This window comes from Convolutriloba macropyga, chromosome 5 (assembly GCF_964194025.1).
Source record: "Convolutriloba macropyga chromosome 5, txConMacr16.3, whole genome shotgun sequence".
NCBI classification, from domain to species: domain Eukaryota; kingdom Metazoa; phylum Xenacoelomorpha; order Acoela; family Convolutidae; genus Convolutriloba; species Convolutriloba macropyga.
In genome coordinates this window covers 29,290,016-29,434,194 of record NC_134472.1, presented here as the reverse complement: position 1 = coordinate 29,434,194, position 144,179 = coordinate 29,290,016, and the positions used below count along the sequence as shown (strand labels likewise).

General features: G+C 36.5%; 2 protein-coding genes across 2 annotated transcripts; both read left to right on the top strand.

The window, feature by feature from the left end:
* The first annotated feature begins 37,686 nt into the window (after positions 1 to 37,686).
* On the top strand, positions 37,687 to 96,196 carry LOC142340333 (superkiller complex protein 2-like). Its single transcript, XM_075390908.1, has 11 exons — positions 37,687 to 38,245; positions 51,348 to 51,480; positions 51,961 to 52,075; positions 52,348 to 52,530; positions 60,971 to 61,094; positions 61,334 to 61,523; positions 67,922 to 68,094; positions 68,831 to 68,956; positions 69,218 to 69,407; positions 94,090 to 94,255; positions 94,599 to 96,196. The coding sequence occupies exons 1-11, from the start codon at positions 37,687 to 37,689 to the stop codon at positions 96,156 to 96,158; spliced, it is 3,519 nt and encodes a 1,172-aa protein (XP_075247023.1). The 3' UTR covers positions 96,159 to 96,196.
* Positions 96,197 to 109,071: 12,875 nt separating this feature from the next.
* LOC142339305 (mitogen-activated protein kinase 14-like) lies at positions 109,072 to 128,437 on the top strand. Its single transcript, XM_075389248.1, has 8 exons — positions 109,072 to 110,510; positions 117,021 to 117,204; positions 117,507 to 117,855; positions 118,193 to 118,240; positions 118,309 to 118,423; positions 126,222 to 126,373; positions 126,684 to 126,762; positions 127,671 to 128,437. The coding sequence occupies exons 1-8, from the start codon at positions 110,108 to 110,110 to the stop codon at positions 127,922 to 127,924; spliced, it is 1,584 nt and encodes a 527-aa protein (XP_075245363.1). The 5' UTR covers positions 109,072 to 110,107; the 3' UTR covers positions 127,925 to 128,437.
* Positions 128,438 to 144,179: the final 15,742 nt, after the last annotated feature.

Genomic DNA, 144,179 nt, shown 5'->3' with positions numbered 1-144,179 from the left:
GATTAAGTATTTGAGATTTTGTAAATTGGATTCATGCGCCAAAGAGTTTTCTGGAAAATTTTGGAACACTATTGGGGCAAAATACAGCAAAAAAGTTTTGAGTTCGTTGGCTTTGAAGTGCTCACGGGATCGCAATGACCTGACTGATCGCTTGAATTCGGTGGGCAAAATAACTTGTTTTGTTGCGTCATCAATTTTCTGTACCTCATCGTTGCTCAGTTGCTCAGCAAAAAAAGTTGATAATGTCATTTGCAACTCCTTTAAGACACTGGTGCATTGTGTCAACGGGACAGGTTGATGGAAGATTAGGAATAACTTTAAATAAATATGATCGCCCCTTAACTCCGAGTGTATCAATCTCTGGGTCCTTCTCCTTTCTAGCTTTTCTTTCTTCAACACTCCCACTCTCAAACTGCCTTACTAGGTACTCGTGCATCCCAGGATTACGCATTGTGAACGATTGATTATTTGGATACGATCGACCGCCTGGATATCTTTGAACACCTCGCATGGTACACAAGCCGCATCCATAATATCCATTAAATTTTTTCATTTGCAGGACATCGTGCTTGCACACAAGATCTAGTATTACAAAAACAGTTTGAAATTTCAGCTCGTAGTCAACCCCATTCACTTTAATTTTCCTGTCTTTTGATACTTCAGACAGATAGATAGTGCTTAAATATGGAATCCCAATCTATACTTCCTTTGCCATACCACAACGAACATAGATGGATGTTATCAAAGGAAGAACGCAATTTCGGTGGCAAGTCAGCCAGAGCTACCCAAACAGGATAGGCTGAGCAATCACTAGACTCTTGCACCCTAACTCCATCCGTATTGAGGATAAGTTTCACATTAAGCGCATTTCCATCAAAAAGGGCTGTGAGCTTTAGATCTGTTTTCGTATCAGGATTAGCATAAGCTAAAATTTCTGTTATGTATTTTTCAACATTTTCTTGAAGTTTATCAGCAAAACTCAAGAAAGTTACTTCTCCCGTGCCGTTAGTTTCTGTCCCTGCAATGTATCGCTCTGTTAATTTGTTCGTTTCATTTTTAATGTAATTTGGGGCTGGTAAAATGTCTCGCGGTTGAACAATTTTATGCCATGTCAGGAGGTCAAATAAGGCTTTGTCAGGCAAACAATGTCGCGCAGCAATTCCATACAATCCCATTGATGCGTTATGAGCAGTAACATTCGTGTTACAACTCAAGGGGTCTTGCGAGAACACAAACTGGTCTTCCTCGGTTTCAGATTCTTTGCTTGAGTCTTCGTCGGACTCCGATTTAGAAACTGAAGATGCATCTTCACAAGAAGCATCTTCAGGCTCATTTTCAAGGCTATCTGGAGTTGCATGATCTGTGGTATTCATCTCATTTTGGTCAAGCGCACTTTCCAACTCTGAGGACTGACTGGAATCTACCTGATGGATAAATGTCCGTATTTGTCGACTCGCTGTATCGACTAATCGTCTTTTCACTTTCCTTTTTCTCTGAGTTAAAATTCCTCTTTTTCTCTCCACTTCCAGCAGGTTAGGGGTTCCAGCACTTGATTGACTTGCTGAATATTGTGTCTGGAAACTTTCGTTTTGAGTTGAACTTTGGAACAGATCAATTGGTGTAGCCGGTAACTCGGTGCATTTCGGAGAAGGGCTTGCAACTGGGGGCGTAAAAGACTCCTGAGGATTTCCCGGGGAAACAATATGTTTATCTTTATGTGGACATCTACACTTCAGTCGACCGTCTTTGAAGTAGTTTGAACCATAACTTACAGTGATTTCTTCAAAGGGCTGTATCGAGCTAATTACTTTAAGAAAAACGCATTTATTATGCTGAAGCAAGGGGCTGGTGTAACCGAGGAAGAATTGAGTATTAGGCGAGCATGAGTGATTGGCGAAACGAATTGGGCCAAGCAAAACCAACTCATCGGTATCCAACTCACCACGCATAACCGAGAGATCTGACATTTCATCTTGAAGCTCGCAAGGGACGTTTTTGACCAGACCCACAGGAAAAGGTCTAAGGGGTTCGATCGATGGCTTGAGAACTCTCCCTGTGTGATTAAATAACCCGAAGCCACCAAAATTGTCTGGTAGGATCTTGAAACCGGCTGCAACAGACTGCTGATAAAGTTCTTTCAAATTACCATAGGTTTTCGCAAGATTTTTGTCATACTGAAGACGCTTTTCAAACTCATCGAAACTATTCAAAGGCAGCATTGACTCGGGAGATACATTGAAGTCTTTAAGCAGCTGACGAACAACTTGACCATCCGCAATCACTAACTCTTCGCAACTTATCATCACACTGGAAAAGCTTGGACAAGATTTGAAAACGAGTTGCTTTTAAAAAAACTTAAGCTCAAAATTGAGTCAGATAAAAAAACCTCTCATTAATCGAACATTGCCTCACATAAAGTGCCTCACCAAGTCTAATTTAATCTTGTCAGCGTAAAACTCTTTAGGAAAGGTGAAGACGAGCTAAATGAACTTGGAGAAAAATGAACTGCAAGGGTAAATTTCTTAGTCTGCAATTATGCAATGAAACAAAGTTCGCAAATCTCAAAATCAATTTTAAAATTACTGCATAAGCTATAAATTAACGTACAAAGTTGTATAAAAAAACGTAAATAAAGACTGAGACCGAGCGAGAATTAATCAGTTTATCTTATCGAAACAGAACGAATGAACTCGAAGGGTAATTTTCTAAGTTAAATCTGGAATTTCTGCAATTAATCAATGAATCAAAATAAAATGTTTAGTTGTTTGCGCTGGCATTCTTTTTGCGACAGTCTTTGCCGTACTGATTCGCAGCCTTCCTTGCTTCTTCACACGCTAGCTTTGGGGTGTCAGGATACTTCTGCCTCACCACTTCTGAACGAAAAAAACTGCTGAATGAACTTTATTAATCATGCTTTTTCAAAACTTTTCAAATAGTTACGTGGCTTTTTTCAATTTCAAAATTTAGCGACTTATAATGAACGTTAAGGGAAGATCTTAAAAAGGAAAAAACAAGTTGTCTACAAGAACTAATTAATTACAAAAAATCTTACTGTGAAATTTTTCAAGAAGGTTTTCCGGAGCTTCTGTTCGGCCGTCAGCTTCTTTTCGTCTGGGTGCAAGGATGAAGTTACCACGATCGCTTTCCTCAAATAACTTATCGAACAGTGCTCTGGCAAGTTTCCAAACATCGGTTCCCGCGTAAATGGACATTAAATCCTCGTCCTCATGCAGAACTACTTCAGTGCCTCTGGCTCTCGAAGGATGTTCGTCCACACTCCGGAAACCGTGGACGTCCAACAAACGCAGTTCTTTCAACTCGATAGTCTGAACAAAAATGATGTTATCTAGGTTAATGCAAGGTCTATTGTCAAAGCACGATAAATCTACTAGATAGGGTGAAATGAAATAAAACAATCCTTCGCATGGAGTAAACTTGCATAGACCAAACTTACTTTCTGCTCAATTCGGGAGCACAGATTTGTTCGTCTCGTCTCATCTCTCTTTTTCTGCTCTTCGAAGGCCTTTCTCAGCTCATTCATTTCTAGAGCATGCTGATCTAGAAATTCTGCGAGGAGCGGGCAATCTGGTCCACAGTCATTGTCTTCTGCAACACTGCCTGCACTGTTACCAGGGAGATCGGCAGATGGGCAGGGTTGAGACAAAGCAACTACTTATTGTTCCTACAGGCAAAAAGTCATCAGATCGGACAATTCCCTAATTGAACTAGGATAGATAGCCAGTACACCATGCAAAATGTTAAGTATTTTTTGGCCTAAAACGTTTGTTTTTCTCCATTGAAAAAATTACCTGGTCACAAGTGTTGCTTTGTACGACAGCTGGTTGCTGACTGGTACTCGACTTCGATTTCTTTGAAGTCTGTCCACTGTCTTTTCCGAGACTTAACTCCGCGCTCGTCATTATTGGAGGACGAGAAGAACTCAGGAAGTCAACTTCAACCATTGGAGCTTTCGATGATGTGAGCACTTTCTTTCTCAAGTCCGATGGCCGTTTTCCTTCTTCAAGCTCCGCCTTGTAATGTGCCATCTCCTGTTCCACTTTCTTCGCAGGACCTTTTGTGAGCAAGCGACAGGGGTACTCGTTCTCCTTTATCTTCAGATCGTAGCACTCTCCCTCAATCATGTTTAGCTTTTGAGATGCCTTGAGTTTTGAGGGCCACTTTGTACTACTTAAACTCAAAAGCATGAGTTCCTTGTCAACAAACAACCAGGCCATATTACTCGACACGAGGTGAGCTTTGACCGCGTTTTCCCTTTCAGCTTCAGAATCCGTATTGAAGCTTTTTTTCGCTTGATCATGACGAGTTCTTTTCATTTTCAACAATCTGAAAAAACTCAGCTAAATTACAAGACTGAAAATAAGCTTCTTGAAATAATAACAAGCTCTAACAATTCTCTAACCTTTTCATGAAAACTAAGTACTGAAAATCTAGACTTAATAAGTCATTGTAATTGTAATTAATTGAAACAAATTGGAAAAAGAGCACCTTGTAAAGAAAACTGAGTTAAACAAATCTTGACAAAACAAATCATTCTCAGAAAACAACTGTCACTGCAAAAAGCACCTTTCAAAGGAAAATCAGTACTCTAAATCTAAAATCTTTCCAACAAATCTTCCAAACAAGCTCGTTACTCATTCATCGCAGTTGCAGAACCTTCATGGTCATCACTATCTTCCTCATCCTGACTCTCCCTGTTGGTGTCTTCAGTATTCGGCGATACTTCGTCAGACGCGACTTGATTTTTCTTTAACTTCTTAGCTGCCTTCTTTTTCTGTTGATCGCACCAAAAAGGATCGCTCTTCCTCTTTCTATACCTCAAGGAGTCCATGCCTGATCGGTTTGCTGATGTCCGAGCTTCTGAGTATGCGTCTGGCCAAATACGAGCGGGAAAGTTTTTCTTCACCAGGCCTAAAAAATTTCAAGTGAGGTTTGTAATACATATTACACTACATATTAAAAGCAAAAAATTGTTAATCTTAACAGTTCATTGTTCCATCAATTTTTTCAATAAGATCCGCCCCATTATTATCTCTTTTAAGTCAAGATTTTAAGACAAACTCAACCTTTGAAAATTTTCTCTTTGGCGAGGTAGGCTTTCTCACTTCACTGTCTCGCGTGGGTGAAAAAATTTCTCTCTTTTCACCCCACAGTGCCACTCGCAAGATTTTACCATACTGCTCAGGTCTGTCAGCCTTTGGTAAACTCTCCAGATCAATGTCGTTGTAAAAGCTCGGAAGGTCTTCTGTCTGATCATCCCTTGCGTCATCCTGAATCTTTTCTCTATGCACGTCTATCTAAAAAAATTGACAACCTCAACTATTCTCAATCAAGTAACATACTCTATCGATACGTCTTGAGAGTTAAGTGACTACAATCTATAATGAACATTCCTAAATCGAGTTTATAACAAGATTATTTTAAAGATTCAAAAATACTCACAATCGCTTTCAAACTCTGCAGCTGTTGCTCCAATTTCTTGTTGCAATCAGCGACAGCCTTCTGGTTACTTTGTATCAAATCAGAGATCAATTGTTTGTCTTCCTTCAGAATTGCTTCAATTTTGGCATGGTTACTGCATTTCTAAACAACCAATTAATGCATTGAAAGCTTCTATTAAAGTTACACTATAAGTTTAAAAACCTATGGACAAAAAGTTTTGCAAGCTCTCAGAGCAAAAATGCATTTAATCAATTAGGTTTTCTCCGCCTTTACTACTCTCAGCAACCCATCATACATAATCTGACTACTCTAAACCAGTAGAAACATTATTCTAACCAAATTCTCCGGCGTTTGAGACATGTTGTTTGGAGTCGGAGTTCCAGTTGCATTGTGTGTCCACTTCGCACCCCTCTTTGGCGTTGCAACCACGTCTCTCTCACACTGATCGGAAAATGACGAATAGAGCTCTCTCAACGACTCGTATTCAACCGCCATTGCAGCTGGTGTTCCATGCTTCAAAAGGACGCATTCTGTGTCCACATTATCAATCTTCAGGGTTACTTTTTCATCTATTTCCAACTGCATTCTCTGGCTCACTTGAAATTCCTTCCGCCATCGAGGGTCAAATAATGATAACTTCAAGACCTGGCACGCTTCAGTAAGAAAAACAAATTCAATTTTGAAAGGCATCTTGTACCTGAAAATAAGAGAATTATTGAGAACCTTTTAAACTACTACAGCCGAACTGATATTAAGATTAGAGGGCCAGATAAGAACACATATAGCATTAACAAAACTTTTTGAATGTGAAAGTATGTATCAATAAACTGCACCTAAACGTAGCAACATAAAAACACAAGTTTCTGCTAGCATGAGACCGATTAACAATTGCCATTCAAACTAAACCTCAGTCTATCAATGTCAATGGTCGCTTCAAATGCCATTTGGAATTTCTTCGCTCATGTCACTTGAATGAACGGACACCGTCGAATCAAAACTCACGTCTCCGGTTAGATCAACAACTTCCGAATTAGCTCTCTCTAAAGTTTGTACTCTTTCTTCGAGTTGTCTGATCTTTTCCTTAAGCGCATTTATCTCAGAGAGCAAGCTGCGGAGAGTAACCGTGGAAGTAGGAACATTTGGAACAGAAGACGAGCGACGCCTTTCATAAATAAGGCCAGTTTCATTCAAAACGAGACCTGTTTTTTCCATTGTCAAAGCTGAAAAACTAACCCTAATTTTAATATAATAAGCGAAAAGCCGAAAATTCCGTGTGAAATATTTACTTTTTTGTAGGGCAAAAAGGCAAACCATTCTTTTTGCACTACAATCTACATACTACTGGTAGTCTGAGATATCAAATTGGTTTGATTTGGACAACTCTAAGACTTAATTCGAAAGACCTATTTTTTAAATTACTTATTTGAAATAATCGCAAATTTCCGTATGAAAAACTAAATCTTTTCCTAGGCAAGCTATACCAAAAACTCTTTTTACTTTACACTCTCATTGCACTGGTGATACTCCATACCAAGTTTGGTTCACTTTGAACAACTCTATGACCTAATCAAAAAGACCTACTTTTAAAAAATTATTTAAAATTAATTATTCGAATTAATCAAAATTTCCGTACGAAAAACTAAGTTTTTTCTACGCAAGCTTTAGCAAAAATTCTTTTTGTTTTAGCATCTAGTTGCCCATGGGATACTCGATATCGAGTTTGGTTAGATTTGGACAACTCCTTGACCCGATAAAATTTAACTATTTTTAAAAATAAAGTAAGCGAAAAAGTCGAAATTTCCGTGTGAGATATCCACTTTTTTTGTGGGGCAGTTAGGCAAACCATTCTTTTTGCATTACAACCTACATACTACTGGTAGTCTGGGATAACAATTTGGTTTGCTTTGAACAACTCCTTGACCCGATGAAAAAGACCTATTCTTAAAATTCGTTATTTGCGAAATTCGCAAATTTCAGTATGAAAAACTAACTTTTTTCCTAGGCAAGCTATACCAAAAATTCTTTTTGTTTTACAATCTAGTTACCCATGGGATACTTGATACCGAGTTTGGTTAGATTTGGACAAGTCCTTGACCCAATGAAAAAAAACCTATTTTTTAAATTAATTATTCGAATTATTCGCAAATTTCCGTACGAAAAACTAACTTTTTTTCTACGCAAGCTATGCCAAAAATTCTTTTTGTTTTACAATCTAGTTACCCATGGGATACTCGGTACCGAGTTTGGTTCGATTTGAACAACTCCTTGACCCGACGAAAAAGACCTATTTTTAAAATTATAATCGCAAAATTATTCGAAATAATAGCAAATTTCCGTATGAACTACTAACTTTTTTCCTAGGCAAGCTATACCAAAAATTCTTTTTGTTTTACAATTTAGTTACCCTTGGGATACTTGATACCGAGTTTGGTTCAATTTGAACAACTCCTTGACCCGACGAAAAAGACCTATTTTTAAAATTAATTATTCGAATTAATCGCAAATTTCCGTACGAAAAACTAACTTTTTTCCTGGGCAAGCTACGCCAAAAATTCTTTTTGTTTTACAATCTAGTTACCCATGGGATACTCGATACCGAGTTTGGTTCGATTTGAACAACTCCTTGACCCGACGAAAAAGACCTATTTTTAAAATTCGTTATTTGCGAAATTCGCAAATTTCCGTATGAAATACTAACTTCTTTTCTAGGCAAGCTATTGTAAAAATTTTTTTTGTTTGAGACTCTATATATACAGGGGATACTCCATACCAAGTTTGGATTGACTTCAACAACTTTTTGAACTAATCAAAAAGACCTTTTTTTAAAAAATTATTTAAAATTAATTATTCGAATTAAACGGAAATTTCCGTATGAAAAACTAACTTTTTTTCTAGGCAAGCTATACCAAAAATTCTTTTTGTTTTACAATCTAGTTACCCATTGGATACTTGATACCGAGTTTGGTTAGATTTGGACAAGTCCTTGACCCAATGAAAAAGACCTATTTTTAAAATTAATTATTCGAATTAAACGGAAATTTCCGTATGAAATACTAACTTTTTTTCCTAGGCAAGCTATACCAAAAATTCTTTTTGTTTTACAATCTAGCTACCCATGGGATACTACATACCGGGTTTGGATTGATTTGGACAACTCCTTGACCCGACGATAAAGACCTATTTTTAAAATTCGTTACTTGCGAAAGTCGCAAATTTCAGTATGCAAGACTAACTTTTTTCCTAGGCAAGCTATGCCAAAACTTCTTTTTGTTTTACAATCTAGTTACCCATGGGATACTCGATACCGAGTTTGGTTCGATTTGAACAACTCCTTGACCCGACGAAACAGACCTATTTTTAAAATTCGTTATTTGCGAAATTCGCAAATTTCCGTATGAAAAACTAACTTTTTTCCTAGGCAAACTTTACCAAAACTTCTTTTTGTTTTACAATCTAGTTACCCATGGGATACTCGATACCGAGTTTGGTTCGATTTGAACAACTCCTTGACCCGACGAAAAAGACCTATTTTTAAAATTCGTTATTTGCGAAATTCGCAAATTTCCGTATGAAATACTAACTTTTTTCCTAGGCAAGCTATACCAAAACTTCTTTTTGTTTTACAATCTAGTTACCCATGGGATACTCGATACTGAGTTTGGTTTGATTTGAACAACTCCTTGACCCGACGAAAAAGACCTATTTTTAAAATTCGTTATTTGCGAAATTCGCAAATTTCCGTATGAAATACTAACTTTATTCCTAGGCAAGCTATACCAAAACTTCTTTTTGTTTTACAATCTAGTTACCCATGGGATACTCGATACCGAGTTTGGTTCGATTTGAACAACTCCTTGACCCGACGAAAAAGACGTATTTTCAAATATACTTATTCAAAATTATTCGGAAATAATAGCAAATTTCCGTATGAGATACTAACTTTTTTCCTAGGCAAGCTATACCAAAACTTCTTTTTGTTTTACAATCTAGTTACCCATGGGATACTCGATACCGAGTTTGGTTAGATTTGGACAACTCCTTGACCCGACGAAAAAGACCTATTTTTAAAATTATAATCGCAAAATTATTCGAATAGCAAATTTCGTATGAACTAATAATTTTTTTCCTAGGCAAGCTATACCAAAACTTCTTTTTGTTTTACAATCTAGTTACCCATGGGATACTCGATGCCGAGTTTGGTTCGATTTGAACAACTCCTTGACCCGACGAAAAAGACCTATTTTTAAAATTCGTTATTTGCGAAATTCGCAAATTTCCGTATGAAATTCTAACTTTTTTCCTAGGCAAGCTATACCAAATTTTCTTTTTGTGTTACAATCTAGCTACCCATGGGATACTCGATACCGAGTTTGGTTAGAGTTGGACAACTCCTTGACCCGACGAAAAAGACCTATTTTTAAAATTCGTTATTTGCGAATTCGCAAATTTCCGTATGAAATACTAACTTTTTTCCTAGGCAAGCTATACCAAAATTTCTTTTTGTTTTACAATCTAGTTACCCATGGGATACTCGATACCGAGTTTGGTTAGATTTGGACAACTCCTTGACCCGACGAAAAAGACCTATTTTTAAAATTATAATCGCAAAATTATTCGAAATAATAGCAAATTTCCGTATGAACTACTAACTTTTTTCCTAGGCAAGCTATACCAAAAATTCTTTTTGTTTTACAATCTAGTTACCCATGGGATACTCGATACCGAGTTTGGTTAGATTTGGACAACTCCTTGACCCGACGAAAAAGACCTATTTTTAAAATTCGTTATTTGCGAAACTTGCAAATTTCCGTATGAAATACTAACTTTTTTCTACGCAAGCTATAGTAAAAATTCTTTTTGTTTTACAATCTATTTACCCATGGAATACTCGATACCAAGTTTGGTTAGATTTGGACAACTCCTTGACCCGACGAAAAAGACCTATTTTTAAAACTATAATCGCAAAATTATTCGAAATAATAGCAAATTTCCGTATGAACTACTAACTTTTTTCCTAGGCAAGCTATACCAAAAATTCTTTTTGTTTCACAATCTAGTTACCCATGGGATACTCGATTGCGAGTTTGGTTAGATTTGGACAACTCCTTGACCCGACGAAAAAAACCTATTTTTAAAATTCGTTATTTGCGAAACTCGCAAATTTCCGTATGAAATACTAACTTTTTTTCTACGCAAGCTATAGTAAAAATTCTTTTTGTTTTACAATCTATTTACCCATGGGATACTCGATACCAAGTTTGGTTAGATTTGGACAACTCCTTGACCCGACGAAAAAGACCTATTTTTAAAATTATAATCGCAAAAATATTCGAAATAATAGCAAATTTCCGTATGAACTACTAACTTTTTTCCCAGGCAAGCTATACCAAAAATTCTTTTTGTTTTACAATTTAGTTACCTATGGCATACTCGATACCGAGTTTGGTTAGATTTGGACAACTCCTTGACCCGACGAAAAAGACCTATTTTTAAAATTCGTTATTTGCGAAATTCGCAAATTTCCGTATGAAATACTAACTTTTTTTCTACGCAAGCTATAGCAAAAATTCTTTTTGTTTTACAATTCAGTTACCCATGGGATACTCGATACCTAGTTTGGTTAGATTTGGACAACTCCTTGACCCGACGAAAAAGACCTATTTTTAAAATTCGTTATTTGCGAAATTCGCAAATTTCCGTATGAAATACTAACTTTTTTTCTACGCAAGCTATAGAAAAAATTCTTTTCGTTTTACAATCTAGTTACCCATGGCATACTCGATACCGAGTTCGGTTAGATTTGGACAACTCCTTGACCCGACGAAAATGACCTATTTTTAAAATTAATTATTCGAATTAATCGGAAATTAACGTACGAAAAACTAACTTTTTTCCTAGGCAAGCTATGCCAAAAATTCTTTTTGTTTTACAATCTAGTTACCCATGGGATACTCGATACCGAGTTTGGTTAGATTTGGACAACTCCTTGACCCGACGAAAAAGACCTATTTTTTAAATTCGTTATTTGCGAAATTCGCAAATTTCCGTATGAAATACTAACTTTTTTTCTACGCAAGCTATAGTAAAAATTCTTTTTGTTTTACAATCTAGTTACCCATGGGATACTTGATACCGAGTTTGGTTAGATTTGGACAACTCCTTGACCCGACGAAAAAGACCTATTTTTAAAATTCGTTATTTGCGAAATTCGCAAATTTCCGTATGAAATACTAACTTTTTTTCTACGCAAGCTATAGTAAAAATTCCTTTTGTTTTACAATCAAGTTACCCATGGGATACTCGATAGCGAGTTTAGTTCGATTTGAACAACTACTTGACCCGACGAAAAAGACCTATTTTTAAAATTAATTATTCGAATTAATCGGAAATTAACGTACGAAAAACTAACTTTTTTCCTAGGCAAGCTACGCCAAAAATTCTTTTTGTTTTACAATCTAGTTACCCATGGGATACTCGATACCGAGTTTGGTTCGATTTGAACAACTCCTTGACCCGACGAAAAAGACCTATTTTTAAAATTCGTTATTTGCGAAATTCGCAAATTTCCGTATGAAATACTAACTTTTTTCTACGCAAGCTATAGTAAAAATTCTTTTTGTGTTACAATCTAGTTACCCATGGAATACTCGATACCGAGTTTGGTTCGATTTGAACAACTCCTTGACCCGACGAAAAAGACCTATTTTTAAAATTCGTTATTTGCGAAATTCGCAAATTTCCGTATGAAATACTAACTTTTTTCTACGCAAGCTATAGTAAAAATTCTTTTTGTGTTACAATCTAGTTACCCATGGAATACTCGATACCGAGTTTGGTTTGATTTGAACAACTCCTTGACCCGACGAAAAAGACCTTTTTTTAAAATTCGTTATTTGCGAAATTCGCAAATTTCCGTATGAAATACTAACTTTTTTTCTACGCAAGCTATAGCAGAAATTCTTTTTGTTTTAGATTCTATATACACTGGTGATACTCCATGCCAAGTTTGGTTTGATTTGGACAACTCCTTGACCCGATAAAAATAAACTAATTTTTAGAATAAGCGAAAAAATGAGATTGAAAACACAGCTAATTTTTAGTCGCTTGTTGGTAATCTAGGGTTTCCCCTGCAAGCAACTAAAAAAAAGCCATGTGTTGGATGATTATAAATTTTCAAATGCATACATCATAAAGGAGAAAGAGAAAAAAAAGCGAAACAAAGTCAATTAATGACTCGAATTGATCAAATTAAGTAAACTAAGCAATTGATGAAATAAACAAACTATACAAAGTTCAAAGCATGAAAATCATCAAACAAATCAAAACATCGGAAAACAATTCAAAACTTCAGAATCATAAAATCATCATTGGCGAATTTCCTGTAATTAGGCAGTAATCTTTGCCCCCAACATGTAAGGTGTGTTCGCCTCTTTGGAGGCTTCTTTATCTTCAATTTCATCGGCGCACAAGCTAATTCCTTGGTTCGCCCAATCTTCACAACCTTCATGTTGCCAAACTTTCCTTCTTCTACGGCTCCAATTGCTTTCTTGCAATGGCCTACACCGAGAAAGTTGACCCAGCCATTGTACACTGGGTTTTTCTTCTGATTGGGTCGAAGTTTGCCAAGTGCAACGCTTTCAACGCCAAAAAACAATTGCTTAACATGCCCCATCACCTGTTCAACTGGGATTCCATTGGCATCGAACCCAACAAACTTGAAGGACAAGGGCAGCAATTCCTCGATCTTCCGTTTTGGTGGCCTGTAAAACGATCGATTGTACTCATCTGCCTCTCGATCTGCTTTGATCTTCAAGCAATGCTCTTTCTTCGCCTTCTTCGCCTCTCCACCTGGGACCGCAATTTCACTAACACAAACGCCTTCGCCAAGAATATCATCATCATCGAAATGCTCCGACATCATAAATCTGAAATATTCGGTCATATAAAGACGAAACTAGCTTTAAAACCCGTTATATCGAACAGCGCGGACCCTGCGGTCACTCTGCAGCCATCCCTGCTATTGCTCTGCTCTCTGCTGCAGTCACTCTACTGCCAATCTACTCCATAGTCACTCTACGCAGTCACTCTGCACTCGATCTGCAGGCATACGGGCGCTTACAACTCATTCGTGCAACGCATTCTCATTCTCCTTTCTCTACTTTCGTTGCCGTCTGTGTGAGCTTTCGGAAAATTCTATTTCATTTCACCTTCATCTTCATACATGCTTACCTCGGGGAAGTAGAAGGCAGTCATTGAGCCTCTCTCTGCTGTCACTTGACGGGACAGCACACCGAATTAGCATGTCACGTGACCCGCTGGACGCGGTGAACGAAAGTTTCACTTTCTCAACTGTGTAAGAAGTTATGAAGATGAAGTAAACAACGGAATAGTAAAAGTAACATATTCGAGAAGCTCTATAGATGGGGGCGATCATTATGGAAGTTAAATTCGAATAAAAAAAAGAAAGTTGATCGGAGGGGGGGGGATGGAGGTGGAGCTAGGTGGTTCAGCTAGGTGGGACCGAGGTATGCGTGCGTCTGAAAAAGGCTTATATCTCGAAAACTACTGAACCAAATTTGAAAAATGAATATGTTTTGTAATCAGCATGAACTGGGGCGTCGATCTAAGGTTTAAAACGTGAAAAAAACTGAATAAATCAAAACTCGATTTTTGCCATCCTGGCTGAAATTGGCTCTTTTTCATTAACATTTGGGAAATCAAAAAATTGAGCCATGTAACTGTATCGAAACTTTTTGATCCTTATATATTCGTAAAGAGCATTATATGAGCAAGAAAATGATATAACATACTTGTAAAATCGATTTGTGACAAAAGAGTTATTAAACTAAACAACTTTGAAAATTTGAAATTTTTGCAAAAATCGACCCTGATTTTGGCCGCTATATTGCTCTCGCATTCTCTTGTTTGGCATTTATTTAAAAAACAAATTATACTGTCATTGGAACCGTAAACTTTAGTTTATTTTGATACCAAAACCTTGTATGTTTTTTGCTTTTAATTGGGAAAATTTAGTCGAAGTTCGACAAAAATAGCTATTTTTTGCCCCTAAATCAACAGTTTTTTGGATTTTTCGGTTAGAAATAAAACAAATCGGAGAAACGTCCGTATATTTTCAAAAAGTACAATATCACAGCAGCAAAATGGGCTATTATAGATTTTCTAACTCTTCTTTGTCAAAAAGTTATGATGAAACGTTTTTAAAGAAATTTGACATTTTCTTCATTTACTCAGAGATATCTTTGAAATTTTGTATAAAAATCGAAAGATTGCTAACTATTACTACACAAACTCAAAAGCTACTCTATCGGGGCAATAAAATAGGCTAATGTAGAGTTTTTAACTCGGCTTCTTCAAAAAGTTATTAACAAACGTTTTTCAAGAAGGTTGACATTTTCTTCATTTACCTCGAGACATTTTTGAAATTTTGTATAAAAATCAAAATATAGCCAACTACTACTACAGATATTCAAAAAGTGCAATAACACGGCAATAAAATGGGCCAATATAGAGTTTGTAACTCGGCTTCTTCAAAAAGTTATTAACAAATGTTTTTCAAGAAGGTTGACATTTTCTTCATTTACCCCGAAACATTTTTGAAATTTTGTATACAAATCAAATTATTGCTAATTACTACTACACATATTCAAAAGCTACTTTATTGAGGCATTAAAATGGGCCAATGAACTGTTTTTAACTTGTCTTCTTCAAAAAGATATTAACAAACGTTTTTCAAGAAGTTTGAAATTTTCTTCACCTAATTAGAGAGTTCGTTGAAATTTTGTATACAAATTGAGATATTGCTAACTACTATTTTCAAACGTTCTGAATTGTGGCTGAAATGGAGCATGCCCACCAAAAATGAGCACAATTGAACTAAAATTGACGTTTTCGTGTCCAAAACAATGTTCGGTGATCGAAAAAGATAAGCCTCATCGAGCGCGGATACTTTTTTGGAAGTAATTGAAAACTTGTCCAAAATGGTTTGCTCAGTCCATTTTTTTTATTTCATCCTCAATTAAGTCTAAATTGTAGCCTGCACACCAAAAATGAGCACAATTGGACTGAAATTGATGATTTGGTCACCAAAACAATGTTCGGTGATAGAAAAAATTCAGATACTTTTTTGGAACTAGGTTAAAACTTGTCCAAATTAGTTCGGTCAGTCCAAACTTTTAATTTTATCACCAATTGTGGCTAAAGTGGAGCATACCCACCAAAACTGAGCACAATTGGACTAAAATTGACGATTTCGTGTCCAAAACAATGTTCGGTGATCGAAAAAGTTAAGCCTCATCGAGCGCGGATACTTTTTTGGAAGTAATTGAAAACTTGTTCAAAATGGTTTGCTCAGTCCATTTTTTTTATTTCAACCTCAATTAAGCCTAAATTGTAGCCTGCACACCAAAAATGAGCACAATTGGACTAAAATTGATGATTTGGTCACCAAAACAATGTTCGGTGATAGAAAAAATTCAGATACTTTTTTGGAACTAGGAAAAAACTTGTCCAAATTAGTTCGGTCAGTCCAAACTTTTAATTTTATCACCAATTGTGGCTAAAGTGGAACATTCCCACCAAAAATGAGCACAATTGGACTAAAATTGACGATTTCGTGTCCGAAACAATGTTCGGTGATCGAAAAACTTAAGCCTCATCGAGCGCGGATACTTTTTTGGAAGTAATTGAAAACTTGTCCAAAACTGTTTGCTCAGTCCATTTTTTTAATTTCATCCTCAATTATGTCTATATTGTAGCCTGTACACCAAAAATGAGCACAATTGGACTAAAATTGATGATTTGGTCACCAAAACAATGTTCGGTGATAGAAAAAATTCAGATTTTTTTTTTGGAACTAGGTAAAACTTGTCCAAATTAGTTCGGTCAGTCCAAACTTTTAATTTTATCACCAATTGTGGCTAAAGTGGAGTATACCCACCAAAAATGAGCACAATTGGACAAAAATTGACGATTTCGTGTCCAAAACAATGTTCGGTGATCGAAAAAGTTAAGCCTCATCGAGCGCGGATACTTTTTTGGAAGTAATTGAGAACGTGTCCAAAGTAGTTTGCTCAGTCCATTTTTTTATTTCATCCTTATTTATGTCTAAATTGGACCCTGCAAACCACAAATGAGCACAATTGGACTAAAATTGACGATTTGGTCATCAAAACAATGTTCGGTGATAGAAAAAATTCAGATACTTTTTTGGAACTAGGTAAAAACTTGTCCAAATTAGTTCGGTCAGTCCAAACTTTTAATTTTATCACCAATTGTGGCTCAAGTGGAGCATACCCACCAAAAATGAGCACAATTGGACTAAAATTGACGATTTGGTCACCAAAACAATGTTCGGTGATAGAAAAAATTCAGATACTTTTTTGGAACTAGGTAAAAACTTGTCCAAATTAGTTCGGTCAGTCCAAACTTTTAAATTTATCACCAATTGTGGCTAAAGTGGAGCATACCCACCAAAAATGAGCACAATTGGACTAAAATTGACGATTTCGTGTCCGAAACAATGTTCGGTGATCGAAAAAGTTAAGCCTCATCGAGCGCGGATACTTTTTTGGAAGTAAATGAAAACTTGTCCAAAACGGTTTGCTCAGTCCATTTTTTTTTATTTCATCCTCAATTATGTCTATATTGTAGCCTGTACACCAAAAATGAGCGCAATTGGACTAAAATTGATGATTTGGCCACCAAAACAATGTTCGGTGATAGAAAAAATTCAGACTTTTTTTTGGAACTAGGTAAAAATTTGTCCAAATTATTTCGGTCAGTCCGAACTTTTAATTTTATCACCAATTGTGGCTAAAGTGGAGTATACCTACCAAAAATGAGCACAATTGGACAAAAATTGACGATTTCGTGTCCAAAACAATGTTCGGTGATCGAAAAAGTTAAGCCTCATCGAGCGCGGATACTTTTTTGGAAGTAATTGAGAACGTGTCCAAAATAGTTTGCTCAGTCCATTTTTTTTATTTCATCCTTAATTATGTCTAAATTGGACCCTGCAAACCAAAAATGAGCTCAATTGGACTAAAATTGACGATTTGGTCACCAAAACAATGTTCGGTGGTAGAAAAAATTCAGATACTTTTTTTGGAACTAGGTAAAAACTTGTCCAAATTAGTTCGGTCAGTCCGAATTTTTAATTTTATCACCAATTGTGGCTAAAGTGGAGCATCCCCTCCAAAATCAGCACAATTGGACTAAAATTGACGATTTCGTGTCCAAAACAATGTTCGGTGATCGAAAAAGTTAAGCCTCATCGAGCGCTGATACTTTTTTTGAAGTAATTGAAAACGTGTCCAAAATGGTTTGCTCAGTCCATTTTTTTTATTTCATCCTCAATTATGTCTATATTGTAGCCTGTACACCAAAAATGAGCACAATTGGACTAAAATTGATGATTTGGCCACCAAAACAATGTTCGGTGATAGAAAAAATTCAGATTTTTTTTGGGAACTAGGTAAAAACTTGTCCAAATTAGATCGGTCAGTCCAAACTTTTAATTTTATCACCAATTGTGGCTAAAGTGGAGTATACCTACCAAAAATGAGCACAATTGGACAAAAATTAACGATTTCGTGTCCAAAACAATGTTCGGTGATCGAAAAAGTTAAGCCTCATCGAGCGCGGATACTTTTTTGGAAGTAATTGTGAACGTGTTCAAAATAGTTTGCTCAGTCCATTTTTTTTTATTTCATCCTTATTTATGTCTAAATTGGACCCTGCAAACCAAAAATGAGCACAATTGGAGTAAAATTGACGATTTGGTCACCAAAACAATGTTCGGTGATAGAAAAAATTTAGATACTTTTTTGGAACTAGGTAAAAACTTGTCCAAATTAGATCGGTCAGTCCAAACTTTTAATTTTATCACCAATTGTGGCTAAAGTGGAGTATACCTACCAAAAATGAGCACAATTGGACAAAAATTAACGATTTCGTGTCAAAACAATGTTCGGTGATCGAAAAAGTTAAGCCTCATCGATTGCGGATACTTTTTTGGAAGTAATTGAGAACGTGTTCAAAATAGTTTGCTCAGTCCATTTTTTTTCATCCTCAATTATGTTTAAATTGGAGCCTGCAAACCAAAAATGAGCACAATTGGACTAAAACTGACGATTTGGTCACCAAAACAATGTTCGGTGATAGAAAAAATTCAGATACTTTTTTTTGGAACTAGGTAAAAACTTGTCCAAATTAGTTCGGTCAGTCCAAACTTTTAATTTTATCACCAACTTTAAATTACACTCTAGAAATAAAAAGGGTGTAAAAGTGTAAAAGTAATTGATTCTTTTCATAAGGGTGGAAAAAAGGGTGTACTCTTTTATCATTCCACCCTTAATTACACTCTTTCTAGAGTGTAAAAATAAGAGTGTAGAAATAATTGATTCTTTTCATAAGGGTGGAAAAAAAGGTGTAATCTTTTATCATTCCACCCTTAATTACACTCTTTCTAGAGTGTAAAAATAAGAGTGTAAAAATAATTGATTCTTTTCATAAGGGTGGAAAAAAGGGTGTAATCTTTTATCATTCCACCCTTAATTACACTCTTTCTAAGAGTGTAAAAAGAGTGTACAAAAGAGTGTAATAACAGTGTAATTTCTTCAAATTCCACTCTTACACTCTTTTCCCCGGTAAATAAGAGTGGAAAATGGATTACACCCTAATCCCCGCTAATTAGGGGTGAAATAGGGGTGAAACCTCCTCCCGGGATGCTACCTGGTTTCTTCGACTGTGTCAAAAGATTGCAAAAGACATTCAGAAGCCCTTCAGCCTACCTAGTGCTAAGTATCGCATTAATCGTCTAAAAGTTCTGTTAAATCTGAAGATCACGGATCAATTCACTCTATTGGATCTTAGATCTTCATTGATCATCCATGAAGTTGATCTTGTTACGCAGGGCTTAGAAGGATTTTAACTATATTAAATACTTTTTGAAACAAAATTCCAGACTTAACTATTTCAGAAACAACGAATTGGAATATTTTTACTCCGTAAAACATCAGTATACCCGGACCTAACGCCAAGTCAATTTCAGTACAGGGCAAGTCTAAATCCAAGTCTTATTTAGGTTTCAAGTACTGGGCAAGTCTAAATACAAGTCTTACAAGTCTGCCAAGTCTTAACCAAGACCTGGATAACACTTGGAAAATGATTCCAAAGTCAAAACCAACTTTTCAAAAAAATTCGATTGAAATTTTCGAATTCAAAAAAATTTCGCAACGTGCCACGATTTTGGCATTACTTTTTGGCCACTTTCCCGGGGTGCTAGAAAATGATGCCGGGGGCATATCAAATTGATTATTGGGTGATTATTAGCACCCCGGAAGGGTCTATTGAGGGTATTTCAGGTGTTTTGGGCCGTTTTCAGCCATTTTTCAGCCGTTTGGAGCCGAATTTTAGCCGAAAATCAACATATATATATTTCAGATCTTGAAATGTCTGGGTATTCGAATCGAGGAAAAGTTATGAAGAAGACTGTGAGGGTTCCCATGCTGTCAAGGGGCCCAGTTCTACAAAGTCGTGGAAAACTGCTCGATAGTAGTGGGAATGGTCAAAATGGTCTGCCACGAAATGGCAGTGCCGATGTACAGATTGTCAGAAGAGCCAATCCTGCCCTCTGTTAGTTAAGCCATGTATCATGGGCATACCAGGCATGCTATGGGCATACCACGGTATATTTTGGTCGCATATTGGTTGGCATATTGGCTGGCATACGGGCATTTCGGCTATATTTTGTGGTCAAATTACACGGTGCTTACTACCTAAGTTCTCATCAACCAGTCATCCAAATTTAATGGGCCATATTTAGTTTTGAAGCTTAGATAATAACAGTCTCAATGAGCTATGTCCTGTTTAATTTGACCCAAAATTGATGGAGTTATTAAAGATCTGGCGTTGTGACACCCGAAAATCTGAGGTATGCCCGATGGCCCATCGTTAATAACTTTTCACTGAGAGATTCGACCTGGATGATCTTTTGATATGAGTAAGCCTATTATCGGCTCTAAAAAACAATATATGTTTGAGCTTGATTGGTATCAATTTCGCGGAGATATTAATGATCGAGCGCGAGGTGTTTTGTCTGGATATCGATCTCCCACATCAACCCCCAACCCCACCAATATCAGCCCCCCCCCACATCAACACCCACAACATCACACCCCCCACACCAAGCTTATGTGTGCTAACTAAATTAATAGGTCTCAACTAGTTGCGTACTAATTTCACTCAAAAAAATGAACGAGCGCAAGGTAACATGGGTCGACTTGGGTCAACTTGCCTTCTACTCGGAGGCCGGTCTTTCGCGAACCACTGACTCAAATTAAGAGTCATATATATGGTTATAAAGCTTGTTTCAAGGCAGTTCTAATGCGCCATGTCTGGTTCCGATTGGTTCAGTATTTTAGTAAATATTCATCATTTCAGACTCTTTACCCCGAAAAAACTGGTCATGCCGAGTGCTCGTTCAATAATAACTTTTTGTTGAGTGAATGTTTTTGGCTCAAAATTTGATATGAGTGAGCTCATTATGTGTGCTAACTAAATTAATAGTCTCAAACCGTTGCGTTCTAATTTCACGAAAAAAATGGACGAGAGCAAGGTAAAAAAGGTGACCCAAAACCGACCATTCATACTTTACTTGCCTTACAAAAATCAATGTTTCTTGCTCTGGGTCAAAAACGAAAAAAAATCAACTCTGATGCCTTTATATCTCGAATACGATGCCCATTTTCTTTTTCTTGTTCTTCTTTAGTCCTCTGATGTCTTTATTTTCCAATACGATGCTCATATGTTTCTTTGATTTTGTCGGTGTTTTTGTATTTTTTGGTCGCGTGCGGCCAATTGAGTGTTGACGGACCCCGATTTTATCTGAGCTTTTAGACTAAGTTGAGGCGTTTTTGACGTTTCCCCGGCTATTTTAGGCGATTTTTTCCTGCTATTTTTAATGTTTTTTTCGACTATTTTTGACGTTTCCCCGGATATTTTTGACGTTTTTTTCGGCTATTTTTCACGTTTTTTTCGACTATTTTTGACGTTTTTTTCGACTATTTTTGACGTTTTTTTCGACTATTTTTGACGTTTTTTCGACTATTTTTGACGTTTTTTCGACTATTTTTGACGTTTTTTTGACGTTTTTTTCGATTATTTTTGACGTTTTTTGACGTTTCCCCGGCTATTTTAGGCGATTTTTTCGGCTATTTTTGGCGTTTTTTTCTAATATTTTAGACGTTTTTTTCGACTATTTTTAACGTTTTCCCGGCTATTTTAGGCAATTTTTTTCTGCTATTTTTGACGTTTTTTTCGACTATTTTTAGCGTTTCGCCGGCTATTTTTGACATTTTTTTCGGCTATTTTTGACGTTTTTTTCGAATATTTTTGACGTTTTTTTCTACTATTTTTGACGTTTTCCCGGCTACTTTAGGCGATTTTTTCTGCTATTTTTAATGTTTTTTTTCGACTATTTTTGACGTTTCCGCGGCTATTTTTGACGTTTTTTTCGGCTATTTTTGTCGTTTTTTTCGACTATTTTTGACGTTTTCCCGGCTATTTTCCTAGTGCTAAGTACTAAGTTAATCCGCAAAAAAACTGTCTCATATCTAAGGATCACAGCTCAGAGCACTTGTTTTGAATTTTTTTCTAATTCAGCGGCCATCCTTTAATTTGATCTCGTTATCAAGAGCTTTTAAAACTTTTAATTAAAACAAAATCTTTTCAAAACAAATATCAAGATTTAACTGTCGAAGAAACAATGAAACATCCTTCAGTTTTTGATTTTGACGTTTGGAATATTTTTTTACTTCGTATAAAAACATCAGTATAAACATTGATAACTTTAAATACTTTTTTGTGTTTTCAATGATCAATAAAAATTTCTTTAAATAAAAAACACCGTTTTCAATAAAACTTGTTTTAATTCAAAACGAGTTCAATTGTTTCTCTCAAATGAGGATCTAGGGAACTCTCGGGGAACCAGTTTTACAAACAATTGTTGTTATTTCCTGTTCAGTTAAGGGTAAGCTTCTCTGTTATGGAGTAGAGAAGTAAAATGCTGGAGGTGTGAGCTCTTTAGGGTCGTTTATAACAATTTGTGTTGTCGCATGAAGAACATTCAATCTAGTTAAAGCGGTAAACTGCTTCAGATGTTGCCTTTGTTTTTTTGTGGGAATATCCACCAGTTTGTGGAGAGGGCGAGGATCCGTTTGATTCAATGGGAAAATTTTTATTAAACGCTGGCAGTTGTAAAGAAATGAAGAAGCTAAATTGTTCATTTTGATAACATAACATCTTACAATCTTCCAGATTGACAAGGCTCTTATCCAATCTTGGAATCACCCCCTAGCATATTTGATAGTATAATTTTATTACTTCGTGCCATTTCTTGTTTGCCATGAAAGCCAACAAAAACGTCTATAACACTCTGCAGTGGTTTTGGGCACTCAGGTGCCACTAGATTGAACATGAGTTCGCTCAATTAAAGGAAACAATCCAAACAAAAATTTCTTTTACTATTTCACTCCTTGAAGTGGATCCTCAGGGAAATGATTCCAACAAAGAAAACTATCACATAGAGTGCCGCTCTCTTAAACTTCGATACAAAGCGAGTTTTCACAAATTAAATTTTTATGATAATTGAATTGAGATAAACTAAAAAAACTTTTCAAGTGCACATTGAGACTGTTTAAAAAATTTATCACTAGATAAACTTAAAATATTTAAATTGATTAAAATCCCTCGGAACTAGCTAACAGAATAAATAACTTTATCTCTTATAAATCATACAATACAGGCTACAATATATCAGAACATTATAAAGGCTACACTCTGCCAATTATCAAATGCTGCTCCCAGTTCTGGAATCCAAAACAAACCAAAGTCATGCGCAAAATCTTGAAAGACTTCAAATTGGGTCCACCAATTGCATTGTGGAAAAAAATGTTTATTTATTGACAGACTAAAAGGAATTAAGCTTTTTTATTTGTGCTTCTTCATAAAAAAATTGTGATTTGTTGATGTTCTTGTTAATAATCAATTGCAAGTTTACTGCATGAACAGAGAATCACTCTGAATTTTGCGATAAAGTGAAACAGCAGTCCTGTGGTGGATTCAAAATAAAAGAACAGGTCGAGAACATCAGATGACAACTTTTTCTTTTGTTCAAATATACTTCATTGCATCATAATGAAAAATCTGAAAGCTGGCGAAGAACTGTTCATACGTAAAAGAATCAAAGATTTACTAGCACTATATTCAATCTAATCTACTTCAATATCATTGATAAATGCAAATGGCGTAATTTTTTATCGATGTTGAAAATGCAATCCTTGGAAAAAGATAATGTGTGAGGACTCGCAAACCAAAATGCAGACCACCCGTCCCTGTTTTTGTGACTCTAGGTTTATTGGTGTTCTTGAGTTTTTTTTCCAACTTGAAAAGATATCGAAGAAGATTGATTGTTAAAAATATGTGACATTTGGACATTACAAAAAGAACTGACTTTCAACAGTCCATTCATTTTAAGAGAGCCTGTTGCCTATATTGCATGGTCGGATAAGAAGATCTGAGTTTTAGGGCGAACTGGAGATTGTTTAGCTCTCTTTTTTTTGAATTTTATTTACCTGTTGCTTCAAATTTTTCAATTTCGTTTATTTTCTCGACCTCTGTGTATTTTTTAGTTTAAGTTGTTCCTCATTTCGTACTTCAGACAAATTTACAAAATTAATGACAATTTCGTAGAGAATTTGAATTTTCGCGCTTTAATAACTAGTTTTAGTTCAGCACTCTAAAGAATATCATCGTTTCCCTGAATTTTATAAATATCTCACATCTCGTGTATTGTGTAAAGATTTTGTGCATTTTTTATGGTGATCACCTCTTGTCACATAGTCTAAACTTTTGGTTTCTCGCACTTAACTTCTAGAACTTTCTAGACTTTTAAATCCATGTAGACCCAGTCTCACTGTATTCAGTGCAAGCAATATCGCAGAGGCGGTGGCATAAGGTGCTTTTCCTGTGGTTGTATCCACATTAATTGTAGTGTATTGTAACTCGGCCATGAATACTTTGATGGTTCTGAATGTCAACAAGGCACCCACCGCCAAACGCGCTGCCAAAACCCCCTCGTCCGTCGCTAACTCCACAAGTAGCGACATCTTCTTAACTAGTCAACCCGCTCCATTCACAGTGGACTTTTCATGGCAAGAACCCACTAACGCTTTTCAAGACAAAATCCAAAAATACTACAACACCAAAGCCCACTGGAAAGCACATTTCTTAATTGTGCACAAGAGCAAAACAGGCTGTAAGTTTGTGGATACCGTGAATGAGATACTACGAACGACTGCCGAAAATAAGCAACATGAGATTGCCTATTCGGCTACCATGCTCATTCAACTTCTTATACTACCCCTGCTCCAAGAAGAGCAACAACTCTTCTGTCAAAAAATACCGTTAGTAGACGAATCGAGTTGTGGAGCCGAGGAGAAGTAGATGAATTAACTTCTGAAAACAAAACCCTTCAGCTCTTATCACCATAATCTTCAAAGAACAATCAGAATGAAGTGCGCCACTTCAACTGCCTCATCCAACAAAGGAAAAACTCCAGCGCTATCTAGCAGCTAGACCAAAATCATAGAGGCAGAGTTCTATCTGCCAGTCAGATAATAGGATCGTCCATTGTTCTAGATGTTTACAAAAAAAGCACCCCGTTGCGAACAAAGCCGACCCCCTACTGAAACTCAGAAAATGTCAAACAAGCGGCATGAAATACCCGTAGTAGCCATGGAACCTCAGGCCCTTATGCTAACGAATGACATCGTCTACTTACAGCATTTTTTTAATTCCTCGTCCGACCTTTGCAAAACTATTGCAAATTTGGCTTATCGAAAAGCCACGGAAATTTTAAACTACATCATTTAGCCGCTTAATGCCCAACGTCTAATCCCAATTGACAAGAATCTTAGTGTCTGACCTATAGGAGTAGTAGAAGTTTTGCGGAGAATAATCGGGCAATGTATTGTAGCGTGTGTCAAACAAGATCAACCATTTCTAGAAGGCAAAAACCCAACTGTGTCTTGGGCAAAATTGCGGCATAGAGTAGGCCATTCGCATGCTGAGAGTTGGTTTAATTGAGACAAAATCGGCGAATTACTACTGATTGATGTTTAACTAGTTTTCATCCATCAGAATTGAAATCGCGGACTTCAAAGCATCTACAAGTTGTGTCCTTTACTCACAAACGCTGTGAATAATTCTTTCCACGCACAATCTAAGCTGTTTGTCGAGAAAGAGGCAAGTTTGTCTCAAGAAGGGACTACTCAGGGTGATCCCCTTGCTATAGCAATGTACGGTATAGCCATGTTACCGCTGATTAGTTATGTTCAAACGAGCAGTATAGTACAGAATTGGTATGCAGAAGGTGGCTCTGCTGCCAATAAGCTAATGGAACTGCTAGATTTTTGTTTGCCTTTGTCTCAGTGGCAGGCCTGACGGATATCTGATGATCGGTCCTATATGTCAATTTTTGTTTAAGGAGTCAATACTGGAAGAGGCGACAATAATCTTTGCCAATACTGAGTTTGAAACATCACAAAAGGCATACGTGTTTTAAGCTCTGTGATTGGTGATGACTCATTGTTCGTTGATTTTGATCTCGGTTACTTGCGTAAAAACACGTTTGCGCAAACATTGCCACGGAATGTTTACAGCCGCTTAACCAAAGTCGTCCAACAGAAACTTGCTTACCTCAACCGAACATTGTCCGCCTCAACCAACGCCCTGACAGCCGTGGAAACAGGATGAATAGAAAAATATACCAGCCAATAAGCGGTCTCGAACCCCCGTTGGATCCCTTTGAAGTACTTACGCCGTACCCTTGCGCCCGGAAATGTTGAATATAGCTAACCCGACTGCAAGTACACTTGATTACTTCGACTCGATTGACCTCTTCAACCCCTTAACAAAAACGACCCTATCCAGGGTGAGTTCGTTCTAAATTGTTTGCAACAGGATATAAAATGGCCAACATTCTGGACAAGATAATCAAGCCAGATAATCTGAAAAAAAAGATGAATCAAATGGCAGAGTTCTGTTTGAAACAGGATGAATAGAAAAATATACCAGCCAATAAGCGGTCTCGAACCCCCGTTGGATCCCTTTGAAGTACTTACGCCGTACCCTTGCGCCCGGAAATGTTGAATATAGCTAACTGAAGTACACTTGATTACTTCGACTCGGTTGACCTCTTCAACCCCTTAACAAAAACGACCCTATCCAGGGTGAGTTCGTTCAAAATTGTTTGCAACAGGATATAAAATGGCCAAAATTATGGACAAGATAATCAAGCCAGATAATCTGAAAAAAACGATGAATCAAATGGCAGAGTTCTTTTTGAAACTCGCACCACAAAAGGGCGCTTCTAGCTGGCTAAATGCTCTGTCACACAAAAAATAAAAATTTGCCTAACCAAGTTAGAGTTTCGAGATAAACTGGACTTAGGATATGGCCACAAGTCAACGAAAACGACACGTACAGATCCATGTGGTGAAAAATTCAAAATCACGCATGCCCACCACTGTGCTAAGGGCAGGTACATTTAGATTTGCCATAACGAAATTCGAGATACATTTGCGAGTTTGTTGTGATGGCGATATAGAGCCAAATTTTCTTTTCAAAGAGAATTTTTTCCACATTGTTAAAACCACAATTTTAAACCACAAGCACTGATGTGGAAGCTCGTATGAACATCAAAGCGAAATGACTCTTTGAAACTCGGTTCTCTGGGATTTTTTTCGACGAAAAAGATTTCAACGATTTTGCATCTTCCTGCCCAATAAACATCAACTATGCCTACTGATATTACAAGCAGCACAAAAAATTAAAACATGTGACCCGCATTATCGAAATTGAAAAGAGTTCCTTGAATCCTCTAGTTCTTGCCGGCACTGTGGTGCTGGCCCCTTCGCCACCAAAGTCATGAAAAATTCAGCCAAACAGCGGACGAGAAAAACGAACGATACTGGGACACCATTATAATGACCTTAAAGAGTCCCACAAACTAAGAATTCTCACGAATTTGAAAAGCGAAAGCATTCGAAAGTAACATTTTCAGAAAAGAAAACAATTGAAAATGGCTCATGGCTTGTTATCTCTGAGACAGTGTATTTATCAACTTGTTATATAAATCTATAGCTCAAACATCAGAACCGAGATTAAGTCAGAGAATAATACCGATGTACAAACGTTGAGATCAAACACTGTGTTTGGAAAAAACAAACATGGCCAGTTCTCTGAGACCAAGTTATCTTGGTAAATGCAAGTAGATAAAACCGAAAGCTAAACCTGTAAAAATTGAGTATCTCAGATCATAATAATTTTCATAACCAATTCAGAGGCTGCCTTCCCTACATTCCAATTTTGCTAGACTTAATTTCTAATAATTTTTCTTCGAGCTCAACTTTACTATTATTTTTTGAGTTCAAACAGTGGAAACTTTTCGAATTTTTCAGGATTTGGAACACCTTTTAGATTCCCAGTTAACAACAGGGATTCTATATTGGCGACAAAAATTGTTTGGTTGTTTTCCTTTAAGAAAAAAGAAAAGACGACAAGCCCGAAACAGAATCCAGTGTTTGGATTAGAGGCACGGCAAGTAATTGGGCGGAAGATCTGTCTGAAGGAAACAAGGCAAAAGCTACACCGTAAAGGTCAGCGCATTTCGCTTTGAATGCCAAATAATCAAGAGCGCGAAGAATTACAGCAAGTGGTTGGAGTTTCGAAGACCAGAGCAGAGAGCGGTTTCGGTAGTCAGAGATTGTGTGGTGGTTCTTTGGGGTGCAAGATCATTTTATAAGATGTTATTGGGGAAGTGTTCAACTGAGAAGTCTGACGACGCATTGAAACATCACAAGTTTCCGGTTAGTTTGAAAAGAGTGCTTTTTATGTTGTTTCCATATAATTATTGTAACAACTGCAAATTGGGAAAAAACTTTGCGAATTGTAACGAAACATGGTAGGTATCAAAACTTAAAACAGTTTCCGGTTTAAATAATCTAGGCACCTAATAGGTTTTATATTTTACTTCTCAGTAAGCACTAAACTGTCCTGAACGGCTACCTCAATCATTAATTGAAAAGTTTGCTTCGCTAGCGGCAAATTTCGCATTAACTCTAAGGCTTTTAAAATTGCATTGAACTGAAAGACAATGCAAAGTGAAAATTTATATCATAAGCAAAATATTTTAAATTACGATAGAGAAGATGTAAAATTCATTTGAGTCGAAGAGGCAGCGAATACCGCATCTAAAATATTATTGCCGGAGGCTTTCATCGTTTCTATTAGATTTGAGAGCTAATCGACACATTTTGAGCTATTGGCGAAGCTGCAAAAAAGAAAACCGTCGGAACCTGCAAGCTCTGAGGAGTGCCTCGCGAAATAAGTGAACGACCGCCCTATTTTCCGCTCCGCTTAGGGAAGTCTGCAATCAAGATTTATCAAGCATTTAGCACATAAATTATACCCAGAGGAGTCACAAGATATCCGTGACCACTTAGTTTTTTGAAGGTGATACATCACATTCAGGTTAGGTTAGGTTATATCTAAGAAAAACGTTATAAGATAAAGATATAAATGTGGACAAAGCTCTAGAAAGAGCATTACATTTGGAAGCCCTGACAGGAAAAGAATAAGAGGAACAAGTGCCTAAAAAAAACTTCCATTAGACACGAGGACCGAAACAAGCACCTAGTTGAGGCGGTTATTGGTTTGGTTCAGAAATTATAGGAATTTTTTATAGCATTTCAAGGAAAAGTGGTGGCATCTGCTAAAGCTGGTTTAACACACGACGCGGGTATCAGAGACAAAATAATTTCTACAAAAACCAAAGTAGACTGCGTTTTGTAAAAAGTGAAAGACACGGATTCAACAATCATGACATAAACTTCAATCGAAGCTCCAACGCTACAGGGAGTGGATGCGGACAAAAAAGAACAGAACAAGACACTGTCAAAACTGTTTTCACTGCGGAAGTTCCCAACAGATAAAACGCTTCTGTCCTAACAGAAAACCCATAAAAACAAAAGAAACAACAAATGTTATCAAAGTCTGTTCAACGGGCACAACAAAATGCTTTAATATAAAAATACTCATACAAGGTCGGAAAAATGAGGCAGTAGTGTATTTCCTATCAGTTGTCAAACGCTGAAAGAAATAGGAGTCGCAAAACAATAGTCCCATACAACAACAGAGTTCCAGCTGCCAAAATTACATCATTTAAAATCTGAGAAAAAATTTAGTTCAAGTGAAACCCAAAGAGCCCGAATTCCTCAACGACTATTTAGTCACTTAAGAAAAATATATCTGGCTTTTACTGAGTTTAGACATTCTTACTTTCAAAAAGTGCATACTGAATTTGATTGAAAAAATTATACTTTACGACCGAGACAAAATTAGTTCTCCGCTTATTACTAAAAAAGTAGTCAACTTTAGTTCATACGCCATTTTATTAAACCCACTTATTACACCGGCAAAACACAAAGCCTGGATAGACATAACTGTAAGCAATGAGAATTCAGAGGCGACGAAAAAACTCAAGGCCTATTTGAATGGCTGAAAGAGTTTGAAAGTAGCACTGGTATATTAGTTGCTGACATTTTGACTTCTTTGAACGAATCAAGCAGCCAATTGAGTGTTGTTAACCTCTCTGACAACGAAATCAATATGCTCAAAAAAACCAAAAGAAGAGAATTTTTCAGCAGTGATTACAGCATACATGTAAATAATTTGTTCACAAGTGAGGACAAACCAAAACAGTCGGAAGCTTTCCGGATGGTGACGCATGCAAAAATGGAGGGGACATAGTTTAGTAGAAAGAAATAAGTGAGACAAAGTGGATTCTATGTTCATGGGACACAATCAAGTATTTTTTAGAGACTTGGTTTTCTCTGATAAACTAAAGCACAAAAATAACGCTAGAAATCGATGCAAAACCATTTTGATGGTCATATGACATTATGAGCTTTGAAGAATGGAAAACAATTGAGAAAATTGAAGACCTGGAAAAAGCCGAACTGGTTGAATCAACTCATTCATACTGGGCTGCACCGTCCATATTAGTCGAAAAGAGTCACGAAAATTTTCGACGGGTAAGAGAGTATAGGGGTTTAAACAAGCAAACTGAAAAACCAGCTTGGCGTTGCCAATTATAAATGATGTGATAGACTCGTTGGAGGGGAATGTCTACTTTCCAAATACCGAATTAATGTCAGGCAATTTTCAAAGAGGAGTTACAAAATTTGACAGCGTTCATCTCATTTATGGGTTTGTATAAATGGAACAGGCTGCAAATGGTTTTAACCTCAGTGCCAGAAGCGTTACAAAATTTCATGTAACTAATCCTAGCGTGAGTTTCATAGGAGTCAGTTTGGATATATCTTGACGTCATAGTCATTTTTGGAAGGTTTTTCGAAGTTTATTTATCACAGCTTGAACTTGTGCTTAGCCGCATAAAAGGAGCCGGTCTGAAAATCAACTGCTCAAAAAGCCGCTTCTTTTAAAAACGTATTCATTTGGTAGGCCACATTATATCAAAGGATGGCGTGGAAGTTGGTCGGGGAAAGGTAGCTGTCGTAGCTAAAAAGAAATCTCCAGATATTTTGAAGGAAATCCACGCAATTCTTGGACTAGTCGGGTTTTAACGCCAGTTCATCGCAAATTTTGGTAAATTTGCTAAAGCACAGTACCGTTTTTGAACGAATCTGAAACATTTGGACAAGAGAATGTGGTGAGGCTGTGCACCAAACTAAACTAAGACAATAAGAACCCCCATTTTGGGTTTTCGAATTGATACCTACCCTTACACGTTGACAACAGCTGTTTCCCTAAGGAATAGGAGCAATCATACCCCGAAAGCAGAACTGGGGGCACAGAGTAATTGCTTATTCCAGAAACACTCTGAATAACGGTCAGCGAAACTACTCAGCAAATAAGAAAGAGTTGTATGCCATTGTTCACTTCACAAACTACTTTCGGAATTATTTATTGGAAAGAAAATTTTCCAGTGTAGCAGATCATCGTGCTCTTACGTGGTTGTACAGCTTCAAGGAGCCTGAAATGTTGGCGATATGGATTGAGAAACTGGGACAGTTTCATTTCGAATACGATCATAAGGCATGGAAGGAAATACTCAATGCGTATTGTCTATCCAGATGCCGGCGGTTTAAGAATCATCTCAAGTTGAAGATGAAACTAAGGTATTGGTCGAACAACCCACACAAAATAGTTGATCCGATGTTTTTGGAAACCAAAGAGAAGAGCCTCGAAAACATCAGCTGAAGTCGAGAGAAATAAAAGAAGTGTCTGTATGGATGGAATAAAGAAGCGACCTGAAAGGAGACAAAAACAACATGGAGACCTTGAACAGATTTTCAAAACTTGTTTACCAACCAAGGGCTGCTTACGCAACCAAAATTGCGCAAAGTCCAGCAAATAATTGTAAGCCAATCGTACATTGGTGTCATTGAACCTCTCTTAAAAGAGACCACGAGGCACGAAGGACTGCAAAAGACTCTAGAAGGAGTTCAAGAACGCTCTTAATGGCTTGAAAAGAGACGTGGTATTTACGATTGGATATTGAGTTGTGTTAAGTGCTCAATGAAGAAGAAACATCAATGAATTCACTAACTGAGTGGAAACCGAGCCGTCCTTTTTGGCAAGTGGCGTTAGATATCATGGGACCCTTACCCAAAAACGATGGTTTCAAATATTTTTTTTTCCATAAGAAATCAATTTTCAAAATAGTACAATGCAGTTCCTATGCAGAATCAAGATGCAAAAACGGTAGCAATTTTTTTCAAGGACTGTTGGGATTCCCAATTTGGGTGCCCGCAAACTTGTATTGTGATAAAGGTAAAAATTTCATGTCACATATTTTCGAAAATATATGCAAGGAATTGGGAACTGATCGCAACTCTACAACAGCGTGTCACCCTCAAGGAAAAGCAATGATTGAACGAACAAATGAAACGATTAAGGAGAGCTTAGCAAATTACGTATGATGACACCACGACAACTGGAGTAAAAAGGTTCAATTGATAATGATGGCATGTCGTAGTTCTGTTCACACAGTAACAAAATGCAGTCCATTTTATCTTCTGTTTGTTCGCTACCTATTGGTTGTATGTACGAAACACAACATAATCAAGCCTTCGCAACCCAATTGATTACGTTGATAACCTAAAAAAAATGCAGTTTTGTTACAATCTAGTACGATCAAATTTGGAGGTAGAGCAGGAGAGTCAAAACATCTTCTACATTCGCAAACAATTTGTTCCGAAATACCAAAATGGGGACCTGGTCTTGCTATTTAATCCAACAGCAAAACCATGGCGAAAAAAATCAAATCGTTCTTTAGTGGTCCTCCTGTTATACGAGAAATTGTCAACGACCTAAATTTTATTATTGGAGACGTCAAAAATAAAAAAAAAACAAAAGTGCATTGCGAAAGACTCAACAATTTCAAAATTCGCCAAATAAAAAGCCAAAATCAAACTAAAATAGCCAAAAGACCTGCTGGCAGTGAGAGGGATTACGGTTTCATTGAAGTTGAGGTCGAGCGACAGGATACTGCAGTATGTGATGAGGAAACAAAAACAGAAGTGATCCAAATTCAAGTCAGCGGTACAACAAAAACAAAGAGTTAAAGTCAACCCAATGCCAGTCGATCTAACCGCAGCAAAATTAAGGCTGGTTTTTTGCATGAATACAAAAACGAAGATCAAAATGATGACGTGTTTGAATAAATTACAGCTGTTCTAGTAAAAACCGGTTTGACCAGATGACAGCAGACACAAACTCATTCTTTGTAGAAGAAGTTTTTATTCAAGGAGAATCGAAAATGATTCCTACCAATTATGCACTTATCTCGCGAATCTTGTAGCAAAAGGCTACAAGGAATATCGGTAAACTTACCGCGATTCAGAGTTGAATGTTTTTGGGTTTGAATCCATACTATTGAAGAAGCTACAAGAGTCGGAAACAAAAACTGAAATAAAAACAAAATTAGCCACCGCCATTATGAACGGCCGAAACAATAAAGGTGTAAAAATTGCGCATCCAATAACTTGGCAAACCCCCCTGATATAATTTTAAGATTGTTTATATCCAATACAGAGCCCAAACTGGAAATATAACAAAATTGTTTAATATAGCTGATCTCTCGAATCAAAATACTGCAAAGTTGATTGCTGTGGGGGATCATCATTAGTTAATTATCGAGACCACTGATAAAAAGCAACTTGTCATACAAGTTCTGAGCAAAGAAGCCAAAATAAACCATCAAACTAAACATCAAATTGTCTACTTTTATTAGTTTAGTCTAGATATAGGTTCTTCGAAAACAACATACACGGTAAACACTCAATATGTCAGAAAAAGTGGTTCAGATGTGTTATTTGTTCAAGAATTGATTAGTTAACATGCAATTGTCGACGAACTCTCGAATATGAGATGTACGATGAAGAAAAACAATCGACAAAACGTACTAGAACTAATGGGGAACGGCGAATCTCATTCTCTTTTTCTAAGTAACGAAGAAGTCCTAGGACTGCTTGCAGAGTCAGCAGGTGTTATAGTTTACGCACGTCACTGTGCAACAGTATAGCTTAATTAACTACTCTAAAATATTGTCGTGATGAAGTACCAATAACCGTAAAATAAAATTATAGTCAAAGCTACGCTTGCTATATGAACCCAATATCCAAGGTTTTCTATGGAAATTACACGCTTATCAAATGCAACCCTTTGTTCCCTAATGTGTTTCAACGAGGTAATGGTGCCTAGATCGCCCTTGGACAGAGAGTGAAGATAGTAGAAAAACCACAATTTTTGTCTTATCTTGAACATCCGGAAAATGAAATTCCTGTTTTTAGGCAAGTGGTTGATGGTTTATTTACACACAAGAAACTTAAAAAAGTCGACTAGGTCCTATGCACCTGGGGCCAAGTGGAAAATTTACTCATGAACAGCTCTTAATTTTGACTGATAAACAAAAGATGTGAATTGGCTTGAACTGTTTTGGATTAAACCGATAGGCAAAAATTTTTGAAAATTTTTGCTTATAGTGAGAGAATTAACCTTGAACAACCTAATGACATTCTTTTTAATTGCCCTTGTTTTTTTGCTCTAGTTTCTCTGATAGTTCTAGTTTCTTAATTTGAAAAAATTTTCTCAACTACCTTATTATTTGAAGTTGTTCAACCGAATGTGGCACTTGAGCCAAATAACCCGTTAGCTGAACTTAATTACATAACCATTCTGAAAAATCAACAGTTGGAACAAAAACAGTTCCTCAAAAGTTGTTGAAGCAAAATTAAACGAATAGTCAGATATCGACAAAACGGCACCTAATCTGTGTCTGTTAGCCAAGAAAAAACAAACTTTTTTCAGCTGTTAAATTTTGCAACGTCAATTGAATCTTTGGAATGATGTTAACTGTTTACTTATGTCTAATACATCATGTGTTGTTTAGAAAGCGCTATGGAACAAGAAGTGCGAAAGAATGAGTTTTATCTGCAAAAATTGTAAGAAGTTAGAGCAGTTCTCCGACGTGGAGTCTAACAAATTTGCGAGGTCATAAAGCGCCTTAGAACGATAGTGACCCTGGATCAACTCTATCCTACAACATTAACCCAAAGACCGAGTATTACTAATCAAGAATGGAATCGAAGGAAAGTTCGGGTAGAGAACTACGAAAAGCTGGGAATTGCTTCTATACAAATACAGGAACACTTTGAAGTCTTTCAACAGGAAAATCATGTGCTAAATGGGCAAGTTGTTGAGATAACGCCACAATCTTTGCTGAAGAGTAACCGGAGCTCTTTCGCGTTAAATTTTGGAATGACAACTACTAAGACAAACTGAGTCAGACGCTTTGTGTGGCGAGCTTAAGACAGCACTAAAAAACTCGTTGTAAACGAGGGGGAGCTGGATGGAGCTCGTAAAAGTTTTGAAAAATGCAGCAAAATACAGACGGAGATAAACGCCAAAGATTTGATTGGAAAATGACTGCAGGAGATGGAGAAGAATTCGCCCAGCGATGAAGCACTATCCATACACGAGTTTCTGTGGGTACCACCTACTGTATATTTGGAGGAAATTCAAAAGCTTAGCTCTCTGGATCCACGCGGATAAAGGAAGTGACACAGAAAAGTTTAATTATTGAATCAAATGAAGTGCGTGCTCTTGGACGACGGAGTGCAAAATATATATAAAACTTGCTGTGGATAATTAGTGGAAGATTAAGATTTTGCAAGGGAAGGCAGTGTAGTGACTCTAAAAAATCCCCTGAACATGCTCACCCTTTTTTTTACAAGCGGAAGCGTTCGAAAACTACAGTTTATAAAAAAAATCTACTAACTTATTTAAGAGACAGTATTTTCAGCCACTTGTCATAAGAATTTGTGGTTCAAACATCAGAACCCAGATTATATCAGAGAATAATTATGATGTACAAACTTATTTGTTGGGGAAAAACACTGTGTTTGGAAAAAAACAAACAGAGCAAGGTATCTGGGATCAAGTTATCTTGTTAAATTCAAGTAGAGATCAAACCGAGAGCTAAACCGGTAAAAATTGAGTATCACAGATCATAATAACTTTTAAACCCATTTCAGTGGCTGCCTTCCGTAAATTTTACTTTTGCTACACTTAGTTTGTCATAATCTTTCTTCGAGCTGAGTTTTACTTGTACTTTCTGAATTCAAACAGTGAAACCTTTCGAGGTTTTCAAAACGATTCGGAACAGATTTTAGAACCCCAATTAACTACAAGGGATTCTATACCATCAACTTAATCCGACTTAATCACTGGCCTCTACCTCGTTGTTTTATTATTATACTTGACTGCCTCCGATTTGTTCAACTATTTTTACTAGACAATGCTGAAAGCACCCATTTAATTCAGCTTTGGTCAATGGCCTTTGCTATAAATCCATTGTGTTTACCTTCTGTTTGACGATGCTATGAGGAAATTCTTTTCTCATGCCCCAGCTCTATAGTGCCAATAGAGCTGGGGCATGAGCCAATAGAGCCGGCTTAAGAGCAAATCCCTAATCTTTCGTCTTAATAAAAGTATTTTTTGTTTCGAAGGTTTATAGTTATCTTCTGATATGAAGCGGTAGTTTGAGACGTCAATTTTTACTCTGTAGCAAATTTTCTTTTGTTCAGTTTCCTGACAAATTATTGCTCACTTGAATTTCCTCTCAAAGAGACTTCTGCTTAGTTCGTTAAAACAAATAATGAATGGAAGACAAAACTTATTCTCGAGTATAAACAATTCAGGATAGTGTAATAATTTTGCTGATTTAATTGAAGGATATGATGTCAACTGAGTATATGTTACTCGAATTGAAAGTTAATTGAGGGCAACTAATAGAAACAACGCACGTTCTATAATTTTGTTGTAAACCAAAATATGACATCTTAGTAATTACTACAAAAAGCGAAATTTTACTGCTGTCATTTTTTCATCTGTTTGAGGCTGCATGTCTACAAAGCTATCACAGCTATTTTCTGACATTCACATTAATGTTGTTAACTTGGAATCATTCATTTTGAAAAGATCCATCTCTATTTTTTAAGAATTAAAATTCTATCGATTTCCGGTTGATTCATATTACATTTAAGAAAACGGAAATATACTATATAATTTTGCTATTAGAACGTCTACTTTCGTTTAGCAGTGTAAATAATTTCGAGCAGTAATTCGAATTCTCAAGCAATTTATTGAATCGGCTAATCCATTGCTCAATCAAAGGTGTTCAATGGTTACGTAATCTGCTAAATACGAGTGACCCAATTCTTTTTTTCGTCGCTCTTGTCCACGGTTAATGCATCTTATATAGGTTACTCTGAAAATTTCAAGTACATTCGCTGAAAACAAATTTCATGTTTATCTTTGTCCATAAATTCTGTGACTCAAGCACTACAAACCCATAGTTTTTCATTCAGAAGCAACTAGAGTTTTTTTTCTAGTTTTTCCTGTATTTGATTAACTCAGATTTAAAGTAATCTAAATCATTAATTTTGTTGATAGCAAGTGAGTATCTAAGTTAAACTAAATGCTGTTCAAAAAAGTGCAGTTTAGTATATAATTTTCCTATGTGACCATTACTTTTCTCGATTGTATGAAAAAGAGAAAATGGCTCTTACATTTCAGATGTCTTCTGATAAAGGCCTTGGTGAGGAGTATCTTGCAAATCACGCCTTTCCTGATTGTTCAGATTTTCTGAGTGCTCTGCGCGAAGAAGAGAGTGTACAATTTAGCAATTGGACTCCGGTTGATCTCAGCTCACTGCCTTCTGTTGATTTAGATGACGTTTTTAATCGAGAAATTCAAAAGCCCGTCAAGCACTCCGAGCTGTTTGATTACAACTTTTCTTTCGACCGAAAAAGTGGAGTTGCAAAATCTTTTACAGCGACTGTGAAAAAGTCTCCCGGAACATTCAATTCATCGTTGAATGATTTATCGGAACGCTTGACGAAAGTGGAATGTTTGGGAATAAATGAAACATTTGCGGAGATTCCTACAAAAGTAAGAGATTTACCGCTGCCGGATGACCTGCTTAAATTTGTAGGAACAGAATTTCCATCTGATGTTCCACTTGATCTGACAAATGCTTCCACCTTAAATTCAAAAACCATCGATATATCGCTGAGTTCAAAGCGGAGAAGCAGCGCAGGGACAGTCAATGAGAAAAGTGATTATGATATATTATTTACGAGTCACCTTAGAAACATTTAGACATCTTACTCGAACTGTTTTGGGGAAATTGTTTCAACTGCTAGCTTATCTATATCTATTGAGTTTTTGGTTTTGTCTGTTCTCTGATTTTCGGTTTATCAGCTATCCGAATTTTTTCAGCTTGAGGAGGCTATTGTTTTGAGTCCTTTTCTATTGAGGTTTTCAATCGCCAATACAGGACTTAAGGCGACAAATTGAACTCTTTTGATTCTCAAAACTGCTTAAACCGATAGCTTTATGAAAATTGCTGATCTGTCATATTTATTTTCTGAGTCTTTCATGAAGAATTTGTAGGGTATGTTAAAATTTATGAAAAGGTGCTTAAACTGTTTCGCAGTTTCATACGATACATTTTAAGCACAGTTTCGTAGTAGTGAATGACCTGGGGTACCTACCCGGTTGACATTTTCAGTAGCAGTAAAAGAGGACTGGAAATTCTGCAGCAAATCTGAGCGTAAAAAAACGTTTAGTGTTTAGTCCCAACTGGTTCTCATTCGCCCAGTTAAAAGACAAGATCCTTTTTGCATTATCAGAAAGTGCGTTAGCTGCACACGGCAACAAATTTACTATCGGCAGTAAAGCAATAGGAATCCCTCTCCAAGCCAAAACCTTGATAATTTTACAAGGAAGAGAGCGCGGTCAGCTGGATCGAACGCTTTTGCAAAATCTATGTACTTTGTTAACTGCTCTACATTATCATAATAGTCTGCATAAAGATTATCCAAAAACTCAAGGAGTTGTGTTGCTGTTGAATATTTTCGTCGAAAACCCTTCTGTCTAACGTAATTTATAACGGGAAGAATTTTGCAATCGTTACTGCACAAAAGATGCGAAAAAGTAGGAATACCGTTGCATGCCGCAGTTTTGCTCAATGGAACTGATTGTAGTAAACTTTTTTATATCTGGGCTAGTCGACATCACGAAGACGAGTTTTCGGACGGTCATTCTCATCGTGTTCTCGAGAATCTCGTCGCGTTCGTTCAAAGCTATAAAAACTTCTTCACTATAATTTCGTTAGGTTTTCTGCAAAACTTTTAGAAGTACGTTAAATTCCTTAGCTCAAAATTCATACAACTTGACTTCAACAACACGAATGCTCGTTCTGATAATAAGTTGTACACCAGATGACATTTAAAACTGGTAGTTAAAGATAACATAAACGATATTTGCGACTTAAGGGAGTATTCCGTCCAGGAATTTCATCTGTTTGAATAGCAAATTATAAAGTAAATATCAATTTAACCACAATACGTCAATTAAACTGCTAGGACGTTGAAATTTTAAACATCACAATATAGCGTGATAGTTGCAAGTTCAACAAAATTTTCATAAACGTTTCTGAATTAATATCTGGCATTTAAATGACATTCAAAACAGGAAACACCTAATGTGTTGATCAAATATCAACTAACGTTTTTCATAACTCAAGTGGAAAGTTTGAAATGGCCCTTATATCAAGAGCTCGCATGAACTTAACACTGCTTGTGAAATTTAGACAACGTATTGACACCTCGCAAGAAATTGATCATATAAATATATGGCGAAAACTAGGTGGAATTTAACAAAAAGCAAAAAAAAAACGCCGTTCAGGGTTAGGTCGCAAAGTTGATGATAAATTGAGCATCGAGACTAGCACCATTAGCATCAAAAGAAAGATATGCCCAAGCCCCTTCGAGGGTCCTAAACTCCAGTCCCTAGAAGCTAGAGCACTTCAAACATACAGCATTTTTTCAAGGTCACCTGATTATTGGTAACAAAAACTGTTACCCTGAGCTAAAAACTACCACAAATGAGAGAACTGCGCTGTAGAATAACAATAAATATTAGACATATACGCTAGTGATCTTGAAGGTTAATTATGAGTTTTTTTAATCAATGATTTGAGTTTTTTATATTATTTCTGATAAAAAATGCAACATTGATTACACTTGACCCGTTTCCATGGTCGCTATTAGATGAGAATTGCAGGTAAATGGCATATCTATACACTCATTATAAAATAACTGAATAACTTGATCTGAAAAGATATTGAGTTTGGACCGCAACAAATCCGGCCCAGTTTTTGGCCACGAATCCAAAAATAACATCATTTGCGGTCATTATTTACAGCGCTCAATTTCACAATACCCCTTTTGTAGCTACCCGTTGCATTTTTACTAGGGCTAATCTAATGACAGTGTTGTCACTCTTATAGACCTCTTCAATTCTTCCTAACGGGAAGTTGAATGGATGCACATTCTTATCGACGATCCAAACCAGATCTCCAGTTTTCTGCTCAATAAGTTCTTTTTTGGCCCTTTTCGTCCTCTGCTGTAGGCTTGGTAAATACTCAGACATCCAACGGTTCCATGCGGAAACTAAGACACTATGTTGATCTCTGAACAACTTTCTTTAGCTCGCAGTAGTTCCAGAAAACAACGCATTTGGCCAATTAATGATAATCTGACCTATCAGAGAGTGGTTCGATGTCAGTGGCTGTAAATCGGTGACGTCTCCACTAATATTTGTAAATGGTCAGTTGTTCATCAATTGCTCAACTACACAGAGTACTGTGCGAAGTCTGTCTTCAGTCAAGCTTTGTTTGCCGAGAACATTGTACAAATCTTTCTGGCAAGATTTCACAAGATGTTCCCACATACCTCAAAGTGAGAACCTGCAGGCGGGTTGAAGGTCCACTTGATGTCGTCCTCCGCCAATCTACTGGCTATTTCGTCCTTGCGAAGCGAAGCTCCTTGAAAGCTTCCTTGAACTCTCTAGCTGCTCCGAGAAAATTTGTTCCATTGTCTTAGATTATTGTCTGAGGTTGACCTCTTCTTGCAATGAACCTATGAACAGCGCCAATACAATCTTCGGTGTCCAAGCTGTTAACCAGTTCCAGATGAACGGCTCTAACACTCAAGCAAGCGAAGAGACACGCACTTTTTTACGGTGCGTCTGAACATCTTTACTTCAAAACGGTCCGAAATAATCGACTCCAGTGTTGGTGAATGGCGCACATTATTCGTCACTCGGATTATGGGTAATTCACTCATCTGCGGAGTTTTGCTGCTATTGATTTGCCGACATGTAACGCAATTGTCTTTCACTGCTCTCAATGCGCTTCTCGATCCGAAATTTCTTGAACTTTGTTTCGAATGTACTCCACACCTTCGTGATGAAAAATTTAATGGTGTTAAATGAGAAACAACTCAACTGCTCTGTTTGCTAGGTAAAATGATTGGATGTTTGGTTTCAAATGGCAAATTAGCTCTTCTCAGTCGTCCTTCACCTCTCAGGACACAATTAGAATCGATGACTGGAGACAGAGAAACAATTTTGCTGTTTGAAGAAATATACGTCTCTTGTTGAACAAGTTCCCAAATCATAAGCTCTGCCTCTTGAAGTAGTAAATGTACTTCGCAGTTCCTTTTGGCAAGCGTTGAGATCCAAGCAGCTGTTCGCCTCAATCGATTGGATTGGCTGAATCGTTCCCAATTGACTATATAAACTTCTTCGTTTGCCACTTAATCTAAGGCAATTGGTTTTTTCAACCGTTCTGGATATTGAATCCAGTTACTGCTGGCAACTTTATCAAAAATGAGGCCTCTTGTCCCCAAATTGGCTGCGTTCTTTGCACCTGCGACATGATGCCATTCACCAACTGTTGATAAGTCAAGTGTTTCAGCAATTCTGTTGGCAACAAACGTCGGTTGCTTTTCGTCTCTGATCCATTGATTGACTGTTGTAGAATCGGGCCACAAGTAGACTTTGTGGAAGTGAATCAAATGCTCTTTCATAATTGAGTTTTTCAAACGATTCTCAATTAAAGCTGTCATCAGCTCAAGTTTCGGAATCGTATGATGTGTAACTGGTGCGACTCTGGCTTTACCCTTGATGAAAGAAACCTTTCAATATTTGTTCATGTTTTCTATTACATGTTCAACTTCACAAAACACGTCTTCGGAGGCATCTCCGAATACGTGTAACTCGTCTCGAACGCTTTTGCTCAAAGTTTGATACCATCTCTGCACGTCAAATTCTTCGCCAGCATTGAGCTCCGCAAGGCAGTCTGAGAACTGATCATTCAAGCCATCCTCGATGTAAGAATCCCATTCTTGTCCTTCCGTTTGCCATATTCCTTTGAGTATGATTCGTCGACGAATGACAAAAGGGCGCTAGGAAACCTAATGGATCAAAAACGCTTGAAACAACTGACAAAGCTTTACGTTGGTTCCAGCGGCTTTCGGTTTCAAACTCTATGCCTTGGGAAACTTTCGGAGTATCAGCTTTGTTGTTACATTCCAGGCCAAAGTGGAGTCAAGGCTTTGTCGTGTACTCCATTCTCTTCGAGGTTCGTTGCCCACTTGGTCTGCTTGAAAACTCCCTTGGCTAGGAGTGCTGTTAGTTCTGTTTTCAGTTCAGACGCTTCTTCCTGACCGCTAAATGACAGTAGCAAGTCATCCATGTAGAAGTGCCACGAAAGGTGACTCGCTCGCACTGAACCCTTTGCATTATCCTTTGTAACGCGAAATTGTGCACACGTTGGAGACGATTCGCTCCAAATATGTGACGATTATACTGGTACGTTACAACTTGCTCGTTCTCGTCAAACCACAGAAACCGTAGAAATTGTATCTTCCGGTTTGGCTTCAACTTGAAACGTTTCTACAATATCGGCGCTTAGGGCAAACTTCTGTTCTCGGAATCTCGCCAAAATCCCAATCAAACTGGCTAGTAAGGCTGGTCCGCCTGGCTATCTGCATCAAGTCCTCAAATTGCCTCAGCATTACTCGTAATGTCAGTTTCCTCTGTCTTGGTTGTTTCATAGGACTCCATATCCCACCACTTCTTGACAACTTCAGCTAATTTGACACTTCTTTAGAAACATGACATGCTGAACTAAACAGCAACTCACTGACTGGTACTGGACAGCTGACTGCACATGCAAGTGGTAACTTGATTGCCCACGGTTTTTTCTCACCGCCCTTTTTGTATTAGTCAGGTCGGATCGGTTCATAGGCATTCTGGCCTGGAATGATCATAACTTTTTTCAAATCAATCTGCTTGAAACCCACTCACTTCAAATACGGATACTTTTCTGTATCTCTTGGACCTTGTGGACACTCGCTCCAGTCTCCAAGTTTTTTTGACTATGAACTGTGGGTAGCCTGCGTCTGTCTTGCATAAAGTTAGCCGGCCCAATTTTGGCCTGAACCGCTCTGCTTGTTGTCGTTTGTGTGCCGTGAAATCCAGGCACATTTAATGACACCGCTTTTCCGCGTAGTTCAATCTTATCCAGCAAGTCTCTATGCACCCATGTCTGATTGGAACCCGTATCACAAACAGCAGGTCTGCTCGAATTGTCCTTCTCGGCCAACAATTCTGATCCTGGCTATCTGCATCAAGTCCTCGAATTGACTCAGCATTATTTGTTAAGATTGGTTCTCTCTGTCTTGGTAGTTCCATAAGACTCCATATCCCACCACTTCTTGACAACTTCGGCTAATTTGACATCGTTTTCATTAGAAACATGACATGCTGCACTAAACCGCAACTCACTTACTGGTACTGGACCACTGACTGCACTTGCAAGTGTTAACTTGTTTGCCCACGGTTTATTCTCACCGCTATTTTTGTACTCGACAGGTCGGATCAGTTCATCGGGCTTCTGGTCTAAATTGATCATAACTTTCTGCAAATCAATCTGCTTGAAACCAACATACTTCAAATACGGATACTTTTATTTCATCTCTTGGGCCTTGTAGACACTTGTTCCACTCTCCAGGTTTTTTTACTATGAACTGTGAGTAGCTTGCCTCTGTCTTGCATGCAGTTAGCGGACGCAATTGTAGTCTGAACCGCTCTGCATGTTGTTTGTGTTCCTTGAAATCCAGTCACATCTCTTGACACATGTTCTCGGCGTAGTTCAAGCTTATCCAGCAAGTCTTCTTCCACCCATGTCTGAGTGGAACCCGTATCACAAACAGCAAGAGTATCCTCGAATTGTCCTTCTCGACCAAAAATCCTGATGCTGGCTATCTGCATCAAGTCCCCGAATTCACTCAGCATTACTCGTAAGATTGGAGTTGTCTGTCTTGGTAGTTGACTTATTGAGCTCTGGCTTTTTTGCATAATGCAGAAACTTGTTTTGCGTCTTCTCACAACCATCAATGCCACTTTTCTGCTTTCTTGGACGATGTTTTGCAGGTTGATTGTCTTCAAGACTACCAAATTCTTTTCTTTGACAACGTTGTATCTTTCATCAATCGAGCAATTGAATAGAAGCGTCGAGAGAACATTTCGCTTTTGATTTGCCCTGGCTATCGTTTTAACTGAACGAAGACTCATTCTTCGGAGTCTTCTTGAAGTCTGGCTTCTTTCCAAACTTCGACAGACTTGGCTCATATTTTGACGTTGTTGGCGTAAAGTGAAGCAAGCGCTCGTGCACTTGCTCTTCTTGCAAGCAATGATTGAACTCTACCAAATTTGGTATTCGACTCGCTCTGCTTGGGGACTCTATCGACGCTGCCATCGACGCTTCGTATCTGGTGGAAACTTTCTGATCGCAATATTGAGGTTACTGGAAGAAAACAAATGTTTCGATTTCCCAAACTGCTGTAGAATTCACAAACGTTGATATCGAATCAGTCAACTGAATCAAGGATGACAAGTCGTTAAATCTAACCTGTGGGAAGTTTTGAATTTTGGAAAGCTTTGAAGATAAGATGTGATGAGGCTGGAGGCTGGCCGAACTTTCGTTGCAGTTTGTTCTAAGTCTGATCGTACATCGTTCCCGAGTAACCCATTCCATTGGCAGCTCATTTGGGTTTTCCAACAAGCGGTGTCTTCAAACGGCTCATTCTCATCTTGACTAATACTACTGCTGTGTTTAGTAGACAGAAACATCCACTCCATTCAGGCCAATACAAGAGGTTACCGTCAACTGTTTGTTTTGGTTAATTTCTGCGACTTACTCGTTGATGGTGCTGAACAGAAATCAACACTGCGGTCCCTTGGATACATGAATGTGTTTAAATATGAGATTCGATCAGGGAAATTTTCTATCTCGTCCTCCCAAAGGAGTACTTTGAATTCTTGTTTGTTGTTCAATTGGGTTTTCAATATCTTCTCCTGAACAGTATTGCTGTCGTTACTTCCTTAAACGACTAGAACAACTCTCCTTTTCAGAAATGAATTTGAGGGATTAGCAACCTCCGGTAGATGAACTTTGAGGTTTTCTGCGTACTCATCGTAATCCTCGTGGAGATCTGCTGATTCTTTGAGGGGCTCCTCTTCATCAGACTCTGTATCAATAAATGGTCTGGACTTATCTGATGTTTCTCCAGAAGAACCTTCTAGTTCGGCTTCCATCAAGCGAAGTTGAAGCTTTTCCTCAACATGCCTAATCTGTTCTTCGTGCTCTTTGCTTTCTTTCAAATTCCATCTAAAGATTCTTGGCCTCAATGTCTGCCTTCTTTTTGGTTTTCTCTTGCCGTTCTTCATTTTTCTACAGTTTTCACATTCCTTTCTCCTCCTCTTTTGTAAGTTTGTCTTCAATTGAGTGACTATCAGATTTACTTTTTTGACTTGCTTTTTGAGACGGACTGTCGTTTTTTTTCTTTCTGTGAGTCACTGTTCACAAGGTTTTGCGCGATTATCCTGAGGAGTACTGTCCGTTAGAACTGCTGCATTTGAGGCATCTTCTGCAATTGTCGTGAAACGAGATACTGAAACTTCACCAATGAAAACTATTAAGAAGGTAGCATTTGTGATCCATTAGGTGACTTCGTAGTCAATGCACTTCTCTGTTACTTCCGAGCAACCACTCCCACCATAGTTATCTTCTGCTTTATCAAACAAATTGAGTAATTGGTCTTCCTCTTCGAAGTATGCGTCCAATCCAGATCTAACTCGAGAAGCACGATGGTCTCCTTTTAACATTCGTATCAACTCTTCTCTTTTTCTTCTGAGTTGATCATACTTCTTATTCAGTTTAACCATGTCCGAAGGTTGCTCAGACACTTTACGGCCACTGCTGAATGTAATAGGGAAGTTTTGTGTAGTGGAGACTGGTTTCTTAGACAAAGACGGCATCTCCGTAGCTTATTGAGTAGTTTTCGACTTCTTGAACATTTTGACAATAAATCTCAACAAATATTATCTTTTAAAGTGTCCGGGTTGGAGGACCAATATTGTTACGGCTGATATTAGTAGTGAAATAACTAGAAATCTCTTTAAAATGTTAGGAGGTTGAAATTTTATACATCACAATATGGTGTGATAATTACAAGTTCAACAAAATTTACATAAACGTATCGGGCATTTAATTGACATTCAAAACAGGAAACACCTAATGTATTATTCAAATATCAACTAGTCGTTGTTCATAACACGAATGGAAAGTATGAAATCGCCCATATATCAAGAGCTGGCATGAACTTAACACTGCTCATGACATTTAGACAACGTATTGACACAACGCAAGAAATAGATCATATAACTATATGGCGAAAACTAGGTGGAATAGACGGCACAAAAAACGCCGTTCAGGGTCAGGTCGCAAAGTCGATAAAGAAAATGAGCATCGAGACTGGCACCATTGGTTTTAGGGTCCTAAACTCCAGTCCCTAGGAGCTGGAGCACTTCAAACATACATCATATTTTCAAGGTCACCTGATTATTGGTAACAAAAACTGTTACCTTGAGCTAAAAACTACCACAAATGAGAAAAGTGCGCTGTAGAATAACAATAAATATTAGACATATACGCTCGTTACCTTGAATGTTAATTATGAGTTCTTGCATCAATTTAATGAATTTTTTACATTATTCCGATAAAAAATGTAACATTGATCACACTTGACCCGTTTCCATGGTCGCTAATAGATATTGAGTTTTGACCGCAACAGGAATGGGAGTTGGGGGTTGCATGTTGGAGATACTGTCTAGTTACTTGGAGGACTGTACTCAAGTTGTACGCGTTGGTACTAGCAAATCCACCAAATTGACCGTCACAAGTGGTGCTTCAGAAGACTCTAGTCGTGGCCTGCTCCTGTTTTGTATGTTCATAATCCTTCATTTTTGCCGGTTACCTAAAAATCTTGGCAGTGAACAGGACCCAGCTTGAGATACAGACAGACCTGGCAGACCTCGACAAATGGGCTACGGAAAACAAATTGTCATTTGCTATCGGAAAATTCCCTGAACTATAACTGCGCGGCAAAAACATGAACCTCTCACTCGCAATCGCCACTCTATCTAGCGTTGAAAACATCAACGATCTTGGTGTAATAGATACATCTGATATTACTTGGAATAGTCACTTCGAAGAACGACTCAAAAAGCAAACAAAGTTTTGTACTCTCTGAAACGAAATGTCGCACATAGACAAGAAATTAGGGCTCTATAAATCTTTAATTCTGCCAGTTCTGCTCTATGACTCATTCTACGCCGATGTCTCAGGAATGATGAATGTAGTTCAAGTATGTCCAGGAATGTTCAAGAATGTCCAGGAATGTACCTTAAACTACCTCCAGAAACTCCGCTCACCACTCGGAATAGAGAAATGTTCAAACTAACTAAATCTAGAACTGAAAAGTCGCGGGATGAATTAATCTTCAAGACGTGTTCACTAGTGAACAAGACAAGAAACATCTTCGAAATCTTAAATCAAACTGGACTCAAGAGACGAGTTTTGCCGATCTTGCAGAATTTTATCGAAAGAAACTGCTCGGAGATCAATCCTTGTACCTGGCTGTTGGCATGTTATTGTCCAACATGCATAAATAAAGGGACAATGTCTTCGGACTAAACCTGGGAGAAAATCCCTTCAACATTAGCTGAGAATTCAAACAACAACAATTGTGTCCATGAACATACTACTCAGAAAGAACTTGTTGATTTTGCTTTCTCTAATTCTGTCTCTGCTCATCCTCTTGGTAGAGCATTATCCCAGGAAAGCATCTGTTTCCATTTAATTGTATAAATATTTTTGAAATCGTCTTTAGAGGAAAACTGTTTGACTAAGTTACGTTAATTTATCCTTTCCAATAATTTCGAGTTCTTTTTCAAGCTGACCAATGTTAAAGGAATTTGCTTTCTAACATTTTGCAACTCCCAGCTTATGAATATTGAGAATTCTCAATGCGGAATAGTTAAATGGCAGCATTCGTTGATATTTTAGCTCGCGTGACACGTTGGGCGAGACTGCAGAGAGAAATAAGAAAAACAGGAAGTTTTAAATTGATATGATGTGCTGAACAGTTACATGTCCAAATGTTTTAGTAAAAAGTGAAATCCTTTGAGAAATTTGTAATCCCGTTTATCGGCTTTTGATTGGGAACTAGAAGATCTAGAATGTTTCCTCTGTGAGTTAACCTTGGGATAGTGTGCTCAAGGAGTGGGTCTTGATCAGATGACCACAGGTCATTTTCCTCAGCAATATTGGAAGAAGCACAAGTTAAATCAACCTGTGGAAAAATGAAATCTATAATGATGAGTTCGACTTCATGCACACGGGATTTTTGGATTTTCTCAAAATTCGAAGTCAATGAAATGCAATGCAATTTGAAATTAACTTTGTATTCCTCTGAAGAGAAACAAAGTCGTTTTTAAGCCGCAAAGCGATAGCTGAGGCTATTATTATCCTTCTCTTGGCCTTATATTGGGGCGCTGTCTTTTTTTAAAAGATTTGTTAACTGATTTTCATGATTTTTGAAGTCATATTAGGATAGTCATTTTTGTCACGCCGAAACAGGAAGTGGAGCGAAAAAGCGAGTGGTTCTGTAAAATTTTTTGCACGCGAATTTTAAAGTAGAGTGAGAAAATGGTGTTTGAACAAAATCTATCTTTTTACTTTTTTCTATCTTTTTGATTTGATTTTTTTTTTACTTTTTTCTATCTTTTTGATTTGATTTTTTTCTCTAAATGATTTTCCAAATCCATTCATAGTCCATTCTAGGTCTAGTTTTTGTTTAGTTAATGAAAATTCTGTCAATTGTAGGCCAGGACTTGTTCTGCTGTTTTTTATTTCGTTAACAGGATTTTTGTTACGACCATTTGGCGTCACAATCATCGCTTCAAATCTGTTTTTTATGCGTTCAAGCAATTTCAACTGAATTGCGTGCCTGACGTCATTTCCCGCTTTTAGCGACGATTGTTTTTTTCGTTTTGACATTGATTTTTTATCATTCTTTGTTTTTTATCTAGCTTTTTTTCTAAATGGTTTACTCAATTTATTCATATTCCGTTTTGGGTCAATGAGTTTTTTGTTTAGACGATAAAAAATCTTTAGTTGATAAAAAATTGTACTGGCACATGTCCGGCTATGTTTTGTTACTTTTTCCTTAAATTTTTGTTACGACCATATGACCTCATAATCACGTCGAATCTGCTTTTCATTGATTTATGCAATTTCAACGGATTTGCGTTTGTGACGTCTTTTTTCACTCTTGGTGGAGAGAGCATTTTTGTTTATTCGCGCAACAAGTTTTTGCTCACACGGGACTTACCTCACTTTCAAATGTGACTTCTTCACTCTGAAATTAACTTACTTTAATTCGCAGAGATAAGGTCAGGTGAGTGCGAAAAAGCGAGTGGTTCTGTGAAATATTTCGCTCGCGAATTTTAAAGTAGAGTGAGAAAATGGTGTTTGAACAAAAAGCATCTTTCTCGGTCGTGGTTTTTTGTTCACATGGGGAATTTTGACATAGATTTTTACTTTTCAATAGCCGCCCTCATCTTCTCAGCCGGCTATTATAGCGCTCCTGTTTTTTTTACTTCGTCGAATAAAAAAATGTTTCGCTTTACCTCATTTTGCGGCTTTTTCAACATTTTGCTTGAAATCTTTTTGATTTCTCTAGGCTAATTTCTCTCTTCTCTCATTCTGCTAAAAGTAATTTTGAACATCAGTTGCTCAGCAAAGCAATTCAAAATGAACAGAGTCAGTATAAAAGATTGAAGTCAGAAGTTGAAACGGGATAAACCCATAAAGCCCAATTTTAGATTCCCACTATTTGAACGTCGTTCCTATAAGTCTTAGTTACCATCTCTAATGCTTATTGGTATTGATAGTAGCCCCTGTAGCCTCTCTCTAAGAAACAGAAGTACGTTATGTTCAACTACGAAATGCCATCAAAATAAATGGGACTTAAAAAATGTTTTTGTACAAATCTTTTTTTTCAATATCTTCTATTCTTTCAATCCCAATCATGCTTTTTGGAATCAACGGAGGCTATTTTCCGGCAATCTTCCGGGTATGTTTTCTATCTTTTTGATCTGTTTTTTTGTCTAAATGGTTTTCCAAATCCATTCATAGTCCATTCTAGGTCTAGTTTTTGTTTAGTTAATGAAAATTCTGTCAATTGTAGGTCAGGACTTGTTCTGCTGTTTTTTATTTCGTTCACAGGATTTTTGTTACGGCCATATGGCGTCGCAATCATCGCTTCAAATCTGTTTTTTTTCATGCGTTCATTCAATTTCAACAGAGTTGCGTGCCTGACGTCACTTTCCGCTTTTAGCGACGATTGTTTTTTGTTTTTACATTGATTACTCTTTGTTTTTTTTTCTAAATGGGTTACCCAATTTTTTCATATTCCGTTTTGGGTCAATGAGTTTTTTGTTTAGACCAAAAAAAATCTTTAAATTGTATCGGGACATGTCCGGCTATGTTTTTTTTATTTTTTCCTTAATTTTTTTTGCTCACGCGGGACTTACCTCACTTTCAAAAGTGACTTCTTCGCTCTGAAATTAACTTACTTTAGTTTACAGAGATAAGGTCAGGTGAGTGTGTGTCACTCACTGACGAGTATTTAAGGGCAGCTGATGGAATCAGCAATAAGTTCAACATATTCTTGAAATACAGCAGCTCATTATTTTCTTTTTTTCGTCTGTTTCTTTTACCATCTTTTTGAGACTGCAGATGTACAAAGCTATTGTGGATATTTTCTGGCAACCTGGCAGATATGTTATAAGTATTTTACTATACAATACTTGGTCTTTTACTCTGATACATATTTTAAGTAATGTACTCTATAAAATTAAATGAAATCGACTTAAGCCGTTGTTTTGTTTTATTTTAGAACAGGAGTTTGAGTTTGCACGTCTCTTGAAGCGGACGTCAGATGATCCCTACTGGCCGAAGGAGCGGGTGATCGTATATCCATTTGAACTTGACTTTTTCCAAAGGGCCGCAATCGTTTGTCTAGAAAACAGGCAAGATATTTTCTGTAGCTTAAATTTTTGACGTATTGGTTGCAGCATCTAACTGTTCTCGGTGGACGCCGTATTGGCCGACAGGGCGTTTAGCTGACAACCAAAAAAATAGAAATTTGCCGACAATTTTTTTTATAAAATGAGAAAGTACATTAATTCTAGACCCGTCATCGGCCAATTAAAAACCGTATTTCGTTAATGGACAAATATACACCTGTTTTTATCAGCTAGCGCAAACGGAGCGGCCACGAAGAGGGAGACTGGAGCGCCTCCCGACCGCGCACCAAAGATAATGGACCAACGAACTAGTGATTTATCGACCAATGAATGAGATTTATTGTCCAAAAAGAATAAAAATCAGTTAAGGTTCTCATTCTTTTGTCAGCTGAACGCCCTTTTGTCTAAAATTCCTAGCACCTGGCTTCTCAGTAAGTTGACTGGTTGATATTTGATTGAATTATTTCTTATGTTGGTTAACAGGGAACATGTGTTCGTGGCTGCACATACTTCAGCCGGGAAGACTGTAGTGGCAGAATGGGCTATAATGTTGGCTGTCAACAACCATCGCAAAGCCATCTACACCTCACCAATCAAAGTGAGCATTTGAAATAAGATCATGCTCTACCTTTATACTTGCGTTAATTCAGAAGATGCTCTGTTAATTTTTTTAGAATTAACCTCTGCTATTTTGAATTTAATAAAAAGTCTCATATGCCTACTGCCGATCTAAAGACTGATTTAAAATTTGTATACCTTTTGCACACTTGCTTATGAGAATAAAGATATTTTGAGAAAATAAAAGTGTGAAACAAAAACGGCTTCGAATCGAGCAATCTAAAAAAAATAAATGCATTGTGACATTGACAGGCCTTGTCCAATCAGAAGTTCCGCGACTTTAAACAGAAATTTGTGGGAAACAGTGCTTATCCTAATTTTTCAAATGGGATCCTGACTGGTGATGTCCAGATTGATCCGGACTCCAGCTGTCTCATCATGACCACTGAGATCTTGAGGTCGATGCTGTATCTCAACTCCAGCATCATATCTGAGGTGAGAGCGCTTAATGTGGTTAATTGCTCTTGAACGAAGCTCATAGCAATTATTGTAAACGTGTGTGTCTTTCTTTTAATAGCCGCGAAGCGATAGATTATTTCGTCGTCGCGACTTTTGTTACGACCATATGACGTCACAGCCACTTCAAATCTGCTTTTTGTTCATTCGTTCATGCAATTTCAACTGAAGTGCGTGCGTGACGGCATTTTTCGCTCTTAGCGGAGCGAGTTTTTTGTTCATTCGCGTGATAAAATTTTTGGTCACACTTGACTCACCTCACTCTTAAAAATGACTTCCTCACTCTAAAATTGACTTTTCTTTGCTTTAATGCAAAGAGATAAGGTCAAATGAGTGCTTGTCACTCTAATTGAAGGTTATTTTAGAGCAGCAAATAGAAACAGCAGTAAATTATATAGATTTTTAATCAAAATTTAACATCTCAGCGCTTAATGAAAAGAATAAGTTTCGTTTTTGGTCTGTCTTTTTACCGTCTTTTTGAGACTACAGATCTATGAAGCTATTGCGGCTATTTTCTGGCAAATTGCCAGCTATGTTATGCAAAGTTTTCGCTTGACGTTTTTGACTTCTCGAGTGACTTTTACGCCCTTGACTTTTTTGCGTTTCGCGTGATCTAAAATTCTCTCAATCACAATTTCAAGCAGCGGAACTCAATTGGCGGCAATTTAATACTAAAAGTCAAATGAAAAGTGCGACGAAACTGGTGCCATTTTTCACTTTAAATCTTAATAGTGGTATATGTTAACCTCTGTGTTTATTTGAAGACCACTATTAAACTTCTTAGTCCCATTTAGGCTCCCCCCCACTGGAGCAGGCTGCAACTGAGTAGGGCTCCGACTAGTCGTTCGAGAGCAATTCTTCCGACGTTTAGGCGGTTATTAATAGCCGCACAGCGATAGCTGGGGCTTTTATTGGCCTTCTTTTGGTTTTTTTTTATTTCGTCGTCGCGATTTTTGTTACGACCATATGACGTCACAACCACTTCAATTCTGCTTTTTGTTCATTCGTTCATGCAATTTCAACTGAAAAGCGTGCGTGACGGCATTTTTTGCTCTTAGTGGAGCGAGTTTTTTTCGCGTGATAAAATTTTTGGTCACACTTGACTTACCTCACTCTCAAAAACGACTTCCTCACTTTGAAATTGACTTTTATTTACTTTGATTCAAAGAGATAAGGTCAAATGGGTGTGTGTCATTCTAAATGAAGGTTTTTTCAGTGCAGATAAAAGAGGCAGCAAAAACTTTTACAGATTTTTAATCAAAATATAATTGATCAGCCTTCAATGAAAAGACGAATTTTTTGGTCTGTCTTATTGTTTTTTTAGACTGCAGATCTACGAAGCTGTTGCGGCTATTTTCTGGCAATCTGCCAGCTGTTGTTTAATTCATCTCGCACAAAGTTTGAAGCAATTAGTGTGAGCATCAGTGTTTTTTATGCAAAATTTTTGCATCACCGAATTTGCACTTTTGTACTAGAGCTTTCCTTGGCTTCTTGAGTAACTTTTCACGCTTCAGTTCTTCATTTTTGAGTAAACTAAGATGCTCTCATTCTGAAATAAAGTTGGTTGCTAATATAAACGGGACTGTGAGCGTAAGAAAAGCAAAGCCATTGTTGATTAGTGGATCAGACGTCCTGGAGGTTCGGGGCTCGAATCCCTGTTGTTTGGATTTTTGCACTCATAAAACATCTCTAAGCTACGCCCTCTAAATTTAATTGCCCTTTCCTGTAGTTCTACAGCAATTCATCCGACGTTAGTGGGCTTATCTTTTTTCATGCACATTTTTTGCTTTACCTATCTCACTTAATGATTGACTTTGTCGCCCTCGACATTTTGAGTTGCGTGTTGTCTTAATTGATCTTTCATCCCTAATGTTATGCTGAACAAAAAGTGTGACAGTATACTACTAAAATTCAGATCAAAAGGGCGTCAACGTCGGTCTCATTTTTAAAATTTAAGTCGCATTATGCACTGAACCAAGAGCTAATGACGTCAGGCTAAAGAAATTGAGCCATGTCGTTCAAAAGCAATTCGTATGACTTCAGTTGATTGTTTTTTAATAGCCTCGAAGCGATAGCGGCTATTTTTGGGGACATCGTGTTTTTTTAATTGGTCGTCTCCGTCGATGATTCTTACGACCTGACTGCTTGGAATTGACTTTTTCAATGACTTCAGTGACTTCTTTTGCTTTGCAGTTAAAATTTGTGCGCGTGGCGTCATTTCTGCTTTAAGGTCAGTTGCGTGACTTACCTCACTTAAAAAATGACTTCTGAACTCACTTATGGAACTTTAAATTTTATGAACATTTACTAGTTAAAGAGCAATAGTATGCATCTAAGTAGTGCTAAACTTATATGCCCAAATTCTTCAGTAATAGTTTTTGATTTCGAATATCAATTTTGAAAAAGCTCTTTTAGGGCTTTTCCTTATAGAGCATGTGTCATAAATTTGACAGTCCGAATCTAACCCAAAAAGTCTAGTGGTCTATTAAAGGACTGGTGGGCGATCTGTCTATCGTATTTCTTTAGTTTCAATTCATGGAAGGCCACAAGCGTCTGTTGCGGCTATTTTCCGGCAATCTGTCGGCTATTTTACTAGTTTGATTTCCTCAGCTCAATTATACACATTAAGCTCATCCTTTGGTCTGGCGATTTGACTCCTTTCGAATGACTTTCAGATTCGAATCTATTCGTGGGCTCTCTCTCTCTCGTCCGAATTCGGCTTTGATATCAGGAAAACATATCCAATGCCAAAATACCCGAAGAACACCACATATTTAACTTTGTGTCTAATTATCTCAAAAATTTGACATTATTTCAAATCAACAAAAGAATTTATAAAAAATGAATAGCGGCCGTTATCTTCTCAGTCGGCTTTTATTGTAGCCCCCTTTTTTATACGACGCGAAAAAAGGTATTGGTGGAGCGTCCTTTTTATCGAGCGTGGTGTATTTGAAACGGGAAATGCCGGGTGTGAAAATTAAGCGTCTAATTTAAGCTCTTAAACAAAATTGTAGAGCAAAATGAAGCGTGAGTGGTTTTTGTTCTTGCAACATTCTTGAAAGAGAGCATGTGCGAGAAATGTAGGTGTAATGAAACTTTCGTTAAGTCAGCAAAATTTCAAATGCGGCATTTTGAAAGCCTTTTTTGTTTCAGGTAAACTTATTGTACCGTTTTAGTTCCACAGGGATACCCTATAGTTTTGCATTGCGTTTTATGAGTTTTGTATGTTAAAGGGTTCTTAGTATATTTGAACGCTTTTAACGGCATGTTAACGAATTTTGAGGCATTTTTCGGTTTTTGGACATCATTTTTAGTTTTCTGTTCAAGATTATGTATTGTCCAAATGGCAGATTCATCAAATTTCATCAGTTTTCAATTTTTACTCAACCTTATTAATTTGCTTTTCTTTGTTTTTATCTGAATGTTTATCTTAAGTGTTTTTCTGGAGTTTGAAAACGGCCAGATTTTGAGAGATTTTTAATAGCCTCCGTCAGCTTCTCAAGAGCTATTATTTAGGCGCTCTCCTTTTTTTAATTCGCTTTACCTTTTGATCACATTTTTCGTTTTACATAACTCACGATTTTCACGTTTGACTTTGACTTACTTCACTCACTGTTTCAACTGAATGGATTTTAAATTCTTTCACGCATTCAATTACGCAATATGGTGAATACTGTCAAAGTCAAAAGATCACAATCAAAGGAGACAGGATTAAACCCGGTCATTAAGTCATTGAGAATTAGATTATCAAAGTTCATTAGAGTGTTTGCTGGCTGGCATTGGTATTAAGCTTATTAGTTTTCAGTTTAGAAGCTGAATTAAGTATAGTTTTAGAATCCAACTGAAACTGCACGCCAATTCAAACACTTTTTGAAACTGAAAAAAAGGAGAAAAATCGGTAAATTTATCTCTTTCTGTTTCAATCCCGTTGTGCATCAAGCGCGTCAATGGCTGCTATTTTCCGGCAATCTGCCGGCTATGTTCTTAATTTTTAAATTAAGCATATTTCCTGGTCTTCTTTAGTTTTTTAATTAAAGAACGTGGGAATTTAGTCCTGATGTTCCTGTGTAGATACAAATAAGAACAGTGTTTAGATTTGAATGGATTGGGCGGATTTTTTTGTGAGAGTCAATGGAAAGTTTATTTTTAATCAGATTTTATTTTTCGTCATTTTTGAGTTCTGTTTGGCCTTCCTTATTAGCACAAAGCTGCGCCCTTTGACCCATTGGTTGTACACACTTCTGTGCTAGAAATCAAGCTTTGTGCTTTAAGCAAAATTTTTCAATTCTATTTTACGTTTCGTTGTTGCAATATTTTAAAATTCTCAGTATTTATACCACTGATTTCAATTTGTTAACGAATCTTGCCGTTTAATTGCTTTTGATGCTGGTGCGTGGTTTGGTATTAGTTTTAGTATGTAATGAGACGTGCTCTGTATCTGAGTGGTGCATAACGTACTGACTTATCTCAGCTGGTGTCAAATTTTGTTTATTCTGCGCAAAGCGCTCTTCACTTGAGTTTTCAAACAAAGCAATCTGTCATGAACATGTTTGTTCTCAAAAGTGTGATGTAAAATAGAAACGGGATCAAGCCATGAAGACCAGTTTGAGATTCGGGGTATTTGAACTGTTCTGATTAGTCTTGGTTACCATGTCTGATGTTTATTGTTATTGGTACTTTTTTCTGTATCCTCGCATTAGGAAATATGAGTGTGCCTAATCATAACTTCCTATCCAAATAGCACGCACCTCAGACCTTTGCAAAACCCATTTTTCCTTTTCGTTATTCGGTCCCAATCGGAGTCACGGGAATATCAATTGCCAATGTCATAGAATAACCAGCTAATCAAAGTCCTGATGTATGCTATTTGTGTTTTTATACAACATTTAAAAATGAAATTGATCAATAAAACTTAGGGTTACATGACACGTTCACTCAATGCCAAAATGCCTAATGTACCAAAGTACCCAATGCCATAATACTGAAATCATTTAATTTAATCATTAAAATCAATAATCTGATTACATATTAGCAGTTTGTATAAAAAGTAGCAGTTGAATGCAGCCATGTGTATCTTACTTACTCGATTATTAGTTTAACCAGGTCAAATTGTTTACTCAGATTCTTTACAAAATATCCCATCTGACTCGCTTTCATTCTTTATCTCTTTTTTTTTGAAGAATTTAAAGTTTTATTCTGGCTATCAGTTGTGATAATTTCAAATCAAGACCCAGTGATCTATGGACGAGATGATTAATTGCTCTTGAACGTAGTTCATAGCAATTATTGTAAACGTGTGTCTTTTTTATGCAAAATTTTCGCTTGACAATTTTGACTTTTCGAGTGACTTTTGCGCCCTTGACTTTTTGCATTTCGCGTGATCTAAAATCCCCTCTCAATCACAATTTCAAGCAGCTGAACTCAATTGGCGGCAATTTAATACTAAAAGTCAAATGAAAAGTGCGCCGAAACTGGTGTCATTTTTTACTTTAAATCTTAATAGTGGTATATGTTAACCTCTAATGTGGTTATTTGAAGCCCACTATAGAACTTCTTAGTCCCATTTAGGCTCCCCCCTCCCCCCGACTGCAGCAGGCTGCAATTGATTAGAGCTCCCACTAGTCGTTCAAGAGCAATTCTTCCGACATTTAGTCGGTTATGTTTAAAAATATGAAGTACTGGTCAATTGACGGAAGCCATAGATTATCCCATGATTAATAGCCGCCCTCATATTCTCAACCGGCTATTATAGCGCTTCTATTTTTTGTATAATTCGTCGAACTTTGTTTCGCTTTACCCATTTTGCCGCTTTTTCGACATTTTGCGTGAAATCTTTTTGACTTCTCTAGGCTAGTTTCACTCTTCTGTCATTCTGCTCAAAGTCCTTTTAAACAGCAGCTGCTCAGCAAAGCAATTTCAAATGAAGAGAGTCAGTATAAAAAATCAAAGTCAGAAATGGAAACGGGATAAACCCATAAAGCCAATTTTTAGATGCGGTACTTGAACTTTGTTCTCATAAGTTTTAGTTACTATCTATAATGCTTATTGGTATTGATACTAGACCCTGTACCCTCTCACTGAGAGACAGGAGTATGTTCAATTACGAAATGACATCAAAATAAATCGCACTTTAAAATGTTTTTATAAAAAAATCAATTTTTGTTGATATTTTCGTTTTTTTTTCAATCCCAATAGAGTTATGGGAATCAACGGCGGCGATTTTTCGGCAATCTACCGGGTATGTTTCCGATTGGGGCCGAATCAAAATGAACTGGAAAAATAATTTGATTGTTCTGCAAATGTTTCAGGTGCCTGCTTTCATATTGAAATTCATTAGGCACACTCCTATTTCCTAATGCGATTATACAGAAATTAGTACCAATAACAATAAACTTTAGAAGTGGTATTTATGACTAATCAGAACAGTTCAGATAACGCGCATCTGTAAATGGTCTTTTTGAAACTAGCCCGTTTGTTTGGTACAATTCATTTTATTAAAACAAATTTTTGTTTTGTTCGGCAACTGCAAGTCCTTTTTGAGCAAAATAAACAAAATTTGAAACGGGCTCAGAGAAGTCATAAGGACTGAGCGCAAATTGTCAAAAACTTGGAAAGAGTAGCAAAGATCCCCCTCACTAAAGTCAGAACTTTGAGATTATTTATCCGAATATTGTGATCATAGGCCGTTTTTATGTTTATATTGACTTTTGCTTGAATTTTAAGTTTGCTTAAGCAACTTTGAAATTTACTGCTTCTTGCAAAGTTTACAACCCTTTAAGTTTTCAATATCATATATTTCCTTTCCTGACCAAATAATGCTTGTAGAGAGAAATAGTACAAGTCAAGCTGTTTTTTGAATCAAGAAAATTTCGAAAACTGATTGATGTCGACAACATCTGTATCACATTTTGACGTATATCAGTGTTTCAATTTCTGAAAAACGTGGTCTCAAGTTTTGCAGATTATTCCGTAATTGTTATACTGAACACTTTGAAAGCTGAAATAATCTTTGATGACTTCCATATCAAGTCTTTTTTGAGCATAAGCGTTTTCCGCTTTCGTTTCATGATAAAATTCTGTTGAAATTTTACGGATTTTTGTTTCAATTCAATCATTCAAACGATACAATAGTTTCAGATAGCTATTTTAAATCAAAACTTCATTTTATGTTCTAATCAATAATTATGATTTAAGAAACCTTGTGCTCTTTGACCCTTTTTTTAATAGTAAACTCAGTGGTTTTGTTTTTGCTTCTATTGTCGGTTGATTTTTTTGAAGAAATCGGCTGCCTGTTCTTGTTCTAAACTTAGGGTAAAAGTTTTTGTTCTAAACTTAGGGTCTTTCCCATTATAGCCCCCCAGCTTAGTGGTCAGATAACCTATAGCCCCCCAATCATGGTAAATATACCATAATGGGGCTATATTTTCTAGGGGAGGGGAGCTATAATGGGAAAGACCCGAAACTTAAATGCTTGTGACTTCTTAATTATACTGAGTTGTTAGTTTCCTTATTAATTGCTCTCGAATGAAATTTGAAGCAATTATAATAAACGTCTGTGTATTTCAATGCAAAGTTTTTCCTGTTCTAGAACATTCTTTCGATTTCGCTTCGCGAGTGACTTTTTCACGCTTGATTGCTTGATTTTTGCGTGGCCTAATTTGCTCGTTCAGAAATTAAGTCTGTTGCTAGAACCAAAGCGGTTGTAAGATAAGTTATCGCAAGGCTCTGATAGCCGATTGGTTAATGCTTCTGTCTATTACGCCAGAGTGCGGGAGTCGGGAATTTTTTCTACCCATATAAAAATCTAGGCTAGAATTCTGAATTAAATTGTCCCACCTGTCGTTCGAGAGAAATTTGTCCCAGGTTAGTCGGTTTATGTTAATTAATTGGTCTCAAACGAAACAAAATTTGTAGCAATCATGTAGTCCTGTTGGTTTTTTTCTGATAGTTTTTTTCTGACCATTTCGACAAATCACAACGAAACTGTTGAGAAGATAAATTCATAGTGAGAGGGTCAGTTTTTTGGGGGTCACCCCTCAACCCCCCTCCCACAAACACCGCACGCGCACAAACACACATTCTTAGATAAATGAGTGCGCACAAACGTATATACATACCCACCCACCTCAGTGTACCATCCAAACACTGCACGTGCGACTCGTCCCCCTCTATTAATCGCCCTCCCGAATGCATCCCTTTTCTTCTCTCTCCATAAGCTCCCGCTATCTATTGACTAAGCCAATCGCATGACAGTCGTCAAAGATCAATTCGCCCTATGTTAGTCAATTATGTTTAAATATCGATGCCTGTCATCAATAAGGGCAAGTTTATGAGCAGAGCTATAAGCATCCTCTAGCTTAATTTTACCGTATCTAAGAGGTTCTTATTGTTCCTGGTTTAAGTAATAAGAGTTTCGTAGGTGGACTTTGTGATATTTGACGAGGTGCACTACATCAGTGATGAGGAAAGAGGAGTGGTGTGGGAAGAGACACTCATCATGCTGCCTCCCTCTGTCACCATTGTTATGCTCAGTGCTACTGTAGGTTAGCGGACACTCTATTACCACATAGCAATTTCCATGCAAAAGAATTCGATTGCTGCGAAAAATTCCTCGAACCAGACCAAGGTTTTGACCATTCGGTTATCGAACATAACAGATGTATGTAAGTGTGGTGTGTGTATGGTCCGCGCTACGAAAGAGTTGACATTCATTCATTTGATGGAAATCATCTGAAGTCAGAGTCCGTTCTATTCTGTTCACAATTGTTTTTTTTTGCTTAAGGTAACGCTATGCAATTTGCAAACTGGATCGGTGGAATTAAGAAGCGTCTAGTTAATGTGGTCTTTACAGCCGAGAGGCCAGTTCCCCTCACACACCACCTCTACACTGGCTTTAAGGCCAAGGGAAAGAAAGAGCCAGAACTCATTCCATTTCTCACTCATGAGAAAACCGTCAATGAAACTGTAGTCAGGTGAGTTATCCCCAATCATAATCTTTACAGTAGTTCTTTATAAAGAAAAAACATAGCCGGACAAGTCTTGACGTCCAATTCAAAGAATTTTCATCGCCTAAACAAAAACTAAGCCTAGAACGAAATCTGAGTGAATTTGGAAAATCATTTCCAAAAAAATCAGATCAAAAAAATTAAAAAACAAAATCAAGGTCAAAATGCCGCTGAACAAAAAATCACTAGCGAAAAAGAGAAATTTGGTTCAAACAAAAAATTAGGCCCAGAATGAACTGAATAGATTAGGAAAACCATTTAGAAAAAAATCCGATCCAAAAAATAATAAAAAAAAAACATAGCAGGACAAGTCCTGACGTATAATTCAAAGAATTTTCATTAACTAAACAAAAAACTAGACCTGGAATGAACTATGAATGGAATGGGGAAAACCATTTAGAAAAAAATCCGATCCAAAAAAATCGAAAAAACTAAAAACCAAAGTGAAATTGCCACATGTGAACAAAAAAACACTAGCGAGAAAGCGAATTTTTGTTCAAACACCGTTTTTTCACTCTACTTTAAACTTAGAGCAAAACAAATCACGCCGCAACACCACTCATTTTTTCACTCCACTTCCTGTTTCGGCGTGACCAAAATCACCACTCCAATTTGACTTCAAAAATCATGAAAATATGAACAGATCTTAAAAAAAACAAAGCCGGAAAAATTCCGGAAACGACTCGAAGTGGAAATCCACTTAAATGCTATCCAACTACTCATCAGACAAAACGTGCCTCAAATAATTTAGGATTATCTTGAAATAAAACCATAAAACAAAAAAGTAAAAAAAAATCAAATCTATTAAAATATGATAAAAAAAAATCTGATCAAATTCTGACATAAATTGAGACCCCGAAACAACTATCTCTGCCACAATTACTCCATCAACACAACTAATACCTACTAAAATCACGTACGAGATTTCAAAAATACTCAAAGCCAAATCACGAAAAAATAAGCTCTTTGAACAAACATCTTTGACTAAAAAACTGGAAAAAGTTGATATATTTTTAATATTACAAAAGCACATAAATCCAAACAAATTCTTTTCAGCCAATACGGTATACAGATGCTCGCAAAACAATAGGAAAGTCATAATAGGTTAAGAAACTTGTCTAAAGAACAAAAAACCGAAAAACTGCAAAAAATTAAGAAAAGTATTTCCAATTTTCGCCATTTTTCGTCATATTTCTCAAAAAAAATGCTTCATATTCACAAAACTGTAACCACGTGTTACTAAAATTTGCTCAAGTAATAGGGGTCTTTTCAATACCCATTTGAGGCAGTAAAACAAAACAATAGTAAAAAAATTGTAAAAATTAGCCCAAAAATCGGCAAAATACATGAAAAGCATCCGAATTAACATTAAACTCATAAATTTTCAGAAACCTTCAAACCACTACCAAACCCAGCCTAAGATTTAAAGAAAATCTTAGCAAACCCTTAACCAAAAAAATGAGGAAAAAAACTGCGTTAAAATGCCGCACGTGAACAAAAGCATTTCGCTCGTTTACAATTTTTTCACACCTCAATTTCTTGCTCTCTAGAAAACAGCGTTATGAACAAAAAACCACTCTCTTTTCGCTCCACTCTTCATGTTAATCAGCAACAAAATCATTCCAAGTTTTTGCACGTGTTTCATTTCCCGCTTCAAAATTCACTCCATTAACATTGATTTTAAAAAAAGGACTTTTCCAATACTCCTCTTCGAGTCGTAAAAAGACAGCGCCCCAATACAATTCAAATTCTTTGAATTGTAAAAAAAATAGGAGCGCTATAATAGCCGACTGAGAAGATGAGGGCGGCTATTAATAAATCAAAAACTTCAAAAAAAATCAAGCGTGAAGAAGTCACTCGAGAGGTGAAATTGAAAGAATGTTCTAGAAGAAAAGGGTCAATCAAAAAGTTTACAAAAAAAAACAGGCACGTTTACAATAACTGTTTGAAACTTTGTTCAAGACCAATTAAAAAATACCTTGTACATCTCAATTTAATTGAGGGGGCTAAAATCTGTCGTAGCTTGCTTCAGCCAAGTGGGTAGCTGGCTATTGGTTTAACAAGCTGCTTCATATAATGTTAAATAGAACCAGGGGTAATAAATAATTAGTCACTAAGCACTCGAGGCTAAGCTTTCTGCTCTAAAAATATTTCCAATTTTCGCCATTTTTTTGTCATATTTCTCAACAAAAAATTATTCTTACCCACAAAACTGTAACCAATTGTTATCATAAAATTGCTCAAGTAGAAGGGGTTTCTTCAATACCCATTTGAGCCAGTAAAACAAAATAATCGTCAAAAAACCGCAAAAATTAGCCCGAAAATCAGCAAAATACAATAAATTAAATGTGAATTATCATAAAATTCACATCAATTTCCAGAAACCTTCAAACCACTACCGAAACCAGCCTAAAATTAAAACAAAATCATAACCAAACCTCTTAACCAAAATAAATGAAAAAAACTGCTTTAAAAAGCCGCACGTGAACAAAAAATTTCGCTCGCTCATAGAAAATTTTTTCACACATCAATTTCTCGCTCTCTCAAAAACAACGGTATGAAGAAAAAACCACTCTTTTCGCTCCGCTCTTCACTTTTGTTCAGCAACCAAATCCCTCCGAATTTTTTCATGCGTTTCATTTCCCGCTTCAAAAATCACTCCAATAAAATTGATTAAAAAAAGACTTCTCCAATACTCCTCTTCGAGTCGTAAAAAGACAGCGCCCCAATACAATTCAAATTCTTTAAATTGTAAAGAACAGTGAAAATCAAAGTGAAATTGCCGCATATGAACAAAAAACCACTAGCGAGAAAGCAAATTTTTGTTCAAACACCGTTTTCTTACTCAACTTTAAAATAAAGAGCGAAAAACTTTCATGCCGCGAAACCATTCACTTTTTTGCCCCACTACCTGTTTAGGCGTGACCAAAAAAACTACTCCAATTTGACTTCGTAAGTCATGAAAATGTGTGAAAAGATCTTAAAAAGAGCGCCACAATACAATTCAAATTCTTTGAATTGTAAAAAAAAATAGGAGCGCTATAATAGCCGACTGAGAAGATGAGGGCGGCTATTAATAAATCAAAAACTTCAAAAAAAATCAAGCGTGAAGAAGTCACTCGAGAGGTGAAATTGAAAGAATGTTCTAGAAGAAAAGGGTCAATCAAAAAGTTTACAAAAAAAACAGGCACGTTTACAATAACTGTTTGAAACTTTGTTCAAGACCAATTAAAAAATACCTTGTACATCTCAATTTAATTGAGGGGGCTAAAATCTGTCGTAGCTTGCTTCAGCCAAGTGGGTAGCTGGCTATTGGTTTAACAAGCTGCTTCATATAATGTTAAATAGAACCAGGGGTAATAAATAATTAGTCACTAAGCACTCGAGGCTAAGCTTTCTGCTCTAAAAATATTTCCAATTTTCGCCATTTTTTTGTCATATTTCTCAACAAAAAATTATTCTTACCCACAAAACTGTAACCAATTGTTATCATAAAATTGCTCAAGTAGAAGGGGTTTCTTCAATACCCATTTGAGCCAGTAAAACAAAATAATCGTCAAAAAACCGCAAAAATTAGCCCGAAAATCAGCAAAATACAATAAATTAAATGTGAATTATCATAAAATTCACATCAATTTCCAGAAACCTTCAAACCACTACCGAAACCAGCCTAAAATTAAAACAAAATCATAACCAAACCTCTTAACCAAAATAAATGAAAAAAACTGCTTTAAAAAGCCGCACGTGAACAAAAAATTTCGCTCGCTCATAGAAAATTTTTTCACACATCAATTTCTCGCTCTCTCAAAAACAACGGTATGAAGAAAAAACCACTCTTTTCGCTCCGCTCTTCACTTTTGTTCAGCAACCAAATCCCTCCGAATTTTTTCATGCGTTTCATTTCCCGCTTCAAAAATCACTCCAATAAAATTGATTAAAAAAAGACTTCTCCAATACTCCTCTTCGAGTCGTAAAAAGACAGCGCCCCAATACAATTCAAATTCTTTAAATTGTAAAGAACAGTGAAAATCAAAGTGAAATTGCCGCATATGAACAAAAAACCACTAGCGAGAAAGCAAATTTTTGTTCAAACACCGTTTTCTTACTCAACTTTAAAATAAAGAGCGAAAAACTTTCATGCCGCGAAACCATTCACTTTTTTGCCCCACTACCTGTTTAGGCGTGACCAAAAAAACTACTCCAATTTGACTTCGTAAGTCATGAAAATGTGTGAAAAGATCTTAAAAAGAGCGCCACAATACAATTCAAATTCTTTGAATTGTAAAAAACAAGTTTAATTTTAACTACAAGCATGACGAAAGCTTTCCTTTCGAAGTTCGTGGAATACTCATATATGCGCTGGGAATGTTGTTTTTAGGTTTTCAAAATCTTATCAGTAACCATTGTTAAGCTTGTTTATTAATAGTCGCAGAGCGATAGCTGGGGCTATTATTGGCCTTCTCTTGGTTTTTTACAATTCAATGAATTTGAATTGTATTGGGGCGCTGTGTTTTTTTTTAAGATGTGTTCACACATTTTTCAATGACTTTGATCTTTCAAAACGGAATAAACAGGTAAAGCCCAGCGGGCACTAAGTTTCATTAGAGGCCCAAAGTGAGCTTCGGTAGTCCTTCAAGTGCTTAGAGTGGTGCAGCTGCTGGGATCGCCTTAATTAAAGGCTGAAAGGTCATTTTTAGGAGTTTTTGGGCTCAAAATGTTGCAATTTTTCGTGATTTTTTTAATGTTTGTTGTTTTAGTCCTACGTTGAAGTTTTTCAAAAATGATTAAGGCCTTTTGCAAGATAAAATAACTTGTTATGACCATTTTTTGAGCTATACGTTTTGGTACTACTAGTACAAACATGCAAAATGATACTAATTTTTGCAATTTTTTTTTCAATTTTTTTGAATTTTTGTCAGTTTTTCAGTTTTCCCAGCTTCAGGGGCCAGGAAATGTCTTTTGTGCTTTGACAATAGAGCACTGCATGATTTGTAGTAGTGAATGATTGGTTTTCAACATTTAAATGTTTCGAAATTTGGCATTTTTTTAATATCAAATTTGAAATTTTTTAAAGATTTCCTAAAATTTATGTCAATTTTTGATATTTTTCCATTCTGAAGTGCCAGAAAGTTAAATCCAAGGTCTGATAAAGAGTTGTTGCATGATTGTTGGTTTAGATGGATTTGTTATCAACAATTTAGCTTTTCCAATTTTAGAAATTTTTTTATGAAAGTTGCAATTTTTTTTCAAGTTTTTTTTTTAAAAAAATTGCCTTATATTGAGTTATTCTTGCCTCAGTAGCCAGCTAAACTCATCAAGAGTGTGATAATATGTTATTAGATAGCTGCTAGGGGGCAATTGAACGGTTTTCAACATTTTAATAGAACAAATTTCTGGTTTTTGAAATAAGAGATTTTTTCTGAAAATTATTGCCTATCGATCTTTGAGCCAATGAATTTTTTAATGCTTGGAATTGATTTAATGGATAGCCTCTATAGACACAGAAATGATTCTGAAGATATTAATACAACAATTTTCAGGAAATACAACAATTTTCAGTAAAATTTTCAGGAAAATATCTGCATGACCTGAATTTTTTCAGGTCATGCAGATATAATACTGGACCGATTTCAAAAACAAAAATTGATCTTGACATATTTTTGAAATTGGTATATTTAAAGGGATGAAATTTTGCCTAAGGGGTAAGCTTCAAGAGTTTAGTAATGAGTATATTTTTGTTTAGTTTGTTTGATTGTTTTAGTTTCTCAATTTTTTTGAGGTGATTTTGTTTTGGCTGGCATTGATCTATTGATCTGCAGGCAGAGTACTTCTAAGTTTTTCATTCAATTCTTTGAATTGTATTTCAGGACTTGCTGTGTTTTTTTATTTCGTCGTCATGATTTTTGTTACGACCATATGACGTCACAGCAACTTTTTGTTCATTCGTTCATGCAATTTCAACTGAATTGCATGTGTGACGTCATTTTTCGCTCTTAGTGGAGCGAGTTTTGTTCGTGAACGAATTTTGTTCATGCGCGTGATTAAATTTTTGGTCACACTTGACTTACCTCACTCTCAAAAATGACTTCCTCACTTTGAAATTGACTTTTATGTACTTTAATTCAAAGAGATAAGGTCAAATGGGTGTGTGTCACTCTAAATGAAGGTTATTTGAGATCAGCTAATAGAGGCAGCAATAACTTATACAGATTTTTAATCAAAATATAACAGATCAGCCTTCAATGAAAAGACGAATTTTTTTGGTCTGTCTTTTTTTACTGTTTTTTTAGACCGCCGATCTACGAATCTATTGCGGCTATTTTCTGGCAATCTGCCAGCTATGTTTCAGTAATGTTGCTTGTCAGGTCAGCTGAGATGACGATGAAAGAGAATCGAGATAGTGGGGTGTCTAAGCACGAGAAACTGTTCAAGCTGCTATCCAAGCTTAAACGGGACTCTCTTTTACCCGTCATTGTATTCGTCTTCTCCAAGAAACAGATTGAGGAACTGGCAACGAGAATGAAGGGCGATTTCACGAGTAATTTTCTTTTAATACCAGCAGCTATGCTTGTACTCTCAATGTCCCTCTTTTTAATTGCTCTCAAAAGAAGTTTATAGCAATTATATTAGTTCTGTTGATCTTAACGCGATTTTTGGCTCGACCGATTTTTCGCCCTACCCATTTGACTTTTCATCCTCAAAAACGGAATAAACAGGTAGCGGTCAGAGAGCATCAAGTTCTCTTAGAGCCTTTCAGCTCGCTGGTCTCCAAGTATGTGGTTCACAGAAACTGTTTTGGAGACTTAAACTTACTATTTTTAGACCCCCACCTCCACCCCCTCGCTGCGGTCACCTCAAGACCCTTCAATTAAGCTAAAGCTAGCCTCACTTAACCGTAGCTAGCTACTGACGAAGCCAACCGCTTGTCGGTCATTTGAGAGCAATTGGCCCGACGTTTGTCGGTTATGTTTAGATATCTCGGGCTATCGCTCTGATATATTAATAAGACTAGTGAATGTATACTATACAGTGGAATCTTTGCTCATTGATGCATGCAAAATAGAATTCAAAAGCATTTTGGAGTGTTTTTAACCAGAGTATGATTTGTTTTAAAAGTCCAAAAAAGGAATATATTTATTTTTGGAGCAATGTATGTTCCTAGTATGGTTCAGCTCTTCATTCGCAACATAAGCAAGAGGAAGCTGATTTAATTTTGTCACTATCAGTAGTTTATAAATTTGTAATTTTCTGAAGATGTGGTGCTTTGTGATTAGGTGACAAGAGTGAGAAGTGGCACATTGAATGTTTCATCAGACGCAAATTGGAGACTGTAAAGGCAGACTATGTCCAGTACAGTCAACAGGTGGTCCAGCTTAAAGCACTCCTCGCTAGGGGCATCGGTAGGAGAAGCTTTTAATCAAATTATGTCCATGTAAAGTATACTGAAAAACAGTCCGTTCAGAAATGCTCATATCAATTATTTGTGCCAGTTTCTTTGCGTTAAACGTCTTCACCATGCAAGGATTCGATGCATTTCTATTGATGTCAGTAGCGGTCAAATAAAAAACAGTCGTAACAATTGTGCAGAATGTTTACCCAACTGCATTATTATTTCCCAGATTTCTTTTCAAAATTGAATCAAAATCTGCTTCTTTTAACAGGTGTGCACCACAGTGGTATTCTGCCAATTCTGAAGGAGATAGTAGAGTTGCTGTTTGCTAATGGGTTTGTCAAAGTACTCTTCGCCACCGAGACGTTCGCCATGGGAGTCAATATGCCGGCCAAGTCAGTTATTTTCACGGCTGTCAACAAGTTCGGCAACATTGATAACAGTGCCAAACTTGGACGGAGGTGAGCATTTTTCTCTGCATCTATGAATCAATTAAGTGTGTGCCGAATTGTGGTTGAGTTTCATTGTTTGTTCCCAAGATTAGAATGCATCACGCGTTTAATTATAGCTGCGAAGCTGTAAGCTGAGCGGAGCTATATTGCGGTGCTCTTGGTTTTTTACGACTCGAAGAGGAGTATTGGTTTTCTTAAGGTTTTTTACGACTCGAAGAGGAGTATTGGTTTTCTTAAGGTTTTTTTTTACCGGAAGTACTATTCGTTCAGACGCTGTTTTAACCTAAAAGCGGAAGTGAGTAAAATTGCCGTGTGAACTAATTTTTTTTGAGCGAGAGAAACTTTTTGATCATGCGCTGCGTTTAGTTAATGACTTTGAAAAGTAGTTTTTGACTGAATGGCACATATAGATAACCGTTTTTAGCCAATTTTTTCGTTTAAGTGGCCTTATTTTTTTGCTTGTAATTTGGTTTTTTGTAGAAATAATTTTTATTCGATCCTATATTGAAATATAAACCTCGAAAATTGATGCCACAGTGTTTTGTAGAGCCTGAAAATGCGTTTCAAGTTCAAATTGGCACATATTTCTTGATTTTTCTTAGTTAATTTTTGGCTTTTTTCTATCATATTCTTCATTTTTGGATCATTCAGCCGTCTTTTTGTCAAAAATCAGTAAAATATGGCAACTTTCCTTTGATAACTCATATACAAAGCGCCTCTTTTTACATCGATGTTTTTTTATACAATTGTACATATGCTAATCCGATTTTTTTTCAATTTTTCGTCCGTATTTTCGTTTTAATAACTACAAATAGTCTTTTTGTGCAAGGTGAAAGACTTTGATTTCGTTTCAATAGAAATTCAATCGTTTTTTAGCGTTAAGTTTTTGAAAAACAGTTAAAATATTTTTCACAAATTTTTGTCACATATTTTTTACCATTTTTTTGCAAAATGTTTCGTATGTCAGAATTCTGCCTTTTCTTTTTTTTCTGTTCAGAAGGTTGCATCTTTGTCTCGGACAACTCGTTGTCTTGTCTATGTATCGAATGCCGAACAATGAAATTTATTCGTTTTTCTTGATTTTTTTTAATTTGATTTTTAAATTTCAAAAATCAAGAAATGGTCTTTGTTACGGTATTCCTTACGTTGTGTCCATATTCTTAACATTATAGTTTGTATCATTGGAGAATTGTCTTGGCACCTACATTTATATTGGTTATATTGACTTTTTTCTGTTGTTAAAAAATTGAATGATTTCAGCTTTTTCTTAGATTTTCGTCATTTCTTTGGTTTGCAATTGATTTCATTCTACATAAGGCCGTACTGAGTTTTCTAGAAAGCCTTTTCCATAATTTCCACTCATTAATGTTTATTGTCATTTTCTTCCGGCCTTGCTATTGTTTTTAAACGATTTTTTTTCCTTTGCATATTATTCTTTTGCTTATGTCTTTTCTATGATTTTAATTTTTGAATTAGTGTGAAATCATGCTGTCTACCATATATGCAACAGGGAAGAAATATATGTTGTTTTTGTTACACTGACTAGAAACTTATTTGTAGTGATTTTATGATTCTTAAATTTGAGTATTCGTTTTTGAAAAATTTAACTTAGTTTCTAAGTTGTTATTATCTGCCGTTCTTTCGCGATCTTTTTCAGATTAGAATCATGAATTATCAGAGGGCAATTGAAAATTGTTTCAGTTTTTTCAGCCTATCAGTATTTTGACCATCCTAATTATTTCAAACTTTTTTACGTTACCAAACGTTTTCAATGATATAAAATTTTGCTGCGTTTTGTTCTTCTTGGTGATAGTGGTTTAAATTTTGCCAGTTTTTAGATCAGACCTGGGGAGGTATTGAGTTAATGGTTTCGTACAAAAAGTAATGGCTTCAGCTGGGATTACGGTTTTTCGTGAAGTTTTGACTCTTAGATTTGCTTCTGGAATTCTTCCGGCTGTTTTTTTGTTTCGTCTGACGCTCTTTTTCGTTTTACATTTGTTCACACAGCAAAGCTGAAAAGTCAATTGTTCTGAATGACTTCTTCTTCTCACTAACAGCGTTTGCGCGAGTGACGTCATTTCTAATTTTTTCTCTAGCAAAGGTTTTAAATTCATTTGCGTGATTAGATTTTGATCGTACGTGACTTACCTCATTCAATAAGATGACTTTTGCACTTTAAAACTTAGGTTTGATTTGAATTAAATTAACGTCAAAGGAACTCATATGTGTAATAAAGCTCCCTAATGAAAGGGCTTCTGCGTAATGAAATTTAACAAGCTTTATCAATTTATCGCTGGATGTTTGTTTTACCTAGTTTTTGATCGGCGTCGATTTTTTTTTTCAATTGATCTGTATCTGGAATAATTTTTTTATTCGATGTGGCATTATTATGTAACCTTTTGAAATTGATACCACAAATTTTTTTAGAGCCTAATAATGCGTTTCATGTACAAAAGGGGCGCATATTTCATTATTTGTCAATTTTTTTGCTTTCATTATTTTCTTCATTTTTGGTGGATTATACTCTGAAGAATATCATATGGCAGCCTTCTTTTGACAATTCATGTGTTGAAACTGTTTTATGTGCAGTAAAGGAACTCATAGGTGCAATAAAGGTCTCTAATAAGAGGCTTCGGTAGGATGAATTTTAACAAGCATTATTAAATTATCGCTGAATGTGTTTTCACCTAGTTTTTTGATCGGCGTCGATTTTCAATTTAGATCTGTATCTCTTTTTATCTCTATTATACGGCACGCAAGTCTATTCTTTCGCAGCTATTCCGGCAATCTGCCGGATATGTTTTCCTCATTAATAGCCGAGATAGCGAGCTATTATGGGCGTTCTCACGTTTTCAACAATAGAATGGTTTTCCTGAGATTTTTTCCCGGAAGTACTGTGTTCAGGTGGCATGTGAACCAATTTTGCTGACCGAGAAGTTTTTAATACCTGCCGTCAGTACTCAAAGGCCTTTATTTAGGTGCTCTCCTTTTTTAAGACTCGAATAGGAGTAATGGTGATCTTCTATTTTTTAATCGCTTGAGTGAAACAGGATGTTTGAGTCAAGGGCGCACGTAAAATAGAACTCCAGCATATGGCAGATGCTTTGTAACGCCAGAGAATTTTTTTTTTTCAATACCTGTTCAGCTGTAAGCTGAGCGGAGCAATGATTTTTGCGGTGCTCTGGTTTTTACGACTCGAACAGGAGTTATGATTTTCTTGGTTTTTTTAACCAGAAGTACTAATCGTTCAGACGGCATTTGACCTGAAAAAAAGTGAGTAAAATTGCCTAATGAAAATTTTTTATGAGCGAGAAAATTTTTGATCATGCGCTGCGTTCAGTGAATGATTTTTTGACTTTGAAAAGCGTATTTGACAGTGGGGCATATGGATAACCGTTTTTAGCCGTTTTTATCATCGATTTGGTCGTTTTTTGTAATTTGGTTTTTGTTGAAGTAATTTTTTTTCGATGTGGCATTATGTAACCTTGTGAAATTCATACCACAAAGTTTTTTAGAGCTTAATAATGCGTTTCAAGTACAAAAGGAGCGCATATTTCTCATTTCTTGTCAATTTTTTGCTTTTCATTATACTCATTATACTCATTAAAATGTCATATGGCAGCCTCCTTTTGACAATTCATGTCTTGAAACTGTTTCTAGCCTGAGGGTGTTTTTTTTTCAGTAAAATTGTGCTCAAACTAATCAGATAGTGGCGGTTTCTCGAACTTTTCTTTTGTGTTTCATTGGTTTTAATTAATGGGAAAACTTTCTGTGCACAGCCAAGGATATAGTTTTTGTGTTATCAAAAATTGATCGAAAGTATTTTTTGGCGTTAAATCTTTTGAATTTCAGTAATAATGTTTTATTGTGATTTCGTAATGTATACCGGAGAGTCGTTTTGTAGTTCATCTAAGCATCTAATGTGAAAAGTTATTTGTATATAACGAAAGTTATTTGTTTTCTTACTTTTTAAGTTATCTTTTTTAGTTATTTGTTTTCTAACTTTCAAAATTCATTTGCGTGATTAGATTTTGATCGTACGTGACTTACCTCATTCAATAAGATGACTTTTGCACTTTAAAACTTAGGTTTGATTTGAATTAAATTAACGTCAAAGGAACTCATATGTGTAATAAAGCTCCCTAATGAAAGGGCTTCTGCGTAATGAAATTTAACAAGCTTTATCAATTTATCGCTGGATGTTTGTTTTACCTAGTTTTTGATCGGCGTCGATTTTTTTTTTCAATTGATCTGTATCTGGAATAATTTTTTTATTCGATGTGGCATTATTATGTAACCTTTTGAAATTGATACCACAAATTTTTTTAGAGCCTAATAATGCGTTTCATGTACAAAAGGGGCGCATATTTCATTATTTGTCAATTTTTTTGCTTTCATTATTTTCTTCATTTTTGGTGGATTATACTCTGAAGAATATCATATGGCAGCCTTCTTTTGACAATTCATGTGTTGAAACTGTTTTATGTGCAGTAAAGGAACTCATAGGTGCAATAAAGGTCTCTAATAAGAGGCTTCGGTAGGATGAATTTTAACAAGCATTATTAAATTATCGCTGAATGTGTTTTCACCTAGTTTTTTGATCGGCGTCGATTTTCAATTTAGATCTGTATCTCTTTTTATCTCTATTATACGGCACGCAAGTCTATTCTTTCGCAGCTATTCCGGCAATCTGCCGGATATGTTTTCCTCATTAATAGCCGAGATAGCGAGCTATTATGGGCGTTCTCACGGTTTCAACAATAGAATGGTTTTCCTGAGATTTTTTCCCGGAAGTACTGTGTTCAGGTGGCATGTGAACCAATTTTGCTGACCGAGAAGTTTTTAATACCTGCCGTCAGTACTCAAAGGCCTTTATTTAGGTGCTCTCCTTTTTTAAGACTCGAATAGGAGTAATGGTGATCTTCTATTTTTTAATCGCTTGAGTGAAACAGGATGTTTGAGTCAAGGGCGCACGTAAAATAGAACTCCAGCATATGGCAGATGCTTTGTAACGCCAGAGAATTTTTTTTTCAATACCTGTTCAGCTGTAAGCTGAGCGGAGCAATGATTTTTGCGGTGCTCTGGTTTTTACGACTCGAACAGGAGTTATGATTTTCTTGGTTTTTTTAACCAGAAGTACTAATCGTTCAGACGGCATTTGACCTGAAAAAAAGTGAGTAAAATTGCCTAATGAAAATTTTTTATGAGCGAGAAAATTTTTGATCATGCGCTGCGTTCAGTGAATGATTTTTTGACTTTGAAAAGCGTATTTGACAGTGGGGCATATGGATAACCGTTTTTAGCCGTTTTTATCATCGATTTGGTCGTTTTTTGTAATTTGGTTTTTGTTGAAGTAATTTTTTTTCGATGTGGCATTATGTAACCTTGTGAAATTCATACCACAAAGTTTTTTAGAGCTTAATAATGCGTTTCAAGTACAAAAGGAGCGCATATTTCTCATTTCTTGTCAATTTTTTGCTTTTCATTATACTCATTATACTCATTAAAATGTCATATGGCAGCCTCCTTTTGACAATTCATGTCTTGAAACTGTTTCTAGCCTGAGGGTGTTTTTTTTCAGTAAAATTGTGCTCAAACTAATCAGATAGTGGCGGTTTCTCGAACTTTTCTTTTGTGTTTCATTGGTTTTAATTAATGGGAAAACTTTCTGTGCACAGCCAAGGATATAGTTTTTGTGTTATCAAAAATTGATCGAAAGTATTTTTTGGCGTTAAATCTTTTGAATTTCAGTAATAATGTTTTATTGTGATTTCGTAATGTATACCGGAGAGTCGTTTTGTAGTTCATCTAAGCATCTAATGTGAAAAGTTATTTGTATATAACGAAAGTTATTTGTTTTCTTACTTTTTAAGTTATCTTTTTTAGTTATTTGTTTTCTAACTTTCAAAAATCAAGAAATAGTCTTTTTCAGTGGTTTTTACTATGAATGCGAATTCTCTGCATCCTAGCATGTCTCACCCTGGCATTCTCCTGGGACTTATAATTTTAATCGCTTTGCTTGTTATCTGTGGTTTAAACATTTTATGCTCTTAGCCTCTTTCTGATATTTTCAAAATTTCCTTCATTATAACACAGCTCTGAGAATTTGCTGAAATTGAGTTTGAACTATGACTGGTTTTTGCTTTCTGCAATTATTCTTGTGACCTTGCTCTCTGTATTAAACGGTTGTTTGCCTCTGAGTATTTTTTTTGCTAGGTTCTTTTCATGATTAGTTTAATGTTTACGATTGTTTGAATTCATTTCATCTATGATAGCGCCAACAATATTTTTTGATCTGCTTTTTTGGAACTGGGTTTTTCCAATTCACTCATAGTCCATTATAAGTGTAGTTAATTAGTCAATGAAAATTCTTTGAATTGTACGTCAGGATTTGTCCTGCTATGTTTTTTGTTTTGTCGTCTGACGCTCTTTTTCGTTTTACATTTATACACATTGCAAAACTAAAAAAGTCTAATTTTTTTTTATTTTCTTCTCGCGGCGTTTGCGCGAGTGATTTCATTTCTCACTCTTTAACAAAAGTTTTTTTGCATGATTATATTTTGATCACATGTGACTTACCTCACTCAATAAAATGACTTTTGCACTGTAAAATTTAAGTTTAATTTTAATGTGTTTAAGGTCCAAGGAACTCATATGTGCAGTTAAGGTCTCTAATAAGAGGCTTCGGTAGGATGAATTTTAACAAGCATTATTAATTCATCGCTGAATGTTTTTTCACCTAGTTTTTTGATACGGCGTCGATTTTCAATTTAGATCTGTATCTCTTTTTATCTCTATTATACGGCACGCAAGTCTATTCTTTTGCAGCTATTCCGGCAATCTGTCGGATATGTTTTCCTCGTTAATAGCTCAGATAGCGAGCTATTATGGGCGTTCTCACTGTTTACTACTCGAAAAATTTTTTTACGACTCGAACAAGAGAATGGTTTTCCTGAGATTTTTTCCTGGAAGTACTATGTGTTCAGGTGGCATGTGAACTATTTTTGCTGACCGAGAAATATTTTTAATACCTGGCGTCAGTACTCAAAGGCCTTTATTTAGGTGCTCTCCTTTTTTAAGACTCGAATAGGAGTAATGGTGGTCTTCTATTTTTTAATCGCTTGAGTGAAACAGGATGTTTGAGTCAAGGGCGCACGTAAAATAGAACTCCAGCATATGGCAGATGCTTTGTAACGCCAGAGAATCTTTTTTTTCAATACCTGTGCAGCTGTAAGGTGAGCGGAGCAATGATTTTTGCGGTGCTCTTGATTTTACGTTTTGAACTGGAGTATTGATTTTCTTGGTTTTCTTTAAACCAGAAGTACTATTCGTTCAGACGGCATTTGACCTACAAAAAAGTGAGAAAAATTGCCTTGTGAAAGTTTTATATGAGCGAGAATTTTTGATCATGCGCTGCGTTCACTGAATGAATTTTTGACTTTGAAAAGCCTATTTGACAGTGGGGCATATAGATAACCGTTTTTATCATCGATTTGGTCGTTTTTTGTAGTTTGGTTTTTTTTGTTGAAATAATTTTTTTATCGATGTGGCATTATTATGTAACCTTGTGAAATTCATACCACAAAGTTTTTTAAAGCCTAAAATGCGTTTCAAGTACAAAAGGGGCTCATATTTCTCATTTCATTACTCTGAAGAATGTCATATGGCAGCCTCCTTTTGACAACTCATGTGTTGAAACTGTTTTTAGCCTGAGTCTTTTTTGTTCAGTAAAATTGTGCTCAAACTAATCAGATAGTGGCGGTTTCCCAAAATTTTCTTTTGTGTTTCATTGGTTTTAATTAATGGGAAAATTTTCTGTGCACAGCCAGGGATATAGTTTTTGTGTTATCAAAAATTGATCTAAAGTATTTTTTGGCGTTAAATCTTTTGAATTTCAGTAATAATGTTTTATTGTGATTTCTTAATGTATACCGGAGAGTCGTTTTGTAGTTCATCTAAGCACCTAATGCGAAAAGTTATTTGTATATAACGAAAGTTATTTGTTTTCTTACTTTTTAAGTTATCTTTTTTAGTTATTTGTTTTCTAACTCTCAAAAATCAAGAAATAGTCTTTTTCAGTTGTTTTTACTTTGTATGCGAATTGTCTGCATCCTAGCATGTCTCACCCTGGCATTCTCCTGGGACTTATAATTTTATTCGCTTTGCTCGTTATCTGTGGTTTATACATTTTATGCTCTTAGCCTCTTTCTGAGATTTTTTCAAAATTTCCTTCATTATAACACAGCTCTGAGAATTTGCTGAAATTGAGTTTGAAATGTTGACTGGTTTTTGCTTTCTGTAATTATTCTTGTGACCTTGCTCTTGGTATTAAACGGTTTTTGGCCTCTGAGTAATTTTTTTGCTAGGTTCTTTTCATGATTAGTTTAATGTTTGCGATTGTTTGAATTCATTTCATCTATGATATCGCCAACAATATTTTTTGATCTGCTTTTTTGGAACTGGGTTTTTCCAATTCACTCATAGTCCATTATAAGTTTAGTTAATTAGTCAATGAAAATTCTTTGGATTGTACGTCAGGATTTGTCCTGCTATGTTTTTTGTTTTGTCGTCTGACGCTCTTTTTCGTTTTACATTTATACACATTGCAAAACTAAAAAAGTCTAATTTTTTGATTTTTTTTCCTCTCACTAACGGCGTTTGCGCGCGTGATTTCATTTCTCAATGTTTAGCAAAAGTTTTTTTGCCTGATTATATTTTGATCACAAGTGACTTACCTCACTCAATAAAATGACTCTTGCACTGTAAAAATTGAGTTTAATTTGATTTTGTTTAAGGTCAAAGGAACTCATATGTGCATTTTGCCTCTGAGTATTTTTTTGCTAGGTTCTTTTCATGATTAGTTTAATGTTTGCGATTGTTTGAATTCATTTCATCTATGATATCGCCAACAATATTTTTTGATCTGCTTTTTTGGAACTGGGTTTTTGCCAATTCACTCATAGTCCAATTTTCCAATTCTTACTTTTTAAGTTATCTTTTTTAGTTATTTGTTTTCTAACTTTCAAAAATCAAGAAATAGTCTTTTTCAGTGGTTTTTACTATGTATGCGAATTCTCTGCATCCTAGCTTGTCTCACCCTGGCCTTCACCTGGGACTTATAATTTTATTCGTTTTGCTTGTTATCTGTGGTTTATACATTTTATGCTCTTAGCCTCTTTCTGAGATTTTTCTTCAAAATTTCCTCCATTATAACACAGCTCTGAGAATTTGCTGAAATTGAGTTTGAAATGTTGACTGGTTTTTGCTTTCTGTAATTATTCTTGTGACCTTGCTCTTTGTATTAAACGGTTTTTTACCTCTTGAGTATTTTTTTTGCTAGGTTCTTTTCATGATTAGTTTAATGTTTGCGATTGTTTGAATTCATTTCATCTATGATATCGCCAACAATATTTTTTGATCTGCTTTTTTGGAACTGGGTTTTTGCCAATTCACTCATAGTCCAATTTTCCAATTCTTACTTTTTAAGTTATCTTTTTTAGTTATTTGTTTTCTAACTTTCAAAAATCAAGAAATAGTCTTTTTCAGTGGTTTTTACTATGTATGCGAATTCTCTGCATCCTAGCATGTCTCACCCTGGCATTCATCTGGGACTTATAATTTTATTCGCTTTGCTTGTTATCTGTGGTTTATACATTTTATGCTCTTAGCCTCTTTCTGAGATTTTTTTCAAAATTTCTCATTATAACACAGCTGTGAGAATTTGCTGAAATTGAGTTTGAAATTTTGACTGGTTTTTGCTTTCTGCAATTATTCTTGTGACCTTGCTCTTGGTATTAAACGGTTTTTTTCCTCTGAGTATTTTTTTTGCTAGGTTCTTTTCATGATTAGTTTAATGTTTGCGATTGTTTGAATTCATTTCATCTATGATATCGCCAACAATAGTTTTTGATCTGCTTTTTTGGAACATCTAATTCACTCATAGTCCATTATAAGTCTAGATAATTAGTCAATGAAAATTCTTTGAATTGTACGTCAGGATTTGTCCTGCTATGTTTTTTGTTTCGTCGTCTGACGCTCTTTTTCGTTTTACATTTATACACATTGCAAAACTAAAAAAGTCTAATTTTTTGATTTTTTTCCTCTCACTAACGGCGTTTGCGCGCGTGATTTCATTTCTCACTCTTTAGCAAAAGTTTTTTAGCCTGATTATATTTTGATCACATGTGACTTACCTCACTCAAAATGACTTTTGCACTGTAAAAATTAAGTTTAATTTGAATTTGTTTAAGGTCAAAGGAACTCATATGTGCATTTTGCCTCTTGAGTATTTTTTTGCTAAGTTCTTTTCATGATCAGTTTAATGTTTGCGATTGTTTGAATTCATTTCATCTATGATATCGCCAACAATATTTTTTGATCTGCTTTTTTGGAACTGGGTTTTTGCCAATTCACTCATAGTCCAATTTTCCAATTCTTACTTTTTAAGTTATCTTTTTTAGTTATTTGTTTTCTAACTTTCAAAAATGAAGAAATAGTCTTTTTCAGTGGTTTTTACTATGTATGCGAATTCTCTGCATCCTAGCTTGTCTCACCCTGGCCTTCACCTGGGACTTATAATTTTATTCGCTTTGCTTGTTATCTGTGGTTTATACATTTTATGCTCTTAGCCTCTTTGAGATTTTTCTTCAAAATTTCCTCCATTATAACACAGCTCTGAGAATTTGCTGAAATTGAGTTTGAAATGTTGACTGGTTTTTGCTTTCTGCAATTATTCTTGTGACCTTGCTCTTTGTATTAAACGGTTTTTTACCTCTGAGTATTTTTTTTTGCTAGGTTCTTTTCATGATTAGTTTAATGTTTGCGATTGTTTGAATTCATTTCATCTATGATATCGCCAACAATATTTTTTGATCTGCTTTTTTGGAACTGGGTTTTTGCCAATTCACTCATAGTCCAATTTTCCAATTCTTACTTTTTAAGTTATCTTTTTTAGTTATTTGTTTTCTAACTTTCAAAAATCAAGAAATAGTCTTTTTCAGTGGTTTTTACTATGTATGCGAATTCTCTGCGTCCTAGCATGTCTCACCCTGGCATTCATCTGGGACTTATAATTTTATTCGCTTTGCTTGTTATCTGTGGTTTATACATTTTATGCTCTTAGCCTCTTTCTGAGATTTTTTTCAAAATTTCTCATTATAACACAGCTCTGAGAATTTGCTGAAATTGAGTTTGAAATTTTGACTGGTTTTTGCTTTCTGCAATTATTCTCGTGACCTTGCTCTTGGTATTAAACGGTTTTTTTCCTCTGAGTATTTTTTTTGCTAGGTTCTTTTCATGATTAGTTTAATGTTTGCGATTGTTTGAATTCATTTCATCTATGATATCGCCAACAATAGTTTTTGATCTGCTTTTTTGGAACTGGGTTTTTCCAATTCACTCATAGTCCATTATAAGTCTAGATATTTAGTCAATGAAAATTCTTTGAATTGTACGTCAGGATTTGTCCTGCTATGTTTTTTGTTTCGTCGTCTGACGCTCTTTTTCGTTTTACATTTGTACACACAGCAAAACTAAAAAAGTCTAATTTTTTGATTTTTTCCTCTCACTAACGGCGTTTGCGCGCGTGATTTCATTTCTCACTCTTTAGCAAAAGTTTTTTTGCCTGATTATATTTTGATCACATGTGACTTACCTCACTCAAAATGACTTTTGCACTGTAAAAATTAAGTTTAATTTGAATTTGTTTAAGGTCAAAGGAACTCATATGTGCATTTTTTCTCTGAGTAATTTTTTTTCTAGGTTCTTTTCATGATTAGTTTAATGTTTGCGATTGTTTGAATTCATTTCATCTATGATATCGCCAACAATATTTTTTGATCTGCTTTTTTGGAACTGGGTTTTTCCAATTCACTCATAGTCCATTATAAGTCTAGTTAATTAGTCAATGAAAATTCTTTGAATTGTACGTCAGGATTTGTCCTGCTATGTTTTTTGTTTCGTCGTCTGACGCTCTTTTTTGTTTTACATTTATACACATTGCAAAACTAAAAAACGTCTAATTTTTTGATTTTTTCCTCTCACTAACGACGTTTGCGCGCGTGATTTCATTTCTCACTCTTTAGCAAAAGTTTTTTTGCCTGATTATATTTTGATCACATGTGACTTACCTCACTCAATAAAATGACTTGCACTGTAAAAATTAAGTTTAATTTGAATTTGTTTAAGGTCAAAGGAACTCATATGTGCATTTTTTCTCTGAGTAATTTTTTTCTAGGTTCTTTTCATGATTAGTTTAATGTTTGCGATTGTTTGAATTCATTTCATCTATGATATCGCCAACAATATTTTTTGATCTGCTTTTTTGGAACTGGGTTTTTCCAATTCACTCATAGTCCATTATAAGTCTAGTTAATTAGTCAATGAAAATTCTTTGAATTGTACGTCAGGATTTGTCCTGCTATGTTTTTTTGTTTCGTCGTCTGACGCTCTTTTTTGTTTTACATTTATACAAATTGCAAAACTAAAAAACGTCTAATTTTTTGATTTTTTCCTCTCACTAACGACGTTTGCGCGCGTGATTTCATTTCTCACTCTTTAGCAAAAGTTTTTTTGCCTGATTATATTTTGATCACATGTGACTTACCTCACTCAATAAAATGACTTGCACTGTAAAAATTAAGTTTAATTTGAATTTGTTTAAGGTCAAAGGAACTCATATGTGCATTTTGCCTCTGAGTATTTTTTGCTAGGTTCTTTTCCTGATTAGTTTAATGTTTGCGATTGTTTGAATTCATTTCATATATGATATCGCCAACAATATTTTTTGATCTGCTTTTTTGGAACTGGGTTTTTCCGATTCACTCATAGTCCATTATAAGTCTAGTTAATTAGTCAATGAAAATTCTTTGAATTGTACGTCAGGATTTGTCCTGCTATGTTTTTTGTTTCGTCGTCTGACGCTCTTTTTCGTTTTACATTTGTACACATTGCAAAACTAAAAAAGTCTAATTTTTTGATTTTTTCCTCTCACTAACGGCGTTTGCGCACGTGATTTCATTTCTCACTCTTTAGCAAAAGTTCTTTTGCCTGATTATATTTTGATCACATGTGACTTACCTCACTCAATAAAATGACTTTTGCACTGTAAAAAATAAGTTTAATTTGAATTTGTTTAAGGTCAAAGGAACTCATATGTGCATTTTGCCTCTGAGTGTTTTTTTGCTACGTTCTTTTCATGATTAGTTTAATGTTTGCGATTGTTTGAATTCATTTCATCTATGATATCGCCAACAATATTTTTTGATCTGCTTTTTTGGAACTGGGTTTTTCCAATTCACCCATAGTCCATTATAAGTCTAGTTAATTAGTCAATGAAAATTCTTTGAATTGTACGTCGGGATTTGTCCAGCTATGTTTTTTGTTTCGTCGTCTGACGCTCTTTTTCGTTTTACATTTGTACACACAGCAAAACTAAAAAAGTCGAATTTTTTGATTTTTTCCTCTCACTAACGGCGTTTGCGCGCGTGATTTCATTTCTCATTCTTTAGCGAAGGTTTTTTTGCATGATTATATTTTGATCACATGTGACTTACCTCACTCAATAAAATGACTTTTGCACTGTAAAAATTAAGTTTAATTTGAATTTGTTTAAGGTCAAAGGAACTCATATGTGCAGTAATGGTCTCTAATAAGAGGCTTCTGTTGGATGAATTTTAACAAGCTTTATTAATTTATCGCTGAATTTTTTTACGTAGCTTTTTTTGAGCGGCGTCGATTTGTCAATTCAGGTCTGTCTCGTTGCTATCTCTAGTATACGGCACGCAGGTCTATTCTTTCGCAGCTATTCCGGCAATTTGTCGGCTATGTTAATTTTTAGCCTATCGTTTTCAAGCCTATTAGTATTTGACCGTCCTAGGTCTCGGGACCGTTTTTCAAGCTTCCAAAATGCTATTGTTTTGAAGTTTTTCGTTATTCAAAGCGGTTTTTAGTGAAAATTATTATTTTATCTTAAACTTGTGTGACTTTGTTTTGTTAATGAATGATGTCGATATTGTTTTTCTTTACTTATTCCAAAGCAAGTATTGCTTTTCTGCGAAGTTCTGAAGCTTTGAGTCGCTTCCAGAATTCTTCGGCTATATCTTACAATTAAAAGAATTTGAATTGTAATAAATCAATTCTCATGATTTATTAAATGAAATTTGAGTTGTGATTTTGGTCGCCGAATAAGGAAGTAGAGTAAAAAAGCGAGTGGTTTAGCGGCATGATTTTTTTTCACTCGAATTTGAAATTAGTGTGAAGTTGTTTATTGTTTAGTCAATGAAAATTATTTGAATTGTTGGGCAACACTTGTCCTGCTAGGTTTTTTTCGTCGTCTGGCACTCTTTTTCTTTTTACATTTGTTACACACAGCAAATCTGAAGGCCGAAATTTCTAAGTGACTTCTTATTCTCACTAATGGTTTTTGCGCGCGTGACGTCATTTGTCACTCTCTAGAAAAGGGTTTTTAAAGTCAGTTGAGTGATTAGATTTTGATCATACGTGCATTCTGGCGTTATTCATACGTCCGATAAAGAAATCTTTGACCAGATTTTCCTCAAAAATTCCTGGTACGGCTCGTGCTCCTAGATCGCCAAGTCGGCTGGAAAATGTTTCATCTGATTCATGTAGATGTTGAGTGACATTATTGGAAGCGGTCATGAGTCGTGTTTTTGGGTTTTGTACAAGTCATGCCGAGCTCGAGGACGAAATCGTAAGTTCTGCAGATGTCTATTTTTGTATGTGGCTTATTTTTTTTTCAAAATCTGTGTGTAGCTTCTTCTCCTAGTGATAGGTATAACAGGCTTTTTATTTTCGTGTCTTCATCCCACGTGTAACGGTGGACGTAGGGGCCTCCGAATTTAATAGTTTTGCTTTCGTTCTCTCAATTTAATTTGAGGCGTTCATTTCTAGTTTCTCTTTTTTCTGGCTTCTTCGGTTTCGTTTTCTCGTGCTTCTTCAAGAGACGGCATTGTTGGATGAAATAAGTCAGCCGATGTTGGTTTTCTAGCATTCGGTGTAGCTTATCTACTTGTAAATTTTCTTTCGCCGTAAGGGCGAGTTTGAAGGATGGAAACCTTTTGTTGGACTCGTTGATTGGATTTGCGGTGGAGATTTGTTCGTGCTGGTCTGCGCCATATGGTAAAGCTGAAAATGGGCAGTGAAAAGACATCTGTCAACTCCTGTTAAGGCGGTCTGCTCTTTTTTTTTAACTATGTGACACTTTTACTCGAAACTTCATGTAGATGTTGAGTGACATTATTGGAAGCGGTCATGAGTCGTGTTTTTGGGTTTTGTACAAGTCATGCCGAGCTCGAGGACGAAATCGTAAGTTCTGCAGATGTCTATTTTTGTATGTGGCTTATTTTTTTTTCAAAATCTGTGTGTAGCTTCTTCTCCTAGTGATAGGTATAACAGGCTTTTTATTTTCGTGTCTTCATCCCACGTGTAACGGTGGACGTAGGGGCCTCCGAATTTAATAGTTTTGCTTTCGTTCTCTCAATTTAATTTGAGGCGTTCATTTCTAGTTTCTCTTTTTTCTGGCTTCTTCGGTTTCGTTTTCTCGTGCTTCTTCAAGAGACGGCATTGTTGGATGAAATAAGTCAGCCGATGTTGGTTTTCTAGCATTCGGTGTAGCTTATCTACTTGTAAATTTTCTTTCGCCGTAAGGGCGAGTTTGAAGGATGGAAACCTTTTGTTGGACTCGTTGATTGGATTTGCGGTGGAGATTTGTTCGTGCTGGTCTGCGCCATATGGTAAAGCTGAAAATGGGCAGTGAAAAGACATCTGTCAACTCCTGTTAAGGCGGTCTGCTCTTTTTTTTAACTATGTGACACTTTTACTCGAAACCAGAAAAGTACCAGTCGCAATAACAAAAATTTCAACAAAATATGAAAAAAAGGAACTGCTTTAAAGTTTTATATTATAACAGAGTAATATTTTAGGAGAGTTTTTAATCTATCATAATAAATGTAAGTCGCACTTGAGCGCAATGGTTAACAGCGCTCCTATCTTCACTCGTTTTTGACCATTGACCAAAAATTTACGTATGTAGTCTGTTCTATAGACAAAGCAACAGGAGTCTGTAGCGCAAGGGATTAGAGCTAGGACTGTGAAGTGGGGGGCACGGGTTCAAGCCCGAGTAGGAGCTGCAAAGGATGCATAATATGCTGGGGTAAAAAATTTGGGATTTGTTGGGCTTTTTATTCCGTTCTTCATTTCTTTCCTTTTACTCGTTATTTATTTTTACCTTTCGTTCTTTCTTCTTCACTCATTCTTTCTGCAGTTCATTCTCTCCCTATCATATTAAATGTAAGTGGCACTTAACCGCAATGGACAACAGCGCTTCCATCTTCAGATGTTTTTACGATCTTTAAACATGCAGCCTACACCACCATGCTTAAGCTCCTGATTTGCACATGTTTTTGTGCTCATTAGGAATGCAGCTTAGCAAAAATAAGCGAGACAAAAAAACCAATGAAAAATTTGCCTATGTAGTCAATTCAATAGACAAAAGCAACCGGCGTCGGTATCGCAAGGCCTTTGACCAATGACTGAAGTGAAGGACATTTAACGGTCCTTAAAGATATAGCCTACATCACCATGCTTAAGGCCTTGATTTGTGCATTTTGTTGTGCTCATTAAGAAAGCGGCATAGCAAAAACAAGCGAGACAAAAAAGCCAATGACTAAAAGTTCGCGTTTGTAGTCAGTTCCACAGACAAAAGCAAAAGGCATCGTTGACGCAAAGGGTTAGACCTGTGACTGTGAAGCGAGGGGAATGGCTTCAAACCCGAATACGAGCGGAAAAGGATGCATAATATACCGGGGTAAACAAATTTTTGTTTAGTTGTTTTTTTCGTCCGCACGTTCTTCATTTCTTTCCGTTTATTAGTTATATCTTTCTTCCGTTCTTTTTTTTTCTTCATTCTTTCTGCATTAGAAAGGTCAGAAGGCGTAAGCAATCGGCAGCCTTTGCGTAGAGGATGAAACCCATGACTGTTAAGCGAGGGGCAGGGGTTCGAGTCTACTTAAAGGCGGAAAAAGACACAGAATTTCCTGGATCATAAATTTGAGAAGTTGGTTTTCTTTTTCTTTAGATCTTTTTTGGTTCCTTTTATTTTGTGCCCTTTTCTTCTCTTTCTTTCCCGTCTTACCTTTTGTCTTTCTTTGGCTCCTAATGTGCACATTTTTTAGGCTCATTAAGCTTGCCAAAGCAGGCGAGCCATAGAAGCCATCGACCAAAGTTTTGCGGATTCAGAAATAGGAATAGACAAATGCAACACGCTGCGGTAGCGTAAGTGTGGGGTGCGGGCTCAAGCCCGAGTCGGTGCCAAAAATTGCTTCTGTTTTTTGGCCCGGAAATAGTGAATGTTGTTTTTCATCTACTATGTTTCCCTCTTGCTACCTTCTTTATTTTTCTTTTTGTTATATTTTCTCTTCTATTTTTTAATTGTAGTTCGAATACTATGTCACCATGTTAAGGTGCCTAATCATCGCATGTTTTAAGGTTCTTTCTTTATGCAGCGTAAAGTAGTACATGCGTGTTAAAAGGCGCTATGCCACCATGTATAAGCTTGTTATCTGCACAAGTTTTAGCGCTCCTTGAACATACAATTCAGCAAAGCCAAAATGTCGCTTAACAGAAAGTTTCTGGTAAATAGGGTCATAGACGCAAAAACATGCGTCAGTAGCGTAGGCGTTAAAACCTATGCCTGGTAAGTGAGGGGCATATGGGTTCGAGCCGGAGTTAGCAAGAAGCAGAAATCCTAATTTCCGTGAGACCTAATCCGTTAAAAGATTTTTCTTGTGATGCGTTTGCAGCCCCGCTAGTAATACTTATACATATGCCTGGTCACTTACAAATAGATTATATGAATACTCTGCAATTGTAATATGTTTTAAACTTTTAACTCTTTACTTATTCTCTACAAACATTTTTGGCCATAGCTTGCGTAAGCGGACCTAGCTCTTCTAATGAAGAACGCAAAATGCAGAAAATCAAAATTAATAAGCTTTTACATCGTTAAATAGAATTCTTCCTTAGTTATTGAATGCAATGAAGATGCAGCTGTTCCTATCTGATTTTACTCAGCTTTCAATTTTTTTTTGTTTGTTAGACTTTTGTGAGTCTTATTAATTGGTCATCACAAACGTTTTGGAAATTATTGTTTTTATTAGCCGCCCTCATATTATCGGCCGGCTATTATAGCGCTCCTATTTTTTTGCAATTCAAAGAATTTGAATTGTATTGGGGCGCTGTCTTTTTTTTAAGATCTGTTCACACATTTTCATGATTTTTGAAGTAAAATTGGAGTAGTGATTTTGGTCACGCCGAAACAGGAAATGGAGCGAAAAAGCGAGTGGTTTTGCTGCGTGAATTTTTTCGCTCTAATTTTAAAGTAGAGTGCGAAAATGATGTTTGAACAAAAATTCGGTTTCTCGGTAGTGGTTTTTTGTTCACATGCGGCAATTTCACTCTGCTTTTTACTGTTTGTTCGATTTTTTGGATCGGATTTTTTTCTAATTGGTTTTCCCAATCTATCCACAGCTCATTCTAGGCCTAGTTTTGTGTTTGAATTAAATTTTCATTTCTCGCTAGTTGGTTTTTTGTTCACATGCGGCATTTTGACATTGTTTCTTTGTTTTATTTTTCTTATTTTTTGATCTGATTTTTTTTTTAAAATGGTTTTCTCAATTCACTCATAGTCCATTCTAGGTCTAGTTTTTCTGTTTAGTCAAAGAAAATTCTTTGAATTGTTCGTCAGGACTTGTCCTGCTATGTTTTTTACTTCGTCGAATAAAAAATGTTTCGCTTTACTTCATTTTGCCGCTTTTTCAACATTTTGCGTGATATCTTTTTGACTTCTCTAGGCTAGTTTCTCTCTTCTCTCATTCTGCTAAAAGTGATTTTGAACATCAGTTGCTCAGCAAAACAATTCAAAATGAACAGAGTCAGTATAAAAAATTGAAGTCAGAAGTAGAAACGGGATAAACCCATAAAGCCCAATTTTAGATGCCCGCTAATTGAACGTCGTTCCTATAAGTCTTAGTTACCATCTCTAATGCTTATTGGTACTGATAGTAGCCCCTGTAGCCTCTCTCTGAGTAACAGAAGTACGTTATGTTCAACTAAGAAATGCCATCAAAATAAATCGGACTTAAAAAATGTTTTTGTACAAAAATCTTTTTTTTTCAATATCTATTCTTTCGATCCCAATCATGCTTATTGGAACCAACGGCGGCTATTTTGCGGTCGGGTATGTTTTGATGACTGCCGAGCTGGAAATTGTGCGCAGCTTTTTTTGTTGCACTCCATCCGAAGCTCATTGTTTACTTTCCTTTCCTTTTTGCTGCAGAACCCAAAATTGTGGTTTCGCGCTCTTGTTCATGCCCCTCTTCAGCTGCTTAGATGCGAGAGACATCATGCTTTGAACTCATTTACTATCTAATAGCCGCATCCTCAATTCCAGGCGGATATTATAGCGCTCCTATTTTTTTTACAATTCAAAGAATTTGAATTGTATTGGGGCGCTGTCTTTTTTTTAAGATCTGTTCACACATTTTTCAATGACTTTGATCTTTCTAAACGGGATAAGCAGGTAAAGCCCAGTGGGCATTAAATTTAATTAGATGCCCAATGTGAGTTTTAATAGTTCTTCAAGTGCTTAGGGTGGTGCAGCTGCTGGGATGGCCTTAATTTAACGTTAAAAAGTCATTTTTAGGAGTTTTTGGGCTCAAAATGGTGCAATTTTTCATGTTTTTCTGTTTTTTTTTCAGTTTTTTGTTCGATTAGCCTTAGGTAGAAGTTTTTAAAAGTTGATGAATAACTTTTGTGAGACAAAATCACATAATATGACCTTTTATGGGCTATATGTTTTGGTACTGCAAACACAAACACGCAAGATGATAATAATTTTTGCAATTTTTTTCAAGTTTTTTGAAAATTTTTTGTCATTTTTTGAGATTTTCCAGCCTAATCATCGCATGTTTTAAGGTTCTTTCTTTATGCAGCGTAAAGTAGTACATGCGTGTTAAAAGGCGGTATGCCACCATGTATAAGCTTGTTATCTGCACAAGTTTTAGCGCTCCTTGAACATACAATTCAGCAAAGCCAAATGTCGCTTAACAGAAAGTTTCTGGTAAATAGGGTCATAGACGCAAAAACATGCGTCAGTAGCGTAGGCGTTAAAACCTATGCCTGGTAAGTGAGGGGCATATGGGTTCGAGCCGGAGTTAGCAAGAAGCAGAAATCCTAATTTCCGTGAGACCTAATCCGTTAAAAGATTTTTCTTGTGATGCGTTTGCAGCCCCGCTAGTAATACTTATACATATGCCTGGTCACTTACAAATAGATTATATGAATACTCTGCAATTGTAATATGTTTTAAACTTTTAACTCTTTACTTATTCTCTACAAACATTTTTTGCCATAGCTTGCGTAAGCGGACCTAGCTCTTCTAATGAAGAACGCAAAATGCAGAAAATCAAAATTAATAAGCTTTTACATCGTTAAATAGAATTCTTCCTTAGTTATTGAATGCAATGAAGATGCAGCTGTTCCTATCTGATTTTACTCAGCTTTCAATTTTTTTTTTGTTTGTTAGACTTTTGTGAGTCTTATTAATTGGTCATCACAAACGTTTTGGAAATTATTGTTTTTATTAGCCGCCCTCATATTATCGGCCGGCTATTATAGCGCTCCTATTTTTTTGCAATTCAAAGAATTTGAATTGTATTGGGGCGCTGTCTTTTTTTTAAGATCTGTTCACACATTTTCATGATTTTTGAAGTAAAATTGGAGTAGTGATTTTGGTCACGCCGAAACAGGAAATGGAGCGAAAAAGCGAGTGGTTTTGCTGCGTGAATTTTTTCGCTCTAATTTTAAAGTAGAGTGCGAAAATGATGTTTGAACAAAAATTCGGTTTCTCGGTAGTGGTTTTTTGTTCACATGCGGCAATTTCACTCTGCTTTTTACTGTTTGTTCGATTTTTTGGATCGGATTTTTTTCTAATTGGTTTTTCCAATCCATTCACAGCTCATTCTAGGCCTAGTTTTGTGTTTGAATTAAATTTTCATTTCTCGCTAGTTGGTTTTTTGTTCACATGCGGCATTTTGACATTGTTTCTTTGTTTTATTTTTCTTATTTTTTTATCTGATTTTTTTTAAAAATGGTTTTCTCAATTCACTCATAGTCCATTCTAGGTCTAGTTTTTCTGTTTAGTCAAAGAAAATTCTTTGAATTGTTCGTCAGGACTTGTCCTGCTATGTTTTTTACTTCGTCGAATAAAAAATGTTTCGCTTTACTTCATTTTGCCGCTTTTTCAACATTTTGCGTGATATCTTTTTGACTTCTCTAGGCTAGTTTCTCTCTTCTCTCATTCTGCTAAAAGTGATTTTGAACATCAGTTGCTCAGCAAAACAATTCAAAATGAACAGAGTCAGTATAAAAAATTGAAGTCAGAAGTAGAAACGGGATAAACCCATAAAGCCCAATTTTAGATGCCCGCTAATTGAACGTCGTTCCTATAAGTCTTAGTTACCATCTCTAATGCTTATTGGTACTGATAGTAGCCCCTGTAGCCTCTCTCTGAGTAACAGAAGTACGTTATGTTCAACTAAGAAATGCCATCAAAATAAATCGGACTTAAAAAATGTTTTTGTACAAAAATCTTTTTTTTTCAATATCTATTCTTTCGATCCCAATCATGCTTATTGGAATCAACGGCGGCTATTTTGCGGTCGGGTATGTTTTGATGACTGCCGAGCTGGAAATTGAGCGCAGCTTTTTTGTTGCACTCCATTCGAAGCTCATTGTTTACTTTCCTTTCCTTCTTGCTGCAGAACCCAAAATTGTGGTTTCGCGCTCTTGTTCATGCCCCTCTTCAGCTGCTTAGATGCGAGAGACATCATGCTTTGAACTCATTTACTATCTAATAGCCGCATCCTCAATTCCAGGCGGATATTATAGCGCTCCTATTTTTTTACAATTCAAAGAATTTGAATTGTATTGGGGCGCTGTCTTTTTTTTAAGATCTGTTCACACATTTTTCAATGACTTTGATCTTTCTAAACGGGATAAGCAGGTAAAGCCCAGTGGGCATTAAATTTGATTAGATGCCCAATGTGAGTTTTAATAGTCCTTCAAGTGCTTAGGGTGGTGCAGCTGCTGAGATCGCCTTAATTTAAGGTTAAAAAGTCATTTTTAGGAGTTTTGGGCTCAAAATGGTGCATTTTTTCATGTTTCTGTTTTTTTTCAGTTTTTTGTTCGATTAGCCTTAGGTAGAAGTTTTTAAAAGTTGATGAATAACTTTTGTGAGACAAAATCACATAATATGACCTTTTATGGGCTATATGTTTTGGTACTACAAACACAAACACGCAAGATGATAATAATTTTTGCAATTTTTTTCAAGTTTTTTGAAAATTTTTTGTCATTTTTTGAGATTTTCCAGCTTCAGGGGCCAGGGAATCTAATTAAGGGGTTGATAATAGGTCACTGCATAGTTCCTTGTAACAATGGATTGGTTTTCAACATTTGAGTGTCCCGAATTTTAGCATTTTTTTGATGAAATCTGCAATTTTTTCAAGGTTTCCTAGTTTTTGTCAATTTTTAATATTTGTGCATTCTCACATGCCATTCTCACTTATTGCAAGGTCTTATAAAACGTTACTGTATGGTTTTTAGTTCAATGAATTTGTTTTTTAACAATTTAACCTTTCGAATTTTAGAAATTTTTTGATGAAGTTTGCATTTTTTAATTTTTTTTTTCAAAACCTTCGTCTCTTATTCAATTTTTCTTGCCTCAATAGTCAGGTAACCACTTCCAAGGTTTGATAGTATGTTATTAATTAGTTGCTAGGGACAATTGAATGGTTTTTAACATTTTAATAGAACGAACTTCTATTTTTTGGAATTTCTAAAAATTATTGCCTGTCTATTTTTGAGCCAATGATTTTTGCAAAGCTTGCAATTGGATAACTGGATAGCCTCTAGAGACACAGAACTGATTCTGAAGATATTATTATCACGATTTTCGGCAACTTTTCTTTAAAATTTGCGATTGATTTCATTTTAATTTTTTGGGTCATTTTTGAGTTAATCGATCTTCAAGGGCCAATAATTTTTTTTCAGGTCTTTCGGATATAAAACTGAACCGATTTCAGAATCAAAAGTTGGCGTTGAACACATTTTTGAGATTGGTATTTTTGAAGGGGCAAAATTTGCCTTTGGGGTAAAAGTTTCAAGAGCTTTAGCAATAAGTATAATTTTTTAGTTTGATTGCTTTAGTTCCTCTTTTTTGAGATGATTTCGTTTGTATTTTGGCTGGCATTGTTTAATTGATCTGCTGGTCAGGTACTTCTAATTTGTTCATTCAATTCTTCGAATTGTAATTCAGGACTTGTCCTGCTATGTTTTTTTACTTCGTCTAACAGATTTTTGTTTCGTCTTACCCTGACTTCTTGGAATTGACTTTTTCAATGACTTACCACACTAAAAAAATGACTACTAAACTCACTTATGGAACTTTAAATTTTATGAACATTTACTTGTTAAAAGTCAATAGTGTGCATCTAAGTAGTGCCAGACATTTATGCCCTAATTCTTGATTATTAGAGTCTTGAGTTTTTGATTTTGAATATTAATTTCGGGATCTTCTCCGTTTGTGCCCCCAGTTACAGAGCACGTGCCATTACATTGTAAATCATTATTTAAAAAATATTGCACTTGCATCTGAGGGGTGCAAATAATATGCGCCCACTAAGCTGAGGGGGCGCAAACGGAAGAGATCCTAATTTTGAAATGCCCTATTAGGGCTTCCTCCTTATAGAGCTTGTGTGTTTTATAAGAATGACAGTCCAAAGCTAACCCACAAAGTCTAGTGGTCTGTTAAAGGACTGGTGGTCGATCTGTCTATCTAATCTCTTTAGTTGTTTCAATTCATGGAAGGCCCCAAGCGTCTATCGCGGCTATTTTCCGGCAATCTGCCGGCTATGTTTGATAGACTTCCTCACTCCTGGAGCGATTTTCTTCAATCGAGTTACTTGACTCTCTAAATTACTCGCACAAAGTCAGTGTAAAGCTCTAAACCAGTAAAGCAAGAATCCTGTGTAACTTATTTCTAAATGCAGTTTCAACTTATTTTCAAATGCAGCGAACACTTAATGACATGTTCATCAGCGAACACTTAATGACATGTAACTAACTTTTTGCTGTTCTCGTTTTACAATAGCGTATGATTGATCACACTCTAATTTAGTTGAAACACAAGCTGAGCGGTTGCATTTTGCTACGCGAAATCAGATCAAACTGAGCGGAATGTTGTCTCTTTGATCCATCAAGTTGTCAATAATGAATTTAAATACCGTTACTTGGCTCCACTAGTGCCAGCTTACCGAGCCTAATAAAGCGAGGATCAGAAGCGACGTACCCAGCTTCGGTTTGGTTTTAGCAGCTATCATAACTTCATATTAACATTAAATTATTCACTGTTTCTATGACGTGAATTGGAATTCGATTCGTTGTATGAGTTTGTTTTTGCTGCAAGTTTATAGTAACTTCAGTCATTAAGAATTTTTTAATGCCGATTATTAAGGAGCGAAACATTTGATATTGAATGAATGCTGAAGGAGCGAAACATTTGAATGAATGCTGAATGTTTTTCAATATTGTGTGATTTTGTGAATATGATTAGACTGCTGAGACCGGACGAGTACATCCAGATGGCTGGTCGAGCAGGTAGACGGGGTCTGGACTCAACTGGGACCGTAGTCATTTTTTGTGACAGACAAGTGCCACACAGTCAGGACCTAAGAAGCCTCACCACAACCAAACTCGCATCTCTCAGAAGCCATTTCCAGGTAATGCGCAATTCTGCTCCAGACGGATAGAAAAATTAGTTCTGGAATGATTATAGCCGACTCTTGAACAACCCCTGCATAGGAATTTTATACAGTCAATGTCAAAAATGTACTTGTATAGTTCCTAATGCGAGAAATTTGATCTCAATTGGATCAATTATCTTCTGAGTACCATATTCGGATGTCTTTAGCAGACAAAATTTGATAATTTAATATCAAAATTTTTTTTTCAAAACTGCGTTCAGATGGACATTTCCACCTGTTTTCATCACCTGTTTATTATTTTCCATGGCCATGTCTATACAACAGGACAACGTTCAAAGTATTAAAATGATTGTTCCAGGTTACGTATTCAATGATTCTGAAGATATTTCGGTCTGAGAGTCAACTGAACATAGAAGACATGATGGGACGCTCCTTCTCCGAAATCCGCCGTATTGTACACCACGAAAAATCTCTAGTGGAGGCAGCCACTCTCGAACAAGATCTTGGCAAAAACTCATCTCTAAGTTTAACCGAATGTGTACATTGTAATGATGCAGATTTAGAAAAATTTGTTCTAAGTTCCAATGACTATTTCGAGACTTTGCAGGAAATTTATGGAACTTTTAAATCGAAACTGTACGATGAAAGTATACGAATTGGACAACTTGTTGTTATGAATTGGCCTGGATTTGAAAATCAACTGGGTGTAGTTTTGCAAATTTTTAAAGACTCTACCTTGAGGGTTTTGACGTCTATTGATAGTGATAAATGTGCTTCCGAAAATTTTACAGCGCCACCAATTGTTGCTGGAACTAACAGTCAACCGCTGTTTGGCGAGACACCTTATTTCTCTACAAAATGCGTCACGCCTTCTCTTGTGTGTTGCAATTTGCAACACTTGTCATATGTAACAAGAAAATCTATTAATCTTGAAGCTAGCCAGGTGTCAGAAATTGTCACCAATTTTGAGCAAAGGGCGAGGTATACTAAGATTCCATTCCCATTTGCTCGTACTGTGTACAAAACTTTGGAACATTTAGCTGAAGAAGTTAAAAACTGGGTTCCTAAAGTAATGCATAGTGTTGATGCTAATAGCCTGTTTCCACTGAAAGCGAAGTCTTTGCGCGTTCATGATTTAAAAACCAAATTCGAAGCGGCAGAGAGCTATTTGCATGCTTTTTGTAGCAATTGCGAGAAGTTTTACGATCATGTCAATGATTTCAAGGTTCGGCTTTCTAAGCAAGACGAACTGAGAAAACTGAAAGCCAACTTGAGCCATGAATCGTTGCAACATTACCAAGATTATCAGGACAGGAGAGATATACTCAAAAGAAGCGATTACTTGAACAGCAATGACAAGTTGACACTCAAAGGCAAAGTAGCTTGTCAGATATCAATCCAAGAAATTATGATTACAGAGAGTGTATTCGCCAACATATTTCACGAATTGACAGCGCCTGAAATTGCTGGATTCCTTTCTGTTTTTGTATTCCAAGGTCCACCAAGCGAAGAACAAGACGTGGAGACGTTTGTTGAGAACGTGCGACTGAAGGAAGTTATTCTTGACTTCTTTAAACTGAAAAGCAACTTGATGTTGGAATCGCAAATTAAGGATTTTGGAATTGTCGGATATGGAGATATTTGTGTGAATCTGGCCGATACTGTGTTCCTGTTTTCGAGCAAAGCTTCATATACGGAGATAATTCACAGTGTGGTAAAATTAGAAGAGTTGGGAGCGAAACCTGTGCTGGAAGGGGATATAGTAAGATGTCTGCAGAGGGTGGAATATCTCGTGCGTGAGTTGTTGGCTGCTGCGTTTCTTATTGGCGATCCCAACCTTGTTGAGAAGTTTGGAGAAGTTCATGTGACCTTCAAAAACGAATTGGTTTTCGTGAATAGTCTTTATCTACAAAATTAATACTAGTGTTTTTTGTACTAAAAAGTATTTTGACTTAACGCTTTTTGGATTTTTTTTCAAAGGCTGAGTAAGTGTGACAAGTGAAACTATTGACTTGATATGATCAATGCCTTATTGCTTTCAAACAGAATATGTAATAATTCTTAATTCCCTTTTTAATTACTCTCAAACAAATTTTGTAACAATTATATTAATCATGTGGTCTTTTTACGATTATTCGCTTGACCAGATTTTCTACTGACCTTTTTGACCTTTCATCCTCAAAACCGGGATAAACAGGTAATGCCCGGAGGGCATAAATGTCTATTAGAGTCTTTTGAATTACTAGACTCGATGCGATTCAGGGAAATGTATGATCCCCCATTTTTATCCCCAATCCCTACCCCTGCACTTCGTTGCACCCGTAACCCAGCACGCTCAACCCTCCACTCCACGAGTGCTCGCCCGTGCCCCCTCGCGTTATGCCCAAACTCCCTTATTTAAGCTAATGCTAGCCTCCCTAAACGGTAGCTAGCAACTGACAAAGCCAAAAGCTCGCCAGTCGTTTGAGAGCAATTGTCCTGACGCCAGTCAGTTTCTTTTCTGTTGGTCCTGCTAATCTTCTACGCAAGTTTGTGTACGACTGGTTTTTGGTTTGAAGGTTTGTCTCTGTGACTTTTTTCAAGTAACGTTTCAACGCTGAACTTTTTCATTTCTGTGTGTTGCTCTCATTCAGAGTTTAAAGCAGACTAACAGGCGCCTGTTTACCACCAGAAGTCAAATAGAACGTGCCTTGCAGCTAATTCAATTTCTCAAATCAAGCAGTCTTGTCTTGTTTTTATAGCTGCGAAGCTGTAAGCTGAGCGTAGCTATATTGCGGTGCTCTTGGTTTTTTTTTGTTTCGTCGTCTGACGCTCTTTTTTCGTTTTACATTTGTTCACACAGCAAAGCTGAAAAAGTCAAATTTTCTGAATGACTTCTTCCTTTCACTAACGGCATTTGCGCGCGTGACGTCATTTCTCACTCGCTTTAGCGAAAGTTTTTAGGTTATTTGCGTGATTAGATTTTGATCATACGTGACTTACCTCACTCAATAAAATGACTTTTGCGCTTTAAAACTTAAGTTTAATTTGAATTTGTTTAAGGTCAAAGGAACTCATATGTGCAGTAAAGGTCCCTAATAAGAGGCTTCTGCGGAATGAATTTTAACAAGCTTTATTAATTTATCGCTGAATGTTTTTTACCTAGTTTTTTTGAGCGGCGTCGATTTTTTTTTCAATTTAGATCTGTGTCTGTTTCTATCTCTATTATGTGGCACGCAGGTCTATTCTTTCGCAGCTATTCCGGCAATCTGCCGGCTATGTTAGTTCACCTCCGTGCAGGAGGTTCGCTCTCACCCCCGAGTCCTCTGCTGTAGTCTGCGTGTCGCGTCTTCTGTCTGCCAAAATTTGAGATTTCGATCCACGTTTTGCATACTTCGCATTGTTGGGTTTCGTTCCGTTCTGATTCGCCTTCACAGGTCTTCTCGTGGTTCTTTCGTGTTGAGGCTGTTGTAAACACTTTCGCAGGACTGACATGGGAACTTCTTGTTTTGCTGTCGATGCATTCGCTTCTCGTGAATTCTAGTCTTCCTGCTGTTTTGCAGAGCCTCCTAGTGTTGACAGACCAGACGTCTACTGCACTTCTTTGTTTCTGATTGTGGGGCTTTTTTGTCGTCTTCCTTTTGGTTTGCCATGCCATGTATCCACTCCGCCTGGTGTTGCATCCTGTCGCCCACGAATGTTCTCCTTTTCTTCCTGTCTGTGGCTAAGGCTTCGAGGTTTTTTTGCGTCAATGCCTGCGTCCCGGAGAAGTTTGTTCCAGTACTGTGGTCTGTTCCTGGAATTTTTCCTGTTATTGGGGTTTCCTTCCAGTTAGGGTAGCCATCCTAGAGTGGCTATATTTATGGATTGCTCATCTGGAAGCCTAATGACGTTCAATTCTTTGGAGATTGTGTTGTTCAATCTTCCACCTGAGCGTTTTTATTTACAGTTGGTTTCTTACATCTTGCATATTGTTCTTGGTGTTATTTCCATGGTAATCAGCGGGTCTTCTCGCTTGAAGCTCCAGATGTAGCGGTATATTTGGTCAATCCATTGTTGCATCTTCTTGATTTCCGTGTTCAGTCATGTCCTTGTCGCTGTGTCAAAAAGCAATCCTGATTCCACACATATTTGTACTGTGACTGCTTGCTGGCGCTGGATCAGTTTTCTCATTGTTAGGCGCTGCTTCAGTTTCGGCCACTGACTCCCCGCTCTTTTAGTCTGATCTTAGTCGTGGGGTCCGTCCAGGTTTCAAGCATTCGAATGATTCCAGCCTCTGTTTTTCCTAACTTGAGCGATTCCCCTTTGGAATCTTGTTTTTCTCCTCGAAACGGTTCATTACTGCCTTTGTGTTAATTGTCCTAATTGTTTTAATGTTATTGTTCTATTTCTTCGGATGTGCCGAGAACTCTTTTGTCATCTGAAAAGCGGGATAGACTGAACGGTTTCCCCGTGGTTTTGCTGTTTGGCTGTCCGAGTTTGTCATTCGGGGGATTCTGTTTTCTGGTAGCCAGTGCCACTTTATCACTACTTGTAGTCCATGCGTGACTGACTGCTCCCTTCTTCTCTTCTCGGCTGCGCGCATCACTACCTGGTGGTATATTTTGAACAAGGTTGGTGATTTAGGGCATCCCTCTTGAAGTCCTCGCTCGGGGTTCCAAGGGTCACTATCTCCTCCTTTTGCCCTTTGACTGCGTATGTTGTGCTCTCGTGCAGATCCTTGAGACAGTTCAGGAATTTTCCGTGGAGGCAATATCTTCTTAGATTTTCCCATGATGCTGGCTTTTATGTTATGGGTTCAGCTTTTTTCAGGTCTAGGTATTTGTTTTCTGCGTTACTTTTTCTGCGGTTGACTCTGTTGTTGACCTATTGGGTCGGAATCCAGATTGGTGATTATCCAGTATGTTGTGTTTTTCGCTCCAGTTTCGTAGGCGTTTAATTAACACGTAAGCTAGTATTTGACTATCATTGCGAGAAGGCATACACCACTATGGTTAGTCGCCAGGTTCCGGTCTCCTTTCCTGAAAATGGGCTCAATCTGTTCGTACTTTAGCAGTGATCCCCACGATTGTGCTCTAGAGGAAAACATATCTTGTATCAGGCTGATGACATTCTCGCTTAGTTCTGCGCACGCTTCTTGGATGTATCGTCGTTCACCTCCTCTAAGGCTCTTTCTATTTCTTCGAACCCGGAATATTTGATATATATCCTCGCTGGCTAGCTGCAGGGGGACTTCTACGCTTCTGTCAAGCATTTCCTCTACTGCTTGTTGTATTTCTTCGGGGGGAAGTTCGTACCGGTCTCCACTGACCTTGCTGAATTGTTCCTTAATGTCCTGGCTGGTCATTGTGGTTTCGGGCCTCGGTTTGCAGTCTCGTCCTCCTAAATGTTTCAGGATTGAGTACTTCGCTCCGAAATCTCTTCTGTGGACGGCGTCTTGGCGTTTCTTGAGGACTCCTCACCACCATGCCTTCTCTAACTGCCTCAGACGCCTTTTCACTAACCTTTTGGATTTTCTCAATTTTTCTTTGAAGATGCGGTGGAAGATGAGGTGTAAGATGAGGTTTCCATTTCTTATGGCCTCTTTCCTCGCGTTCACCCACTTTGTGATGTCTTGGTGCATTAGGTGAATTACTTCCTCATGTTCCACGGTCCATGGGTTTTTGACCCTCTTCTTTCGTATTCCAATTACATCTCTCGCTGTTCGGAGAAAAACTTTGGAGATCTCCGACCATCTTCGTTCTTTTCCGATTTTTTCCCTCCGCGATCGCCTCCACTGTTCTGACTCTGAACTACTTGGCTAACTCGGGGTTTCGCATCCGCTCCCAATCCACTACAGGTTGGCGTCTTTCCACCCGTCGCCATTTTTTGGGTGAGCTTCTGTTCTAGAGAGATCGGCTTGTTATCGGAAAGGGAGAGGTCGTTAACTGTGCGTGTCTTCATTGCATAGCGATGACGCTGAGACTTTCGGACAATGAACCCATCTAGCTCGTACCACTGTCCGTTTGTCTCGTTAAACCATGTCCCGCATCGCTCAATGCTGAAGAAAGAGTTGGCCCATTTTAGGTTTTATGCTTGACACCATTGCCTGAGGTCGAATCCTTGGTCAGTAGTCCGGACATTAGATCCGAATCCTCAGCACGTTTCCGGATGGTTATAATCCTTTCCAATGTGGGCGTTGTGAACTCCTTCGGTTAGTAAAAAGTGTTTCCTCTGTGATTCTCGCTATGAGGTCTTCGACATCGTTTCGATATCTCTCGATCTCTTCGGGGCCATGAGTGCTGACTAATTGACAGACTGCTATCAATGGGAGGCTTTCTGTGAAGTGCTTCTGCTGCCCTCTTTTTATCCATTCGTATAGCGTGCTGTCTCTCGGATGATCTCTGCTTTCTCCGAATGGATGATCGCTGTCAGGTCTTTATTCTCCCAGCCATATCACTCCCTTTGTGTTACCTTGAAGTTCACAGATGAGTGTGAGTCCCCAGTTTCTTTGTTTTATCTGTGCGACCACATTCCGTAGTCGGGCTCTATTTCTTTCCCGGGGCGACTCGCTGAAGGTTCCACGCAGTGATGGTCGTCTCCTTTATCGTCATTTCTGAATTGTTTCGCTTCCTTTTCCAAGGGTCTTGTATGCTCTTTGACGCTCAAAGTTTATTCCGTTCTCAGCCCACTTGTGCCAACTGTGAGGCGGCGTAAGCTAAATCGAACAGTGCCACAGGAATTGGAGGGTGTGATTTCGTCCTCCCTCAGCACCCCCCGTATTTGGGCTCTCTTAAAGTCCACCTTATTATGAATCTATCCCCTTTGATACCAATCCGACCTTCACTGTTGGATTAGTGTCGCATTTTTTCACGCCTATTCTTTAACCCAATAAAGTTTAACCCAGAGTTCTGAGCTTCTATTTTATTTAACAAGGCATTAGTTTAACTATGCGTTCAATATGTATTCGAATATTTTATTGAATTTAGTTATACCCTGTAATGGAGATTAGAGGGAGGAGGTGGGTTGAAACGACCGTGTGTTAATATAAAAAATTGGGACGTGATGAAGGGACTGTGTGTTAAAATAATAAACGTGAGGGATGGTAGGTCTAGGTGTCAATGTAACATTTTTTTAACCTCAGTCTTTTCATCCTGATTTTTTTCCATTGATATTTAGCTCATAGTTCTCAGTAAATTGACTTATTCTCTTAGTAATAACAAATTTATTACAATTTCTACGTTTGCTGTCTCAGTTAGCCCCTAATATTGCCCATTCTAATCAAATTCAAAAAAGTTTCTTGTTTAATGGATTGCTAAATCAACATAGACATCGATTACCCTAATACCACTAATTAAAAAATATGGGGTACTAAAGAGAGCCACAAAAATTTTGTATAAAGTAATAAAAATTACCACTGCCAGAAATTGCTCCAATTATTGAAGCTACAAGTGCCGCGTTCCAATATTTGCACAGGTCGGTTAACTTAATTGCGTCAACTTGAGCAGAATCACTTTGCTTACTAATGGAAAGCCGGCCACTCGAAAATTCAGTAAAGAGATCATAAATTTGAATGAAAATTGAGCGACTGATGCTGTCCTGGCATCGGCAATACTACAAAAAACCGAAGCTCTCTTAACCCAGTCCAGTAGGCGTTGAGGTTGAAACCAAATTCATTACCATATATCAGTGTTTGAAAAAATGCAAACTGTCAGTGCATTAGCCTGTCCACCGGAATATTAATGTATGATATTTTTAAAGAATTTTACAGTTTGTCAAAAGAAGAGATTTCCTGGAGTGCTTTTCAATTTTCTGTTGACGCCTATGCGGTGTAAGTTCGCGGTAGTTGTCATGTTTGACTGGTGGACTGAACTTTTAAGTTATTGCTCATAAAATTTATATAATTTATATAAGATTTTTAGCAGGCGAAAGGTTGCGGTATCGCTCCTACTTAATGCTTTGCTAACTATTACTGCAGATTGTATGCGCAATCAGTTTAAGCTTTGTTTTTGACCTGCTCACTGATTCATTTTCAGACCCATCAGCCAGATTTTATTAGGCTGTTATTCTTTTCCTCCTTGCACTTCTTTTGTCTGGAAGATATTTTTAACCTTTCGGAACGATTTTTATCACAAAAGCTTGAGGTGCACCTGACTGTCTAGCCAATCCCAGCTAATTGGAAGAATTTTGTTTCTTTGGAGATGGTTTTGCTGGAATAACTAATATAGCCGATCAACGGCTTCGTTTTTGAAAATTAGATGAGCTTTGATTATATTTTCAACCAACCTATATCAAGTGTTTGTTGCTGAGCCGTCTTCGTATTTTTTCTCAAGATTTTGTGTTGAAGTGACGCGTTTATAGTAAGCATTGCCGGAACAACTAATGTGGTTTGGGTTGACTGTGGAATATTTTTGTTCAGCGGATCGCCACCCAAAAATTGGAATGTATTTGGCTAATTAGCAACGTTTCTGACATTTAAAAGTTGATTCATCTTGAACGCTTTGGCTAGACACAATTAGGACTATTTTCTGATATTTGATGTTGTATTTGATTTGACAGTTTTCTCTTTGCGTAAATTTTGGAATCCAGCTTTATATTATTTTTCGCGTCCTCGCATGCTTCTGTCGAATCCTCATAGCACTACTGGTTAAGGAAATTAACCCCTGATGTTATGCTTATGATTGGATACTTGATTGAGAAATTAATTTTGCTACATTAAGATTTTTAGCATGAATTTACATTTAAAGGTTTACCTTTAGGTATATATTTTAAAAGATTTTCAATCAAGAGCTTTTTTTGTTTTTGCTTTGATTAGCTCATTTTTTACTTGTCAGTGTGATTGTTAATTAAACTATTACGAGGCACTGAGAGCCGAGCGGATGATGCTTCAGTCAATTACGCCCGGAGTTCTTCTCTGCTTTCCTACTTTTTATTGTGTCTATTAAAAATTTAATTCCTAATTTGTGGAATTCTTTTGCATGATATCTTTTTATCTTCTCTTTTTAATAGCCGCCCTCATCTTCTCAGCAGGCTATTACAGCGCTCCTATTACAATTCAAAGAATTTGAATTGTATTGGGGCGCTGTCTTTTTTTTAAGATCTGTTCACACATTTTCATGATTTTTGAAGTCAAATTGGAGTGGTGATTTTGGTCACGCCGAAACAGGAAGTGGAGCGAAAAAGAGAGTGGTTTTGCGGCGTGAATTTTTTTCGCTCTAATTTTAAAGTAGAGTGAGAAAACAGTCTTTGAACAAAAGTTCGGTTTCTCGGTAGTGGTTTTTTGTTCACATGCGGCAATTTCACTCTGATTTTTACTGTTTTTTCGATTTTTTGGATCGGATTTTTTTTCTGAATGGTTTTCCCAATCCATTCACAGCTCATTCTGGACCTAGTTTTTTGTTAGAATCAAAATTACATATCTCACTAGTGGTTTTTTGTTCTCCCTAGCAGCATTTTGACATTGATTTTCTGTTTTTTTTTTTGTTTTTTTCATCTGATTTTTTTAGAAATGGTTTTCCCATTTCACCCATTGTCCGTTCTAGGTCTAGTTGTTTGTTTGTTAAGTCAATGAAAATTCTTTGAATTGTACGTAAGGACTTGTCCTGCTATGTTTTTTACAATTCAAAGAATTTGAATTGTATTGGGGCGCTGTCTTTTTTTTTAAGATCTGTTCACACATTTTCATGATTTTTGAAGTCAAATTGGAGTAGTGATTTTGGTCACGCCGAAACAGGAAGTGGAGCGAAAAAGCGAGTGGTTTTGCGGCGTGAATTGTTTTCGCTCCAAATTTAAAGTAGAGTGAGAAATCGGTGTTTGAACAAAAATTGGCTTTCTCGCTAGTGGTTTTTTGTTCACATGCGGCAATTTGACTTTGATTTTTACTGTTTTTTCGATTTTTTGGATCGGATTTTTTTTCTGAATGGTTTTCCCAATCCATTCACAGCTCATTCTGGACCTAGTTTTTTGCTAGAATCAAAATTACATATCTCACTAGTGGTTTTTTGTTCTCCCTAGCAGCATTTTGACATTGATTTTCTCTTTTTTTTTTGTTTTTTTCATCTGATTTTTTTAGAAATGGTTTTCCCATTTCACCCATTGTCCGTTCTAGGTCTAGTTGTTTGTTTGTTAAGTCAATGAAAATTCTTTGAATTGTACGTAAGGACTTGTCCTGCTATGTTTTTTACAATTCAAAGAATTTGAATTGTATTGGGGCGCTGTCTTTTTTTTTTAAGATCTGTTCACACATTTTCATGATTTTTGAAGTCAAATTGGAGTAGTGATTTTGGTCACGCCGAAACAGGAAGTGGAGCGAAAAAGCGAGTGGTTTTGCGGGGTGAATTGTTTTCGCTCCAAATTTAAAGTAGAGTGAGAAAACGGTGTTTGAACAAAAATTGGCTTTCTCGCTAGTGGTTTTTTGTTCACATGCGGCAATTTGACTTTGATTTTTACTGTTTTTTCGTTTTTTGGATCGGATTTTTTTTTCTAAATGGTTTTACCAATCCATTCATAGTCCGTTCTAGGTCTAGTTTTCTGTTTAGTCAATGAAAATTCTTTGAATTGTACGTCAGGACTTGTCCTGCTATGTTTTTTTTACTTCGTCGAACTTGTTTTTGCTTTACCTTTTTGCCGCTTTTTCGACATTTCGCGTGAAATCTTTTTGACTTCTGTAGGCTAGTTTCTCTCTTCTCTCATTCTGCTTAAAGTGAATTTGAACATCAGTTGCTCAGCAAAGCAATTCAAAATGAACAGAGTCAGTATAAAAAATTAAGTCAGAAATAGAAACGGGATAAACCCATAAAGCCCATTTTTAGATGCCCGGTACTTGAACTTTGTTCTCATAAGTTTTAGTTACTATCTATAGTGCTTATTGGTATTGATACTAGACCCTGTAGCCTCTCACTGAGAGACAGAAGTATGTTCAGCTACGAAATGCCATCAAAATAAATCGGACTTAAAAAATGTTTTTGTACAAAAATCTCTTTTTTTCAATATCGTCTATTCTTTCAATCCCAATCATGCTTATTGGAATCAACGTCGGCTATTTTCCGGCAATCTGCCGGGTATGTTTTGTAGTTTGCAAAAATAGAAAATTAACACAAAAAATTGAGTTCTAGATGCTCATTTGGTTTATTATTCGTTGACAGATATAATGCTAATGAGTTTTGGTTCTTCTCCTTTTTTGTCTTAAAGGGTAGCACGATTAAGCCGAAATATCAATTAAAATGAAAACTGCACAAACGTTTCGCTTATTCTGATTTTTTCTTGCAAGCTGCTAGCCTCGTTTGCGTTGGCCTGATGCATTTGGCCGCGTCTGTTGCCTCAGACTGATAGGATTCTTTTCTGTTATGATTACTTTTCGCTCCTTGGTTCTAGATGATTACTGTTACAAATTGAAGAAGTGAAAGCTATGAAACGAATTGAAGAAGTACTCTGAAACGAAGTTTACGGCAACTATAATTATCCAGACGCCTTTTTTGGAGTTTTTGGTTTCAACAATTTGTCATCTGATCCTTTCATTTTTCGTCCTCAAAAACTGGATAAACAGCTTAAGCGCGCTACGCATTAGGTGGCTGTAGAGCCTTATGCATTACTATTTTATAAGTATGCAGATCACCGTAACTGTTTTGAGGATGACAGTTTCATAGTGAAAAGGGCTGTTCTTTTTCTTAAAAGTTTGGCCCCCTCCTCAGTCACCCCCCCCCCCCGACCCCACACACACACATCGGCAACATTCCCCCGTCTACCCTCCTCAGCCAGGTCATTTGGATCCCGCTCTTGTCCAACGCTCTCTCAACCATACCACAACGCTTGAACCCGCTCCGCTCGAACCCCCGCCCAATACTAGCATCCCTAAACCCAAGCAAACTACTAACGAAGTCAACCGCCCGCCGGTCGTTTGAGAGCATTTCACTCTGCGTTAGCTGGTTATCTTAGTTTTCCTTTTCCCAGTTTTAAGGTTATTTCTGAAGGTTATCGTGGTTCTTCGACTATATATGAGAACTACCTATTTCTTATGAGGCCTCTTCTTATGAGCAATCTTGCGGTCTTTTACTACTGTCTTTTTTTGGGACTACACCTCACCAAAAAATGGGATTCTTTTATATACGGTTGCTTGAGGTAAAAACTTTTATTTGTTTGGTTTCTGTCTTCAGATGCTCAATGATCGTCTTGAGGGTTTCCATGTGTCTGTTGCGGGGCAGAATTTTTAGTTTTGAGGGTTTTCATGTGTCGGTTGCAGGGCAGAATTCCCCGCTTCCGGAAAGATTTAAAAGTTTCCGGAAGCGTTTCAACCAAGTCTTCTTTTACTACATCTGCTATCACAATTTGTCGAGGAGTATCAAAAATTTTGGACAATCTTTGGGTGTTACTTGAGGCAGTCAAAAAATTTTTCAAATCCTGGGGATGATTTGATGTGTAGGTCAAAACTGATTTTGATTGTGTAGCACAAAACATCTCAAGCCATACAAAGACTCTATTACTTTGCCTACACTGATGGATATTAATTTTTTTGATGTTTTCAATTTGTCTCGTAAAGTTTGTAGTGATTGTATTAGTCCTGTCGGTCCTTATGACATTTTCCGTCTGATAGTTTTTTCGTCTGAACGACAAAATGTGTCGTCACTCAGTCAAGATATGCTTTCTATCCTTTAGTTACCGATGTAAGTCGATGATGTTTAGGGATTAGATTGATATTTTCAAAATCTTTTATTTGTCTGGATTGGTTGCATTTCTGATCATTTCTTTTATGATGTCAAAATTTTCATTTCAGCTGATTTTTATGTCTTTGTGTTTTTCTAATTTCTTTGGTGTGTATTTCAGGACTTGTCGTATCTTAAATTTTGCTTGGCGCTTTTCCACGCTTTTTGTTTCACTTAGATCCCAATTTTAGCATTTGACTTCGACGTAACTAACTCACTGTTTAAAATAATCGGTGTTCCAGTTGTGTTTCAGTAGTGTTAAACTAATACGAAAATCCAGAAAATTTTATTGTATTGGGGTGATATTTCGAAACGTCTGTTGACACTTCTATTTGTCGATTTGAATAAGAGAAATTGTTTTGATTTAAGGCACCTCGCATTGAAAAAGCAAAAAAGCGACTGTCCAAAGCTTAAAGTTTTTCAAACAAATTTTAGAGGTGAATGAGCAGCTATGGGTTTTTGACTTTTATACTTATATCTTTCTTCATAAAATATATAGACTTTTTAGGTTGTTTCGTAATTGTTGATCTTTTTTGTTATCTCAGCACTTAGTTTTATTGGTATTCTAATGAAACTTTTTTAAGCCAATCTAATGTTTCCAGTTGATAGCTTCGGTTTATTTCTACTTTATCACCATGTGTTCTGAGAATTTATTAGCCAATTGCTGCGTTTTGCCTGTAATTGATTTCCTCTTTAGTCTTATCCCTTCATCTCAATAATGACAAGTACCATTGACTTCATAATAAGTCATTATTGGAGCTTTCAATCATTTTCAATAGATTTTAAAAACTTCGTTGTTTTATGATTTAGAGTAGATTTATGAGTATTGCCCGTTATTATAGTTGTTTTTGTTCTGTCGTATTTGCATTAAAGAGAAGTATCAGTGGCTTTCTATTGTGGATTAAATGGAGGTTATTAAAGTTTTCAAACCTTATCAATTGTTTGAACTACTTTGACAACACTTGTTTTCAAAAAATAGTTATGATGTTTTTTCTTAGTTTTACCTGTTTTGATATTTTTGTGTCGTCCTTTTACTTTCATTTTTGGCAGGTTTTTATCTTACCTCTAAAAATGAATCAATGAATGTTTTTGAAGTTTTTTTATACATAACAGTTTAAACTACTTCGATACTGTGTTTGAACAAATGCCAGTGATTTGTTTATCTTTGCCCCCTTTTTTGTAGTTCTTGTTGTTTTTATTGTTGTCCTCTCACTTAGCCGCATTAAAGAGAGTTCTCGTTCGCTCACCTGAGGCATTCTTATCTAATTGTTATTACAGCTCACTATTTTCCAGCAATCCGACTTTGTTAAGTTTTTATGTTCAACCTCCCTCGGTATAAATTGCAACAAGTATTTTATAAGACGAAAATTTTGAAATTTTCAACAATTCCTCCCTTTGGTACCTAGTAGAGAATCCCCCTTCTGTGCTATGCTTTGCCACAATATTACTTGGCCTATAGTTTAGATAGCCGAATATTAGTTTAAGCGCAATTGCGGACCGCTGTTCACGGGCATGCCTCTGTGGAATGTAATCCGGAAATCGGGGGGCGGTTATCGCGGCGCGGAGGCACCCCGTCAGTTGGAAATTCTTTTCGCTCTGTATTCCAATTCGGGTAATTAACATAGCATGGCGTATTTTATTGTTTAACATAGTATGCGCATACGTGGAAAGTTATTAGCGGTCTTTGATAGGTTAATAAATCGATCGCTGTAATTCTATTGACGAATAGCCCCCCTTTTGCAAAGGGGGGGGGGGGCAATTTGTGAAAAGATCTCATAAGTTATATTACCTACGCGTCTTTTGCATTTAAGTCAATAACAGAACTCTGTAGTGAATGCAAAGTTTTCAGGTTGTTATTTTTGCTACATTTGAAAAGATTTTCCATAAGCTAAATTTAGTGCATTTTGAGAATTTTTCCCAAAATAGTGCTCTCCTAATCTACTTTAATTTCTATTTTAGGCGTCTTTTAATGGAATCGAGCTTTCATTGGACTATAATTTGTTTTCCTATTTTGCCTAATTGCGCAGTGCTCTTTGATAGTTCACTCTCAGACGTGCTGATTTATTCCATTTAGTCTGAACAAGTTTGCGCATGTTCATATCCCCATTTCCCCTCATTTTTCTCACCCATTCAGACTAGCAAGGCTGATTAACACAGCGACCATATTAGGAAAAGGTACTGCTTTACTATATTCCCTTTCGGTCCACTCCTAAAGAGAATGTTGGAATCGTTTTTCTTTCCATTCTAGGCAGTACGCTTAAATGTCATCCATGTATTTGTTCAAATATGTTCACATATTACTTCACTCTCACTAAATGGTGTAATTTGACATTGTTATTTGTCTAAAGTAACCATCACCAGAAATTATTCAAACAGCACTGATATTATATTCATTACGTGTTTTCGTTCCGTATGCTATCGAGAATTTTGTAGTATATCGTAGTGCGTTAAAATGACGTGGCGTTGTTTATCTATTTTTATAACCGAAAACTAACCAGTTCAAAGTGTTCGCTCGTTCGATAGGTCACACGAACCGCGATTAGTGTATAACGTTTTGATTGGTATTAAAGATTGCTAGACCTACATGTACTTTCGATAGCCTTCACATCATATGTCTACGGTCGTGATATTTGTCGACATCTTATGAACACGTAAACAGAAATTGTTAGCCGAAATTTGCTGGTAATGTTTGAGCAAACATCATTTCGCTCGTGGCAATGGTAATAAGCCTTCAAAGTTATTCTCCGTGACGCAATTTTACAACACAGTTACACTCGATTTTGTCTTCTGCTTTGCTTTCTTTCACAAAATAGCAGTTTATAACTGATGAATACAGATTATTAATCTGTACTGACTGGTTACCACAATAAACAGTCGTTCAACTGTATTACTCATTTGATATTTCTGTTGCAAGTGCAGCTCATTGTCTATTTATATGTCCCCTGGTACATTTTCAGATGAGTGTACTTAAAGAGCCACGCATTTAGCCTCGATTTGAAAGCTAGCTCAGTTCAAAGTTATCTTTTATCAGTTAGAAGTAAACAAATTGTGTAGTTAATAACGCATTGATAGCTTTATTAATATTAGCGTGATCGCTCGATAAAAGCGTAGTCTGGCCTTGTCATTTTGGTTGTTATTTCATTTTTGCAACTTTTTACCTGTGGTATTTTGGTCGCTGATTTGAGTTAGATTTTTTCCCACCCAATTTAATATGAGCTCGAATCAAGAAGTAACAGTGGAGATCAATGCTGAAAGACAAACTTCGTCTTCAGAAGAGCAGAATTGCGTTAGTCCTCAAAAGGAAACTAAAAAACGAAAGAACTCCAAGTCACTCGAAGTTCTGTTCGGGTGCTTTGGACTGCGACGTTTCAAGTTCCTTAGACTAAGTTCCTTTAAGAAAACGCATGATTCAACTTCCTGTTCATCATCTGGGCACAACAGTAGAGTAGTACCGGGGCAGCACAACAGGGACAGAGACCAGTATGACGTCATTGCATGCGATGTCGTTGAAGATCTCGACACAATAAGAAGAAGTGGATCTGAATCTGTTGCTGCCTGTGCAAAGAGCAAACACAATTATCAGCTGCCAACCAAAAGCCACAGTCTGCATCAAAGTTAGTTTACAAGAAATTATCTGTGAATTATATTAAACAAAAAGAATGTCTGTCCTTGGTATTACAACAATTCAGAGGTTACATAGTTCACATGATTGAGTTGATAAGTCCTAATTTAATTTTCGGTTAGCGACGGGTCGTGTTTTATATTGTTTGATATTCTCCTCTCCGTCAATGCCCCCCAACACGTTAAACGATCAATAGCAAAACTTGCAATGAGAAAGAGAGTTGCTCTGTTTAAGGTATGGCGTGATTGTACCTGTCTGGTGGTCGTCCTTGTTAAATTATCCACACTGGTCTCCGTGAGGTCTTCTTCCATGACAGCCTTTCGCTTTTTGTCGTGAAAGATTTGATCATCGTTCCATTTGCTTCAGTAAAATTTCTCTCGAACAAGTTTACATTTTTGAAAATCAAAACTTAATAGATATTTTTTTGACATGCGTTAAGTCTCCTCCAGTATATGTCGGGACTACCCACTCAACGAGACTAGTCTCTTTGGGATGCCCGCGAGGCAGTAATATTTAATATTTCCCATATTTTCTGTTGCTGTTCTGGTGAAATTCAAATTCAAACAGTTTTGTCGATATAGAATTGTTTTTGCGTTGCTTGTGATCTGCAATTAATTGCTCTCTTACTAATTTTGTTCGACTTGTTTGCAATTTTTTTGTGCTGACTTTTTGTCTAATTGTTTTGTTCGTCTAATCACTTGACTTTTCCTACTCTAAAACAGTTTGTTCGTCCGCTAAAGAGTTTAATAGCGGCCATCAGTCCCTGAAAGGCTATGATTTAGGCGCTCTCCTTTCAGAATCTAAAGAATTTGGCGTGTATTTTTTTATGTCAACTTCTGACTATCGTTGTTATTGTTTTTTGTATTGTGGTTTTTGTACTGTCGTTTTTTGTATTGTTTTTTTTGTATTGACAAAGAATTTGGATTGTAATGACTTTCAGCTTTCAAAACGGAAGAATAAGGCCCAGGGGGCGAAAGTTTCATCAGAGGCAATAATCTGGTTTTAGTGGTCTTTCAAGTGCGTATTGTGCTTGGAAGGCCTTAATTTAATGTATAAAAGTTTTTCCGATCAATTTTTTGTGCCTAAATTGGTGCTTTTTTAAAAAATTTTGTCAGAGTTGCAAATTTTATTCAGTTTTATTTTTTGTCGCGGTCGATAATTGATCTGGTGCCTTTGCAATAAAAAATTGTGCTTATGTGATTATCTTCACCTGCATTTATTGTTAACGGCGAGGTCAGCAACTCTTTTCGTTTTCGTTTTACTTGCCAGAACGTTTGATGAGAACTGTGCAGTAAGGCTGTCGCTGCTGGCTTTTTAAACCCCCACCCCTCCACCTCCTTCTGCTAGCCCGCTTACACAATGAAGTCTAACTTTCAGTAAGCTAACTGCAACCAAAGCCAGTGGAACGACAGCAAAAATGTTAAAGGGAAATGTTTTTTAATGAAACAGGAAATCGAGTTAAGATTTATCGCTGATAAACGAACAAGTTTGTATTAGCAGTAAGATGAGCTCGTGAGGTGAATATAGATGTTTGAGTCTGATTGGAGATTTTTGGCATTCTTTTATTAGTGAACTCAGAACACCTGAGGAAAAGTTTGCTAATACAATATGGAGTTTTTGCTATTCTGTGAGGTCTGTTATAGTATATTCTTATAACTGAACTGCCCATACCATCTCAGCGCTGTTTTTTAATTAGTTGCATGGAAACAAGTTTCTTAGCTTTTAATAATTAGTTTCACAGGACCTTCAAATTATTCTGCTGAACGTAGAGGACATCTTTACTTTGGTCTTTTGTGGGAGTTTAGGAAGATTATTGCTGCTTCATTTATGTGAACGTTATGAATGTTTTCTTTGCTTGGGCGTCAGTGTTTTGGTTGTTCTGATTGCGAAACTGTTTTTAAACCACTTCCTATACTAGTCAGTGTTCTGATAGTGAAAGGACCCGTTCATGAATCTGAGTCACATTTTTGTGTTTTGATCAAGTGCCACAGTCCGAGTTCTTAAAATGCTTTTCGATTGATGCGATTGAATTACGGACGTTTAAAGCTGTGAAAAATTCTTCGTACAATTATAATGAATACATATTTTTTCGGAGCTTCTACTTCTCTACATTACTCTTTCTAAAACGATTATTTTTTCACTTACTCGTCAAATAGTTGTTCGTTTTTCTAATTTGTTTGCTGCATATTAACTATGAGCGGTTTGGACAGCTGTTTCTATTTATTAACCATTGAAAAAGTGGCACCTATTATACTTCTTACAGGAGCAGTACGGCAAACAGTTCTGAGATTTGCTTTTTACCCTAAAGCTACATCTGAGGATTGGAAAATATCCTAATGGGCCCAGCACTTTGTTGCACTTTGGGGCCTCATAACACATACGGTAAGGATAACGTGTGCATAGCACTGGACGCATTGTGTTCAAACTGGTATTAAATCAACCGTTTCAAGCCTTTGTTTTTTTTTGTTTTCGGAAACAAAGTTTTTAGCATTTTTTTGGGTAATATAAATTATACTTTGATTTGACTTCGGGACTTTAATACTTTTCGCGTGTTGTTTGTTGTGGGGAAATCTGTTTTAGTTTGCATAAAACTTATATTTTGGATATGAACTGAAACTTGTGAAATTTGAAAATTAGTTATCTTAAAAATTTTGCCTGTTGAAAGTCGTGCTATACAAAATTTCAAATAATTCTGCCTAGAAACAAAAGTAGGGTTTTAAGATTCCCAAGCAGAATACATGCTTATTGTTTAGCTGGGATAACGGTGATCAGACGATGGAGAAATTATATATATATAGAGTTAATATCAATGATATCGTATCACGATTTATGTCTCACTTTCAATTAATGAAAGGTGCGCGTCAAATAAAGACATGGTGATAGGTTGTAGCGTCAATCATTTCTGATTTGTTCCGAATGTTGTTTATGCAATTGCTCTTAGCCTTGGGATGGGGCTGAAAGATTTTCCTTCTTTTTGAACGGTTAGCAATCGTTGTAGGGATATGTTTAAGCCTTCCAGTCAGTCAGTTGACATTTTTTTATTGTTCGGATTATTCATTTTATATTATTCCATTTCAATTCGATTGTTCATTTTATATTTTTCAAATAGCTGACATCAACGACGCATCTATTCTCGCCCTTATTGTTTTTTAAACAAAAATGCAAAATGGTGTGGACATTTTTGTTGCGACATTCTGTTTGCATCTGAAAATGTACAATTGTTTCAATCAGCCATTCCAATTTTCGACTGGATTCTGCGTGTCTGATCTTAATTACTAACAAAGACGGATTCTTGGTTCAGTTTGATGAGCTGACGCGCCATAGAGGACAACTTTGTTTAAAAGTGACAAAACTACTTTTGGCTGAAACATTTGATGAACTTTGACTTGTTCATTATAGCGTCGTTTCTTCATTTGATATTTAGCTTTTTAGACCTTATTGGAACTGTTTATAAAATATCTTTGTTGTTTCATTCAGTATACTTAAAATATTTTCGTGATATTGGAGACGAGAACTAATTTCTCGATAAAAGCAATCGCTCTTCAATGGTTACTGGATGTCTTATTAATCACTTTCAAAAAAGGATTATTGCTATTGTTTTCGTCCTGCTGGTCTTTTTGCTACCTTTCGACATACTTCCGGCTTTTTTCTGTTGCTTCTTTATATTGATCTGTTGGTTTTGAGCATTGCTAGTTGTAGTTTACTTTCCGTTCTTTATGGCGTTTCCGTTCTTTATGTTCTGTTTTAAGTTTCTTAATTCGATTTCTTTGCGCTTGATCGTCTTCTAGTTCGTGATCAACATCACGTTTCGTCCTCAGAAATGGGCTAAACTGGTGAAGCTCGAGGGCATTAAGTTGCAGTTCAGTTTTCTCAAATTGTCACTTGTCTATAAGTGATGGCTTTACGGTGGACAGATCGCCGTTGAAATTTAAGAGAAAAACGTACGAAAAAATTTGCAGTGGATTTAGTGAGGAAAAATAGAATTTTAACCGGTATTTCTTTTCAGTTTCAACTGAAAATCAACTTGAACTATTTGACTAAAAATTTCCAAAAAATCTTAGTTCGTTTTTTTTCTCAAAATGTTGTTAAAAATCTTTTTAACCGTATCTATGTATTGTACTGGTTACAACAAATTAAACTGATCATTTTTTTCCCGATCGAAAAATTGTTATTGGAAATCGAAGACTTGCAATTTAGAGCTCTCAAAATAGTTTTTAAAAAAGAAACAGCATTATATATAAAAAAAAACTAATAGAAGAAAAATTTGTTTTCTTTTCTTGATCTTGAGTTTTTTTGCAAATAAGTTTTCTCATTTCAAAGAACTAATCTATTCTGTATTTGAAATCATCTGAGACAGAATAAAAACTGTTTCTTGAAGTGCAGAGCAATTCAACCAAAACCGTTACTGCAAAGTAGAGATAGAAATCTTTTCTCTTTTATTTGTATTCACATTGTCAGAGCAGAGCGTTTCATCTGATCTCATCTAGTATCGTTAAAAAACGGGAGTTAGAGTTTATCAATTGCCAGGCTGAAAAACAATGAAATTGAAGAGCAGAGTGTGTTTTTGATAGAAGGAAAAAAATTTTCTTTCATTCACCTAAAAATTAATGAAATTTCATTTTTCTTGAAAATACTCTTGAAAATACCTTCTATAGTAAAAATGCGAAAACGTAAAATTATCTGATAATCAAAGGACCTCAACGCTACTAATTGAGAGCCCTTAAGGACAGCGTTAAATGTTCCTTTTCGTGTAGACACAAAAACTGAAATTTTGAAGTTAGAAATTATTTAATAATTGCTAAAAACTGCAGTTTTAATTATTTACAAAATGCAAAATTGTTTTTTATTGAGCCGCTAACAAATTTTTGAGATTTAAAAAACGAAGTGGCCGTTTATGCTCATGAAACATCAAAAATGACAAGTTATTTTGAAAAAGTTCAAATTTTTGTTCCAAATGATATTGTCTGTTTTAGCGATTACCGATAAAAATGCCTGAAGTCACACTTCTTTCCAAGACAATCAATCAAGAAAGAAAAGATCTGTGATAAACCCCGATTAAAGAATGGATATCAAAAAGAAAATCTTTAAAACGTTATTTTTTTGGTAGCGGGGTTTGAATTTGTTTTTTTTTGTGCGTGTATATGTCTGCGTTCGCGCGCCTTTTTGTTGAGTTACGTATTTTTGAGCGTGTGTGAACTTTTGAAACGTGTCTGAAAGAATGAGAAAGAGAGGGTTAGTGTGAGATTCTTAGTTACTTAAAATTTAGTCGCAAATAGAGGCTGAGTGTAAAAATTTTCGGAAACCAGGAAGTAATACCTTACAATTGCTAGCAATTGCGGCCCTAATTATGTCAAACACCTAAGCCGTATGTTTTCAGATCTCCGTATGTTTTCAGATCTAACAGATCTCAAGCACTCCAAATAAATCATTTAAAGTTTTAGTGTCAATATTGCGTTTACCGATACAATTGCTCAGAGCGGGGCCCACCATAATTTTCACCTAAAGATTTCAGAATTTTAAATAACAGTGAACCTTGAGTAAAAATCAGATGCCAAAATTAAATGTTAAATTGTTTTGTTTTATGTCGATGTGTGTATTTGTATGTGTGAGTTGTATTTATGGTTCGCTTGTGTGGTTGTATGTATGTGTGAGTTGTATTTATGGTTCGCTTGTGTGGTTGTATGTGTGTGTGTGTGTGTGCGTGTGCGTGTGCGTGTGCGTGTGCGTGTGTGTGTGTGTGTGTGTGTGTGCGTGTGTGTGTGCGTGTGTGTGTGTGTGTGCGTGTGTGTGTGTGTGTGTGTGTGTGTGTGCGTGCGTGCGTGTGCGTGCGTGCGTGCGTGCGTGCGTGCGTGCGTGTGTGTGTGTGTGTGTGTGTGTGTGTGTGTGTGTGCGTGCGTGCGTGTGCGTGTGTGTGCGTTCAATGTTTATGGTGTGTGTCTTTAAAAGGGAAAGCTAGTCCGGAGAGTTTATTCCTTTAAATGAGAGCTACATGTAGAGGCAGAATGTAAAATTGTCAGCAATCATGAAAAATTACTTATTTGTTACAGATTGTGGCTTTCAATAAATAAAAACGTAAAAATTGTTTGTTATAATATTTGTTGACGACTCATCTGCGAGATGTCCCATCTGCAAGATTAATTGTCCTATTATGCTCTTGAAATATCAAAAGTGGTGTGCTGTGTTTTTCAAATTCTTTTTCTAAAATGTGAAGAGTCTTCCTTTTTAATGACACTTTTTTTCGTTAAGTTAATCACACTTTTTTTCGTTATATCAATGTTTTAATGAACGTTTTTCGTTGTCGTCATCTGCAAACTGTTGTAAAAATGTCCTCATTTTTCTTGAAGTCAATGAAAAAGGAGGGAATAGAAACGGTGCTGACTTGGCTTTTGGACTTCTGTTTGGACAAACCAAAAATCTTTCACTCAATACTCTTAGCCGAATGATTGATTTGGTTGAAGAAAACTTTTGATACATTATTTTTTTATGTTCTGCTGTTTTGTAGATATGGAAGGGGCGGTTGGCAGCAATGATGTAATGATGATGGGCAATGGGGCAGTAGCTGGTGGCACTGATGGGCAATGGCAACCACTGTTTGACGAATGGACCTTCAATCGGGAGACATGGAGAGTCAAGAGTCGGTTTCAATCTCTCAAGGCTGTCAATGGAGGCGCATTCGGATTTGTCTGGTAAGTAATTCGATATATCGATGCGATCTATGGTCATCAACAATTTGTTATCCCATGCATTTATGAAATGCCGCATTATCACTGGATTTATGCCGTATTATCACTGGGAAGTGCTCTGCTCCTAAAGTCGTTTCATATGGTATATGGGCATTTTGAACTGACGTTTGTTCTGTTCTGGTTTGAGGTAATACTATCAACTGTCGTCATGTTGTATGTTGAGATTTATTTGCAATCTGAAACAAAGCTTAAAAAAGGAAGTCTGTGAAATGGATGAAAGTAAAACTTTTGACTTTGTTTTACAGCAGTGCAGTGGACACACTCACAAACACAGAAGTTGCCATCAAACGAATGAACCAACCTTTCAAGTCTGAGATCCACGCCAAAAGGGCTCTGAGGGAGCTGAAGCTTCTTCGATTTGCACAGCACGACAACTTAATTTCACTGGTGGATGCATACACGACTGCAGTTAGTGCGCAGTCTATGGTGGATCTGTACCTGGTGATGCCATTGCTGGACACTGACCTGCACCAGTTGATCCAGCAGTTCAAACAGAGTGACCAACACATCCTCTCACAAGATTACATTCACTTCTTCATGTACCAGATGCTGAGGGGACTCAAGTACCTACACTCTGCCAACATCATGCACAGGGTACGACCATCACTTGTCCATTTGTAAAATAAGGCCATTTAAATAATGGTATCTGATAAAAGTAAATCCTTGTGTCTAATGAAGACCGCGTACAATGAACACATAACAAATTTGGTTGATTTAAGTGCATTGAAAAAGATGGCGGCAACAAATAGAGCGAAGGCTTGTTAAATTTTAACAGCTTAAAGGCTTATTACAGCTTAAATTTTAGGCTTCCTTGTCAGATTCAAAGTTTTAATTTTGTTAGGTTGGAGTGAAGTATCGCCTTTTGGAGATTGCTGTTATTCGCGGACATTAAATCAAGGCATCTTTGAAATATGTCATTGTTTCATTTCAGGACCTAAAACCAAGCAACATTGCCATCAAAACCGACTGTTCTCTAAAGGTTAGTATCAGTTTCGAACTCTTTCTAATATTTCGAGTTGAGTTATTGACATTTGACGTGGGTTTAAGATCATAGACTTTGGCCTCTGTCGAAAGGCGAACAAAGAGGTGACTGGTTATGTACAGACCAGGTGGTACAGGGCGCCAGAAGTTATGATTGACTGGAAACACTACACTTCAGCCGGTAAGCTGTTTAACATCAAATATTGTAATAATTTTGGTCGCGTGTTTAAATTTTATAAACTGAGTTATCAAACCTTTTTCCCAAACTGATTGTTTCTTACTCAAGCGTCAAATCTGTTATGAATTGATCAAAAGTAGGTAATTCACAGAAGTCAGGGAAAGTAAAGCGCTTTTTAATTGCTCGCGAACAAAGTTTGTAGCAATTATTGTAATCTCATGTCTTTTTCTTACAAAGTGACTCGCGTTTTTGCGATCGAAATTTCTCTCTTATTCTCAATTTAACAGTAGAATCCAAGTGGCGACTGTTTACTATCAGAAGTCACTTGAAAATCGCACCGAAATTGCTTTCATTTTTTCGCTAACTAAATCTTACTAGTGTCCAATCTAAACCAACTCGCACCATTTAGGCGCTCGATTTCTGCGTCTGATTGTTTCTGTGATAAGTGAACTCGATCAGAATTGATACGGAAACGTAAATCAACTAAATATAACTTGATGCAATCAAAGAAATATAGTCAGCAATTGGTCGGCTAATTATTGCAGAAGGCCCATGGGAGCTAGGATTTTGTGTTGTAATTTAACATCAATATTCAGCTAGCACCTTTAGTTTTGCGAAGTAAAAAATTGAATTCGAATTTTTGACAAAACTTTTTACTACTGCTATAGTACGCTAGCGATCTTTGGTACGTGTGTTTCTGACATAAAATATAAGGCAGTCTTTTCAAATATCCCAATGAAAAATGAGAACTCCGCCGATTCTTCACAGTATAGGGAAAGCTATCAAGAATTCTGAAGTAAATCACATATTTTTGTTTCTAATGTTCAGTGTAAATGCAGATTCAGTCAAAATTGAACAAACGTGAAAACAGACACAATTTTTGAGTCAACTGTGAAGATTTTTTAGAGTTTGTACTTTTGACATTGGGATACATGGTGAGTTAGCGTTGGGTTTTATGTCAAATTCCCATATACACTCGTTAAACAAAAGTAAACGTTCAAATCGCAAAATTACACGGTAAATTGTCTGTTTTTAAATAGCTTTTGTTAACATTGCAATGTCGGTTTTTTCAATAAAAATATCGGTCGTCTGGAAATCGATAGACTTTAAATGCTCTAAGTTCTAGAAAAATGACGATAAAATCCACATAGAAGTTTTTTCATAAAAAGCAGTACGTTGCATCCACTTGAAATCTGTTCATCTTGATCATAAAATTCTTGAATTAATAATGCAAAAGCTCGCTTAAAATGGCGGAGGCATGATCAAGCTGAATATATTTAACGTAGAACTCTGCTCTTTACGGGATACTGGCAAATTTGTATTTGGGTTTTCTTAAGTAATTTCGTCGTTATCTGTTGCTCTGATTTTTTACTCCGTAAAACGATAGGGTGTTGACTTACTGTTGATGTTTTGAGGGCGACTAAGTAAGAGCAGAAAGCTTGGCCTCGGGTGCTTAGTGACTAATTATTTATTACCCTTGGTTCTGTTTAACATTATATGAAGCTGCTTGTTAAACCAATAGCCAGCTACCCCCTTCGGCTGAAGCAGGCTATGAAAGATTTTAGCCCCCTCAGTCTTTTGAGAGCATTGTGAGCATTCGATATTAGTGAGAGAGAGAGAGAGTTTATTCCTCTGAGTATAAATGAACACCAAAATTATAATTTTACATAACATCAGAAAGCTTCAAGTTATCATTGGGCTACACAGAAAATTGCAAAACACTCAGAGAGGGCAATTAACGGACCCAACAGGATCACTGGACATTGCCCTGTCAAGAGATGTAAAAATTAAAAAAAATAAAAATAACACCAAAAAAATTGCAGAGAACCACAAGTTAAAGGCCAAAATTCTCGACAAAGTTAAAAGAATTTTCAACTTCTGACCAAATTTTTAACCCCTTTAGTAAACCCCGGCCACAGCGCCACAGCACGGTAAAGCGTTATGTGATGGTTTTTTTCCATTATTAAAAAAAATTGAAAAATGTGAACATGGGAAATTGATTAAGAGAAAACAGTTTTTGTTAGCTGAATATTTGATAAAATGAAGTTATCCCTAATTTTGTGCACCAAATTGACATAGGAGAAACCTGAAAGCTGATCAAAATTCGGTGGTAGAACATTGCTTTCCATTAAAAGATTAAACAGCTTGGCACCTCTAAATCTCACTGAATTCTGATCATGTTTTCGTTTACATCTTGGTATTTTCAACAACCATTTCATTGACCTTCTTGTCAAATGGGTTGATCGCGATTCACAGGAAAACAAATCATTGAGATATGTGTCAGTATGCATTTTATTAACTGACTTTATCACAAATTTTAATAACTCGTATACATGCAATTCGTGAGCAGTTAAGATTTTATATTTCTCAAAAAGATGGGCGACATTTTCTGTGTACCTCAGGAACAAAATTAGTCTAAGAATTTTCTTTTGCAACAACACTAGGGGTTCAAGGGTACTGTAATTAACACATCCATATACCAAAATGCCGTATTTAATTATTGGTTTAATATTTGATGAATAGTATTGCAATAAAACACTTTTTGAAATATAATGCCTTAACTTTGATACAATTCCGCATTGAACAGACAGTTTCTTTTTTACTTCATCAATGTGCGTTGTGAACTTAAGTTTTTTATCTATATGTACTCCAAGATATTTGCAGCTTTCTGATTCAGATAAATTAACAGAATTCAATTTAAAATCACAAAGCCTATTGGAATTAGAGGCACTGTTACCTATTTTAATACTCATTTGACAACGAGTTTAGTGACAGCCTATTCGCATTGAGCCATTTCTCTGTATTAACTAAGTCTTTTTGTATTGAATCAAAATCGATATTTCCTGCAAGATATTTGCAGCTTTCTGATTCAGGTAAATCAACAGAATTCAATTTAAAATCACAAAGCCTATTTGAATTAGAGGCGCTGTTACCTATTTTAATACTCATTTGACAACCCCTTCTTAGAGTTTAGTGACAGCCTATTCGCATTGAGCCATTTCTCTGTATTAACTAAGTCTTTTTGTATTGAATCAAAATCGATATTTCCGGCTAGTCGGTTATGTTTCTCTTTGCGTTGTCCTTCAGTGATTAAATAAGAACAGCAATAAATATTGCAAAATGCTTTAGTAGTAGTAGTAGTAGTAGTAGTAGTAGTAGTAGTAGTAGTAGTAGTAAAAGACTTCTATTACCTTTGATAGGATATTACAGTATCATAAATAGAGTGAGCATTGTTAACATGTCAAAAGAAAATAAGGCTAATAATTACAAAAAAGAATGAACTAAAACATTAAAATAAAGCCTATCCTGCGCAAACACTACATCTACATTTTAAAGCCCAAGTACACGCATTATTGATGTCATATTTCGTTTTTGTTAAGTTCAAAAGACATTAATGTATAAGATCTTGACATGGGTTTTCGATTTGAAGCTGCTTATACCGACATTCAGAAGATCAGCTGTGTCATTGACCACTCTTTGCACTCGGAAGAAGGACTTCTCTGTAATACGTTTTCTTGCTCGCGAGACGACTAAGCGTTCCAGGTCCATATTACGAGTATTTACACTCTTTGTCTCAATTGTGAAGAAATCGTTAAAACTTAGACAATTTTGTTCGCTCATTATAGCAGAGAAGAAACGTAAATCACTCTCAATCAGTTGATAGGCAACTGGCAGGGAATTCGATGTAATCAACAAGCCAGCATAGTCACCCGGTCCAAAGCACCACCTAAGACCTTGTAGGTTCAAGAGTTCTAACCTACGCATATGGATAATGTCCGGGTACCAGGCAGGGTAGCCATATAACAATACTGATAGAACGCATGCTTTGTATAAATTAAACTTAACACCAGAGGAAAGACTGTATGGAACGCTATGTTTCAAATAATTTAGAGCTCTCCGAGCTTTCACGAGTTTAATTCTAACATGATAGCTCCACTTTAATGTGCTCGACACTTCAATACCCAAATCTGTAATCTGGTCAACTCGAGATATATTGTCGCTTCCAATACATAAGGAATCGGTAGAAGTCCGGCTGAAATGAAGATAACCACATTTGATAGCATTGAAGTTAATAGAATTGCAATAAGACCATAATCTTAGCGCGTGTAAATCACTTTGAACTGCGCGTAGGCAAGAGTCTTCGCTGCAAACTAGTTTTGTGTCATCAGCAAAGCAATATACATTAGAAAATTCAGGGATATCAAGCATATCATCGAGATAAATTAGGAACAAGATAGGCCCCAAAACGCTCCCCTGCGGCACGCCACTGCTGACATCCGAGACGTCTGAGAGGCTGTTCCCAACTTTAACTCTTTGTCTTCTACATTCTAAGTAAGATGAGAGCAATGCCACGAAATCTTTGTCAAACCCAAAAGATGCTACTTTAAATAGCAGACAGGAATGATCGACAGAGTCAAACGCTTTGCAAAAGTCTAAATACACAACAACTTGTTCCACATTTTCGTCTAAATTCAAATACAATTCGTGTAGAAAAAGGACTAATTGCGTCACCGTAGAATGTTTCTTACGAAAACCATGCTGCCTTGCATTAAGAAAGTCCTTGATTTTTCCGTATATGTACATAAAGAGAAGCTTTTCGAAGATAAGAGAAATCCGTGGAAGTATAGACATCGGTCGGTAATTTTCAACATTTGCTCTTGATCCCTTTTTAAAAACTGGTGTGACAAAGGCGCACTTCCAAGTATCAGGCCATTTTTGAGTTCTAACAACGTACGAAACAACAACGAACAAGGTACAGTAACGTGGACAATGTATCAGCTGCTTTATTCAAGATAGTTGGTGGTACCCCGTCACAAGCTGCTATGGAACTATCGGGCACTTTTGCTAGCAAGATCTGAATGTCGTTCAAGCTAAATTCAACTTCCGAGAGCTTGACCAATTTTCCAAAAGGTAAATCCTCAGTGGAGAAGGTAGGCTTAGGTTGGAAGACCGAACTAAAGTAACGGTTGAATAAATTGGCTTTATCAAAATCATTCGAAGCCGCTAAGTCTTTGTAAAAAACTTTACCAGGCAGACAGCTATTGCCATTCAACTTTTTAAGCAAGGAAAACGCGTCATTGGTACTGAAATTCTTAACACTGTTAAGAAACACTTGCTTATCCATGTCTATTAAAATTGTTAATTCGCTTTCAAGGCTTTGAACGTTACTCTTTTTACCTCTTCTCGCAGAGTGCAATTTGTTCAAACAGTGCACCGTTGCCGAAGAATAAAAAACGGTGCATCTATCCTTTTCTTGCGTTTCATATTGACACTTAGCTGAAGGGCTCTTTCCACGAGATTGTAGCATCTAGAGATAAATGCTGGATGTAAATTGTGGCAATCGTATGCTAGTGACTTTGTGATTGGAAGATTTTGAATAAAAGACTTTGCATCGAATGAAGATAATGAAAACGCACTCGATGAGCAATAATTTAATCGAATACCTTCAAAAGTCAGAAATATAAAATTATGATCAGAGCAACTTGACTCTTTGATAACAAAATCCCAATCATCTGGATGGGAGCAAAATACAAGGTCTAAAATGTTTCCAGCTCTATGAGTGGATTGGTCAATTATTTGCGTAAAAAATAACTGCTCGGTTATGAATTCCAGGAGAGTCTGCTCGTCCGAGTGTGCCGATGACATACATTCCCACTGTACGTTCGGGTAATTAAAATCTCCTAAAATTAGCCATTGTATCGAATCTGAGCTTTTCAATTGTAATTTGTTTTCTACTTCACTCATGATAGCGCGAATTCTGAGTTCTGCGACAATTGGTTTGACATAAAACTGTGAGCCACGTGGGGGAAGGTAGAAGAGAACAACACAAAGGGTTAGGCTCGCGTACGTAAACAACACGACGCAATCATTTTCGGATTTTGAGGAATATTTGATTTCGATATCTTTCAAGAAATTGTTGTGAAATGCAATGAGGATTCCTCCATGATGACCATGGGTCCGATCTGATCGCACAATTACAGAGTACGGATTGCCAATAAAAACAGCACTATCGTTAACCGATTCTTCAAGCCAAGTTTCAGTGAGACAAGCAATTGCAGGAGATAGCATAGACATATAGCTACAAAATGATAGCCGTTTCTCAATGGATAGGATACTCTGCACATTCATGAGAAGTACGGAAGTAGAGGGCGAGCACTGAAAATGTAGTCATTTCTCTTCGCAAACTCTGCCCCATCTTATTCTGTACGTATTTCCAGGATTTTGACTCTCTAATTGTCGTTTTTCAATTCGCAGGTTATATTGTTGCACGCGTTCCGCTCGAGTTAAATCCGGCGACACATAAATACTCGAGAAATTGGGACATTTACGTAGATTGCCAGATTTTCGTAGAAACTCTTTCCTTTTCATCTGCTCCCTAAATTTGAGTAACAGCAACTGATGCCCGGTTGACTCTTGGGGTTTTCCTATTCTTTTCAGTTCCACGTCATGTGCTTCGATTTTGACATCCAGCGTTTTAGCTAGCTCTTGGACAAGAGTCGCGTCCGTTTTTAAATCTGACGGTTTGGTTCCTTTCACTACGAGGTTCATTTTTTTTGCATCCTTGCGTGCCTGTTCCTGCTGAACCTCAGCGAATAATGTAGCTCGAGTTTGCTGTTCATTTCTAATTGAATTTGTAACAGCTGAGGAGTATGTCTTTTGATTGTCACTTTTAATGCTGGCAGCGCAAAATCCGCAAAGAAACGTTGGAGAACAATCGAAGCTCGAGGGAACAAATACTTTTGTTTGAACGGGGCAGTTGTCTCTTATACAGGGCATAAGTTTCTCAATCAAATCAGTATCTTGCTTTTTAGTTCGTCTCGACATCTTGCAGAGTTACTCGAAGCTATGTAAAGAAAAAAAATAGCAAATCAGTCAAACAGATGCGGAGAAACCTCACGCCAAATGTTTAACTGAATACAGGGACTAACTTATGAATGGTGAATGTGCGTCCTTTGAATTATGTCAACAAAGCAATTGGAAAGAACTCTCAGTCCAAATGTTTTTAAATGGTGTATTGTGAAGGCAGTCACTGACGCACTGCTTTTCCAAAATAGTGATAAACTGCAGCAATTATCGCAAAAGAATACCTTCCGCCGGAATCTGAAATCCCCTATAACTGGGGCTACCCAAAGAATGTCCGGCCTCTATTGATCCAGTAAATAATTGCAATCAGAAGCTGAAACGAAACTAAATAGCCTCCCGGGTGCACATGGAGACTATTTAATAAGTTTATCACAACAATTAGGCTAACAATTTAGCTTAATTGAGATGTACAAGGTATTTTTTAATTGCTCTTAACAAAGTTTCAAACAATCATTGTAAACGTGCTTGTTTTTTTTTATGTAAAATTTTTGATTGACCGTTTTCTTCTAGAACATACTTTCGATTTCACTTCTCGAGCGAATTTTTCTCGCTTGATCTTTTGAACTTTTTGATTTATTGAAATTGCTCTCATTCAGAATCTAAATCTGTTATAAGCGGTTGAGAGCTATGGCAAAACATTGTTCGTGTAGCGTAGTGGTTAATGTAACCAACGATTATCCGGTAGAACGGGGGGTTAGAACCACAGCCTTGTCGGAAGTCTTCGTGCCGATAGAAGGTTGTGTAGCCGGTACCCCTCCTCCCCCCTCCCCTCTAAATTACACCACCCCGACCGTCGTTCGAGAGCAATTCCTCCGACGTTAGTTAATTTTTGTTTTTGATTATTCGTGCAACTAATGCAAGTCATTGCACGTATTCATATGTTAGCAATGCGAGCATCTTGTTTGTCTCTTATTGTGCTCCAATGCTAACGTTCCAGTAGACCTGTGGTCTTTGGGTTGCATCTTGGGTGAGATGTTGCTGGCGAGGCCAGTGTTCAAAGAGGACGACCACGTGGAGCTTCTCAAGAAGCACATCTACATCTGTGGCACTCCAGACGAACAGACACTCCAGTCCTACGAGAGTGAACAGGTCAGTCTTCTCTTCCTCTCGGTACTTTCCTCTGACTATCACTCCAGTCTCAGTTGGTTTGGTTTTTCCAATCTCTACCTCATTGGAGCTGCGGTAGTAAAAATGATAACATTAGTCAAGCTGTTCATTGACAGAAATAAGAAATTGCGTAACTGTATCGAGTGTGCTTTTGAAGCATCTGTTTGACTGTCAGCATTTTTAGATATTATTGAAGTGCTATGCTTTGAACTTCGATATGAGTTGTTCATCTCATCTAAGCACATCTAATCTAATTGTTCCCTTGTATTCAAGTTGAGATTTGCTGCTTCAGGCCGTGACATTCATTCGAGAGCGGCTAAGTGGACAACCGAGGGTCAATTTCGTAGACTACTTCAGAGGCACGGAACCTTGTAAGTATTGTGATTTATTTTTTACCCCGATTCATTTACCCCGCAAACTTAACACAAAATTCTACCCAAACCCAACGAACGTATCACGAATTTCGATTATGAACATTACAAATTATATAATGAATTAAAATTGGGTGGTCTGATAAAAGTTAATGAAAAGGTAGAGTTTGTGGTGGGACAATCGGAAAATACCCAAAATGTAGTCAATGTTTACCCTATTGTTAAAATTATTATTGGCTATTTTGTTATTATATTGGCATTGTCAGATTTGTTTGACCGCAGAAGTTTTTAATTGCTCTCGTAGAGAAGCAATTATTGTAAACGTGTGTCTTTTTTATGCAAAATTTTCGCTTGACCGTTTTGAATTTTCGAGTGACTTTTACGCTTTTGACTTTTTGCGTTTCGCGTGATCTAAAACTCTATCTCAATCACAATTTCAAGCAGCTGAACTCAATTGACGGCAATTTAATACTCAAAGTCAACTCAAAAGTGCGCCGAAACTGGTTTCATTTTTCACTTTAAGTCTTAATAGTGGCGGTATATGTTAACCTCTATTGTGGATATCTGAAGACCACAATTGAACTTCTTAGTCCCATTTAGGCTCCCCCTGACTGAAGCAGGCGGCAATTGATTAGAGCTCCCACTAGTCGTTCGAGAGCAATTCTTCCGACGTTTAGTCGGTTATGTTTTGGAGTTTGTTGAGTGGTCCATCGACAATTAAACAATGAGATAGGACAGTAGAAATTGCTGTGAATATATTTTAACCCAAAATGAAATGCTCGAATTGAAAGGAAGTTATAAGTATAATCATTAATTTCAAGTATATTTCATAGCCAATTAAAATCATTGAGAGCTTTAAAGTTTTCAAGATACTTATGATGACATTAGTTTTTTTTTGTTTTTGCTAGGTACTGATCTACTTGAGAGACTTCTTCAAATGAACCCCCGTGATCGGCTGACAGCCGAACAAGCACTCTCCCATCCTTACTTCTCCCAACTACATGACCCAGTAGACGAGAAAGAGGCCTCAGGCATCTTTGATGACTCGTTCGAAGACATAGCCACCACTCCCGAACTTAAACAGGCAATATTTAACGAGGTATCCCACATCGCAATTCACGGACCACATTGGAATGGACTACCCGAAGGCAGTCGGCAGTAAATCAATAGTCAAATCAGATCCAAAATCTTTCATCAACCAATTGTAAAGCATTCCTACAGGAATTTAACTTTTTACAGTTTATCGATTGAAGCACCAGAAATGTCACGTTCAAAATGATTTGTCCAAGATGTCAGTGAACAAAATGATTTTATTTTGGAGCTGAACTGATCGAGTATAAGAGCTGCTAGATTGCTAGATTCGAGAAGTGGACTTTTCTAATTAGCCGTTTCCCAATTTGCCAATTCCATTCTTGCTAATTCATCAATTAACCTGCAGCTAGTTGATGTAGCTGCAGGCAATAATTAAACAAATTACGCATCAAACTCCCGATTGATTACATATGAATATGAACTCTATGAGCACATTTCTTGCTTTATTTCTTTTTTTGCTGTACCTTTAAGTTTTCTTAAGTCATTGAATTATTATCAGTACATAAATTACATCTGAAGCGGGGTCTGTGACCATATATGTTTTCTTTATTTTCCATTATAGAATTGACTATAGTATCTTTAATTTTTTCGGGTATGCGTTTAACAGCTGCAATCTTCAATTTGCAAGCTGAAGTTGAAACGTAAATGAGGTAACTTATATTTTGTCATTAATAAGTCAAGTCAAACTACGTTAAGCAAAAGTTAGTTGTAAGGTCATTTTATTACTAAAACGTATAATTCTTCAGAGTCGCTGTCACTGGTTAACCAGCGGGGCAAACCTCCTGTTCATGCATTAGACTAATGCTTTTTTGACGTTATCAATGGACTGAAGCATTTGTTAGCGACTGTCAAAATTTTTTTTTGAGCTTTCAAACAATGTGAGAAGTAATTGCTCTCAAACGAAGTTTGCAGCACTTATATTAGTCCTGTGGTCTATTTATGCGATTTTTCGCTTGACCATTTTTGCGTCTCACCCTTTCAACTTTTTAACATTCTAGGATGCCAATTTGGCGCTCATAGTCTTCACACTGAATTTAACTGGATTTTGCTGTAATGTTTGAAGTCATATCAGAAAACAAATGATCAACATTGATGACACATTTTAAACTAATCTTATTTTTGAACATTTGTCAAACTTGCATTGAAATTTTTGCTGCCGTGTTTTTGGTGAAATCAAATAAATTACCTGAAGAGTTTAGTGTTATTAATTGATCTCGAACGAAATTTGTTGCAGTTATATTAGGCCTGTGCTTTTTTATGCAATTTTTCGCTGGACCGATTTTTCGTCTGACCCTTTTAACTTTTCGTCCTCAAAAAAGGGATGAGCAGGTAAAGCCAGGAGGGCATTGAAGGACTGAGCAGCTCTCTTAGAGCTTTAAGACGTACTATTCCTTAAGTATGTGATTCACTGTTTTGAGGAGACAATTTCGTGCTGTGAAAGGCGGTTCTTAACCTTAAAAAAGTTTGACCTCCCCTCAATAACCCCTTCTATCCCCCCGCAACCACACACATTCGTCCAACACTCCCCCGCCCTTCCTCCTCTCCTCCATCTGACGATTTGGACCCCTCTCGTCCAGCGTTCCCGGTTGAGCTTTTTTATCGTTGACGTTTTGAGTTTTCTGTGATCTAAAAATTAATCGTTTTCGTGTTTAATAGCCGCACGGCGATAGCTGGGGCTATGATTGGCCTTCTCTTGGTTTTTGTCGTGGCGATTTTTGTTACGACCATTTGTTACGATGTTCATTTACGTGATTAAATTTTTGGTCACAGTCGACTTACCTCACTCACAATAATGACTTCCTCACTTTGAAATTGACTTAAATTTATTTTAATTCAAAGACATAAGGTCAAATGGGTGTGTGTCACTCTGAATGAAGGTTATTAGAGAGCAGCTAATAGAGGCAGCAAAAACTTTTACAGATTTTTAATCAAAATATAACTTATCAGCCTTCAATGAAAAGACGATTTTTTTGTCTATCTTTTATACTGTTTTTTAGACTGCTGATCTACGAGGCTATTGAGGCTATTTTCTGGCAATCTGCCAGCTATGTTTTTTAACTGCTCAACAGATTATGAAAGTTAATGGCGAAAAAGTCGAATGAGAAATGTATGAAAATCCGAAATACAAAATTAAAGGATAGCTTTTTCCTGTCTATTGAAATAACCTGGCTTGACGTCATTGGTTGTTTTTTGCTGAAGTTTTGTAACTATGAACAACATCTATAGTTGATTTTTTCGTCAACTGTGAGTGACTTTAGTTATTAATGGAGTTGGCGGAATAGGCAGCAGTATTTGTGGGTTGATGTAATCTTCAGTATAATAGGAGAGGTCTCTTATTATTCTTGAAACGGAGATAAAATTTTCTCTTATCTGCAAACGTGTTTGAGTCTTGTTTGCACTCGACTTGTTTAATTGCTCTCAAGCGAAGTTTTGCAATTATATTAGTTCTGTCATTCTTTTTTAATTTGATTTTTTGCTCGACCGAGTTTTCGTCTGACTCATTTGACTTTTCGTCCTCGAAAACGGAATAAATAGGTAGCGCCCAGCGGGCATTAAGTGCTCTTAGAACCTTTCAATTCACTAGTCTTCCAAGGATGCGACTCAAAGAAACTGGTTTTTGGAGACTTTCCTTGAGGTTGACCCCAATCCCCCAATCGGGATGAACCGGTAATGTCCAAAGGGCATTAAGTTGGTGAGTAGTTTTCTTAGAGCTTTGCTGGTCTCGTAAGTACGAATCACCGAAGCTGCAGAGAAAAGGCTCTCATTGTTCAATTTTTGAATTTTTTTGTTGCCTATCGATTTTTTCGGAAGACTGAAGACAAGTATAATGAATACCGTTTTTTGTTTTAAAAAATGTTCTGTTTTGTTTTTCTGATCTCGGGTCATCAAAATTCTGATTTGTGCGTGCTGCTGCGTTTATGCGTATTTGTTAACATAACAGTTTTGGCGGCGAAAATAGTGACACCAGAATCGCTAATATTTTGGCCTTCAAAATTTAACGCCATTTTTTCTATCAAAGATTTAGTATTTGTTTTCTAATGTTTTTAATTCTAACGATAAACGAAAATCTTCGAATCCAACACGCTGGCCCTAACGAACTACATTTTTAAATGCTATTATTTTTCTCTGAGTTTGTGAAACCCTATTTGGCTGGTCTGCTAGTCAGGTACACAGTAGTCATTAGTTTTTATTTCAATTCTTTTATTTCAGGACATGTTATGCTGTTTTCTGTTTTGCTCAGACAGCAAAGCTAAAAAGTCTTTTGTTTCTCAATTACGGATTCCTCGCACTAATTGCATTTGAGGGCGGTATGCCATTTTTCTGATTTTCGCTAGTAAAAGTTCTTAGCCCATTTGCGCGATTAGATTGTGATCATACGAGACTTAACAAGTAAGATGACTTTGGCACTTTGAAAGTTAAGTTTGAATTAGTTTAAGGGCAAAGGAACCCATGGGTATATGGGAACTACTCTGTTGTCTAGAGAGTTTTTTTGGTCAACTATGGCCAAATGATTTTTCACATTTCACTGAAATCATTTAGGAGGTACTGGGAAGAACGCTGAGCATATAACAATTAAAATGTCACTCATTTTTCGGTGGTAAAGTTTTTGCTTATATAACTCATTCGTGAACGTCCCGAACTTTCTTCTATCAGTTCCGAACGTCTCGAACATTTCTATCGGTTCGCCTATAATTCCGAACAGCAATGGAATTGAACGGCAATTCGAAAAAAGTGTCTACATGTAAAAGTTCTCAAATATAGATTGTGTGTTTGCTTGCGTTTTTGTGTGTGCATGCGCGTGTGTATGTGTGTGTGTGTGTGGGGGGGGGGGAGGGGGTTGGTGGGTATGTCCCCCATGAGTAAAATTGAGAACGGAAAAATTTTGAAGATTTGTATTGTAAGAGATAGATCAAGCATTTTTTCGAAATGCTGGTAAACGCTGTAGACCCTCGAAAAAAAATGGCAAAACAAGCTTGCGCCTACAAGTAACCAGCCGAAGTATGGAAACATCTTATATGCCACTGAAATTACTATTACCACACTAATCACCAACTACGCTTATGCACCACTACCGTTACAATTAAAACAAAAAAATTCAACGAAGGCTAGACTGTAGTACCAAAAAGCTTACTGTTCCTGAAATTCAAAACTTTGTAGAAATGCAGTACATTTCTTACAAATATTCAAGAGCACGTCAATCATCAGCGAAAGACGCTAAGGTTCAAGTTGATGAGCAAGTCACAATAATTCGCAACGGCAAATTTCCAATCTTTGCAATTTTTCTGTCAAGAAGTTCAAAGCTGTTTTATTAAACGACTCATGGTGGATATAGAGGGTTACGAAATCTACTGGTTTAAACTAAAATGGCAATTGACACATGAATACTGAACGCGCCGTTCTCGCTTACTAGCTCTGGTTGACGTTAATAGCGGTGAACTAATCGATGCTGACACACAGCAAGGTAAGATGCGCAGCAAATGCAAAATTCAAGTGTGGTACTTGATACGGGGCTTGCGTTAGGGGATAGACGATGCATTTGTCTTGTCGGGACTCCATGAGCTCCATCAGCTTCCTCATTAACCTTCCTTGCTTTCATGCAAAAAAAGTGTGATGAATGTGCTTTGGTGTTTGAAACCTCAAGATGAGTTGGTAATTGGTGGTTGAACGAATTCAACTTTTTCTGTTTTCGGATCTGCTGAGTGACGCGTTTTGATCTGATCCGGCTATCATTTTGTTGCCTCGTTGAATGGATGTCCGTTTCTTATTATTTAAGCTCACGCCATTCTCAACATTCTTAGAAATGGTTTGCCCAGACTCTTGTATATACGCTTAAAGGGAAATTTACAATTAACGAGCAATTGCTGAGAGTAAAATTGGAAACTGACTAAGCATTTATTAAATAAACAGTTTACCATTTATATGGGGTTCAACTTGAGCATACTTAATGACAATAAAACGGACGGCTTCTAAAGGATTTTCGTTCTGGTTTCAGGATAGGTCAATTGAGTCAATTTCATTGCAATCAGCTGGGCTATTCGTAATTTTGCGCGTTGGGCAGAACTGGTTATAAAATTATCATCTAATTGAAATTTGCAGTAACCCTCGCCAATTTTGAAAAAGCTTAATGAAAATTTTAAAATACACTATTATTTTCTTAATGATACTGTTTCGTGTTTTGCTAGCAAATTAAAATTACTTCTTTTTCGAGTTCATGCTCTCCCAATCTTTGGGTTAATTATTTCAGAGACTAAATTTTGTTCTTAGAACCATTTCCATTGTTCCAACTGCTTACTAATCGACACGGTAAAAACACTTTCCTAATGATTTTCAATTGATGTCAAACGAAGTTAGTAGAAATTATTTTAGTCCTGTGGTCTTTTTTCAATTCATTTTCGTCTCACCGATTTTTGGTCTATCCATTGTAACTTTTCGTCCTCAAAACTGAGATAAACAGGTAACGCCTGGTGGGCATTAAGTAGATGAGCAGCTCTCTTAAAGCCTTAAGAGTTACTAGTGTCTAAGTACGCTATTCACCAAAACTGTTTTAAGGAGACAATTTTGTGGCGTGGAGCGCAGTTCTTATTCTAAGCATTTACTAAATATACACCCCATACTTCTTTGTCCACCCTCCTCCACCTGTCGATGTGAATACTCCTCTCGTCGCCCTCCCACACCTCCCGCATCGGTTTTGACCCCTCCAACGCTTGATTCGCCCAACTCTTGACCCCCTTTCCGCTCGCCCCCATCATGCTAGCATCCCTAAGAACCAGTTGGCTACTACCGCAGGCAACCATTCACCGGTCGTTTGAGAGCAATTCTCTAGACGTTATTCGGTTATGTTTTTTGTTTGACCTAAAGGTTTTTCTGCAATCATTTCAATGTATTTTGTATGGGAGGACTCGTGCTTCCAAGCATATCTCAGCTTGAACTTTTCGTTTCGCCCTTCAAGCAAACTTTTTTCTGCAATTTATTTCTCATTGGAGTCTTTTTTATCTGTTGTTCCGGTAATGCAGAAAACAGCCCACAGCAAATGTTTCAATTGAATTGAGAAAATACAGTAATCTGTTGCGCACAAATTTTTAACTTTGGAACAATGGCTGTGAAATAGATTTTTTCTTCCTAACATTTTAATGGAATTTCTTTGAATTCTTGTCTGCAATCAACAAAGCTTGCACGTGTTTGCGAATTAAAATTTTTTGGACATCGGTCTTTTGACAGAAATGCTTCAATTATTCATGGGACCTTTTGGATTTCTTTTTGAAAAGTTGGCATCAGTAAGGTTATAGAATGAATTTCTGGAGACCTTTTTTGATGCTTTTATTAAGTATCAATTAAACATAATTGCAATTTTGGTCGATTGATCAATTTAGCGTGTCCATCAGGGTTGACTTGTCTTAAATATTATTTTGAAGAATTAAATCGTACTTTGTAATTGCGCAAAACAAAAGTACTTGTTCAATCAAGGGGGAGGGGCTTTTTCGAGAAGAGCTAACAATGAATCAGGACAAAGACCATTTTTTTAAATCATTAAATGCACTACATTGAGTATTTTTTGTAGTCTTCTGTAGCATCAGAACAAAATCGTCGAATTTCAATGTTTCAGGTTCATTTAACTAGGTAGTCATGAATTGTTTACACTGTAATAGAAACAGCTGTTTTTTATGAATTGTCATATTCAAAAGTATTTTGCATGCGACTAAAATAGTTTCAATGTTGTGGTTATTCTGTTTATTAACTTAATCCTTAGTACCCAACATTTCCCGTTTATCTAAATTGCTCTTCATTAAAACTCAACAAGGTGGTAACTAAGTCAGAAAATATCTGATGAAAGTGGAGGCGAGTTCAAACAACTGTAAATTACCATCGGTATCAAATATATAAAATATGATCACTTTAAGGTGTTGAAACAGTATTATAGGTTTGTGATTCACAGCACCAAATTATCAAAACAATCACCCTATAACTTATGAACATACTTTATTAGTGTACAGATTTGTTCGTATAATTCGACGGAGTCAATAATTTTCCATAATTAAAACACATGTTTTATTTTTTCATGGTCTTATTCCGGTAAGAAAAAATTATTTTCCATTTTACATCTGTTTAATTTTTAGTCTTCCAGTTTGGTGTCTTTCCAAGTTCAATAACTGCGAGAGGAAAATTAAATTTTGTTTTGAAATCGCTAAATCTTAAAATTTATGATAGAAGCTATAGAAAAACATGAGAATCAAAAACTTAACAAGAAGGGTTCAAATAGTTCCTATTATTTCATGCATGCATGCTTCCTATATAGTGATTGAATTCATGAAAGTGACTGGTGTTTACATGCTCTGTCATGTATGTCAACTGGGTAAGCAGATAATTTATATTGATGATGTCATCTATTTTTTAAGTACTTCAAGCCTTGTCAGAAAATAATTTTCAAATGGCTCCTCGTAATTTTTAATTGATTTGAGAGCATTTCATGTGAAAGGCAAGGGAGAAATGATTCATTGTCAAAAATTATTTTATCTAACCATTAGTTTGTTTTTCTTATTGAAGAAATCTGAAACTCGTCAGATAATGGCACTCTAAGGTAGTCAAGTGAAATTGACTTAAATCAAATGATTCCGTTCTATTGTGTTGAGAGCCCGGGTCGAGCTGTTAACGCTAAACACTTCTAAAAATGTAAACATTGCACTTTTGGCCTTAAATGCGGACAAAAATGCATAACCTCTAAAAAATGCGATTCTTACAAAAACAAATCACCCCAATATTTACCGATGCAGCTTTGTGAGATTTTTTCCCGCTATTTTTCCGACCCCTCTTGAGGGGGGAGGAACTATATACTCAAACGGGTTTTTTTTTGTCCAGTCAATTTTGGGCCATGGATATATTCATCGTAGAGAGTTGAGACTGGTATCATTAGAAAACTTGTCCTGCGTAGAATATGGAATTAAAAAGATTTTTTTTTGCGTTTCTTACAGGGAGTTATCGAGGTTTAAAACTTTGAGAAAATAGAGTGAATTCCGTTCATTTTATTCACATTTTCCGGAATTTTTGACTATAATTTCGTTAATTTTGCTAAAAGTTTTTTATTTTTTAAAGAAGGTCTTGTTGATTTTTTTTAAAGACAAAAAAATTGTCTGATGTTTTATTTAAATTTTTTAACAAAAATTCTGGCTAAATATTTCAAAATTCAGACTTTTTCATCAAAAACAGCACGAAATAAGTTTCTTTAGACCACTTTGATTGAATTTGCAGGGAGTAAACACCCAAACACCACTAACACATTCTTTGTAGACTCAAAAGGGGGCTATTTCTCCTTTAAATTCCGTTGCGAGTGCTGCGTAAATAAACTTTTACCTATTTTTGCTAAATTTACTCGTTGATTATCAAAACGCAGCATTTATTTTTGATTTTTTTATTGACAAAATATCGTTCGAAAAATTAAGTGTTCTTAATGGACGAACAGCATTAGCAAAGCTAGTTTTGGACCAATCGTGGACTGTTACAATCGAAAAAAAGTTTGGATAGTAATCAGTCGGTATTTTTTATTTGAAAAAATCGATCTCTTTTTTATTTTAATTAAATAACAGATCATTTCAAATAAAAGCTCACTAGTGATAGGACAAATTCGCTTCCTAATTAGCTCCAAATTATCGTATACAGTTTTTTACTTGAGAGCTTAAGGTCATTTTAACTTTTAAAAATGTTTGATTTTTAAACAAAGAATGGCTTATTGAAGTTTGCCTCCATTGTTTTCTTAATTTGTTCAACTTGTAGCTTAGTGCCAGCAATGAAAGAAAGCTTTTTCTTTCTACTGAATTCAAAGTCAAACTTTATTGCGGTTTAACACCTGAAGTTTTGGTTTTCTGGCTTTGATGCTATAAGATTTCACATTTTTTTTTATTTTCAGGTATTTGCCCATTTTTCACGTTTTCTAGTTTTGTCGCATTATCACGTTATTCTTAGTTCATATATCACATTATTGGGGCTCAAAAAAAGCACAATTGATAATATTAAAAATCATAAGAATATAGATTCTGATTTTAACGGCTTCGACAATACCTTCTCGAAGAAATTTCATTGAAATTTTTAAATTTTTCTTTAACTGCTATTTTTACTTTGTCTTTTTAGTCGTATAAAATTTCGGGTAGAATGACCCACTTTGATTGACTTTCCACAGAAAAATAGATGGGCCGATATTCTGATATTAGTAGATGGCTGATGGCTTTATAAAATTGAATGCAATTGTCTTCCAAAATAAAAAAAACACTTTTTAACATCGCAATTTGTTCCTTTTATTGTCTGTTTGTTACCTAGCCTCGTTAATTACAAACCAAATATGACAATATTATTGTCAAAGGAAGGTATTAAAGGGATTGGTGTTCAAAATCTAATGTTTTTTATAAAATTCGTTATAACTTTACACGGGTTTTTCGACACAGATTTTTCGACACGGGTTTTTCATAAAAAAAAGAAAACTACTTTTTGATATTTGTCATATTTTACGTTCTTTTTGTAGACATAAGATATATTTTGGATAATTGCAGAACTCAAAGGCTTCCTTTGGATGAATAAACGAACCTATTTAATTATTACATTTTGTAATTAAAGTCTTTCATGTCTTTGGAAATAATTTTTTTTTCGAAAAAAACAAGTACCGCTTAATTTTGCCTTTTTTGTCTACTTGTTACCTGGTTTCAATAATGAGAGGTCACATAATGCAATATCAGTGTTCGAGGAAGGTGCAATCGAACATATTTTGAGGGTCAAAGTATGGCTTTATGGCTTCGAAAGCGTTTTCTGGCAAAATATAAATCAATTTTTTTAATGTTTATTTCTTGTTCTTTTTGTAACCGCATAAAAATTGAATACCGACAATTCTCAATTCCCATCTTTAGAAACACTTGTAATGGTAAACCTATGGGATATTTTAGTTGATTTCTAATGGTTTCCATTGCTTTGAAAATAATTGTTTTTGTAAAAAAAAATAAGCGAACTTTTCAAATTTACTGTTTTTCATCTTTCTTGTCTAATTTTTACCAAGCCCAATTATGGACTGGTCCCATATCTTTTCTGGTGAAATACAAGTTATTTTGTTTAAGTTCAATTTTTTCTGACGCTTCTTTGACTTTGTTAAATTTTGTTTTTTTTTAAAACGGGCATAAATTTTTTGTTGAAATTAATGTTTGTTGTTTTTTTGCTTGATTTTGCTGTTCGTCTCGACTTGCTTTTTTATTATTGGCAAATCTCATGAATCTAAGGCATCATTTGTTACTCCACTGAGTTATTTGCTTTGGAGGCTATCTTTTCTTTCATACACCAATTGTTTTTTTGAAAAATACTTCAGTTTTTGGGGTTTTCTATCTGTTCCTCATTCGGCAGACAATTATGCCAAAATTGTGGATGAGCGGGATCGGAACCTTATGTGCAATTGCACATTATCGATTCTCCTTGTTGGTCACTAGCAGAAAAATTAACCGCTGATTAAAATGCATTTCATTGTTTTTCTACGCACTTCACCTCTAATTTTACACAAATAATGACAGACGAAATCGTAAATTTTTGTGCAAAAATTAACAGCAACTTCTGTCACAAAAGCTATCCTACAAAGTCTCATTCAATAACAGCGCGGAAAGCTAGAAAAGAAAAATTTTTAGCTTTTGAGGGCGATTTATGTTGAAAGAAATTTTTGTCATGCAAGCCAGCTGTTAACGTTTTATCTATGCCGTCAAACAGGGAATCGAGGCTTTTACTATGATTACAATTTTACAGAAGTGAATAACTCATCGCTGAAATGTACAAAGAAAGAGTATAAGAAGACAAGGTTAGTATCTATAGTCTGCAAAGGTTTTCTATTAATCGTTAAGGAAACCTAATATTTCTTTTAACATCTCTCCAATACACCAATCCTTCTGTGGTCGCAAAAGTAAAGTTTTCAGCTCAGGTGTTTCCTGGGCGTTAGCCTCTAAACTTTCATGCATAATTCCTAAACACTTTTTTTCTTTGAGCTAGCCCTCTAGGTGACTTTGAATCTCTTGAAGACTTCATGTCCTAACCAACTAACTCATAAAAAACGGGCATAATCGTATGCTCAGCAAAAGTTAACCTACACCAGTTAAACTCAAGTACTTATGCCTACAAAGAAAACAAACCAAAACACGTCAAAATTCTGATAGGTACTCTCTGTCTTACCATTAGAACAAAATGACTTCCTTTGCCATTTTAAATTCGAGAAGAAGCTCTAAAAAATATAGAAATCAAGCCGTATATATAACCCGCAAAAATAAATAGAAATAAATCAGTCCAACTTCTTTTAATAATTTTATTTACTAGAAAGGGCCCAAAAATCACATGCATAAAACCTTCAACTCCAATTAAGTAGTAAACCGTTAATTTGGGCTGAAAAATCAAAGTTATTTAAAGTTTTTGTATCCGTTCAGGTTAGACAAAGTCAGAACTGCCTTAACTTATCAAGATCAATTTTTTTTGAATAAACCGCTTTATAGTCCTAACATACTTATCCAATATTTTTTGTTATGTTTCAAGTCATAATTTCTGCGAAGAGTCGGTACTTCGAAATTGAAGTCGAAATTTATCCCAGAGATACAATTGGAATAGCAACCCTATCGATTTTCAAAAAAAAATTAATTTGTTTGATTGATTCGAGTTTTGCTTAATTTGCCTGGCGCGTTTGCTTAACAATTTGCATTTTGACCGTTTGCCTAGTGAATCAACTCACTAATTCTGTTTCGCGACATCTGAGGGTGAAGACGATTGTCAAAAATAAATGGTATATTGGACAACTGTACACGAGAAGCAAAAGGAGGAGAATGATCTCAGTAAATACTGAGGCTCATGAATAAATAACAGTTCCAAATGCAAAAAATTTTAATAGCAGACATGTACGTGAAAACATTAATTGGTGAAGGGTATTAGTGAACTCAACTCAATCATGAGTTATCATGTAGTTTTCCGTCATCAAAATTCATATTGATTTTATCTGGGCTGTGATCTGCAGGGCGAATTCTAGGGTCAGTAGAGTAGACGATACCGATTAACGGAGAAGGAAACGGATTTGCGATTGGATATAATTGAGAACAGGAGTCGACAATGGAATGAATCACACTTGGCTGGCAAGTTTCAGTATCTCCTGCTCTCTTCTGACGTGTATGGTATTTAAAATGGGTGGGTGGGGGGCAAAAGTTGGTAGAGTCGCCTGACGAATCATCTATGATAAAGCCATAGAATTTTGGTCTGAGTCGAGTTCTTTTTCAAGCTCGAGTAGATACATGTTGGAGAGCCTCTAGAGGTGCAGATGTGATTGAATGAATCGATTCAATTGGTTTTGTTGATGGAGTCGGAACTGGTGGTTCGGCAAGTGCGAGAGGTTATTTTTGTGGCGTGAGATTCTGTGAAATTTTGGGCACTGGCATTTCGCGCGCAATGTTGGAGCGAGTTGATGAAGCGCCGCTTGTGTTGTCTCTTTTACGGTGTTTCATCTTCCGATCACCCTTTTGAATACACACGAACTAAATCCTTCGTGTGTGTTGCTGTTTTCGTTTCAGTGGTTTGTTCAAACACTCTTGTTCACGTAGTTTGATGTATTCATTTAAGTGTGTTGCACGTTATTAGCGTGTTCCAAACTTCACGATGTCACTGTTTCAGATAGTTTTGTATAATTAGCCGGATTTACGGGATACTGACATATGTCTCGGCGCTTTCTGGGCTGTTGAACCGGGAGTCAGGACTTCATAAAGACCGTCCAATTTTTTTCGATCTTTTCTGGGGTTCTTTTTCTGGCTAATTTCAGTTCATCTGCTTTCTCGGTCAATTGAATTACGCTGTACAAATGATCAGGTTTTAAGAACCGACTCTCGTCATCCGTGGCGGCCTCTTCACGTCTTACGGCACTGTGCGTGGCAGAACACATTATTTTTGATCTCCTCTTCATTGCGGTAACCTATCCAGTGTTCTTCTGGGTGGAGCTCACTGGGTGGAGTAACTGTTTCTCTATCTAAATCGTAGTTCAGTCCTTTATCATAACCTTAATCAGTATATTTATGCGAGTAGCTGATATTGCTGAGCGGGGTATTGGCTGGGCGACCAAAATGCGCCTCGAAGGGCGAGATGTGTTGTTTTTTCTTTGCATATTGTTAATTGATATAAGATTGACTAAAGTGCTGACTTTCAGTTAAAAGAGTTAGTATCTGTTTGTGCTACTTTTATACATGCAAGTCCTTACTGTATTGTACTAATAAGTCGTTCTACAATACCAAGTTCACGACGGTCAAAGCATGTTCTGGAAATAAATCTGTATTTTTTTCACAAAAATTTTATACTTAATTACCAATAATGCAACGAGCTTGATCAATCCTAAGAGATCTGGGCACACTATGATAGGTATATAATTTTCTAGAAGCTTAATATCATTTGGTGCATTAGCATTAACAAAAAATTCAGCCGAAAGGTATTCAGAAAATTGATTGATGCATGCAAATAAATAATTTTCATGGTATTTTTCATTATTAATTGGTCCTGGAAGTTCAATTTGTATTGCCTGATGGTGGGTCTATACATGAGTTAAATAGATTGTATTGGTTGGCCTGTGTTACAAAATTAAAATGGCAGTGCAGGTTTTCCATTCAAAGGCGGGAATAGGTAATTAGCGGTTCATGTGCTGGGTCATACGGACCATTCCCAGCCGCCCGGTTGACTCGCATTAAGATAGCTCCTCTATGATACAACAAATGTGCAGAAAAGGGCTTAGTTGCTCTGAACAGTCTTCGCCATTGCGAAGAATGCAATCCCTCGCCTCCTTAAGTGTTGCGTCTTTACTTGCGTAGGATGCACTTAGTGATTTAATAGATATTTCCTCCACCGCGTTATCAAAGGGGGGGGGGACTTGGGGGCTATCACTGAGTGGAGTACTGTTAATTGAATTGGGGGAGATCTGAGAGCCTTGTTTGCTGTCATGTTTGTTAAGGATACGCGGGGCTACGCTGGTGTTGATGCAGTTTGGGTTGATTTGCCTCTCAAAGATGATAATTGATTTATTTTTCATGATTTTGAGGATGCCTGATTTGATTCAGAGATTCAATTTATCGAATTACTGAGCGACTGACTCTTTGAGTTAGAATTGGCAAAGGAATTTTTTGTTGACATATTTAGGACGTAAATTAATTGAGTTAGTTGCACTATTTAGCACTATTAGGGAACGGAATTCGTGGTGCGGATGTGATTGGCAGGTTATCATTAGTAAATTATTTAGATTGTAGTCGATTTTGAGAAGCGAGAGACGCCAATCTTTTGTTTTGCTGCGCGGAATGTGGTATCAGACTACTTTTTAGCATCATAGAGTAATTTGTACTTGTAATTTGAGCTATGTGTGAATTGGTAATTGAATACAAGGGTGCATGCGCAGCGCAAGTGGTAATTAAATGGGGAGGATTAAATGAGTTTTTGAATTGAATGCAGTGATTTGCTGGTCGGGTCTGCATTTATTCTGGAGCAAGCAAACAAGCGATGAATGATCTACATTCTGATTTGGGGAATTAATTCTGGCTAGTTTACTTGTTATGTTTTTCCCGGAGCGCGAATATTCGTTTCAAGTTCTGTGCAATTGATGTTAGAAATTGTAGAATTCTCATTGAGTGGATTTACCGTTGTATTTTGCTCTGCAAGTGTATACTCCGAAAAGAACTTGTTTGAATGAGTGGCTGAAATAATGCTTGTTTTTTGTAGTGTATGTTCGTCAGATATAAAATTTGAAAATGTTGCATTCCAATTTTTTTTTCATCATAAGCTGATACGTTTTTTGCTGGTTGATATGGGCTGCAAGATTTATAATCATATACATTATAGCACCAGGAGGATGTTTTCTGGTAAAACGAAAATGTAAAATACGAGTTACCCATCTTGATAAACGACTCTGAAAAAATTTGTTAGAACGGTGTTCTTTAGGTATAGATAGAAGAGATTGATGTTTAGCTATGATAAAAATTCTCTAGAATATAAGTACTTTTAAAAATATTCTATTGACAAAATTGCCCCTAAAAATTTTAGCGATTTTACGATATATCTTTCTTCATTACAGTTCTAAAATCTAGATGCATAGATGCAATTGGTATAGGTTTCCATCCTTTAACTGTTAGTCGTCGAGGAGGTGCTCCGAGTTCAGGTCATCACATTTGACCCTTAATTCGAGTTGCGGGTTATAATGAATAATTTCAGTATAATTTGCGATGCGAGCTTTATTGGCCTTAATGTGGGTAGTATGCAGGTCTGTCTAGTTTTATTTTTCTGTTATTCTATGAAGAAGTTGTAAGGTATGGCGCAATTGGGATAATATAGGCTTAAAATTGCAAGAATTGACCAAAACTTTTAAAGTTTGTTTCGTGGTTTAAGTGAAAGAATGCCTAATGTTTTAGATTTGAGGGGCGAGATACCTGATTGGGTTGAATTATACTCGAACATTGAGATTTTGACTTTGCGAATAGACACGTTGGTATATTTTTTCTGAGGGTATCCGAATCTCATTTTGTCAGATAGTCTGTGATCAATTTGGAATTTTCATCTTCATAACTTTTAATTTCTATCAAGACATCGACTAGAAACAAAAAGCGTTTTTGAGATTGATGAGCGTGCAATCCATGGCTTTCTGAAACTCGGCGGGCATATAATTGAGTCCTTGGAAACCAGTTTCAAATCCACATATGCCCGTCATTTCATCTTTCACGATGTTGAAGTTGCGTTGATTTGCTTTTTCACGATGGATTTTTTTTACTATAGGCATATTTAAGATCAATGGTGGAAAAGAAATTGTTTTCATCAGGTTCTGATTAATAATTTGATATTTTTTATGATTTAGAGATTTTTAATGTGCCTTTGTTAGGCATTTGGTATTTATTTTTGGGAAAAATTTTAATAAGATTTTGGAATCAAGTGCTAATACTATGGTTTGATCACTTGTGATAATTATTCGCGGTGTATAATTTTGTTCTGAGCAACCGTGTATTTTTTGCGTGAAATTTAGAGTATACTATGTTTTTAACGGCCAAAAGGGTTGAGTAATTGTACAAATTGTTTTGCTATTCAAAATTTATTTTGACATTGTGTTGTAATGTTATTGATCATACTATCTTTGGTCAAGTTTAAAGTTTTATTGATAGAGATGGCAAAGGCGTCGAAGACGTCACGGACAATAGGAGTCTCTAGTCCATCACGTACCAGCACAATTGCTCCGTCCTCGATTCAACAGCTAATATTGGATACTGGAGTTTGTTTCCATCCTATTACAGGAATTGGTCTATTGGCAAAAGTTTGCAAGGGAGGAATTG

Coding starts and splice junctions, on each gene's coding strand:
- LOC142340333 (XM_075390908.1), top strand. CDS start 37,687: ATGGCTCTTACATTTCAGATGTCTTCTGATAAAGGCCTTGGTGAGGAG. Junction 61,524..67,921: donor GTCAATGAAACTGTAGTCAG/GTGAGTTATCCC, acceptor GTTGCTTGTCAG/GTCAGCTGAGATGACGATGA. Junction 68,095..68,830: donor AATGAAGGGCGATTTCACGA/GTAATTTTCTTT, acceptor CTTTGTGATTAG/GTGACAAGAGTGAGAAGTGG.
- LOC142339305 (XM_075389248.1), top strand. CDS start 110,108: ATGAGCTCGAATCAAGAAGTAACAGTGGAGATCAATGCTGAAAGACAA. Junction 117,205..117,506: donor GGCGCATTCGGATTTGTCTG/GTAAGTAATTCG, acceptor TTTGTTTTACAG/CAGTGCAGTGGACACACTCA. Junction 126,374..126,683: donor AGTCCTACGAGAGTGAACAG/GTCAGTCTTCTC, acceptor TTGCTGCTTCAG/GCCGTGACATTCATTCGAGA.